The sequence below is a fragment of the Arvicola amphibius genome, chromosome 4 (genome assembly GCF_903992535.2).
Source record: "Arvicola amphibius chromosome 4, mArvAmp1.2, whole genome shotgun sequence".
Classification (NCBI taxonomy): domain Eukaryota; kingdom Metazoa; phylum Chordata; class Mammalia; order Rodentia; family Cricetidae; genus Arvicola; species Arvicola amphibius.
In genome coordinates, this window is record NC_052050.1 from 77,025,191 (window position 1) to 77,169,369 (window position 144,179).

General features: G+C 42.6%; 1 protein-coding gene and 1 long non-coding RNA gene across 2 annotated transcripts; one reads left to right on the forward strand and one right to left on the reverse strand.

The window, feature by feature from the left end:
* Nucleotides 1-12,455: 12,455 nt before the first annotated feature.
* Atp10b (ATPase phospholipid transporting 10B (putative)) lies at nucleotides 12,456-111,432 on the reverse strand. Its single transcript, XM_038329102.1, has 22 exons — nucleotides 111,158-111,432; nucleotides 109,476-109,670; nucleotides 89,005-89,209; nucleotides 72,849-72,934; nucleotides 68,535-68,641; nucleotides 66,597-66,728; nucleotides 61,827-61,954; nucleotides 60,130-60,382; nucleotides 59,054-59,292; nucleotides 49,477-49,665; nucleotides 47,487-48,087; nucleotides 45,210-45,319; nucleotides 43,135-43,261; nucleotides 39,708-39,892; nucleotides 35,430-35,754; nucleotides 31,498-31,574; nucleotides 30,116-30,241; nucleotides 26,281-26,481; nucleotides 24,441-24,521; nucleotides 22,815-22,919; nucleotides 20,109-20,296; nucleotides 12,456-15,352 (listed from the first exon to the last, which is right to left on the reverse strand). Exons 1-22 carry the CDS (start codon nucleotides 111,430-111,432, stop codon nucleotides 14,863-14,865), a joined length of 4,425 nt encoding a protein of 1,474 aa, XP_038185030.1. The 3' UTR covers nucleotides 12,456-14,862.
* LOC119813697 lies at nucleotides 63,688-85,826 on the forward strand. Its single transcript, XR_005285210.1, has 4 exons — nucleotides 63,688-63,835; nucleotides 83,189-83,327; nucleotides 85,013-85,074; nucleotides 85,429-85,826. It is a non-coding gene; the product is annotated as an uncharacterized LOC119813697 (long non-coding RNA).
* Nucleotides 111,433-144,179: the final 32,747 nt, after the last annotated feature.

The following is a 144,179-nucleotide window of genomic DNA, read 5'->3' on the forward strand; positions in this document are numbered from 1 at the left end:
AACCCTCTCTCCAATCTCTATGGCATAGTTAAATTTTGAGAGTTCTTTGTTTTTTGTTTGCATAATCTATCTAGGGATGTGTGGAATATTGAACTCAGCCATTATTATTATATCAGGATCTATCTGGCATTTTATTTCCATTAATCTTTGTTTAATGAAATTGGGAACCTCAGTGTTCAGTGCATAATTTGAAATTGCTTCTAAGAAGTTTTTTCTTAGCCCTCCCTCCCTCTCCCCTTCTCCTCCTTCCTTCCTCCCTTCCTCCTTCTCTCCATCCCTCCCTCCCTCCATCGCCCACTCCCCCTCTCTTCCTTTCATGTATGCATGCATGTGCATGCTGTGGTACACATGTGGAAGCCAGAGGACCACTTTCAGTATTCCCTTCTCCTTCCATTATGTGGGTTCTGGGGATTGAACTCAGGTCATCAGGTTTTGCAGTTAAAGTGTTTTCACCTGAGCCAGCTCACCAGCTCTACGGTTGTTTCCTGATTGTTTTCTTCATTGTTCTATAGTGGTCTTTCGTAGCTATCTTGAGTAATTCTGGTTTTAAGGCTACTTTATCAGGTATCAACACAGCTATGCCAGTCTGCTTTAAGTTTCCACTCACCTGACCGATGGCTTGCCATGCTTTGACTCAGCCTGTGGTGATTTACCCTTAAGGGACATTTCTTGGAGACAAACTCTTAGATCTGATTTTTATTTCTATTAGTCAGTGTGCCTCCCTTTACTGGTAAGTTGAGGCCAATTATACTACTTATTGTTGAAAGCTGTCTATAAATTGCAGGATTTTGGTGGGGTTATTTTTCTGGTTCATTGGTTCATCTGGTTCTTTACTTGCCCTCCTCCAGCATTGGGTGACTGTTGGTTTTCGGTGTGAGACATGGTGGGGTCCACCTGAGCTCTCCTTTGTTCAGTAGTTCTCTCATGAATGTGATTCTCTCCTCTCCTCTTGTGACTGAAGTTGACTCTTTTCTTGTACTTTATTAATAAAGACTGTCTTCCTTCCTTCCCTATGGTTAGTATATTTTTTAAAATGTCTTCTGTAGTGTTAATTTGGTGGCCATGAGCTACCTTGGTTTGCACTGGTCTTCAAGTGTTTGTATCTCTCCGTCAGCTTTCAAAAATAACTTTGCTGGTGTGGCTGTCTGAAGGAGAATGTCTTCAGTGGGCTCATCTATTTGAATGTTTGTTTTCCTAGTTGGGGGTGCTGTTTGGCAAGGTCTACAAAGTGTGGCCTTGCTGGAGGATGCGCATCACTGGGGACAGACTCTGAGGTTTCAAAGCCTTGTAGCCATTCACAGGGCTCTTCCTCTGCCTTTTGCTTATGGTTGACGATGTAAATGCTCAGTATCCTGATGCCTGCTGCTTGCTGCCATGCTTCTCTGCTATGATAGACTCATCTCTCTGGAACCAGAAGGCAAATAACCCGTTCCTTCTGTATGCTGGCTTGGTTGTGGTGGCTTATCACAGCAGAAAAGTAATGAACACAGCTGGATATGACACACTTTGTTGGCAATTATTTACTTCCAGGGCTTGATATATATATGTATATATATATACATATATATATATATATATATATATATATATATATATTTCTAGGCATGTATAAGTAACATTTACCTTTGTGAAATTCATGTCTGTGGTCCTGAGGGTATAGGCAATGGAGAGGTTTCCCTAGGTCCTGAGGGAGTAAGGGGCTCATAGATTTGTCAATGTGGGCCTGGCAATGCTGCATGCGAATGAAGATGCTCCTAGGCTATCTGAGGCAAGATCTGGTGGGAAAGCTTGATATCATAGTTACTAGAGCGGTAGAACGTGGGTGGACCTCTCTGCTCTCTAAGGATAAGCTGGAGTGATGCTCAAGTCTTTCCATCAGCATCTAGTCCTTCCTTTGGCTGAAAGGCCATCTTCCCTAGCTCTTGATACATGGCTCCAGTTTCTGACAGGGTTTTGAACTACAGTATCTACATTCCTGGAGCTTCCAGGAACATTCCTGAGTTCTAGGACCCAGGGGAGGATTTCCCCATCCCCAATTGACATGTGCAGATGGAGGCAGAACTTTGTAACAGTAGCTAAGACTGTGGGCCAGGGAGGAGATTTTCCCTAGTTCTTGCCAGGGTAAGTGAGGTTGGGACACAGTACTGGTCCTCAAGCTGTAGATGCTGGGGGGAATGGCCTCTTCCCTGTGAGTTATCTGTGACTCCAAGGCTTCTGGTTGTTCCAGGGAAGTAATTTGCGAACCCTTAAGCCAAGAAAACAGATAGCACCGACGGTCGTTAGAGCTTGGGTTTAGGGAGAGTGTTATACGCAAAATACATTCTTTCTTTGAAACATGACGGCCACTCTTAGATTTTCCAACTTCCCAAACTGGATTTGAAGGCTGTAAGGACGATGGGATACTCTTACAGTTACAACTGTCAGTCGTTGCTATCCTGTTTGCTGTCACTTTTCACCTGTCCCCCACTCCCCCAATTCCTCACCCCTCACAGGGAGCCAGGGTTGAAATTGCAAGTTGCAGTTTGTCCAGGTGGGCTTTCCTTCTTGCGGTCTGAGGTCCTAATGATTTACTACCTCGGTTTCAGCTCTGTCTCTTCATCACCGTCTTCACAGTCTCCCCTTTGTTGGCTCGGTTCTTCTGTGTGGCAGTGTCACACTCAAGACACTTCTATTCAGTCTTCTTGGTGGTTTTTCTGCAATCATTGGCCTCCTGGGCTTGTCAACCTGGACCAAGGGACCTCGATCTGGCCAAGTAACTGCTGCAGATTACCGCTGACATGTCCTGATTTCTCCATTTCCACACCACCAGCCCCATCTCTAGAGGATCTCTGCAGGGATGCTGTGCTCATCTGGTGCTTCTGGCTGCTCCAGTATCTCTTTGGCCACTCAAGATAAACCCTAAAGCTGTTTCTATGGAAACATGGTGGATTCATTGTTATCTTCCTGGTTCTCAACACTTCACCAGTTCCACAGCTAAAGAAGACTTTAGAGACCTGCGCTCAGTTTCTAATATTTGTGGCCCACAGATTAAGATGAAAAAAAAGTTTACATAATATAGGAGAACTAGAATTGGAACCTGTAGGACAAGAGCCACTTGGGGGTGTGTGTGTGTGTGCAGAAAGGGACCTTATACTCCATTCTGAACACATCTTCTTGCTGGTTTGGGGGAACACAGTTTAAGCATATTGCTGATTTTGCTAACTCTCATTTTGCGATGAGCAGAGTCCTGTAGGAGAGAAAGTCATTTGCTCAAGGTCACCCACTGGATTCGTTCAGGATTTGAATCAAGGCTTCTTCAGCTTTATCACCTTCCGTAGATCCACAAATAAGGAAGAACTACAGGGGACTTTCAAGCGAGTGATCAAAGAGCGCCTGCCTCCTATTAACTGATCGTTACTTCAAAGCCTCGCAACCCTCTTCTCCATCAATAGGTCCCGAAGAAAATCACCAATAACATCTCTCCCAGAAATGCCTCCCTCCTGCCCCAGTACAAATGCCTCGCTGGCTTGTTAATTTTAGTTTGAAAATCGGAGACCTAGTGACAGCCACTCATGTGCGGGGCTTCTCTGCTGTTCAATAAATGCTAATAAACGGCATAATCTGCAGTCCTAACAATTGCCACTGCCTGAACCCAAATGCAAGGGCAAAGATTACTTTGGTCTGGATTGGATTTGAAAAGGCTGAAAGAGCAGGAGTTTGAGTGTGCAGTGGAAATGCCAGTTGAATATTAATTACAGCTGGGCTGCCGGCTTGTGAAAGGTGCAATGGTTCAGCGCAGAGCCGAGAGAGACAAGCAAATGAAGGAGAAATGCTTGTGCACGTGGAATCCAAGAGTATGGCTTCAAACAGTCTTGGGAGCCTGGGGGCGGCTTTCGATAGCTCTCCCGGTGTTCGGAGAGGGCCTTTCTGCTCTTCCAATTCGCTCATTTTATTTACTCTTCAGAATCATCTCGGTGACTCTGCCAGGAGCAGTCTTACAGGCAGGTTTTAATTAGTGGCCTGGGAATTCCGAAAGTAGCAGGGAGGTACATAGGGGTTCCAGATGCTGCTTGCCCCACGAATTATTTCCCACATTCTAGGAATGGAATGCTCCTGCCTCCAGTGATCCCAACACACAGTTACGACCAGGCTGCCTTGCACAGTTGGCCACCCCTCACCCCCAGCATTAGCTGTGGCTGGCAGGGAAGGCTAGAGGCTTGCTTATGAACTTACCGAGATGATTTTCATATATTCCCCACCCCTGGCAATCTTTTAAATTGTGAATACTAAATCATGTCATACAGATCTAACTGCCCAATACATGCATAACTAATTGTTGTTTTTTTTCCATTTGAAATGGGAACCTCCTGGTGGGCTGTATGTTTTTGTGCAATTATGCCAGCCCTAGGCCAGAACTGGACCATTTTAGCCACCTGAAGAGTGTGCTAATTGTCCTGAAGCATACTGCCTGGTGTGTGCCTCATTGCTGTAGTGGTTTTTAATGGGAATTTCTAATTAAAAATAAGAAGAGAGTCAGGGCTGGGTGCCTTCCTCCTGCATTATGGTTCAGGCAGAGCCCCCTTGAGCATGTCCATGTGAGCAAACTCATGAGGGGAGCCAGCTGGGGCAGAGATTAACATGTGTCTGGTTTGTCTAATAGGCCCAGCTTGGGCTGCTGGAGCTCTCCTCAGAGCTGGGCCAATGTCAACCTGTCTTCCGACATGCCTCTTGTCCTCCCAAGCTCCATGTCAGTGTCTGGAGTGGGTGCCAGTGGGGACTCTGGGAAGAGACGAGGCAGGGGTTTTAATCAGCTAGAGGTTCAGATTGACACCTGGAGGGAGTCCAGGAGACAAGCTTGTTCTAGAAAATCAGATGTACATCCCACTGCTTCCAAAAGACTAGCTTGTCTGAACCATAGAGAGCCTTGCTGGGCCAGAATACTGGCTATATTCTTACCAGTACACCCTTGGAGAAGCCACTTCACTCTTCTGAGCCTCGGTGTATGTAATTCCTTGTAAAGTAAGGCTGCATAAGAACAGAAACTCTGATGGCATATTGGTGGACGTCAACCTCAGACATATCTGTATTGTACGTGGTGAGTCACATTTCTTCTCCAGGCCCCACCCCCACACCCCTACTCCCTTGTCCACAGTCTAGCAACACAGAGGACAGGAGGAAAACAAGAACATGTTAGTCATTTATGGCCGAGGCCATTCGTCAAAAGTAGAGCCTAGAAAGAAAAGGCGACAGAAGAGAAGATGACCTGTGGATAAGGCTCAGTCTACTTGTGCCAGCTGACCTAGAGAAGCTTTTGAGAAAAAGAAAAGGGTTTTTAAAAGAAGCATACTGGGGAGAGGAAAGAGAGAAAATGGTAGGAGAAAGAGTCTTAATTTAAGGAAGAGAGAATTTGAGAGAGAGCCTGCTGTTGCTTGAGCCCTTTGAATATATAGGTTACAAGGATCTAATGATTTCCCCAAAATTTTGACCCATGGATCATCATCTGACCTTTGAATATGCGGAGAAAAAGAGGCAGGTCAAGTCATGGGAAATATGTTTTCAACTTCTGTCTTCTGGATTTGCGTTCAGGACTAGGGATGTGAACATTATTATGGGCTGGCCCATTGCCCTTGTTGACCAAAGTCTGGTGTAGGCTCCGTAAGAGCTAAAGTTAGACCTTTGATGACCTACCCCCTCAGGCTTTTGGGAGTGACAAACACACACAGACAAGAGTCACTGGCAGAGGGCTGTGCTGGGTTCCACAGAGCTGTGCAAAAAGCTTTAGGAATGAAGGGACAGGGACAGCTGTACACAGCTCTTCAAGATGGGACTCTGAATAAGTGCATAGAGGTCATGGTGAGGACAGCAGACACACGGGGATTAAAAGGTACATAGTGTCCTCAGAATAGCCAACAGCCATCTATTATGGTTCTTAAAAGCTTAGGCTCCAAGCCTGGCAAGGTCAGGCAAGGTCAGGCGATGAAGCTTAGGAACTGGCCATGTAAATGGAGTCCTAGTGACTCTTTTCTTATTTCCATTGAGAGTTATCTTAATATCCTCCAGGTTTGCTTCCTTCCACCTACTCACTCCTCCCCTCTCCAATCTATATTTGTAGTTTGCGAATGCTTAGCCAGTCAGCAGGTTTTCAGCTGACCTCCTAGTGCCTTCAATTTTCTTTTCAAAGGGTTAGGTCCATCTGGCTTCTAACATCATCATTAAAAAAAATGATTTCTTAGTGAGATCCCTTGAATGAAAGTTTCAAGGGCTTCTAGGAATGACTTCATAACTGTTCTCATGGGTGAGAAGGCCGAGTTCAGGAAAAGCACAGACTCCGAAGTCCTTCAGACCAACCTCCTTATTTTAATTAGATGAGAAAGAAAAGTCTTACAATAGGAAATTTGCAAGAACGAGAAACGGCTTTCTGATTCTGAGATCTAAATGGGGCTTTGTGCACTTTCTTCTGGCAAGAAGGTGCCTTGATGTTTTATATTTTGGGCCCTGAAGTTGAGCAACACAGCGTCGACTCCTGACCCAGCTACGTACTTGTCTGAACAAGAACAGAACATCTACTCCTTGCGTGTCCTGTTGTCCTGTTGCATCAGGGCCAGCTTTGGATGTAGGCAATCCCTTCCCTGGCATCTCCTGGATGAAGGTTTCTATATCCCCATCCTCACTTGCCACCTTGACTTGAGAACTCTTAGGCCTGCTTCTCTGGAATAAAGCAGCTAAGCATTGTTGAAAATCATAGGTTGCCAAGGTGGAAATCTCTCATTATTAGGTCATGACGGTCATGAAGATGGTGGCCCGAGTGACGTCCTCTGACTATTTTGACTCAACTGATAGTGGGCCAAGTGGGTGATATAGAATCTTACTTCGGAATGTTCCACGAATGGGTCACGGCGGAGAGAGTGCATGAAGCAACTCGGGATCAGAGATGGCTCTTCTTCATCCTCTCTTTGGGACTTTATTTCCTGTCCTTTAAAAGGAGGGTGGCTTGACTGGAGTTTGAATGAGTGTTATGTTGCCTAGGATTCTTAATTGTCTTGCTTGAAAGTCTTGCATAAATGGGAGGACAAAGTACAAAGTGCAGTGCATGCTCATTTTCACAGACATGCCTTAAACATCCAGTAAAAGGATAGAAGTGTGTGTGTGTGTGTGTGTGTGTGTGTGTGTGTGAGAGAGAGAGAGAGAGAGAGAGAGAGAGAGAGAGAGAGAGAGAGAGAGAGAGAGAGAGAGAGAGAGAATCTTCTGAGGGCAGAATTGGGGTTCAACAGCAGCACTTGATGGGACTTTAGAATTCATCTCTTCCTCTTCGAGCAGGATGAGAGAACTTGAAGAGTGCCCTTTGCTGGCTTAGTCCATCCTTGCTCCCCAGAATATACACCTGCAAATAGTGTAATATGAGGAGTTCTAGAAAGACCCTGAATTAGTTACCTTTCTGTTGGCTGTGATGAAGCACCATGACCAAGGGAACTTACGGAAGGAAGAGTTGGATTGGATTTATGGTTCCAGAGCGAAGAGTTCATCATGGCGGGCAGGCGTGGCAGCAGGCAAGTAGGGTGGTTGGAGCAAGAAGTTGAGGGGTCACATCCTCAAGTGCAGACACATAGGAGAATGAGCAAACTGGAAGTGGGGACAGGCTATGCACTATGCACTCTCAAATCCACCCCATAGTAAATGCTTTCTCCAGCAAGTCCATACCTCCTCAATCTACGCCACCAAATGGAGACCAATTGTTCAAGTACATGAGACCGTGGGGAAGGTTTTTATTCAAAGCTTTACAGACCCCACAGTCAGATAGCGTTTTCTTCACACATCTACTATGTGGCCTCATATTTTATTATTCTACCCATTTGGTGTAACATTTTTTTTTAATATGCTTTGGTGTTTGCCTGCATTCATGTCTGTGCAAGGATGTCTTTAAAGGCATGCAAAATCTATGGAAAGCATTGGTATTTTCTCTTTGGCTAAGGAACCGGTGGAAAATAAGTGTCAGTAGGGCACAATTCTGATCCTAGCTTTGCTTACACACTGCTGGTTGACCTTGGACATGGCTACTTATCTCTCACTTGGGTTTCACCATTGGCATACAGTGGCAACTTTTCATCACAGGGTAGCTGCAATAGAAGTGGCTGTTGACCCTAAAGAAAAACATTTTCCATTACCTGCCCTGTTCCTGTGCAAGACTGGGCCCCTTACATTATTAGCCAGAGGAGCTCATAAGGCTTGTGTTGTTATTAGGGAATGACACTATTTGAAAAGGATTAGGCGGTGTAGCCTTGTTAGAGGAAGTGTGTCACTGGGGGTGGGGTGGGTTTTGAGGTTTCAAAAGCCCATGCAAGGCCCAGGGTCTCTCCCCTGGACTATAGATCAGGATATGGTTCTTTGCTATTGCTCCAATACAATGTATGCAATCATACTTTTCACTATGATGAAAATGGGCTAACGCTCTGAAACTGTAAGCCAGCCCCAATTAAATGCTTTCTTTCATAAGAGTTGCCTAGGTCCTGATGTCTCTTCACAGCAATAGAACAGTGTCTAAGACCAGGCTCCATTCTTCTCTGAAGATCTGTAAGTTAATCGTGATTGCTGGGTAAGGGAGAGGCATTTTATTCAGCACTGTAGCTACGGGCACGGTGGTTTAAAAAGTACCCCTTCACCTATGCTCCTGTAACTAAGCCTAACTAAAATCACTGGTTCAAAAATGTAGAAAAAAATACTTACTTTCTTCAAACTTTAGTCAAGTGTTTGGTTGGCTAGCCTCTTCACAATTATGTCTGAGGATCCTCCTGTGCCTGAGTTACCTTTCCTCAGGCTTCCCTGTGAGGGGTGAACCTCTCTTACAGACTGCTCTAAGACAGTGTCTGTTTAACTGTCCACAGAGTTAGGACTTTGAAGTAGTGCTGTGTTTGGAGCGGCATGGGGATATTGGCTTTGTGCTTTATTTACATAGTAAGCAACCATGTTTATTAGGGGTGGATGGTAGTGTTGCCTGGTTCTTAGTGTTTCTGAGGGCCTGTATGAAATCCTGTATGTATTTGCTCTGGCTTCCCTCTCGACAGTTAGAAGTGATGACTGCCTTGGCCCTTCATTAAGGATTCCCTTACACAACGGTTTCTTTTTTTTTGTTTTTTTAATTATTAACATGTATTAATTCCAAATTAAATGATGATGGGTTCCAACAAAATATGAGAAACTTTGAAACATGAATAAGCATCAAAAGTTTAACAAGTGATATAATTACAAATTGCTCCTTTATAATAAAGGAATATACATTTAACAAAACATAGTTCCTTGCTTACACAACAGTTTCTTAACACCTATTTACTGATCTAACATTGTCAGCCTAGGCCCTCAAGGGGCTGAGAGGGTTATAACCGTTCCCCAAACAGTGGCTGCCTTCTCAGCTTCACTCAACCTCTGAAAACTGGTCCCATTCATGATATCTCCAATGGCATCATCTCGTTCTGTCATGTGATGCTGTACTCCAAGCACTAGGGGCACAGCAGGAAACTATGTTTTACGGCCTCTCCTTTCTCTGTGTTCATGTGTGTATGCTATACAGACTCATACAGATGCACAGATAGTAAACCACAGTTTTGGGTACCATGAGAGGACATCCCTGTACCATAACCGGCCCCCTCAAACATCTTCTAGAACCAATTGAGGACCCAACTTAAGAGTTTGGGGAGTCTGAGTTGAATCGTTTCAGGGAAAAAAAAACATGAAAGAATTTGTTTAGAGTCACCATGGAAACCATACCATCAAGACTTGAAATGTGGTCTCCAATTCTTTTTTTATTAACTGTTTTGTTTTTTCTTATGTATGTATGTATGTATGTATGTATCTATCATCTACCATCTATCTATCTATCTATCTATCTATCTATCTATCTATCTATCTATCTATCTATCTATCTATCTATCTATCTATCTATTATCTATCTATTATCTATGTATCTATCATCTATCTATCTATCTATCTATCTATCTATCTATCTATCTATCTATCATCTGTCATCTATTCATTATATACCAATTTTGGTTCCCCATCCCTCCACTCCACCCTCCATCCGCTCCTCAGAGGGGTTAAGGTCTCCTCTGGAAAGTTATCTATGTTTGTTCTATCACCTCACTGAGGCAGAACCAAGCCCCCCTTCCTCTGCCTAGGCTGAGCAAGGTATTTCTCCATAGAGAATGGGCTCCACAAAGTCAGTTCATGCATTAGTTAGATCCTGGTCCCACTGACAGTGGCCTCATATACTGCCCATGCCACACTGTTGTCACCTGTATTCAGGGGGCCTTAGTGGCCTCCAATTCTTAACTCCAGCCCAGCCCACTGTTGTCTAAAGGATTCCACTGTCTGAAGCCCTCTCAGGTGTAGTACCCCTTTCTGTCCTGCTAGGTGGCACCAGAAGGCTTCTAGAGGAAAGGGCTCCATAGGGATCCATAGGGATCAGCCTGACTCTAGCTCAGTCTAGAGAGGGGGAGGGGCACCAGGGAGGTATTGTATGGCAGTGTAAGGAGTAGCTCAGGTTCCCCTTAAATACTGGCTTTAGGCTTATCTTTGTTTGGGCTGCAAGCTGGATAGACATGGTGCGGAACAGTCTTTCCTTGGGTCACATTGCAAGGTTGTGCCAGAGTTCAGATGAAATTCAGACACCTTCCCCAGTGTGAAACCCTGACTCTAGAAAGAATGCCTTTGGGTTCTGGTCCCTCCCTGCCCTTTGGTCTTACCTTGAGTTGTGAATCTCTCTGGCTAAGCACACGCACAGCCTCTGCTTTTAGATTCCCAGGCTTAGAATACCACCTGACCACTTGCTAACTGTGGAACTATTGTATTTTTATGAGACATCTCTTTTATTATTATTTTTTATTGTTTTTAATTGAGCTATACATTTCTCCACTGTCTTTCCTTCCTCCCCTCTTCCCTTCTACCCTCTCTTGTGACCCTCCCCAACTCCCAATTTACTCAGAAGATCTTGTCTTTTTCTCCTTCCTATGTAGATCCGTGTATGTCTCTCTTAGGGTTCTCTTTGTTGTCTAGTTTTTCTGGGGTTGTGGCCTATAGGCTGTTTTTTCTTTGCTTTGTGTCTAAAAGTCCAGGTGGCTTCTCTTTACCCCACTCCCTTCCTCTACTAGGTGGGGATGGATGGCTGCAATACATTCAGTCTCTTTACAGTGCTCTCTCATGCAAAGGGAGAGTGCATTTCCCCACATTCTTGAAACAGGGCCAGCTTTGTAACTTGCTTCCATGAAACCAGTGGTCAGTAAGTAAGTCAGCCACGATCAGAGGAGGTCTTCCAGCTTTCCTTTTACAATTCTGCAGCCATGTGACAGGCCTAGCTGGTTTTCTTGAGAATGAGAGATTGTGCAGGGAGTGAGATCCCAATCCTTCAGCTAGGGTCTCAGATGTATGTGAGCTCCCCTGACATCAGACAATGTAAGGGTGTGGTCAATGCATTGAGCTTTGAGGTAGCTGGGGTACAGTTAAAACTACTGGGCCAGGCTAGATAAGCCTTTCTACTGGAGGGTTGCTGTGGGGTTAGGTGGTGATACAGGCGTCAACCAGGATCTAGCACACAGTAAACTAACCCAATAGTCATTAGGACAACATAATCTCAGACCATTCCCTCCTGATGTCTGAAATCTAGTCATACTGATTACTTTATTCTCTCTGTCTCTCTGTCTCTCTCTCTCTGTCTCTGTCTCTCTGTCTCTCTGTCTCTCTCTCTCTCTCTGTGTGTGTGTGTGTGTGTGTGTGTGTGACATCTGTGCACATGGAGGCCGGAGGAGATTGGATATTCATCTTCTACCACTCTTTGCCTAGAAACAGGCTCTCTTACTAAACTTAGAACCTAGGCTGGCAACCGCCAAACCCTAGAGATCTTCTCACTTGTGCCCATCCCACCCCTCTGCCATAATACTGGGGTTACAGGTGCATTTGGCTACACATAGATTTTTTTAAAATGTAGGTACTAGGGATTTGAACTCAGCTCTTCATGTTTGTGCTGGAATCACTCACATTGGCAATGGAATGGCAGAGATGACCAAGTCAGCCTAAATTTTGGGTGTGTGCTAGGCTTTCAGGAGAGAAATAATAGGGCTAGAATTTCTGAATGTAAGTCTTGTGTGTGCTGCTTCCAGGTCTTACAGCCCACAGGCATAGTTTGTGCTTTATCTCACACTGGGTTAAATATTCCTAATGCCTTGAGCTTGGGAACAGTAGTAGGGCATGGAAGGAAGGGGAGGACAGGTATTAACTTCTTCATAGCTCACATTTCACTTCCAATTATTTAGTAAGGACTTACTGAGGTTTATTGACTAAATGAATGAAGGATGAATGAATGAATAAATATTCAGGATTCATACCGACAATGTATAGAAAGAATAATAAGAATTTCAGATTGGTCAAGAATTATGGAAAAACCACGTTTATTTTTTTTTCCTAAAAAAGATGATGACATGTTTCCAGTCAATCAGTAAAAAGATTATACATATAGAACATGTACTACATACAATCCCTACCATTACCTTATAGAGGGAACATTAGAGCTGCCCTCTGAGTGAGGTGGAACATTAGACACTCACACAGCTGGTTTGGTTCGCAACGAGTGGCAAAAGAAAGTGACCACTTGGGACCAGATGGCCCAGGCTCCCCAGCATGTGGGGGCCTATAAAACTGGGATCATTCCAGGAACACTGAGATGGTCGGTCAGGCAAGAAAACGGGCTGCCTTAGAGTGCTGAGCAGAGCGTGGGTCTTGGAAGGGGTGGGGTGTCACATTTTCTCTCTGCTTCCTTATCCTCCTTTCCCTCTGAAGTGAGGCTCCTGTTCTTTAGGACTGCTCTCGCTGTCTGAAAGCATCATCAGTGCACCGCATGCAATTTGGGCTTGATCTTTATGCCAGGAGTTAGAGCTGTTTCCACTTAATTTGCAAGTGTGGTAGCCTGCTCCAAGGTCCTTTAAAGGCTACAGGGAAAAGCAAACACTTAAACTCCAATCTACTGGAGCTAATGCTCTGCTATTTTCTCGAATATACTACTGGAATTTCTGACTATTGGCAGTAGTTAGGAGTCTCAGAAGGAAAGGGGGGGTTAGATCCTAGTTTTGATGAATCTCTTCACTTGGAACAACCCATTCCTGCTTATCCTTCACTCATCCCCCACCTCCTGCATGACCACATCAGTTTTTCGGGAGGACACTCAAGTTCCTACCTTCTGGCTCGTGCTGGCATCATGACATCACAGAGCTTTAGGGTGATGCTCAGAAAGGCTCCTCCAGTCTTTGTTTTTCACAAGGATGAACAGAGTCAGCTCACTCTGCCATTTGCCATCTTGATTGTTGGGTTCTTTCTTAGTATCATTGCTTAGGGATTACTTAAGTCACAAGCCAACTCATGGCTGCTGGTGGTGACTTGGGTACAAAGGTTACAGTTTTCCTATCCTTGGACTTTTTGCCCAATATGTAGGCACTGCCGTAAGAAGACTATGGCAAAGAACACTCCTTGACTTAACTTTGAAGACTTGGAATAGGTCATTGCTGGTCAAAGTGGACCTAGCTTATCTTGACAGCCTCTGAAAACTGTCATCTAGCTTTTTGTAGAAATCTTTAACATTTTATAGTGTTCTTTAACACTTTTGGCATTAACAATTTTTAGGGATAGGAAACATATGTAATTCTTTCCCCACAACTGTTTAACTTAGCTGAATCACGGGTCAATGACAGCCATGACATTCTGGCATCAGCTGATAATGTGGGTTTTAAACTTGAAGATGCCACTTTGAATTCATAGTTACTCTGTCATCTGGGCCTCTTCTTGAGGAACGCTGTGCTAAGATCTTATCCCTGGTTTTTCCCATTGTAAGAGCTGAACAAGGATGGGCAGTTTTATTTCCAAATAAATCAGTAGTTTGATGAGGAGCATGCTGTGTCCTTTTGGAATATTCCCCCAGATGGTGGGGTATGTGGTCCATTAGTGGAAAACCTTTAGTGTGTCTATCCTTCTTGCCTCTTATATGAGTTGTAATCCCACAGCCCTTGGTAGTATCTGTTGCACTGCACGCAACCCCATCTAATCCCATTTTCATTCTGAGATGTCGTTTTCTTTGGCTTAGAGCAGTGGTTCTCAACCTGGGTCACAGCCCCTTTGTGAGTCACATGTCAGATAGCCTGCATATCAGATATTTACACTACAAGTCATAACAGTAGGAAAATCACAGTTATGAAGTGTCAGTGAAATAATTTTATGGTTGTGGAGGTCACCACAACATGAGGAGCTTTGTTATTAAAGGGATGCAGCACCAAGAAGGTTGAGAACCACTGGCTTAAAGGAATGAGTCAGCCTCACCTCTGTTCATGGAAGAGATGTTATCCCTGACTTGGTATAGTAGTCATCTTGAGAAGAAGCTATTGTGTGTGCAGCTCTCTTCTGAAACTTGAACTCTTGGGTGATGCGAGGTGATGGCTTGACAGCCCTAGTAACTTCCTTATTCCGATACATCTCAAAGATTTATAATACTGGTTGGAGTCTTAGATACTCACTGCCTGGTTGCATTGGGGTCATGGGCTTTGCTCACTTAGAAGCACATACGGATGTGCTTAAGTTAAAATGTTGGAACACAATGTAACAAAATCATAACATCTGGATCCAGACTATTGTTTTGAAGATGTGCTGCCTGGCAGAAAGCCAGAGTCAGTGGGCCTGACCGTCAGTGTTGTTCAACCCCTTTGGGGACATCGTTTCTTCAAGGAAGTCAACCCTGGTGAGGAGAATTGATAAAACTAGCAGTCATTCCTCTACAGAGAGGAAGGGAACTGGGCCACTTGTCAGTTATTAAGGTGGCTTCCTTTGAGTTTGCAGCAATCTCCGATTTTTTGTAGCCCCTCATATGAGTGAACTCTGAGACCGGCGATGGCTGCTTTTGCTTGAGTGTCGAGACACATCCTTCTGTCCCCTGATATAGGCTGTCAGAGCCATTGTTCTGTTTGGGCCCAGTAGATATTCCCCAGATGAGAATTTAGCCAAGGTGTCTCCTGAGCATGAGTCATCCCGTGAGAGCTCTCTGCTACATCTTGGACCCTGAAGAACCCAGTCTTCAACATGCTTCTGCCTGGGAGGGCTAAAGTTCTTTGGGGTGCTGGTTCCCAAGCCCTGTTGTCGTGCAGGTGATACTGAATGGCATGGGGGCTGAACATGGGCAGGGTCCGAAGCAGGAACAGAAGCAGAGGCAGAAGCAGGGGCAGGGGCAGGCCTCTGTTTGCTTCTCCAGTTCTGGATTTCGAGGTTTCTTTTGTCTATGGGCAGCTTGTCAATTTTCTGGGCTTTTAAGATGAGAGACTTCCCATATGTGCCTTGTAGAGACAGGAGAAAGTACCTAGTAGGAAATAAAAGAATAAAGGTAGTTTTTGAGTTGTTTATATCTTCAAATTTTAGCATTGAAAGGGCTCTTAGACTAACTTTTCTCCCACGAGATTGTCTTCTTAGCGCTGAGTAACCTCTCTCAAAGCTAAGGATGCCTGCTCCTGCAGATGGAGGAAGGGGGATAACGCCAGCAAAATATAACAGTAATGCCTATTCGGTTCAAAGAGCCTTGCTGATTACTGACTCGTGCTTTCACAAGCTTTGTCAAGGACGAGGAGGCTACCTTTGATCCCCGATAAGGCACACATGCTCTCAATCACTGGGAGACATTGCCAACTTACTTTACATGAGTGCATTTTGTGATGTTTGTACTACGATGAGATTGTGTTTCTCATGTCTTAGTGTGTCCACACAATGCACAATGAATCCAGTGTTTTATCTGCTGTCAAGCTATGGTCATATCCAAGTGCTCTAGACCTGTAAGTTAGTTTCTTATCTACTGTATACATACCAGTAGGGTTTTTTTTTTTTTTTTGGTGGAACTTTATATAATTATTCTTTGCCCAGTGAGGAGACTGACACCCCTAGGTGAGGTCTATTGTGTGGTGTGATTTTCACAGCATTCCTGGGCCCTCTGATTGCCAGGATACCCTTTCCCCTCAAACCTTACCCCAGGTGCTGAGGTGATACTGCCAAAGTCTCCTCAAAAGGTCTGAGATCTCAGCATCTCGCTCTGACTTGCCCTTTTCTTACCAAGCTGCATGTAGCCTGTGGGAGACTTTAGATTCATCTTCTGGATCCAAATTTAGACACGTGGAAGGGTGAGAAGGCTAACTATACATATTATCTTGTATCATAGGCCATGTACATTCCCTTTTCCGAGAGTTATCTAGCCCGAAGGACATGTACAATGTTAATTTTAAAGCCTTGTAACAGAGAGTCTTATTTTATTGTGTTTGAAAGTTGCACGATGAACCCACAGGGGCCAAGAGTTTTCTTAAGACTGTAGTAGATCCCACCAGCGCCGATAAAATTTTCCTTATTTTTACCAGAGAACCTAGACAACAAAGAGGACCCTAAGAGAGACATACATGGATCTAATCTACATGGGAAATAGAAAAAGACAAGATCTCCTGAGTACATTGGGAGTGTGAGGAGCCATGAGAGAGGGTAGAAGGGAGGGAGAAAGAGGAGAGGGGAGTGGAGAAAAATATATAACTCAATAAAAACAATAAAAAAGGAAAAGAAAGTTATTTCAATTCAGAATAGTGATTTCTGGGTCTGTGGAGAAAATATAAAGTTAGGGGATCAGTGAACCCAGGCTGAAGGCTTGGCACTCACTGGATCTGGGGCGTGAGTTGCAAAGGAAAGAAGAAGTGGGAAGAGAGTCCAAGAATGTGCAGGTCACAAAAGTCAAGGAAGAGGGACCAAAAACTGTTACTATTTGCTAATACTAATTAAAAGGATTAAGAAGGGGCACTTGGGGTTAAGCTTGATATGATCATCTGTTTTGAAATCTCTAAAATAGTTTGCATACATCTATGCTTCTAGTTGAAGGGAATTTGTACTGTTCTTTTGTGCTGGGTGAATTAACTGGACTAAGATTAGCCATCTACTTATCACAAGACCAGCGAGTAAGATCACTGCCCATGATGAGAAACAGGACTTTCAACTTTAAGCCAGAAACAGTGTTCTATTCTATCGTGTGGATTTTTATAAACAAACAAGCATTATGCCAAGGTTATAAGTCAAGTGTCCTTAAAATTATTAAAACAATCCCTTCATTATCAGAAGAAATCCCTTTGACCTTAGAAAATAACCACTTTGTGGTAATATTATAGAATAATCAAAGATTTGGCCCATATACCATGGTCACTAGCAAATACATATTTGCTAATGTTTCCTCAACTCATCCCTCATCTGTTCAGCAGGTCATGAAGCTGATGCCCAGCTGTTCATTCCACATGTGTCAACAGTCCTTGCACGTGCTTCAAGGGCTTTTATTAAGCTGCTGCTGCAGCCTTGGAAGACTCTGGCTCCAAGCATTTTCCTAATGAAGAACACTGGGCTTATAAATTTCTCTTTAGTCTCCAAATAACCTGGGGAATAGAGAAGCTCACTCTGGCCATGACGGTCACAATCACTTAAATTCAAAATCAGCGGACAAAACAAACAAAACCCAACCGTGGGACCAGAGAGGCAGCTCTGTAGTCAAAAGTGCTCTATGCTTTTCTAGAGGACCTGAGTTAAGTTCCTAGCACCCACATGGGGTGGCTCACAAATAATCTGTAACTTGAGCTTCAGGCATCTGACATCCTCTTCTGGCTTCCACAGGCATCTACGCACATGTAGTACACACACACACACACACACACACACACACACACACACACCCAAAAAACCAAATAACAAATCCCGGACATTTCTGATGGAATTTTCCAATAAGGGCATGATCCTCCCATCCTTCTCAGGGTTTTTGTCCCCAGAGTTTCATTGACAAAGGAGTGGGTAGAAATTTTATTCTTGAGACTTATACTTTTTCTTAATTTTTTTTGCCTACTCTGTACTCTGAGAATTCTGTATTGGTCGGCTACTTTCACCCGTATGACAGACTTATGTGCAATGCCTCTTCTGGTGATGCCTTGTGTGAAGCTAGGGTCTGTCCTATCCATCTTTCTGATTGTCCAGTATCCATTGCTCATTCATCTCAGAGCACAGTCTGTGCGACAGGAACTGTTAGGTGACGGCTGAATAAAGACAAAGGGTTCTTTCCTCTGGAGTCTACCATCAGAAGACATGAACATAATTTGAATGATGGGAAAACTGGTGGTAACAGCTAAACACACAGGTGGTGGGAATATTGGAGATTTGCTACACTCCAAGGAAGGTAGGAGACGTCATAGAACTTCTGAAAATAGACATGCCGTCATGAGATCAAAGGGTAAAGAGCTCCAGTGGAGGCAAAGGCATTTCCAATAGAAGCCACGGCATAGAAGTGAGTGGGTCTGGGACCATTAATACTGCTAAGCAGTTTGGTGGTGTTTATCTCCAAATCCAAAGCAGTGTGGAGATGAGGCCGGAAGACTGTAGGAGTCAAGCTGGGAGGTCCTGCACACAGCTGGTATTCAGAACTCAATTCTTCGGTGCCATTTGCTGACCTCTGTACTACATGTCAGGGTTGTATTTTCCGTCTCGAACTCTGTATCAGAAGCCAAAGTTCTGAGATGCCTTAGGAAGATGCTACGGGCAGACGAAGTAAGGTTCCTCAAGGCTCTCTGCCTACTGCAGGGCAGAGACAGTTCTGCACAGTGTTGCCATTGGGCACTTATTAGCCTTCAATGACAAGTGGCTCAATTCTGATGTGCAAACTGATGAGATCCTGAGAAAGGAGAAAACCTAAATGGTGCCTACAAAGACATTATTGTCAACTTTACCCATTTTTCTGACTGCAGTGTGGGGTCAGAGAATGCGACACTGGCTCTTCAGTCAGGAGAGCCTTGCTCCCACTGTGATTTGTACTGGTAACATGGACACACCTGGGTACTCAGGCCTTCAGCTGTTTCATGGGCTAGAACCTTAGCTCTGCCTGTTACTTGGCTGAGAGAAATAAAACCTTCGGGACTGTATAATGTGTAGCAATCTCGAGCTCCACAGGGCAGCACTATCGCTGCTGGCATTTTCCTTGAAACTGTGAAAGCAACGGTTTTTGGGTCAGAAGTGTCAGGAAATAGTGTGTGATGGTGAGTGATTTATCTGGGTAACAGAGCTTTTGTGAAATGTCACACATGTTTTTAAACTTTAGCGATATTAAAATGTTGGCTATTTTATGAAAAATTTAAAATTTCAGAGAGAGGTTCTGCTTCACAGTTCTTTCCTGTGCTGATAAGAAGTTCTTTGTCCCCATGTATGCGCTCTATATGGCTTGCTGGGACTTCTCCTGCTCCTACAGGCACTGGGGTGTGAGACTCCCTGGCTGGCAGAAAAGATTACAGAGCTTAAACAAATCTTCCCTTATCAGACAACAAAATTTCTAAACCAGGAAAGTACAATGACTTCTCCCACATTACATGGTCACAGAGGGAGCCATTTTGCTTCTCTGTGGTTGACCTGGGACCAGAGTCCATGTTATTTTTCTCTGTCTTATTGTTCCTTTTTCATTTTTTGTTTGTTTTGTTTTTGTTTTTTGGAGACAGGGTTTCTCTGTGTAAACAGCTTTATCTATCCTGGCACTAGCTCTTGTAGACCAGGCTGGCCTTGAACTCACAGAGATCCTCCTGTCTCTGCCTCTCGAGTGCTGGGATTAAAGTGCTCCACCACTACCCAGATGCTTTTTTTTTCTTTTTCTTATTGTTCTTTTATCCCAATACCTCATGTCTGGACAACAATCTCAAGGCTCCAGTCAACCTGACTGATTTAAAGCCTTTATGAAAATATACCTCGAGGTGTAGCTGTGCGGGTGTGGGTGTTTCAAGGAAGGGTTAGCAGAGGAGGGAAGAGCCACCTTGAATGTGGCCTGGAGTCCTGGGCTATGCAGAGAAAGTGACCTGGGTGCCGTCATTCACATCTCTGCTCTCTGAGCTTCGGTGCACTGTCATTGGCTGTCACGACAGACTTTCCCTCCAAACTGTGAGCCAAGACAAACCCCTCTCTCCTCGAGCTGATTTGGCCAAGCATCTCTTCACAGAAGTGAGGAGTGTGACTATGCCCTTGGGCTGTGGGGATTTAGGGGAGACTGGGAATTTTATAGGGCATTGCCCAAGAGCTCAAACCTGGGTAGAAGAGCCGCAACTGGTGTGAGCAGGCAGATGAGGTAGAATGTGGGGTCTGAGAGCTGCCTTTCCATCACCCCGTAGGGATTGACGGGGCTGTTGCAAGTAACACAAGTGGCGTTGTAGATGAGGGAAACCACGAAGTACATCAAGAAGCTGCCGAGGAGGACAAGGCCATGGAGGACAGTCTGTAAAGGGGACAAAGAAGATGCTGTTGGAAGTTCTCATTAGAATATGAGGCAGCAAAATGAACATAGCTTAATTAGTCTTTGCCTTAAACCTTTTTGAAGAGGCACACACATATCAAACACTCACAAAACAAGCAGCTTAGTGAACCAAGCATCCATATTGCTCTACCTAGGTGGGTTGTGAAAACTGGCTCGGCTTTTAACATTCTATTTTAAAAAAATGTAATAGCTAAGAGCATCCTAGACAGTAGAATTCATTTGAGGGGAATATTTCAAGCATACTAAACACAATTAAAGTAACCATATATCTCTTGTAAATGGCTGGCTATCTATTTTTAGGCAAGTTCTGTACATGTTTATGAATGAATTCTTACTTTATCATATATATGTATTCCTTTTGCTTATGGATTGGATGTTGTTGTCTACTCCCAAATCTACATGTTGAAACTCTCAATTGATAGTATTTGAAAATGGAACTTTGGGGAGGTAATTTTAGGTGTCCCCCGTGAATGGACTTACTGTCGTTATAAGAGACACGAAAGAAAAGATGCCTTTCTCTCTTTTCCTTCCAGGCGTGTGTAATAAAAGCTGTTTACTTGTGTGTCATTCTGGATGTTTCTAATTCTACTTTCCAATTTGGTAGCCTCCCTCCCTCCGTCCCTCTCTCCCTCCTTCTCTCACTTCCTTTGCTGTCTGATCTACAATGAATTACACAGATTGTACTTTTAATTTCAAAGTTAATTTTTCATTTGGGAGAGTTCTAACAGTTTCCAGAGCCGGTCTCGGTTCCTAGTGTCAAAGTCACGTCTTTGCCTCATACATCCCTCACTCACTGTTTCTGATGTAACCACACCCCAGGAGCTTGTCAGTACCATAGTTTTCCATAGCTTGCTTTGTAGGGCAGAGACAATTGGACCAACAATAAATGGCGCTCCAGACTCCCCTACTATACAGGAGCCAGACTCCCCACTGGCATATTTGTGTCCTGCTTCCTAGAAAGCGCACCGTACCTGACCATCTCTCCATTGTGCCATAGTCTCTTCTGGAATTGATGTGCCATAAAGAACATGAACTTAGGACAAAAGAGGCATAGCCAGGCTTACCACTTTGTTCTGTCGCTACTGGCACACATTAGAAAACACGATTTCCGGGATGAGACCTCTCTGATCCAGAGGTTCTCTTGGGGCCTCTTATTGGCCACTTACCAAGCTTGTGACGGTGAAAGGGGGTGAAGGAGAAAGCTTCATTGTAGAATGCAGGCATGTGTTGAGCCTACCTGGAGGTATTTTCATTTTCAGATTTTCAGTCCTTGTGCTTTTAGCAACAGTCATCTTAACATGACTATGGGAAGATCTTTCTTTACTGTCATCTCTATGTACCACTAAACTTTGTCTTTGTATTGCTAGCAAAGTGTTTAAAAGCAAAAGTGTCAGAATGAGAGGGATCAAAACTCACTTCTAGTTTGAGCTGCTTGGGGCAGGTTTCTTAACCTTGCTACATCTATTTCTGAATCTGTAAAATAGGATTATTAAAAGAAATCTAACACCAAGGACATAGTGAAGTTAAATGAGGTAATGTATGTACTTCATGTAGATTAATACTAGGCATAAAATTTTGAACTCTTTAGAGTTACTAGCAAAACTCAGTGAGAGAGCTTGTTCTTTCTCTGTACTTGTATGTGTGGGTGGGTGTGGAGGCTAAAGGTTGATTTTGGGGTCTGTTTTCCTTAAACTCCGTCTTAATTTTTGGGACATGTTTTCTCACTGAACACGAGGCCCACTGATTCAGTGAGATTAGCTAGCCAACCAGTCCCAGGGATCCTCCTCGCTCCACTTTCCTGGCATTGGGATTATAGGTACACACTAACATATCTGGCTTTTTTGTGGGTGTTGGATATTAAACCCAGGTCCTCATCTTAAAGATTAAGCCACTTCCTCAGCCTGCCTTTTGTGGTGTAAGATCCCCAAATACGATATTTGGCAATGCTTGATATGTGGTAACTAACTAAATGAGTAACAGCCATGTATCCACAGCTCCAGCTGGGCTCAGGCTAGCCTTTCCATTCTCTTCAACGCTTCTGAATTTTTCATCACCGTAAATCTAGTTTTGGAACTGTCTCATTGCTTTATGGGCGTTGCTATTGTCATCATGGCTAGATGCTGAGGCCAGCAATGTTAGCATCTTTGCCAATTCCAGTGCTTTCTAGGGGCACAGTAAGAGACTCATGAATTTACTGAGCTAGACCAACTATATAGAGTAGAAGAACTCAGAAATTTGAGTTCATTCAGTGAACAAGAATGTGATTGTTAGCCGGGCGGTGGTGGCGCACGCCTTTAATCCCAGCACTCAGGAGGCAGAGGCAGGCGGATCTCTGTGAGTTTGAGACCAGCCTGGTCTACAAGAGCTAGCTCCAGGACAGGCTCTAAAGCTGCAGAGAAACCCTGTCTCGAAAAACCAAAAAAAAAAAAAAAAAAAGAATGTGATTGTTGTTAAGCTATATGGCCTGTGGGATCCTTACCCATGTCTTCATTTCCATGGCCTGGTGCAAAAGGATGGTAATGAGGGAGATGGTGTTGATTGATGTTCCAAAGGTAAAGACGTCTATATCGGAACCTCTGTAGGTCTAAGGAGGAAGACCAGACAGGCATGGTCAAGTAGGCATATCCGAGCATGTATAGATTTAAGGTTATGTGTTCAACACAATGAAGCCAGGGAGGGGAAGAAATATGACGAAAAGAAAGGAGAAAAGAAGGGGTTGATTCAAGGAATTGACAAGAGGAGAAATGAGTGACGGGATTAAGTTGCTTAGGGACATGTTTGCTCTGGTGAAGGCTGGAAAACCCCTGTGGAATGGGTAAACAGAAGCTTTCTTGAGCATCCCCAGGCACATCACTGGTTGCTGAGGGTATGTGTATCTACTTTTAAGGTTTTGTGGCCTATCAGGCAGGGCAAATGGTGCTATATGGCAGTCCTTATAGCACTCACTCCCTTAGACACCCTGGGAGCACAGAAGAGGCTTTATCAGCTGAGACCAGATTATGATAAAGGAAAATGTAGTCCAGACAGAGGTCAACTTTAAGAGTGGGCGGTGTGATGGTTAAGTTTTGTTAACTTGACATAAATTTAGACATATCTGGGAAGAGGGACTCTTAATTGAGAATATGCCTTCATAAGATTGTCCTGTAGGCAAGTCTATGGGGTATGGTCTTAATTAAAGATTGAGCTGGGAGGGTGCTACTCTTTGGCAGGTGGTCCTAGTTGCCATAAGAAAGCAGTGGTGGCACATGCCTTTAATCCCAGTACTCGGGAGGCAGGTGGATTTCTGAGTTCAAGTTCAAGCCTGGTTGGTTAACAGAGAGAGTTACAAGATATCCAGGGCTACATAGAAAAGCCCTGTGAGAAAGCAAGCCAGCTGATCAAACAATGAGGAGCAAGCAGTTAGCAGAATTCCTCTGTGTCTTCTGTTTCAGTTTCTGCCTTCATGTTTCTGCCTCAAATTCCTAGCTGACTTCCTTCAGTGAAGGACTGTGATATAGAACTGTAAGCTGAAAAAATCCTTCTCTCTACAAGTCAGTTTTGGTCATGGAATTTCATCACAGCAATAGAAACCCTAACTAAAATAAATGCTCTTAGCTCCAGGGCAGGAAGTATAGGGCATAAGAAGTATAAGATGTTATCCTGCCCAATGGTGTCTCCTCCCCATGGGAGGCACCTCAGAAGAATTCTTTGTGGTCACTTCAGAAGAAGGGAGAATTACAGACATGATATAATTTAAGGATGATAGTATACAGCACAGAGAAGGAGCTCCTGCAGTAAGAGGCAAAAGCAGAGGAAGACAGATAACACAATTTCTTTCAATACAATCTGTATCTAAGCAGAGCCATGAATCAGCTCTGTACTGTGTTCCCATGAGGGGAAGTCACCCAGTGTAATGACAGCTTTTGGTTTTTCAAGAGACCCAGAAATGAAGTTTTGCATAAAGTGTTCTGTCTTTTCTAATACCTTGAGTGGGATGTGCCCAGCTACTAACTTGGAGTCTCTGCCATGACGTATGTAAAAAGGTGCTATTGGTCTGTAATTTTGTATAACTAAGCCCCATTACACACCATGACTTCTATGTCTAGGATGGGACTATATGACTTACCAGGTAGGGGATAAAGAAACAGATGAGACTCTGGTAGAATGCATCAGCCATGGAAATCCAGAACCTTGGCAGGTTGTAGCACTGCAGGGAAGAACACACCAATTACTCAGCATCCTGGGGAGCCTCTGGTCTTTGCGAGCATCTTCCTTGTGTGTGGCTGAGCTTAACAGTATGATACTTTGTTGCCCTGTCATCTTAGCTCCAAGAGAATGAAGTCTTAGCCCTGCCACTCAAAGATGTTGTTTTGTAGAAATTATGAACATTCTCTGAGAACTGCTTTCTTTTCCCAGAGAAGTTCAAGGAGACTAAATGCAACTGTGTCTTGGTATCAGGAAGTGCTGTCAATGCCACTCATTAGCTCTGTCACTAGGCCTGCTCTTCTGAATTTGCCACGTCCCCTCTGAGGTGGAAAGCTCACTCATAGACAAGGATCAATGCTCCCAAGAGTCAGAGATCCACTGCTTTAGAGATAAGTATCTCATCTTATGCTTTGTTCTTCTCCCTTTTTGAGAAAAAGGAAACATGATTTGTTATGTTTTTTTTTTTTAATAGTAGCTACTGTGTTGTATAGCCAGCCTGCATGTGGGGAGAGTAGAGTTAGAAGAGCCCGAGATGGGCTGTGCTCCTCCCCCTCCTTTTTAGCTCGCCTTCTTGGGTGGTTGCATTGCTTTCTCCTCTGTTTTTAGTCAGGACTTGGTTTGGTTCTTTGGTTCTTTGGTTATCCACAAAAACAAAATGAAACAAAAACCCCAAACAGTGGCTTTTAAGAACACTATCTATGGATTTGCCTTCCTTTGTTCAAGGTGCCATGGTACTTACTGTACTCTCAGATATTTCAACTCCATTGGATGGAGCCAATGTTGCTCTCATCTCTCTGTCTAGCCTCCTTGTCTGTGCCTTGGCTAGTCCCACCACTTGGATTATTTCTTCAGGCCATTCAGCCATTCAGACCTTCAGTATGGTCTTCATAGAAATTTGCTTAATAACTTCCTACACTTTCTTACGTTTGCTCGAAATAGTGCTAGACTCTATGCAATGTTGATGTCTAGTTCTGCCTTCCTTAGAGTGAAACCGAAGCATTCAAGGGCCTCACCAATGATGAGAAAACTAGTTGTTGGACATAGGGATCCCCCAAACTAGGTGTGATTGTTTGGAGATGATTTGAGTGTGTCCCCAAAGGCTCCTGTGTTGGAAGCTTGGTCCTCAGAGTGGTGATGTTTATGGTGTGGTGCCTAGCGGGAGGTGGTTAGGTCACTAAAGGGAGGTGCTTTTATGAATGGGACTAATGCTGGTTTCCTTAGAAACCATGGGTTGGTTCTCATGAGAATGGGTTGCTAGAGTGATCTTGACCTATGAGTCTTCCTGCCACACCATGTGATGTCTCCTTCTCACATATATTCGCATCATGATGCACTTATACACTGTCATGGAGCTGAGGAAGCCCTCGCCTAGAAGGCTGAGCAGACAGAGCTATGTGATCTCAGACTTGTAGCATCAAAATTATGAGCTAAATAAAATCCTTTGTGGTATTACCCAGCCCTCGGTGTTCTGTTAGATTTTGATTGCTCTATTTCACAGTCTGGAGGAACGGGGTCTTACCAGATGTACTCCCCCTTTCAGCTATGGCAGTTGAATATTAAAATAGACTTACTGGTCTTATCTAACATTCTTAGCAGCAAGTATGAAACAGGCTAGAGTCACCCAAAGTCACACAGGAGGCAAGTGACAGAACTGTGGCTAGTTCCCTACTCCCAGCCCAATACTATCTCTGTCCTTCAGGGGGACTATCAGAACTTAGGGACAATCTAAAGCTACCCCCATGCTTGCCGCAGCTCCTCACCTCGGAGTTTTGGCCACTCTTATATAACTCAGGCAACGCCAGGAGTGTTTCTGCAGAGACATCTTTATCGAGGATTCCGAAGACAATGGGAGGCAAGGAGGTGAAGAAGAGATTGAAGAATATCATCTGCCAATAATCGATCATGGTGGAGCCGGAGAAGCCACAGAAGAACTGGTACCAGAACAGCAGGTTGACATAGCACTGCAGACAGGGAGCAGGCTTCGTGAGTGAGGTCTCTGCATGTAGTATGCTGGACTATGATGGCTAAGAGCACAGGTTTGGGAAGTAGGGAGGCCTGATTTTACATCCCCAGGTGTATCAATTACTAGCTCCATGACCTTGGGCAAACGACATCATCTTTCCGAACATCACTTTGTCATCTATTATGGCACATAATACACAAATAGTATCCCAGCGGTAATGGAGGGTGGGGAATGGGTGATAGTGATAGCTGAGCTGTAGACTCCTAGGTAAGATGGCAGGCTACAGGGTGCTTCTGTGTAAGTCCGTAAAGGAGAGAACAAAAGTAAGAATAAAGACACCTTATCCTAAAGAGAAATAGAGGAAAAGCTTAGGAAAATCATGAAGGAAGTGAAAGGAACCAAGATGTGTCAGAAGCAGGTGACACAGATCCTGGCAGAGGGAGGAAACTCAGAAGACAGACGAAAGCCAGGTGGTACCCAGCTGGGACAAGCCCACAGCATTTATAGGTGTCAAACACAGCAGATTTTGGTGAGACAGCTGCAGATGGGTTAGACATGGAGATGAACCCCATTTTCCCACCCTGTAAGTAGGGGGGCAGCAGCTGAATGTCATGTTGAGAGTGGAAACAATCTATCCCAAGACCCAGCAATACCATTGTTGGGGATATACCCAAAAGATGTTCAATTGTATCACAAGAACATGTGCTCAGCTATGTTCATAGCAGCATTATTTGTAGTAGCCAGAGCCTGGAAACAACCTAGATGCCCCTCAACCAAAGAATGGGTAACAAAAACGTGGCACATTTACACAGTGGAGTACTATAGAGAGGTAAAAAATAATTGACATCTTGAAATTTACAGGCAAATGGATAAATCTAGAAAAAACTATTGAGTGAGGAAAGACAGACCCAAAAAGACAAATATAATATGCATTCACTCATAAGTGGCTTTTAGACATAAAGCAAAAAAAAAAAAAAATCAGCCTACAGGCCACAACCTCAGAAAAACTAGAAAACAAAGAGGACCCTAAGAGAGACATACATGGATTTACATAGGAAGGTGAAAAAGACAAGATATCCTGAGGAAATTGGGAGTTTGTAGGGGGAACAGAATAGGGTAGAAGGGGAGGGGAAGGAAGATAGGGGAGTAGAGAAAAATATATAGCTCAACCAAAAGAAAAGAAAAGAAAGAGTCAGACCTGTAACTGATTTAAATGGATTTCTAGATCCTGTGTGGTGAAATTCTGTTGCTGCTGGCTGAGCAGTGCTCAGAGCTCAGTGCGAAGGTTCTCCAACTTGAGTTCAAAGAGATGTACACAAATTTCTAGACAGAAATTCAACAAACAATACAATTCGACTCTTCATAATAATACAATTCCTCAACCATGGAACTCAAAAATGCTCAAGTCGATAAGACCCTAGAAGAAGGTTTCAAAAACTTTGAAAGAGTATACAAACAGGCAGCTAGATTCAACTGGGGTGCTAGAGAGGAAAGTCACAGCACAGAATGAAACTTTATCAAGGAAATTAAGATTTGGAGGAAAAAAAGAAAATTCTTTTTTATTGAAAGTGAAAATTCAATGAACCTAATAGAAAACCTGGCAGAAAGCTTTAGATGTGTGGTATTCTTTACTATTAGTCATAACCACCTGTGACGGTATCACTAACATCCCTAAATGAAGGTTATTGATAAGTATCAATACCATAGTAATGATTTTCATAGCTCCAAGACACCCAGCGTCACTTTACCCTAATTAAGGGCTAGCAATAAGTACTTGATGTTCCCAGGTTCTTTCTTTTTAGCTGCTCTGGGCCTTTCCTGATATTATCTCTGGTTTCCATAGTAAGATACATCAAGACATCCATGGCCAACAAAAGCAGAAAGTATTTACTGCCTAACCTTTACGGAAAGAAGCTTGTTGTAGCTATGTGGACAAAACATCTCCGGAGAGCAAGGAAATACTCTCCCTGGTTCAGTCCCCATGCTATGTCCAGTGGCTAGCAGACTGGCTAGCACACAGCAGACATTTCCGTAGATAACTGAATAGATGAAGTGAATCTTTGTTTGGTCCCGACAACTCATCTTCAAAATTTAACCTCACAGAGTATATCCTTCCCCTGGCGACCGGTTTCCACTTCCCCTTCCTAGCTACAGGCTTTGTATCTCCCAGGGAGCAAGCACACTGAACCCCATGACAGCGTGGGCTCAGATTGGGTGCCTGCTCTTCTACCCTAGATACTCCAGTACAGTAATTAATTCATTGTTCAAATTTCAGAGCAGGCAGGGTTTTAATCCCTCTGGAATTGGTTTCGGATGTGGAAGTCATAGTTCCCCACCCTCTAATTGCAGCTGGGAGATAATACCGCATCAGTATGGCAGTTCTGAGCTTAGCAACGCGCTAGAAATAAGTATCACTTGAGCTTTGAGAGCGTGGCTGGCTGGAGAGATTGCCTTTCCGCTTCACAAATTTAACGCAGAGAAGAGGCTGTGCTGATTCAAAAGAATGACTCCTTGGATGCAAAAGACAAAAATGAAGCAGGGTATTTTGAATTCTAAGTAAACAGTCTTTCGTGTTCAGAGTGAATCTCAAGTCAAACGAGTGACTTGCTTGCATAGACAGTGCTGAGACAATATCTCCACCCAGTTGGCTGAATTTATACTGTTTTTGTTGCGCTGTTCTTTTACATATGTGTATGCGTTGGACTTCAGACAGAGACAGTCACCTCTGAATAAGGATGACTATGCCAGAGCCTAAAACAATGGGTAAAAGGAAAATGATATAATCTTTGGGCCACTATGTTTGTCTTCCACCATTCCAGTGTTAATTGTCCATTTTTCCTTATGAAAAAAGGAATCAAATTCTATTTGGATCAAAGATCCTCCAAGTAGGCAAGGGAAACTCAGTCCCTTGCTCCATCCCTTAGCTCAGCTATGCTTCGCTATCTCACTGCTATACTGACTGTTAATCTTGGACTTTTCAAACAAGAGCCTTTGATGGCTTCAATAGCTCACCTGGCATGTTCTTGCTTTGGGGTCTTATCAGGAGAGAAATCAACATTTATCTGGGATCCATAGAGCTACTATCACAGGCCACAGACCATAATAAATGAACCAACTAACCACAGACTGACACCTCCAGAAGAATGAGCCCCAACCAACCCTTTCCTCATTGTAAGTTGATTATCCTAGGTATTCTGCCACATTGATGAAGCGCTGACCAGCACACAGCACACGAGAGAAAGGAACTATTATTACTTGCATTTTGTAGATGGAGAAACATATGTTTGGAGACAATTACCAAATATGGGAATCTAGGTTGGCACTTAATCTGACTCTAGGATCCATATTCATAAGCATTCATGCTGTTCCTACGTGCCAGGGGCTTTCCATAGAGCATAGCCAGTTCTTATGACAACATCACAGTAAGCAATACCAGGCTCCTTCCTGTTTTAAAATTATAGAGGAAACTATGGCCTATGGAGAAGTGTAGTGTTGTCCAAAGTTACATAGATAGTGAGATCTCAAATCCAGGTCAGAGGACTAACTCCCTTGTGCTGAAATGCTTGCTCCACTATTCTGAGGAGACAGAGTTCTTGCAAGGACCACAAGGCCTGAGTGGAAGGGACACTTACCACGTTCTTGTAGAAGTAGTATACTACCATCCTGGCCAGGCGCGAGTAACACCAGTGGCCGTGCACAAGAAGCAGCTTCTTGAGGTGGCTGAATCGGGCAATGGCAAAGTCGCTGGACATGACGGCCTAGGAGGGAAGAATGGAGACATCAGTTTTCATGCACAACCATCGCTGGCCCCAAAGATGCTCCCTTGAGGACAATGCTTTCTTCTAGGTCTGCAGGTTTCAGGGCTTGAATGATCCTTCGTCATGTCGTCATGCTTGGAAGGCACTTTGGGTTCGAACATCTCTCCCTCTTTTCTTGGAAGCTGAAATATTACCAGAATCCAAGCAGGGCAAGTGAGAGGGACCAACACTCCACTTGGCCCTGCATTTCTGTCTATTTATCTAACGATTATTCATTAAGGCCCAGTGTCAGTATCTGTTCTAGGGGCGAACCAGAAAACTGATCTTCACCAGGTGATTCTCCAATCCCTGAGCACCCTTGGGTACCCCTCAAGCAGGCGATTAGCATGATTTACAGATGACAGTGTTGGTTGGGAAGCTCATCTACATGGTGCTAGGATGAACATTTTGTCCTTGGGGTTATTTATAATAAGATACAGTCTAGAGGTCTCTTAAAATGAGGTTTAGATGTTTTGGTTAGAAATCTTGGTATGAATACTTTTCAGATTACTTCAACTTCTTGAACCTCAGTTTTACTGTCTGGAAAAATGATTGCCAATCTATAACATATTATTATTATTATTATTAAAATTCCATGTGGTAACACATAAAAGTATGAAGTACCCAACATTGCTGGCATATGGTAACCACCTGAAGGGTAACAAAGAACTATGGCTGCCTTTCTAATTCTCAGCATTGAATTTAAGCAGTGTCTTCCCTGGTGGTCAGAGACTACGATCACTAATGGTTCAAAATCACAAAACGGGGTCTGTTCTATGGGAAAGAACAGTATCTCACTTAAGTATGCTTGTTCCAAATAGAATTTTTAGAGAATTAGGTATGCCATGAAACTGTACAAATTAATTCATGAGTCAAATAAAATATTTCCAAAGGTCCCAATCTCTGTCACTCCGTATGGAGGTCACAGAAGGATATGTGGGGTCAGAGAAAGGCACATACACTGTGCAGCCTTGGACTATAGCTACCATTGCCTTTGGTAAAAAGCCACATGTCCTCAGTGTCCCTCTGTTTTGGGAGGACCCGATGGCAGGATTCTGATGACAGAGGACACAGAGGCATGGAAGACACCCCTGACTGTCAGTTCATAATTTTATGAAGCTCAAAGAAAGATTTATTCCACACTGAGGGATATTCCTCAGATCTCCAGGAAGAGTAAAGGAGATCAGCGAAGAAAAAGGAGTTAAATCTTACATTACCTGCATGCCTTCCTGCCCAGATATTCCAATGCCAATGTCAGCAGCTTGAATCATGCTTACATCATTTGCCCCATCACCTGAAAAGAGAGAGGTCACAGAGTGCCTTCATTCCTTGTCCAATTGCTCAGTGATAAGAAATCTCAGAGCGTCCCCATTTGCACAGCTGAATCCTTTCAAGGTTTTTCTACATATGATAACATTCCTACAATATTTGGACTGAAAGTTGTCTTCTTTAAACTATGCATGAGAAACCCCAATTTATTTAAAAACTTTTAATGAATATTTTTTTTTACTGTCCCCTCCCCAGTGGTGATCAAAAGAGTCCTTTGAAATTTACAGAAAGGCCTTTGCAAATGTCAGAATAGATCTTGCTGAAGAGCAAATCAAGACTCTGACCCGTTTTGAGACTTGGTCAGGATAGTCCATCTAGTGAAGGCACTTATATTGGAACTCGGGTCTTTCTGCTCTGATTCAGAGGCTGTTAAGACTTTGATGTGATGTGTTCCCTAAAACGCGTATATGTTCAAGACTTGGTCTCTGGCTGGTGGATCAACTCACTGAGAATTGATCGGGTCACAAGGCCTCTAACTTTATCAGTGGAACCATCCTTTCATGAATTTATAATTTGATGGCATTCTTGGGAGCTGGCAAGAGGTAGGGTCTGGTTGAAGGAATGGGTGACTTGGGGCATGACTTTGAAGGGTGTCTTCTCTCAGGCCCCTTCTTATCTCTCTTTCAGTTTTTGATTGTCATGAGGTAGTACTTCCATTCCACCACACTACCAATATGTTTTATGTGTGTGTGTGTGCTAGAGCTAGAACAAATGCTACCATGAGTCACATTCCTAGATAATCCACCATGATATTCTGCCTCCCACATCAGGAGAATGCAGAGTAGTCAGAAGCGGACTGAAATGGCCCAAAACCATGAGTCAAATAAAAATTTCCTTGCTTGAAGTTAGTCAGGTTAGTTATTTTATCACAATGACAAGTAGGTAACTACCACAAGGTAGAGCTTTCTCTATCTTAGTTTGACTTGAACCAGCTACCATACCAAGATGACTAGAATGCTGGAGCAGCCAGATCATAAGAGACTGTGTATAATGCCCAAAGTAATGGAGAGCATTCAGTTTTCTGTATGAACAGGGAAAAATGAGATTGACTCACTTTTTTTTGACTGAGATATATTCATCACATTGAATAAATTGAGATTTCATGTAACCAGAGGTAAGGCCGTGAAACACCTCCCCCACCACACGCCACATGCTCTACCTCCGTTATCAGGACTATCAAATATCGTGTTCTCTGATGAAGCAGAACCTCTGAGTCTACAATGACCAGTGCAGAAACTGCTGCTGTCTTCTATCTATTGGAATGTGGCTGGTGAAGTTCTATTTAATTAAGAAGCCACACGCAGCTCTGTACAGAGAGGGCATCTATTAGGGCCCAATACTCCTCAATGCTTTATCTTTTTTTTTTTTTTTTTTTTTAGAAATACAAATTTTATTACATTGTTAAATGAGTTAATTAGGTAAAATGCCTTGAAGAAGAGTAGAAATATATGTACAGTATGTTCTAACAAAATTCATTTCAAATTTGTATAAATATGCAAATTTTTTTTACAGTATACAAAAATATAATCTAATGCTCTTAACCACTGACCCATCTCTCCAGCACCTGATTTGCTATTAATGCTTTATCTTTTAAGCCAGAACTCAGGAAGCTAAACTCTAAGGGATCCAAAAATATTTTAAACTTTGTAAGCCACAGAACAAAGTCAAATAATTGTTGCTGGTGAAAGGTTGGTAGTTATAAATTTTACATTTAAAAATACAGAAGCCATTATTAGGTTCCACACAAAAATATGTTGTAGGCTAGACATAGCCTGTAGGCTACGTCTTTGTAACTCCTATTATGGACTGTGTTGACTGGATTCTCTTCCTGGTCCCACTTTTTGTTTCCTAAAAGCTTCTCATATATAAGCTGTAATTAAATTTACATTGTTTATCACAGAAAATATGGAATTGGAAAGGAGAAAGGATAATTTTCCTTTAATTACTTGGCAACAAGTATATTGAGCTTTAAAATGTTCCCATTAATACTGTACCCCATAAATTTATACAATTATGTGTCAATTAAAAATTTAGTATTTGACTTTCTAGGTAGACTTTGTTGTTATAAAAAGGATTCTTTTCTTAATAGCTCAGCAGTCCATAATTTTAATCCTTTGGAAGGCAGAATAAATCTCAGCTTTAACTTCTGTTGGCACACCAGGAGAAGCAGAGGTGTGGAATCATGCTATTTCTCGCCTGGTTGGGTTTGTTTCTGTTGCTATGGGAGTGACGCCGACCTCTAACCTCAGAGAATATGGGCTGGGCTATTGCCTATGGTATATCTGAATTATGGAAGAGGACAACTCATAACATTAAAGTAGGGATGGAGTTGCTAGGCATCTGTTCTTTTCATTTTCTGAGGTAGGATCTTATATATCTCAGACTGTCCTAGAGTTCTCTGTGTAGGTGAGAATGATTTTGAATTTTGGGTCTTCCTTGCCTCTGTCTCCTAAACACTGGGATTATAGGCATGCACCACAGTGCCTGATTCTTTAGGTTTTATATTTAGTTTTAATATTGCACATGAAGACTGGGGGAAGGACATAATATTTTCCAGATCTCCAGAAGACCGGATAAAGAAGAAAGGCTAGAACTATCTGTAGAAATGACCCTAAGTACAGTAATTTAGTTACCCTTGACTGTGAGGGTTACCTCTCAGGACCGCCAGTGTGTGTATGAAATAATGGAGAGTAGTAAACTCTACAGACTGTCTTTTGTAGACATATGTAATAGTAATAAATTTTAATCCATAAATTATGCCCAATAAAAGGTTAAAATAACTAACATATAATATGATAGTAAATTAAAATAATATACCTTAATAGTTATTTAAACTCAAGAATGTTCATTTCTTTTAGGCCCAAAAGCAACCAAAATTACAGAAAACGAGTCCTGGATGTGTAGGGATTGAGGGATGAAGAGGGAGAGACTCTACTACACGTATGGAATGCGCTGATCATGAGATCAAGTAGGGAAGGAAACAGTAGGGAAGTCCAGGAATTTGTGAGCTATTGCAGAGGCGGTCACAGAAGGGACAAAAGATCTTGGGCCTAAATGAGAAATGAGAATCCCAGAAAAAGGACAAGATAGGTAAGGGGTGAGGAGAATGACAAGAGATTTAATTTGGAGGGAACATGAAGAGCCCATGAGGAGGAATGAAAGGTGACCATGTTAGGAGACACTGTGTGAGAGTTAGTGGAGACCAGATCATGAAGATCCTTGTAAAACAGGCTTGTGCCTGTGAGGTACTCAGTGAAAAGTTTTTATTTCTATGCTCTGACCTTATTAGTTCATGCCCCTCTGGGTAATTTAGCATCAACCAACCAGGATAGATTAAGAATATGCATTGTGCTGGCCTTTGATTTAGAGACTAGCAAAATTAAAAGCTCACCTAAGGTTTTGAAATCTCCCTCCAAGTCCCCTATCTTCAGAAGAATAGCAAATTCTTAGCTACCATAGGTGTTACCATGGGTAAATTCATTCTGGAAGGGTATCGGATAGTATCTCCTAGTAGTGATCTCTTCGTTGTCTATTTCTGATAGAAACATTTAAAAAAAACCTACATTCATGTTTTGAGTTCAAGGCCCTTGTTGGGAGTGACTTCAATGTAAGATCTGATCTTTGTTTAGCTTACTGGGCAGTTCTAAGAGCTTGATCATTGCTTAAATAGTGTGGTCCCTGTTTTATCACCTAACAGCTACATCTCGACTGTGATTTTTATCAAAAACAATGGCTCTCAGCCTAAGCTTGTTGGCTTTCACAGCTCACCTAGGTCATCATCCCTGCCAAGATGCCACCCACATCCCAGCACGCTGGATACCTATGGAAAGAGTCATGACGCTCAACTTGTCTCGCACCAGCTTGACAATCATATTCTTCTGGAGGGGGGTGGAGCGGCAACACAGGACAGAGCGACAGTACCCGGTCAACTCCAAGAACTTATCTTCCAGCTTTCCCTGGAAAATTGCATTCAGTGTCTTCCCATCAATGACCAGTCCAACGTCAGGAGTCATAGCTCTTGAGTTAGCCGATGGCATCATCTTAGATGGTGTGTGGCACCCACAGAGTTTTCGGGCTGACTGTTGTGGTTCACGAAACCTCTTTACATCCTCCAATGCACAGTTGAGGATGGACTCACAGGTTTCCTGCAGAGAGGAATATAATACAGCATAAGCAACCTTGTACATCAAAGCTTGACCTTTTTATCCCCCCAGCAATTATAAAACTCCACCATATAGGTTGCTTAGGAAGTTTTCTCTAAGCTCGCTGTAAATTTCTCTGCAGTATTTGAAGCAGCATTAAACTGTACTAATTTTGAAACAAAATAATGGCTGAAATAGGAGAAGATGATTAGGAATAAAGTAAAAGTTGCACAGCCAGATGGCAACTGAGTTGAAGAAGGTACAAAGTAAAAATCAACACTGATATGTTGGTAGATACTGATAATATTGCCTACTGTTATATAAGCTGGTTTCAGTCTCTTATAGGCCTCCCCTGTTGGCCCTTTTTATTCCTGGTCAGGATTTAGAGGTGAGGAGATTGAAACAGTGGGTGACTTAGTAACTTACTCAATGTCAACTTCACATAGCAGCGAGGCACGATCTTGACTTCTTCAAACGTGGCTTTCTTACTTAAAAAGCAAACCACCACACTGTGTTTATCTCTTGGTCTATTCCACAGGGGTCTCAAGGGCTGTACTTTGAAGTGTTTTTCATGTTGGTCTGAACTGACCATGGATGTGAGTTCTTACTGGTTCAAAGAATGTTCTCTGTGAATTTCATTTCTGTTTTTTTTTTTTTTTTTGAGATGGCCTTTTGATATAGCCCAGGTTGGCCTTGAACTTGCGATCCCTTTTCAAGTACTGTGACTGAAGGTGTACCACTGTCACACTAGTTATATGATTTTTCAAATGATGCTTACTTTGAAATACAGAGAGAAAGTAGTTTTTAATTAGAAGTCCTTCCTACCACTTTGAACTATATCAGTGGTAAAATCATATCTTGGTACTGATTATTCTTCTGCTATCTCTTCAACTCTTATGAACATTGCTTTTTACAAAAGCATGAGAAAACAGAAGATAATAGTATAAATAACTTTAATAACATGTTGTACTCAGATGGACTGTATTTTCCATTTGCAATTGTGGCATGCATGTGTTTGGGTATGGAGGTTTACATATGTGTTGCTGCATGTGTAGGTGTGCGTGTGTGCTTGTGTGTGTAAAGGTGTCTTGTGCATGTGGAAGACAGAGTTGGATATTGGGTGCCTGTCTTGGTCATGCTCCACGTTACCGAGGCAGGGTTTCTTGCTAAATCTAGAACTTGTCAACTTGGCTGGTCTATCTTGTCAGCTTGCCCTGGGTCATACCCTGTCTCAGCCTTCTTAGTGCTGGGATTACAGGCAGGCACCATGACTGCTTGACGTGTGGACGCCAGGGATCTGAACTCAGCCTGTTCTTGTGCCATAGTACTTTACTCTTTGAGCCATCCCCTGAGCTCTATTAGGTTCATTTATCTGTAGTAATGGACAATACTTCTTTATTAATCAAGATGCTAAAAGTCTATTCTAAAAGTGAATTTGAGCTAATTTAAATGAAATCATTAAGAGACATAGTTGAGGTAACAGATGGATTTGGGTAGATTTTGCAAAGGTTCTCCTGAAGTGACAGATTTGGAGAAACTCAGTCTAGTGATTCCTTTCTAGCAATCACTGGAGCGATTCCTGGAGCAAATACAGCTCATTTTCCCCGAGTCCTCCTGTAGGAGATGCTAAATTACTTGTTGCACAAGATCTTGGGCAGGGGCAGTGGGCAAAGGAACTGGTTCTGAGTATAAGGTTTTAGAAGAGCATTTATCTAAGAAAGATAATGGGGTGATTCTTGCTAGACATTGGCCTTGGTTCCAGTTACATAAATTCTTCAGGTACTGGTCCAGACAGGCACCGGGGTTGTAAAGTTCACAGTTTAACCTGAACCCACTTATTTCCAGATTATAATCATAATGGTTCTAGTCACTGAACATTTAATGTTTGGTCAGGAACCTGAAGTAAACAGTGCCTGGAGGGATTCCTTTCCAGGCATGGTGATCTAGACCTAATGACTTCCTTCTGAGGAAGAGAACAAAACACTACCACCACCACCTCCCCCCACCACCCCACCACCACCACCACCACCACCACCACCACCACCACCACCACCACCAAAACAATGGCGTGTAACTTTCCTGAGTAGGCTATACAAGTTGGGTTCTACTATAGAGCTCTTTCTCACTCTCTCCGGTGGCTTGCCTTGGGAGAAACCAGTTGGTATGCTGTGTAACAGCCTGGGAACAAAGCCCAGAGGACCAAGAGCCGAGATCTAGTAACAGCTGTGAGGTTCAGCTTGTAAGCAGCGTCCCTTCCAGTTTGCAGACCCTTCCCAGTGGAATCAGTACCTGGCCTCAGGGCCCTGAAACCTCTAGGTTTCTAACACACAGACCATGGGATCATAGAGGTCTGCTGTGACTGCCAAGCTCTGGGGCTAACTTGTCACACAACAATCGCTAACACATGTAGGGACTAAGTAAGTACTTTCCCTCTGGTCTTATTTAATTCTTCCAGTAATCTTTAAAATAAGTATTTTTTAATCCCTGCTTTACAACTGAGAGGAAGCAAGATAAGAAGTATGCTATTTGGAGTGCGTGAAGCCCTAAAGGGTTGCCAATAATAACAATAAAAATGATTATTATTAGTTTCATTTGAAATGCATTCCTAGTCATGGAATAGTAAGTCCCTTATTATGTATATGAGAACCTAGAGTTCTGGGCAGGCTCCATAAAACTTGTTTATTGCTTTAAGATATATATACAAAAGAGATACTAGTCGCAAATGTGTTTATAGTTAGTTAGGCAAATTAAACACCTTGGAGAAAATACTCACCGAATAGGTAATTATGTTAAACTGGGGTTTAAATAAGTCTGAGATTTAGAGTGTGTATTCCCATGTTCTGGTTGAACATATTTACGTATCTACTACTGACTCCCAGGGAAAAGGCGGGGAAGACGAATCTTATCGGATTAGTGGGATCCTGGGAAGTAGACAAGTATGTATACATATTCAATGCATCTTTCTTCATGGTGTAAAAACCAAATAGAAATCTTTCTAAACTTTTATTCTGAGGTCTAGATGAGCCAGTGAGAGGCCTGAATTCTCTCTCTCCCTCTCTCTGGTGGCTTCTGACTCACCCCTTCTCACAGGCTAGGTCCTAGGTTGCTAGGTCCCTTTCTTCAGCACTCCTTGGGTACAAGTGCTCCTCTTGTCTCCACTGACTCTCGCCCCTGCGTCCTCTGGCAGGCACATCGTAGCACCCACTCCCCAGACCCCTCACTTCACTTTCCACATCTGCAGCAGGAAAAGAGAAGCCGCCTTCCTAACGCAAACGTGTACGATAAGCAGGAAGACGCTTCATTAGAAGTCACACGGCACGCTCCCAGTTCCCTCGCTCTGTGCAAACCACAACCTACTCCAGGTGGAAATGACTGTTTTAGGACTTTGTTCCTCTCTCTCTCTCTCTCTCTCTCTCTCTCTCTCTCTCTCTCTCCTAGCGCATCAAAAGCACCAGCAGCTGAACTCATTATCCCCTTAGAGTTCTGCTCCATGACACACAGATTGGTGCTGAAAATTTAAACTCTGAATATTTTCAGTTGAAGTGGGACTTTTCAATAGGTGGGTGGGTTAATCTTAACTGACAAGACATTGACAAAAAAAACAACAACAACAAAAAAAAAAAACCGAGTCAACGGTGTGGCATATGTGGCTGGCACTAGCCTGGCAAGAGAGCAGAATTCTAGACTCGGGGTTTCCTAGACTAGCAGGGGGAAGCTGTTGGGCAAGAGAATGAGTCTGGTGGCTTTCTGTGTCCTTACCTGTAAAGTAGGGAGACTAGAAGTTTCTGATAAGTAGCAATTTCCAAATAGCCAGTTAACTATGTATGTGGATGGGTTGCTGTGTATGGGGCTGAATGTTTTCCAGATTCTTCCTTGGATCCTCTGAGATCCAGGATCCAGAGAGTTGGCTGAGGGGCTGCTGTGTATTTGAACATTCAGTCCCTGTTTGGCCTCACCTGATTCTCTGTGTTAATGGAGTACACGGTGTCAGTCTGATCCAGCAGTTTGCAGGAATATGCGATATTGACCGCTGTCTCCTGTTTATCTCCTGTCAAAACCCAGAGCTGGATTCCAGCCTCCCGTAGTGCAGCGATGGTGTCTGGAACTCCTTCTTGGAGTCGGTCCTCAATCCCAGTGGCTCCTGGAAAGTCCAAAGACGGTTGGGAGCTCAGTTATGGCAAATGTACGGCTACTTACTTTCTCTAAGCACTACACAGCCAATCAGTTTTTTATCAAATATTTTCTTTGTATTAGTCTGTGTACCCAGGATACATACAGCCACGAGCTGGATAAAGATGATCACTGTGATGACTAATTTTACGTCAACTTGACATAATCTAAAGTCATTTGAGAGAAGGGAACCCCATCTGAGAAAATGCTTCTGTAAGATTGGGTTATAGGTAGGCCTGTATGGCATTTTCTTAATTAGTGATAGATATGGGAGGGCCCACCACTTATGGGTGGTGCCATCTCGGGGCTGCTGTTCCTGGGTCCTATAAGGAGGTGGGCTGAGCAAGCCATGGAAAACAAGTCAGTAAGCAGCTCCCCTCCATGGTCTCTGCATCGGCAGCTGCCTCCAGGGTCCTGTCCTGTTTGAGTTCTTGTCCTGACTTCCTTCGGGGATGAGCAGTTACGTGAAAACATAAGCCAAACAAATCTATTCTTCCCCAACTTGCTTCTGGTCATGGTGCTTCACCACAGCAATAGTGACCCTAAGTAGGACACCTGGTACCTGCCCGGAACTCAAGTCCTTGGATGAAGGTTTGTAATTGAGCTACATGGCCAGGTGCAAGCGCTGTGTGAGTAGACACTGAGCTTCACCTCGAAAGTCAAGGGAGATTTTGCTGCTGAAAGATCACTTTGGTTCAGCCCTGGAAGGTCAGTCACCGAGGTGAAGGCAGAGGAGTCTACACGTGCACCAGCCTGGAGTTTCGAGTAGATGACTAAGGCAGGAGGCAGAGGGAGTGTGAGAGGGAGGGGGCGGGGCTTCTGGGTCATAGCAGGGCCTCCTTGTCTGATTTCTTCTGCAGCAAAGAAAGCTATTCAAAAGTGTAAGTTAGGAAGGGGCAGGATCAGGTTTGTATTTTCAGATCATTCTAGAGACTGGATTGGAGATGGGAGAGGCTGGATGAGAGGTTCTTAGAGGCTGAGAAAGAGTGCCAAGGAGACCTAGTGGTGGCTGATAGGGACACAGGCCAGTGAGTGTGGAAAAGATGGGGCAGGAACCTTTGCTCTGCAGCGGAGCACAGCAGATGCAATGGGGACTCAGTGTTTTTTTTTTTTTTTTTTTTTTTTTTTTTTTTTTTTTTTTTTTTGCTACTATTCTTGGAGAGAATTAGACATGCAGGTGCCATCATTTGTGGATGTTCTCAATCTTCGCCTCAACTCTGATGAATTCATACCCAGATATTAAAGAGTTGCTAACTGCTTAAGCAAAACTTCACCTGCATTTAAAATGAGATTCATTTCAGGCCATAGACTAATGGCTAACCATTTCACTTAGAGTCAAGGCCAAGGCTTTGTTTCGTTGAATAATCAAGAGCAGTTAAAAAGTTGGCAAAGCAGTTACATTGGCTGCCTATTGAGAAATCCAGCTCCTGTTTTGAGACTTCGTGTGAAGGCTGGGGAACATTTTCGATGATCACAGGAAATCTGCCACCAAGTCACATTTCCCAGCCACCTTGAGGTGACAAAAGGGGGCTGTGTCTCGTCAATGGTGCCTGTTTTGTATTTCAGGTACAAATATACAGGCAAACAACTCAATGAACAGGGATGACTTAAGGATCATCTTTGTGATGGTTAGCCTGCTAGGTGAGCTGCTGAAGTGGATTTATAGCGCAGCGAGGCTGTGTGAGGGAGGGATGAGGAAAAACACATTTATTTGTGTGAAAGGGAAAATGAAACGGAAAGACCGCAAATGCCTCTTCCAGGAAGGGGAGCTGACTAACTCCCGCGAGTGACTTCCTTGCCAGATCTAGCTGATGAACGCTTTCTGCTTTCAGCTGAGACTTGTTGCCACCTTGAAGTTAAGACGTGTCCAGGATGTGAAAGAGTGGCGGGAATGCCACATAGGATGGCTGCCTGAAACCTTGCTTGGCAGGTAGAAAATTCTGGACTAGCTACCTTCTGGTTCTTGTAAGAACAATTCCTGCATCCAGCTTTAAAAGTGTGTAGGGCTCACGAGGCAACATGCACAGGCTGCTGCAGCCAGGACAAAGGGCAAGAGGCTGAAGGTGCCAGAGAGTAAGAATCTCTTCTTCTGTTTGAAGGCTCTTCGACTAATCTTGCTGCTACCCTCTAGATGTACAGGCCTCACCATCTTATAGCAATGAAAGATGGTTTTCGGCTCAATGGCCTCTGCGCATCCCTGATTCTTTCTTGCGTGTCTTTCTAGAGGGGGTTGGGAAAGATCCCCTGTACCTAAATCCCTTCCTGCTGCTGCTCTTCCACCCCAGCGACCTCAGAGTGATTAAGACAGGGACATCTTTCCCCAGGCAGGAGATTCATCTTCCTAAGCAAAGCTTTCAAATTTCAGCTTGGGATGCTATTCTTCCTACAGATATCCAGTCCATCTCTGACCCAGCCTTAGCGCTTCTCATCTTCTTCCTTATTTATCCATCTACTCCATATATGGTGGTAGCTCTGGCGATTTACAGCTAAACCCTGTAAAGGTTTAGCATATGATTTACATGGCATATCATAAATTGGCCCCCTGTCAGTTGTCCTCTGTACTCTGTGATCCAGCAAAAACAGATCTCTGTATTTCCACCTCTTCTCAGAGATCTCTTCCTGCCTTTCATTTAGTCCCTTCATTCTTTCATGAACACCCTCCTCCTTTTCCTAAATAGTGTATCCTTTTGTTTCCAATTAGCCGCCTTTCCAGACCCTCTTTGGTCCCAGCGTGAGGTTGAAATCTCCTATTTTGCATTTGTCTCCCATCTCTAAATCTTCTGGGCCAGATCTTACTACTCCCTGGTGATGACATGACTTGCCTGACTGTGCCGGCTAGATTCTGAACTGTGGGAAGGTGGCGGTGTGGTCGGCATTTCTCGCCGGAGCTGTAAAGCCTAGCATGCTACTCGGTGCACATAGTAGTCATACAGCCAACATTTTAAAGGGAAAAGGTGTTTGCTGTTGAGGAAGAAGCCAAACTCATAAGCTTCTTCCAGCAGGAAGTCTGGGAAGGCTCTCAGGACATGCCCAGGAAGCCAGGCTGGTTGCAGGCATATCCCAATTATGCCAAATATCTGGAGACACCCAGGGATGGCTCCTAATTGGGTCCAAATTATAGCAGTATCTGAGTTCCGGCCAAGAGCTCTTTCCCTAATGTTTAGCCTTCCCCTTTCTATCTTTTTAATGTAGTGATGCCTTATGTTCAGCTACCGAGTAGGGTGAGGTGATTCTCCAAGTGCTGGGCTGTCTCCATCAGGAGCTCCTCTCTGTTGTCCAGGGATGCCTCTGCCTCACGCCGGAAACTGGCCCACCTCTGGAAGTCCTCTTCATTTACAACCTATGAAACAGGAAGAGGATTATTAGGAACCTTGAGTGGATACATAAATGGAGCCCCCCCCCCACTTCTTCCTGAGGTGCTGGGACTCCTACATGTCGCCTTGGACTTCACAGAATTGAGGCAGAATTCTCCATCATGATATTTTGAATACATACATTGATGAAAGATTAATCCTGTGTTCCATGACCACCAAACATCCGCTGAGTCCCAATGGGGCTCTGGAGATGAATGACAAAGGCAAGGTCTCAGGATGCCACAGGTTATATGCTGGTGGAGGGTGAGATATTTCAATGAGGAAAGTGATTTAAATGGATAGATCAAGGAGTACCATGCAGGCAACAAAAAGGATGATGCTGTAGAGTCTGTTGGGGTTGTTGGTTCCTGTTGGATAGTAAGGTCTTCTTGACAGGGAGCATGCAAGGTAAGACACAAGCAGTCTATGTAATGGTAGAAAGCCTTATTCCCAGAATATTGGACAGTGTAAATTAGAGCTGATGGGTTATTATATAACAAAAGAGGACGTAGCAGTTTTTTGGGGTAGGGAGATAGGACAGTGCCTGGAGAAGTTAAGGTGATAAACTGGGTGTGTGTGAATATGATCAAAATACACTCTTTGAAATGCTCAAGAAATTAATAAAAAATATTTTAAAAGGAACAAATCCTGGGAGTCACAAGGAGGAACAAGTGCAAAGGCCATGGCCTTGATCCGCATTCCTGATCCGTTAATGTAAAAGCTGATGGAGGAGGCCAGCAAAGTGGAAGGGTCAGACACGAGGCTGGAAAGGTAACCATAGCAATATTTCCCACAGCCCATAGAACACTCCACCAGGCATGCTGTTGAGCATACAGAAATGCCAAGTTTTTCTCCTTTGGAGGGCCACAGCACTTTTATATGTCTGTATTCTCTTTGTAAATGAATAATTCCTTTACATGTAGTACCAAATATTCACTGAGTCCTCTGTATGGCACTATTGGGAAAATCAAGAGACACATGTCTTGTTTGTTTGTTTGTTTTGAGACAGGCTCTCAGGATGTAGCCTCGGCTGGCTTGGAATTCATCGAGATCTATTGGCCTGAGTGCTAGGATTAAAGGCATGAACCACTCAGCATGACCATAGAAAGGTCTTCTACATTTGAGAAATGTACAGTCTATAACAGGAGACAAAATAGACAGAGACTTATGGAAAGCAGACAATGGTAAGGGTATAATGAGAGTACCTAGAGGACGTTATAAGCTCTTGTCCTAAAGACACATGGGAAGGTGGTGAGATGGGCACCAGATGGCTGATTTTAAAGTGAGTATGTTTAATCTCTGTTCTGTACTAAGCAACTTGAACTATATGAGCATCCCTGGGAGTGTGAAGAGGAAAAACTACTTGTAGCCACATTGAAATACATGAGCATCATGGCATTCCTAGTAGACAGTACACACCTCATCAGATGACCTGGCTCTGTAGTTCAAAGGCTCCTGTTTCCTAGGGCCTGCAAAGTCAAGTAACTGAGAGCAAGAGGTGAGTAATCTTTATGGCTACATCTGGGGGCAAGAGTAAAACAATGGCTAGTGATGGGAATCGTAGGCAAGAGCAGAATATAGCTGAATACATCCCTGTGGTTCTCATCACAAAGATAAGCTGCTACATAGTTATACGGATCTGTGTCACTCCTTGAAGACTTAGATTCTCAACAGAAATCAGAAAGCTAGAGTTTTTCATATGAACACACATACACACACTCTACACACACAGAACATCCCCACATACACACACACTATACATACCACTCCCACAACCCTCCCCATACCCCCTACACCCCCCACACCACATACACACATATTCACACACACACACACACACACAACACACACACACACACACACACACACACACAATGGGGTGGTCATTCAGCCATTGCTGACACCTGGAGCATGCTCACAGGGATCTATCCTTACCTTCTTAGCAATGCACAGGGTTCGAAGGCCATCTCTTGCATACAAGTCCAGATGTTTTTGGGTGCGGGCTTGGATTCTTTTCAGCTTCTTCTCCACATCAATGTCACTCACTGTCAAACAGTTATTGTTTCCCATGAAGCCCTGGGCCACTGTTCAGGGAGCTTCACCCTCAACACCCCAGAACCTTCCCAGGTCACCACACCAGCCTTAAAGGAGGAGCTCCCCCTTTCAGCCCTCCCTAAAAGGTTTTGTGAGGACAGGCTGTCCTGAAGAATGATAATTTTAAGAGTCCCCACACTGTCTGCTCCTTATGGTTTTTCTTCAAAAGCCTGGCTGGGAAAAGGGCTACTTAAGGAAGGGAGGTGATCTAAGAAATTGTTCCAATACATCTCCTTACAAGAGAACTGCCTACAGAGTTAAAACAAAGCTATCCTTCAAGGGAGGGCCAGGGGCTGGGAGTTTCAGTCTTCCTTGTTACCCAAGGTGTGATTTTAGTTGCCCATCTTGCCCGCAGAGCCAACCAACTTTGCAAACTGTTCTCTGGCAACTCAGACAATCCATCATCCTTTCTGTCATCTACTTTAATTCTTGTCAAGCTCAGTCTCAAGACAGCTGCAAACCTGGATCTCATTAGCAGGGTGCTTCAGCACATTCGCTTTGCTGACTTAGGCTTTCTCTCAATATGAGGGACGGTGTTAGAAGAAAAAAAAATAGCTTTTGCATTTTCTGTAACTTTAGGGTAAAAAAAAAATATCTCGATGCCTTGTTCAAAGTCCCCGTGTTAAAGTTTCACATAGCGCATTTCTTCCTGAAGTCATTTGTATTTTTTTTCTCTATTAGACAGTAAGAATATTTTCAGGCTGTGCTAGCTCAGGAGGGACAGGACCGATGATAGTGTCACTTCATTTTTCTAAGCTGTCACAGGCCTCACTCATCTACCACAGCTCTGTAAATCTGAGCAGTGCAGCCTCCAGAATCCCTGACTGCTGCTGGACAGAGGTTTTAGAGGGATCCTGGGCAGCAAAAAGAATTTGAACACCTCACTTCTTCCTTTGTACAATGCAAAGGTAAAAACAATTTCTAACAGTGATCTCACTAAGTATAAGGAAGTCCAATCAGTTGATTTCATACAATATGAACATCCTTTCAAATATTATTGCCTCATTGTTCAAAATAAGCATGGTCTTAAAGCATACAGTGCCTGGTTAAACACTATTTACAATATTTTATCTTCAAAAACATCCTCTTTGAAGCTCACCACTTGTGAGTTCCTGGGTTTTTTCACCCTCCTGGTTGCTAGGAACCTCAGAGTCCAACTGAATGCTCAAACATCCCAACTACTCTAAACTTGATGTGGTTTTTGCCTCTTCCTTTCAAAGCTTCTCTTCTTTCTTAATGCAGTAACATTGACTGTGTTTTTTATTGGCAGGATCCCCAACCCATTTTGCAATCAACCGGGGAAGGAATAAACAAACATCTCCAGGGTAGCAAGTCTCTGTTGCCCAGAGACAGAGTACTATGGCTTCCTTGACTCAGAAGCCCTGAATTCACTTGTCTGCCAGAGTCTAGGGATGAAGCGAGCTAATTAGCTCCCTTCTCATTCTAAACACTAATCAGTCCCCATGAACCTCTTGGCCGTGATCCACAGCTGATAATGCAGGAGGCTCTTGGCTGCCTGGGCAATTCTGAAGCTTGGCTGGGATCTGCTATCCTGGGAGAATCATAACCCTATCACTGTCTTCTTCTTGTTAGCAACCAGGATGCCGCTGCACACTAATTCACGCTTCTCTGAAATTGGACGCTGACACGTAGGGACTTTGGAACATTTTCCTGGCTCTGTGCAAGTTTATGAAAATCTATCCCAGTGTGCGGGGGTGGGCACTGGGTAACGCGATAATAAAGAGAGACACTTGAGCGACCGTGGTGTGCTCTACGGTAGGACTCTGGGTGTCTGGGTAGAAAGGCATGGGGTGTGGATATGGATAATGAATAGCATAGTGAGTGTGGAAATCTGAAAACTGGGAGAAGTGAAGGTAAAGTGGTTTCTCATAAGGAAGACTTCATAAAGTCTTGAATGCACTAATGAACGCTCCAATTCTCCAGGTCAAGGTGATGGAAAATTCAGTGTGTTCTAAGGACTTGTTTTGAGAGTCTCATGGGCCCAGGATCCTCCTGGTACATGCTGGACTTGTAACTCTGGTTCTTCCTCACCATTCCACACTGCCTCTGGGACTATAGCACCCGTGTCCCTGGGCCTGACGAGGCGGCCGGACTCACCACAGGATGGATCTTCTAGCAGGTCCATGATAACTGAGTCAGCACCCTTGGTGTAGACGATGATCTCACCCGTCAGTGGGTGCCTCACCACTACTGACATTCTCTTCCGCACAGAGTCAAATCCCAGGGTGAAGAGGAGCTCAAAAGTGAGGGAGATGCCCTGGGGCAGACGCACAGTCACCTGCTCAGGTGTCCTAGACACCAGGGTGAAACTATAGGCACGGGCCGCATGCACCAGAGCTGCCTCGTCAGGGCTCTCGGCCTCATAACAGAGCTCCGGTTCATCTAGGCCGAGAGCTGGGGCCTCCAGCCCCTCCTCCAGAGAAGCCCCTGACCCAGACCCCAGGGTGTCACCCTGCTCCCAAGTGCTGCTCCTGTAGCCACCATCCGTGGAGCAGTCTCCACTACACACAGATACATCATCTTTGTCGTCTGAGTCTGTGGTGGGCATGTTGGTCCCCAGGCTTTCTCCTAGATCTGGGTCAGAGGGGGCGGTGGAGGAGAACGATTGGCTGAGGCTCAAAATCTTCAGCCTCTGGAACAGATGTTGGATCTTTTCCAAGGATGAACCCAGAGCCTTGTTGGAGGGCGGAGTGGTAACCTGTGGTTGAACGAGGAAAGTACAATGTCACTCTGAGCACTCCGGCTGTCTTTCACAGAATATGAAGGCCATTTTGCAATCAGTGGATTACTTGGGCCTTCTGCAGTCAGAGACAAGACCCATGTGTTCTGTGAACCTCAGCCTACCTACTCATAGAAAGAGGGTGATAACTCAGATGGGTCCTTCTAGGCCTGACATTCTAGGTATGGTCAGTACTCACAGTCCCCTAGTTTCTGAGCGTCCCCCTCTGGTCATGGTGGAAAGAATTAAAGGAGATTAAAATAAAACACTCAAGAGTACACACTCTCTCACAGATTGTTGTATGGTGAGCTGCTTTCTGTTCGTGTGAATTGTCACCTTTAATCTTCCCTGAAATTCAAAAGGGCTGCCATCAGTATGGTGTGGGACCCAGGCACCCAGAGGGTGGATAATTTTGTCATGATAGCCCAGTGTCTTGGTAATAGAGCCAAGACTCTGAGTCTGGGTCCAGTCATTTGCTCGGAGCTATGTGCTAGCAGAAGCCTTCTCATTAGTTTGAAAACTGAAGCTGGATGCTAGCTTTTCCAAAATAGTTCTTCTCAAAAATAGATACTTGTTCTGATAATGCTTCCTGTCTCCTATGTGTCACTGAAAATGCTTGATCAGGAGGTGATGTTTCTGAGTGGTTTGAAACCTGGGCATAATGAGAGGAAGGTATAGTATATTGAATTCTGTTTTCTTGGTTTTATAATCATAAGTTGGACCAAATCATTATCCTTATCAGTGACTTGCAGGATGGGTCTGTGGATTACTGAAGACCCAACTACCCTCGGTAGATTTCATTGTTTAACTTCATATAGATGACCACATACCTTTATTATTTCTAAGAAAAGAACATAATGCACAAGGTAATTAATTTTAACCCCCATACAAAAACAAACGCAGGTATGATATGGTATTATTGGGAACCATAGTAGAGCCACACAGATAGTTCTATATTAACCACACCTCCTTAGATAGCAAAACCTCAGACTCTGCTTGTTAAATCCAAAAATATCCCACACCACATTTCAGGGTTGTAAGGATTAGAAGTTATGTAGGTAAAGTGTTTAGCATGGGACCTGGCACACAGCCAACGACTCAATAAACATTTGCTCATTATCTGCCTTACATATGATAGGTTGGAAATCACACAAACAGCGGGTGTGTAACTTTTCCCCTTTAATTGACAAAGAGGGGAACAGACCTAGGAAGATCACATGGCTGATCCGGGTTTTGTAGAGATGGACTGATGACGCATGGTTGGCACCAAAGGGTCACATCTTTTGGATCAGGGGTTTTTCATTTCCTATTTGCCTTTCCACTTTTCTCTCTCCCTTGCCCACAATCCCAACCGTCATTCGTTCTTACCCTTTTCCTGGGCTCAGTGGTTGTGGACACCATGACAGAGTTGCAGATAGTCAGGGCAAGGAAGAAGTCAGCGATGGAGGCCGTGGTGGAATGGGAAGGCTGGGCAAGTCTGCTGTCTGAGGTCTCCAGCCACAGGGCAGCCTCCCTCACCTTGCTCAGGAGGTTTTTATCTGGAGTCACATCTTTTTCCTGGAAGGAAAAAAGGCGAAGTGAGATCTTTTCCTGGAAGGACTGGGAAGGGAGGTCTTTCCCAGCAGGATCTGCATGTCTAGGATAAAGATAACTCCATCTTCCCTGCTGTCCTGCATCCAACACATTCCTCCCTTCCACCGAATGGATCACTGCTCATGTTTTTGTTCTAGTCCTCACTGTTAATCAGCTCCATGGAACCATCAGCTGCCAGGCGCTGGCATTTCTTCCCATCTAGCATCTCCTCCGACTTGTTCTCTACTCCTCTTGCGTCCAGTCTGGCTTGGATCCCCCAACTCCCAATTTTGTATTTTTTTTTGCACTCACTTTATACCAGTATCCCTGCCTTTCTGCTCTTCCTTTCATTCTTCACGTGCACATCTACCTACCGAAGGCACCACTTTCTTCCTGCAACTTTTGACTTGCACAGAGATCTCTGGATCGCCTCTGCTCACATCATCAGCTCCTCCTGCATCTACGTTCTTTCGCATGCGCATCTCCAGGACTTTTTCTCAGCAGACCCTAGGGGTCCCTACAGTTTCTTTCTGTGTCTCTGGTCACACCTGTTAGATTAAGAATCCTCTCCTACCTATCAGAGTCCCTCCTAGCTCTTAATGCCCACAGAAGTGCCACCTGCCCATTGGAGTTTCTTTAACTCACAAAGAACTCTTCCAAACCACAAAAGCAAATTCTACTCCGGGACTGCCCACAGGTACCAAGCATGTAAGAAGAGTCAGGGAAGTAGGCCAAGGCACAGATGAGGTCATTATGGGATGGAAGGTGCTGTTGACCTGGCAAGCCATACTAAATAGTGCTGCCAGCTTTGCTTAGCAAATGTTCCAAGGCTGGTTCCTTTGCCAAGAATTCCAACTCTTCGAGAGAGAGTAGAGATGATCAGTGACCTGTTTTCTTTTTTTCTTTCTTTTTTTTTTTAAATTTCTGAGCTGATGCTGATCCATAACTTCTCAATTTTTCATACTTTTTTTGTCAAACGTTCCATTTGATCTGTCACTCTGAAATATGGGCCATCCATCTTCTCTGCATTTGAATATTGTATTTCTAAAAGTAGCTCACATTTATGAAGTGTCTTCTACCTCCCCAAGTCTAGGATCCCACAGACTGTCCCAGGTCTATGTGGAGATGAATGTAATTCAGTCTTAACAAAAGCCCAGAGATGTGGACTGATTTGATCACTGGTTCTTAGCGAGACAGGGTGAAGCCTAAATCACAGGTGAGATCCCTGTATAAAAGGCACAGCACCTTCTGTCCAGGGCTTGTGGCACAGGGGTTTCATTAGTACTCCTTCCAAAGTTCTGTAGCCAGAGTAGCCAACACCACCCAAACATGGAGCCCATTTCTCATAATAACAAGAGCTCCTATCCATGTAGTGTTCCATATGTTCCCTGTATACCTGCCATCTCAATGTATCCCTCTTATTAGTATTGATATTGTCTGGGTGCTGTTACCTCTGAATTTTTAAAGAGAAAACTCAGGCCTAGCAAAATTTAGTGCCTCACCTATAAGGGAAATATTTAGTATTTCCTTAGTTGATTTTGATAGTTTGACTCTAGATTACCCCCCCCCCCCCGCCGCCCCGAGACAGGGTTTTTCTGTAGCTTTGAAGCCTGTCCTGGAACTAACTCTTGTAAACCAGGCTGGCCTCAAAATCACAGAGATCCGCCTGCCTCTACCCTCTGAGTGCTAGGATTGAAGGCATGCGCCACCACTGCCTGGCTAGAATGTTCCTTTCTTTCACTCCTATACCACATAATACGTCCTCCATGAGAAGGAAGAGGCTTTGGGACTTGGTGAAAGTTGGACGGAGCCTTTAATGTCTGGCATGCCAGACACAATAGACCGGCTTGCCTATCAAACCCGTGTTCTCAGCAGTTTCAGAGACCGTGGAAGTGTTGCTCTTCCTGACAAAAATAGATGCTCCACATCATGGGTTGATCACACATGCTCACACAGCCAGAACCGCTTAGCAGGCTCTTGTTTCTTGATTAGGTACTCTCGAGTCTACAAGCGTCGTGAGGATAGTGGCTTGTCTCTGATGTGCCCCCAGTGCCTGCAGATTATGGACATGCAGAATGTTGAGTGGCTCCTTTCTAGAGCACGTTGTTTTTGTCCACCACTGATGTACTCTTAAAACTCTTTTTTTCCCCATTTTTATTTAGTTTTTGAGTGTGTGTGAATGTGTGTGGGTACTGTGAGCAGAAGTCAGAGGACAACTTCTGAAAGTCATTTCTCCTTCCACCATGTGGTTCCCAAGGATCGAACTTAGGCCGTCAGGGTGGGTGGCAGGCAGCTTTACCTGCTGCACCATCTCATTGGCTCTTAACACTTCTTTGTTAAAACTGTTCTTGACTACATTTCCACTTGATCACATGACAGAGTATCATGAAAGGCTTCTGAAGGTGTTGGGAGAAGATGTCAATCAACTTTTGCCTAATCACTGTATCTGTCTGTCCAGCCAATTTCTTCAGGGTGCTCTGGCTCTAGCCCACTGTTTTTTTGTGTGGTTTGTGAGCATTTGGGAACTTGTCTGTCAAAATACATAGAAAAAGGCAGTTCCTTCCCCAGTGCCTGGCAACTCTGAAAAGAAATAGAATGTATGGAAACCACTTATGGGTGTTTTATGCTAGAGCTCTGTGGTATACAGGCTCTCAGCTGGTTCCTTCTATTGTTAGTCATCTGAAGCAAACAAATCTTGTGTGAGCTCAGGGCCCACAGGAAGGGATGCTGTTATCATTAGATTATCTTTGCTGATAACAGGTACCTTTGCTAAGTACCCTCATTTATATCATCTGCGTCAGCTACTGTCACTTTCCATTTTGATTATGAGGCGAAAACGGCTCATTAAAATGAAATAATTTGTCCGAGGTCTCAAGTCCTGATCTCAAGCCAGGATCCTGAATCTAGTTCTTGCTGATCTATAAGCTTGGACTCTTAAATGTCTTACTGGTGCTTTCCAAACTGGGTTTGAATTCAGGTCACCTGGAATGGGTCCGGGCACCTGCATTTCTAACTAGCTCACAGGAAGGGCTTGTGCTGCTGCCTCAAGAGCAAAGTTTGAACAGCAAAAGTATGTACTATACAGTAGCTTAATGACTGACTGCCTCTCCTTTTTGATTGGGATGTTTTCCCACTCTGAAGTCTGGGTAAAGTAGGCAGCCTCCATTCTGCCATTCTCCTTTCTGGTGTGTGTGTGTGTGTGTGTGTGTGTGTGTGTGTGTGTGTATGCTCACACATGTATATGTGTGGAGGTCAGAGGTCATCCTAGATGCTGAGTGTCTTCCTCAATTGCTTTCTACCTTAATTTTTGAGACAGGGCTTTAACTGAACACAGAGCTCACTGATTGGCTAGGCTGGTTTGAATACATTTTTAAGAAGCCACTCAACTCACACTGTTACTCACTGGGGATGGCAGCTTCTCAATACAAATGTCCATTAAGCCAGTGGTAGACAGACATAGGCGTCTTGGCCCCTAGCCTGCAAGTAACCCCTTTGTGGCATGGCTCCTCTTGTGATTCCATCTCCCTTAGTTCTACAACTTGCACTTCCTTTCCCAGTTGCGGGTAAGCACCTCCAAGTGCTCTGCCTTGCTTCCACAGATCTGCAACAGCCTGCATTCTTTACCTGCTCCTTATTAGATGATGGGCACTGCTTAAATTTCCCTGGTTGTCTTGAGGATCCAGTTCAGGCGCTAGCTTCACCAGGAAGCTCTCCAGAAGCTGGAAAGAAGATGACACTGCCCTCTACTCATCTTTTCTAACACATCTGTACCTACTGTCCCAGAAGTAGTCACTGGTGTCCCACTTGCTCCTTCATTAGGCTGTAAATCCCCGAACCCAGGGACCACTGCCCTATGAGACTTCATATCCCCACTGTCTAGCTATGTATCCATCCTGAATAGATATTAGCTAATGTTGAAAGATCACTTGACCAAATGAATGGAAGGCTATTTTTTTTTAAAATGCTGACAGTTACCACAGATACAATGGACAGAGCAGGGAGGAAGCAGGTTTGCTGCTGAGGGACATGAGAACTGGGAGAACGTCTTAGGAACAGTTAATTGACCAAGGAATGCACCAACACTCCAAATTAGCAATTACGCTCTAAAAATAAATACCTTAAAAAGCACACATAGAAGCTCATGACAGCTCAACTATTCAACAAGTTTCAGTAGCCACTAAAAAAGAATGAAGTTGCTCTCTACTGGATTGATACATGTGTGCCTCCACATAGGAAATATTCTCCAGGATTTGTTATTATTATTTTTTTAACAAGCAAAGTTGGGGCTAGGGAAATGGCTCAGTGGTTAATGTGTTGTCTCTGAAAGTGTGAAGACTGTGGTTCAGATCCCTAACTCTCACGTAAACCCTGGGTGGTCTCAGCAGATAGACAAGGAATCCCCAGAGCAAGCTGCCTATCTAGAGTCGTCCTAATGGTGGGCTCTGTGTTTGATTGACAGATCCTACTGCAATGAGTAAGGTAAAAGAGTGATTGAAGAGGATTTCTGACACTGACCTTGGGTCTCCACATGTACAAACACATAGAGAGGCATATGCATGCAGAGTCATGTGGACACACACATGTACACCTGCATATGAACACAGGCACACACATGAAAATAGAATAAAGGCAAAGTCCAAAAGTTCTCTGGTCAAAGCATGCGTGTGTGTGTTTGTGTGTGTGTGTTTGTGTGTGTGTGTGTTTGCATGTGTGTGTGTGTGTGTGTGTGTGTGTGTGTGTCTGTGTTCCATAGAGGCTTCTGTGTAGGGAGGTTCCCCTGGAAATGTTACATAGGCCTCTGGGCAGGGGGGATGGAGGACAGCACCAGGTGGCCTTTGATCCCCTTTTAATACCTAACCATATGTTACGTTGGAATTAATAGCACGCAAAGAGGCTTTTCTGGTTGCTGGGAACTGAAGGCTGAATTCCTTTTTCAAGGCAGTGATGTATTTGTCCCAGGGTTTCAATATTGATGATATTTAGTTTGGATGAAGAACCAGGAAAGCCTAAACATTCACCCAGATTGTTAAAGCAAGCTACACGGAAGTTGAAGGAAAATTTTCTGTGGCTATCTAAGAAGGAATTTTCTGACAGTTCTCTCCCTTCCATTTGGGTTCCTAGGGGTAAGGACAAAACTGCCCCATGCAGTCACATTACTTGTAGAAAGGGTGTGCATCTGCCTGATGAAATCAGGATGCTATCTAACCTCACAGAGGCAGTAGCCATATGTTGGCTGCTCTGCCAATCTGTAGGAAGAGTCAGAGTGTTTTGTAGAAGAATCATTAAGAAAGAAGCTGCCGTAGGCACCTCCTTCAATTGGTCTACTGCATTCTCTCTGGAGGTGTCAGGGAGGTGTCAGGGAAGGGGACATGCCCACAGAAGTGAGTGTTGGAGGTGCCTAGAGAGGCCCAGGGCAGCTCCTCCCCACAACTGGGAAGATGTTCCTTGGTTTGATGATTTTTGGAAAATGTGCAGGTGGCTCTTGGACTCTGCTTAAATCTTGGCTGCTTTCAGAGCAGGGCAAAAGGCATTTTATTTTCCATCTGTCAGTGCTATTAAATATTGGCTGGGTATGTGCCAATTTCATAAGTATATTACCCACCTTAAAACCACAAGTTTTATAGCAGGCAATTAGGGGATAATCACTGATGCTGCTTTGTGTTTGGTAACTAAAGAAAAAAATAACAAACAAACCCAGGTTGGATTGTTGCTGCTACTATTGATTCTTGCTTTATTTTTGGTTTGCACCCAAGGGCCAGGAAAACCAATAGCTGGCCCCTGAGGGGCTGGTAGACAGCTGCCAAGTCCTGGTATCTCGGGAGTTTCTGAGGCAGCCCTGACTCAGTTTCAAAGGGAAGGTAGGGAAGGGGGGGGGTCCTAGAGGTGCTAATGCCAGGCTAGATGCTGGACGGCAGGTGGAGGAAGGCACCAAGACGGGTGGAAAGGGCTTGCATGCTAAGCAAGCCGCCATCCTCCACAAATGGATGGAGGTAGACGTCTAGAGAACTACCTGGCTTCTAGGGTGATCTTTTAGAACCTGAGGACAGCCAGCGCAGGATCAGAGGCCAGTGAGCATCTTAAAAATATTTATTTAATCTTAAGTGCATAAGTGTTTCACTCACATGTATGTATGCGTACCATGTGTGTTGTGCCTACGGTGGGCAGAGGGCATTAGGCTCCCAGGAGCAGGAGTTACAGGCAGCTGTGAGTCATCATATGGATGCTGGGAACTGAACCTGGGTCCTATACAAGGGCAGTAAGTGTTATTAACCATGGAGCCATCTCTTCAGCTCTAGTAAGCAACTTTTGAATAGCACAAATCTCTCCCTTCAGTCAAGGCTTCAAGTGTGTATCTGAGCCACATGGGCACTATTTTAGTGGGGAAGCAGGGGATGTCAGTGGTCTGTCTAGAGAGATTCTCAGTCTGGTCTGCATCTAGAGTCTCTAGAAATTATTAAGTTCATATCCCTAGACAACATGTAGTAGAGTCTCAGGGGAGAAAATTCAATATTTTATAAAACACATTTTTTATACATGATGTAAAATAAAAAAACAGCTTTTCTTTAGAAAGGCCACTTAAAATATATACTAGTCTGTTGCTTAGAATTTGTAATGAACCAGAATTGTCCTTATTTTGATGAAAGGGATGGCTATGATTCTAGTTCATTCTACTTGTCAAATAAACTCATCTGGAGTGGAGTTGAGATGAGACCTGGGCCTGGGTGTTCTTGGTTTATAGCTGGAAGAAATCTTGAGGTCAGCACAAACATTGTGTTATTTGATTTTGGGAACAGTCTGGTAATAATTTTATGTATTTTCAGGTGATTAAAAAAGGTTAAAAGGATTTACCACACAATGCATATTAGCAAGCCAAACTGCATAGTTGAAAACCCACCTAGCCAGACTTATAGTCCAGCCCCCTCCTAAATAATTACCCAAAGACGGTGTTTTACCAATCCCAGATCCTTGACTGCTCTGTGCCTCTCTTAGCTATTCATAGAGAGAACGTATCACTGCCTGTACTATCCACGCTGTGAACAGTGAGTCTTAATTCCTTAACCACTTTCCCCTGCTCAGGGACGAACTTAGAACTTGGTTTTGGAACTGCCAGCCAGGGCATAGCACTGACCATAGCCTAGGTTTTGGAGACTGGGGTTAGTACGTCCCACCTGCTGCCATCAGCTGAGGGCCCTCCAGCAAATTTATACTTGCTTGAAAGGTTTTTTTGAGACCAGGAATTTGAGACCGTCTAGGGCAAAATAAGTTAAGATGAAAATGTATAAAAAAGGAATCTCTACTGCCTGGTTCTGGGATCCTGTGATTTGTGAGGCTAAGCAAGGGGCAGGGAATCATCATGGTGTCTACCTCAATGCTGCCCAAAAGCTTTCAGTTTCCTTCCTTGTGTCCTTGGCAGTGTGGACACCTATTAGGCACATACAATGCCTGTCATACTAGAACTGTGGAATGCCAAAAGACATATAGAATGGGTTCTGATGAGACTGAAAAATATTCATATAAAATTTTAGGAGAAGAGCATTCCATTCAGTGTGAGAATTAAAGAAGGAGGAAGATATGATCATGTGTGCTTCCTACTGTTCTTTTCTTGCATAAGACGGAAAGGAAATAATAGTCTGCAATTGTCTTACAGAGCATCTGCGGGTCCCTTCTGCATGTCTGTGAGGAGCTCTAGTCCTTAATAAGCTTCCTTGATGTATCCTAGCTCCCATCCCATGCCAGAGATAAGGCCAGAGCAGAAACGCAGCTCTGCACTCACCCCCAAGTTAGAGATGTAGCGACCCAGAACACAGGCTCACAGCATCCCTGCTTTTTCACAGTTTGAGAACACAGCTCTCGTTAGGAGACCCGGATAGCAGCACAGAGAACGGTCTCAATAATTTGGTAGGTTAAAGGAAAAACCCAGCTTTGTGCAATTGATATATACCACGACTGAAAAGTGTTTTACACACACACACACACACACACACACACACACACACACACATACACACACACACACACCACAATGTGTGTGTTGCCAGAAATTAAAATTTTAATGAAAACTGACTTGAAATCTTCCTTTTCTAATAGCGTAATAACACTTTTATTGCCTCTGCTTTGAGATGGCTGTGGTTCCCTATGGCATTTTATTTTTAAAATTTGATCAAATATTTATTTTATTTTTATTTTTGTGTGCATGTGGGTGCAGGTGCCCACAGAGGTTAGAGGAGATGTCAGATCCCCTGCATCTGGAGGCACAGGTGGCTCGTTGTGTGCCGGGGACAGAGCTCTGGTCCTTTATGAGCAGCAAGCGCTCTTAACTGCTTGGCCATCTCTGCAGCCCCACCCTGTGGCATTTTCTACAATTTGGGATGATGTGTTTCTGAGTATGTGTAGAGGAAGGAATAGAGCAGGAGTCAGAAGGCTCTGGCTTTGGCCTTGACCTCAAGGAACTGCTGTGTAATTTGGAGGGATAAATTCAGAATCTTCATTTGCTAATTGGATATTTAGTAATGGCTTTGAAGGAATCAAATGTGGAAAGACAAAAGACCGACCAAAGACGAACTCTCACATTGGAACCATGGGACTAACCTAAGGGGAGGAAGCAGCCTGGCAATTTGGATAGTTATTCACTTCCCAGCTCTTTCAAATTTCTTTTTAATTACTACTCAAATATTTCCTTTCACCTTTCTTCAAATGCACTGAGCCTTAAAGGTGTATCTTTTGTCTTTTTAGCTTATGGAAGTACAGACATAACAAATATTTCTTGTTCCTTTTAGCTGTGTAATTGGAAAAGTACACAGAAGGAGGAGGCTGCTGGCCCTCAGCTGTGATAGTGACCAATGAGGAAGGGAGGGGCTCCGGGGAGCCTGAGGACTGACCCAGCCTATGCGGTAAGGATTCCTTAACTCAAGCCACTTATTGCTATGAGGAAACCCTGGATTAGAACAGGGAATATTGCTAATTCCATTTTCAGAAGAGGAAACGCAGCACATTTAGAACTAACAAGAATTGTGTACGCTGACAAAACAGTTGCGGGTTCCACGTGGGACTGAAAGGGGCCACCTTGAGAGCTCTCCAGGCTTTAAATGTCTTTAAAAATATGATTGCTGGGTCTCAAGTAGCCCAAGGTGACCTTAGACTCACTATGTCGAAAGTGCTGGGATTATAGGTGTGCAGTATCCTACTTGGTTTGTGAGGTGCTGGGATGGAACACAGGTCTCATACATGCAAGGAAAGCACTCTTTCAATCGAGCTACACCCCAAATCTCCAGCTAATAAGGGCTTATAGAGGCTCTGATATATTCTGGAACCTTCTCTGGTATCTTCTTTGTATAATTTGGTTATGATTTCATGAATAAAGGTAGGGACTTACTATTGAGCTGCTGAAGGCCACGGGTGGCTGTGAGGGCTCCCAGCGTCCCACAGACCTTTGCCGAGAGTGGCTCTGGATGGGGACTCGGGCACTCTGGGACCTCCTCAGAGGCTGGGTACCTCCTTGGCTTCTCATTGTTGCTGGGTCCTGAGCCCATCTAGGTGGGAAGGACAGACATTGGTATTGGGTCCACTCCTCACCATCTGAGTCCAGCTCCTTTGGCATCTCCAGTCGCTTGGCTGCAAGAAAGGAATCTTGTCACATCTCTGCTGAGCTGTAGTTAGGGGTGGTGCTGGACTTCAGGGGTTGGAGTGGAACACAGGAAAGGTTTATGGAAGGCTGTAACTGGGCTACTAAGCCTGGAGAAAGTTGTATGGGCTTGTGTTTTGATTTACAACCTGTACCTCCAGTTCCTTAATTAGAAGTTATAAGGAAGTAACCATCTCAGGATCATTTTGAAGGTTTTAGTTACATAATGCATAAGAGTGACAAGACAAGCTAGGTGCTTGTAGTAATAGCTATTAATAGTATTGATAATAGTATATTATTGAAAAGAAATACAAAGCTCCCATGTAAATGGTGAGTGATTGCCATAGCAAAGGGGATAGGGCTATCTATAATATCTCTTCTTCCTCTCTATCTTGTGTGTGTGTGTATGTGTGTGTGTGTGTGTGTGCGTGTGTGTGTGTGTACTAACTCAGTTCTACAGGCTACCTTTAGACCACGAAAAGTAACAGTGCAGCCATCGTATACCTTCACATTCTAAACCTAAACACTGATTTGGTGAAACCTAAGACATTGGTTCACATGGAAAGCATTTTCTAAATGTGTCAAATTTAGCCCTGGGCCTAGATCTATACCTGTCCTGACCCAGGACAAGGGTTGCAGGTCAAATCCTAAGCCTTGGCTTCCTGACTGATATACAATTGGGATAATCTCCCTCTTAGCCTATCCTTGATGTGAACATACTGTGCTGTATGGAGGAGTGACACAACCTGCCAATGTGCTACAGAAAAGCTGTAGGGAGTCAGGAGAGTGTCCTCCTGAGAGGGCAGGGTGCTTGTGGGCTCTCATACCATTTTCTTGGTGACAGTATTCACGGCCCACAATGGTACAACGCCGGAACACCATCTTGTTTTCTGTCAGGGTCCCTGTTTTGTCAGAGAAGATGTACTGGATCTGGCCCAGGTCCTCGGTAATGTTGAGGGCTCGACACTGAATGGACAAATCGGTTTCTTCATCGTATAGGTCAAGGTCGTTATGAAGGAGGTACACTTGCCCAAGCTTCACCAGCTCAATGGACACGTACAAGGAGATGGGGATCAACACCTGAGGGGAGATGGATTCACACTGCGTCAGAACCCAGCTTGAGCCCTATGCCCAGACCCTCATGAGCAGACAGCAGAGGCATTTGATAGAAAGCTGAGGAGAGCACACAGCATGACTTTTCCTGAGAAATGAAAAGTTAGTGATGTCAGGCCTCCCTTGGAATTCTTGGGGGAATATGAAGTGTCTTTTCGTCCTGCACTGTCTGGGGTGGGAGGCAGGAAGGCATCACTCGCTGTTTACCGGCAGAATGGTGGAGCACACTCTTGAGAGACCCCCGAGCCCTCTGATCTCTGTGACATGGAGGGTCACAGGCACCTTTGCAGGCGCTCGGGCCTTTTGCTGATTGTGTTCCCTAGTTCAGTAACAGACATTCTTCCAGCTCTTGCTTTTTGTGGGACAGTGTTTCAAGTCTTGGAAATGGGTGCTATTAGAACAAAATTGGCCTTAAAGAACTCATATTCTAGTGACAATATATAGACAAGTCAATATATATGATGTGGCTGTCTCATGAAACGAGTAAAGGACATCAGAGAGGACAGCAAGTCATAGACTGGTGGATTTTCATATCCATGACCTTTGGGCAGAGATTGAAGAGATGAGGGTGTTAGGATTACATTGGGAGGGAATTCTGGGAAGTGGGAGGGGTTTGGGTGTTCAGGAGATGACAGCAGGCATGGCACAGGAAGCATGGAGGAGGAGAGCTCTAGGAGGTGAGGCGGGGTCAAGGTCCAGATCATTTAAAGCCTCTCTGGCTTCCATAAGGACTTTGGATTTTATTTGAGCAGACACGAGTTACCAGCAGGGTTCATGCAGAGAAGAGGTGTGTTCTGATTTCTCCTTAGGTAGGATCAAACTGCGACAATGAATGGGAAGTTGAAAACAGTTCACCAGTTAGGAACAGAGGTCTAAAAGACAGTGGCTGTAGGCGGGCCTTCAGCAAACAAAATGTCAGCCTCTCACTTTTCATCAGCTGTGTTTCTTTATAGAGCCCAACTATTTAAAGAAAAGCACCCCTTCCTCTCTTACTACATAGTTTATAGGTCTTGACGATGTTTTTCTCGTCTACTTTGTTCTTCTCCAGCTCTATCTATCGAATTCTGTCAAATGCTAGAACACTAACTTGTGAATTTACTCTGTCTCCAGCGCTTAGGGCTGGAGAGTCCTTGGCAACTCTCTGTGCTATTTACTCTCCCTTTAGTCTTGAATTTTAGGGTGTTTACTATCCTGTGTCTGGCAACGGGACACACATGGGTGACTTGCAATCTCACTCTTAACCTTCTCCTACTGCTATCTAAGGGGCTGTCCTGACATTACCAATGAGAATACTTGGTAAGCATACCAGAAAGCAATGATTATCTTTCTATCTTGACCTTATTACTTCTTTCTGGGGATAACACTTAGTTTTCTTTATTTTCCAAAGCTTTAGAGGTCAGAGAGCGCTTACCTGGAGCAGGATGATCATTGTGAGAAACATATAGAAGCCTCCAAGGGCAAGGGAGAGGAAGTTCCCATCAGCATCTGGCACATCAAAGGGAGGATGCTCTTCAAAGGTCCTATTCCAGAGACCATGTCCTGAGAAGAAACAAAACTAGGCATGAGACTAAGTCTTTACTTAGTCTTAAGTTGTCTAGGTACCCATGACCTGTTCCTGGACATGGGTGGGTTTTAGAAAATCTCATTTTTATTCCCCATGACACTGCTCTCTCCTGCTCCATGTCTTTTCCTTTAGTGTGACAGTGATTCTTAATGTACTCAGCTCTTCACGGTTCAATCCCTTGAATCCCTTGACAGAATGATGGACACTAAGCCTGTTTTTACTGGGAGTGATTAATATGAAGATTACCTATATTTTGGTGGAGTCTTATCACATAGGGGTTGGAAAGATAATAGAATGTATACTTTTCAGTTTTATTGTAAGAAGTATGTGGCTGAGCAGTCTTGACACACCTGTCTTCCCGCTTTCCTACTTTCTACTCATCCCTCCATCTATTCAGCTACCTAATTACCTATCTTTCCCCATTCTTCCCTTCTATGTCCAATAATCATTAATCGGATCAGTGCTGGTTTTCATTCTTGAGTAATCCCCACTAAGCAAAGGACTCTGATTAAAGGACCCTGAGCGGGTTGTGTGATAGAGCATGGAAGAGCATGGAATGCTGGGAGAGGCCACAGAACTCTCTGCACATGCACACTGAACTCTGTGTTTCCTTATTTGCTAAAGGGGTGACAACACCCATTATCACAGGATAATGCTAGATGAGCTACATCCAGCACCTGCTACAGATTTGTCTGAATGTGGACATCCTTGTCTGTTAATTAGTTATAACTGACCTATAGGGTTATTGTGAAACTAGAATAATCCATTGTCTTTATTACTGTGCTGACCAGTTTTGTGTCATCTTTAATCAAGGAAGAGGGAACCTCAACTGATAAGATTCCCCTACCAGATTGGCCTGTGGACAAATCTGTGGTACATTTTCTTCATTGATGTGGGAGGGACTAGCTTACGGAGGTGATGCCACCCTGAGCAGGTAGTCCTGGATGGTATAACAGAACAGGTGAGTGGGCCATGAGGAAGGTGCCAGTGAGTAACATTCTTCCCATGTAAATGGTGAGTGATTGCTTCTTTTTCAGTTACTGTCTAGATTTCTGCCCTGATTTCCCTCAGTGATGGACTGTGATGTAGAGTAAATCTTTACTAAAAAATTCTCTCAGCTTCAAGGCAGGAACTTAAGAGAATAAGAGCCATAAGATGTCATCTTGCCCAAAGACCCCTCCTCCCAGGCTGGATCAAGTCCTTCACAGTCACTTCAGAAGAAACGGGCATTACAGACATGCTATAATTTAACGGTGATAGTATAGAGCAGAAGACATGCACAGAGAAGGGGACCCTGAAGAAAGATGAGAAAGCAGAGAAGCTGCAAGGTAAACCAGAGGTCTCAGGGGTCCTGGAGCCTTGGCAAGTGTGTCTGTTTGAAGGAGGGCCTAGTGGGCAAAGCAAGAAGACACACATTGATATAAAACCAAAGGGGACATTTGGTAAGGAACCCTGGCATCATACTTGTCATGGGAGGACTATCTCCTCTTCAAAGTCTATGCTTTAATGAGGGGGCCAAAAAGTTGTTATTTGCAATAGAGAATTTGCCTTCATTCTCCATTAATGTTCTCCCTTCATCATTTTCGAGAACTTGTAAAGCCAATTCTGTGCACCTTATCTATGTGTGGCTGTGTAATCATTAACTTCTTTTTTTGGTCTGGAGACAAAGTGATCTTAAATAAACTTTCAGTTCTGGCATGCCTGAAAACTCTACTCAACATGGAGGCATATTTCCTGCAGCCACGTGGGCAGGGTTGGAGTGTCTGTGTCCTTCCTGTGATCTCCTTGATCTTCCTGGACTGCCCTTCCAGCTGTGACTCACCCATTTACGCAAAGCTGCTAGACTCACCTGCGAGGTACATTAAGTACAAACTCCTGGCCACCTTGAGACAAGTCCCAGGGTCCTCACTACATGGACAGACTAGATCTCTCCCTTTGCCTTTCAGGTATCATCTTTTCAAATATAGAGATGGTGATACTTTCAGAATAAGACTGAAAGCAAACATCATTGCTGCTCTTTGGATTGGGGTCATCAGGGTGTCTGGGCTTATGGGTTTTTCCTTTTGATCATTCCTGATTTTTTATGGGGTGCCAGAGGCCATACAACAGATGACAACTTGTGTTCAAAAGGTCAACCTACAAGATGAGTGATTCTCTAACAGAGAGCCCCACTTGGTAAGGCCATGGGGTCACTAGCTATAGACAACTGTTTCTCTCTGTCTGTAATTTTTCTCATGTGCCACTAAAAACAGCTATGGGTATTATTCCTACTGCTCATGTGTTTATTTTGTGAAAATATTCTATCTGCTGGGCACACATAGAGCTGTGGATGGTCAGGAAGATGATTTCTGCTCCAACTGTATAATTTTGATGAATAGAGTTAATACTGGGATATTTTTCATTATTCAGACTGACATAAGAAAGTAATAGTATTCTCAGTCACAAAGACAGCTAATTTTAGACTTCAGAACAAATACAAAGCCAACTGGTTGCTCCTGGAGATGAATATCTGGTTGCCTCTAGAGACAAATAAATGAGGCCAATTTCCCAGGTGTTTATTGCTGATTCAAGGTCAGAGCGTGAAGCAACTTTAGTAGACCCAACTTTATCAGCTATGGACTTTCTGCATGTTCTTCCAAACCTCAAGGTCCAGCCAACTAACTGTTTATTGTTTAAGTCCTGAATGTCAATGTCACTTTCTGACCTCTCAGAGCTACGTGTGTACTTAACTCACTGACTGGTCAGCGTGACCTCCCTAGCTGGAGAGAAACTGTGTGCTCAATTTGGCTTTGTTTCTCATTGTTTACTCAAGTAGTGCTGTGACCATGAAGACGTGATTCACAGTTGCCCAGAGGTTTTGTCTGTGAGAAGAAGCAGGAGAGATGAAGGGGGAATTAGGAGAGAAATTAGGGGGAAGTAGGAGAAGAGAGAGAGAGAGAGAGAGAGAGAGAGAGAGAGAGAGAGAGAGAGAGAGAGAGCGCACGCACGCATGTGTGTTGGCAGGAAGATGTAGCTGAATGTGCAGAGAGAGAAGTGTGAGGGAGGGGGTAGGAGAGATGAGGTTGTGTAAAGAAGTGTGAAGGTGTGTAGCTATGTGAGGAACGTGTGGAGATTGTAACTGTGCACAAAGAGGTGTAACTGTGTAGCGAGATTGTCAAGAAAAAGATTATACAAGATAAAGTAAAAGAGGTTACCATCAGGAAAGCGTGTAATTGTTCTTTTTTTTCTTATTACCATCAGAAAAAATGTGTTTCCTTATTACCCTCAGATAGAAAAAGTCTGGTCTTCAGAGAGAGAAATTTTCGAGATGCATTAATAAAGTTAACCTTCAGTATGTGTGACCCTTTTCATAAAGATCCTTAGACAGATAACCTTTGCTACTTTGAAGGTCTCCTTAAGGCAGCCCTGGGTGCAGTGAGGTCTCCTTAAGCATTCTGTGAGACATCCATAGGTTAAAGATGATGGGGAGAATGGGTAAGAGCTTTATGGAGAACCCTTTCTTGTCTCCACTCTGAAGAAGACTAACTTCTAGCTCACTCCTTTCTGTGCTGTCTGAGCTTGGTCTTACTCTTATACACTAGACAGCTAACTGCTTCTTTGTCTATAGTCATTCTCCTTCCCACCTATGCACCCTCCTTGTCCTGTCCATTTGGCTAAGTACATTCTTTCTCTCCTCAGATTTCCCTGCCTCACTGTACTCCTGAACTTTTGTCTGTCACCTATCACCTGTAGCAAATGTCCACCTCATTTAGCAATCAGCTAAATCAGGTACCATTCCAGGAAAGACTACCATTCCTGGTATTTCCACAGTGCCCACAGGAAGCAAACTAACACATCGCCCCTAGCAAGATACATCCTAATCAGTGGGTCCTGGGAAGAGGCTGTCTTATAAGGAGAAGAAGAATTTGCAGATGGGATTAACTCATGAAATTCAAAATGGGGAGTATCCTGGATTCTCCTGGTGGGTTCAAGGATGTAATTACAAATTTGTTTATAAAAGGAGGCACCACAGACAAGGCTGGGGAGATGTGAGCAGAGAATGGAAGATGCCTGTAGTGAAATGAACAGAGGAAACTTCTAGAAACTAAAAAAGAGAGGACCGATTCCTCCCTCGGTCTCATCAGAAGGAAGCAGAGCTCCTGAACTGGTGGCCTTAACCCATTCAAATTGGACTTCTGATGTTTAGAAGAAGATGCAGAAGCAGAATGAATTTGTGCTTATTTTTGAATACCCTAGTATTACTTAGTCTCATTGGCCATGGCAGGCAAATAATGCAGTACCCACAGGCAGTCCCCCTTTGAGTAGGGAAGGGTGAGCGCTTGATTCTGTTGTTTGACTCCTCCTGTGGGCTCTTCAAGGACTGGTCCTGCGGCTCACTCATCCTGCTCTCCTTCCATGCTCAGAGAACACCTGTGTTCCATGGGATTTTTTCAACCCACCAATGATAGACAATATTTCTAATATTTAAGAACACATACACTCAGGAGACATTCATCAGTATCCCACTAAAGCAGGTAGTGCAGACTTCATTCTTCTTTAAGGAAATTAAAGCTCAGAATTATAGTGACTTGCCATAGGAATGGGTGTCCGTGTTGCTTTTTGAAGAACATCCCTTACCTACAGCCCCAATGAGGCACATGAGGAAGAGGAGGCCGATGCAGAAGAAGATGTCCATGTTGATGCGTCGCTCGATCTTGCTGCGTTTGTAGCGGGGCCCACTGTTGTTCAACATGGCTTTTGTCTCATGACCTTTGAGGGAAAATTGGGACTTTAGATGGAAGGAAAAGCATATGCAAAGGTCCCACAGAAGGCTTGAGCTCGGTGCCTACAGCTCCCGTGGTTGTTTCTTTGTGTCTAAGGTGCTGACATCTCACGAGGAAGAGCAGTAGAGCTAAAATCTGTCACCCCTGTATCACTCAGCTACACATCCACATGAAATCTTGTTAAAAAAAAAAAAGCCTAAATTGGAAGGTTATCAGTTTTCCTAGTTATTTCTTTTCTCCCTGGGGAAACTGAGGAGCAGGGTAGAAGGAACTTGTCCGACGTGAAAGAATAAGTTAATATTGGAATCATAGTGGGAGTCAGGAGTCTTCCTTCCACTAACCCATGATGCCCAGGGAACTTCAAGGGAGGTGCTGAGACTCACATGGCCCTCAGACTGTCTCTTCTTAGGAGTTGCTGGATTTCAATTACTGTGTGTACTCCTCAGCATTCCAAGTGAAAAATGTCACTCACGGTTTTATTCTGTGCAAACTTATTGGAGCACACCAGCTCCGGAAGCCAAAGGCTTCAATGCTACTGAGTTAGCCTCCTTGAGGATCTCAAACAGCAACAGCGGTGGAAGCAAATGAGCTCGTTATTAATTAAGCTCGCGCTGCTGCAGTTGTGGGGGGGCTCTGACAGTGTGCCTGGTACAGGTGGCTGCATTCATGGCCCACTGCCGGCCTCCGGCTCGCCTCATGGGGGTGCTCGCCTTCTGAGACTCTTCCATTCTTTAGGCAGGAAGTGGGGTCAGAGGCAAAGCAGTGAGGACAGGGGTGCTAGAGTTGGGACTCAGCTCTGCCCACATTTGGCCTCGGCTTGCAGGGAGTTCATCTCAGCGGATGTGGGACCCTAGGCAGACGTATTCCTTTGCATTTGAACTTCTCATCTGCAAAATGGGATAAGGGTAGTGTGTGTGTGGGGGGGGAGGGGCTAGAGGAGGGAATTAACCTACAGTAAGAGTCTAATGCGCTCTAGGTAGGTAGAAGGGGCTCAATAAATGTTTGCCAGGAGAAGCACCTACCTCCACACTGGCTCATTCTTCTGGAAGGCTTTAGTATCTCTGTGTGACGAGGGGATGGCCCGTAATGATATGACATAGCCAAGATGGACCTAAGCAGAGCTGAGCCGATACCCGTGCCAGCTCCTTACAACTCACTACACTGGGTGCTAAATTAAACCTCTTTTCTTGAAAGTTATCCTGCCTCAGTATTGTAGTATAGTTATAAAACATCTCCCTATCTAGAGCCGTATAGTGGATAAAGGAAACATAACTGAAAAAAAAAAGCCAGTAATAAGTTTATTCAGCCATTCCTTCAGTAGTGCTAGGTGGCTTGTCTGGGATAGGCCATTTGATTCTCAGGCGTCTCCCTCACAGTAGACACATATTCTTTCCGTGGTAAAGTAGGAAAACTGAGATGGGAGAGAAGTGATTCCTCGGTGGGGTTGTTCTGACAACCTGCTCATACTTCTTTCTGTCCCCAAGCCACCATTGATGTGATGAACTGAGCCCCTCTCCCTATATGGTCAGATGTATGGTAATGACTCAGCATCTCATTATGTCCCCTGTGGACAGAGTGAGCGCCTGTGGACCCAGTGAGCACCTGTGGACCCAGTGAGCGCCTGTGGCTCCCAGCCTCTGTGTGCTTGAGCTGAGAAATGGGGAGTTGCGTGGCTCTGCCGCTGGGAGCCCCTGTGAGTTTCCACTATCTGAAGATGAATTTAGTGGACAGATCGGAGAGGGAAGTACTGAGGCAGGCTGAAAGAAAAAAGAAACTGCACAGAGACAATGACCTGCATAGATGACAATGCCAGCGGCCACCTCGGTGTTTCGGATGGTGCAGCCTCGGAGCAGAAGACTCTCGCTGCCGAAGCCAGTCCTGGTCTGGTCAGGATGCTCCCTGGGAAAAAGGAGTGAAGGTCAGGCAGTATTCTGCTGCTCTCTGTGTGGTTTCTGGTTAGTATAGCAGAACCTGAGTAAAAGCAATCCATTTTCTCCTTTCCCCCATTTCGAGGGTTAGTACTACTTTTGGGAATCCTATCTCTATGTCCAGGTGAATCTCATCATTGCTTCTGGGAAGCACACTAAAGGCAGAACTGTGCTGAAAAAAATCCTAGATTTCAAGTCTCACTCTCAAATCGGTTGCAGGATAAAGTTTGGTGGAATGGGCTTTTGGACCTTCAAGGTCTGGTGTTGTGTTTCCTCTGGACGGGGTTCACATCCCTTCCTCCCTCACATAGCTGTTGGGGACCAGAGCCACAGCAGTTGAGCATCCTGGCCCATAGAAGACGGCAGATCTTCCTGCTTTTTACATCACGAGGCAGATGTAGGAAGTAAAATAAGGTAAGCAGGGGTGGGCTACAGCCTTCTTGCATCTGAGCTATCTCACTCTTGATTCTCTCTCCGCATACTTTCCCTCCCTTGCATGGTGGCCCTTTGTCTAACTGCAGACATGTCTTTGTTCCTCGAACCTCAGGAGGTATGTCAGCTTTCCATTTCATGCTAGAAACATCTGAGCCAGAATAACTCCATCCATGCATTACCTTCAGCGTGACATTCTTAGTTGGTTCTTCTGCCTGGGATTGCGAGCAGTTTTAACTCTAATATTCTAAAGCCATTGTGAGAACAGAAAAGTAACAATCTTAACACTGAATTTTCTTTTCCCTGTGTTTCATCAATACTTCATTTTCCTATTTAGAGCTGTGACTTTTTCTATGTGTTAATTAAGTTGAAGGCAATGCTATCATCCATTTTATAGGAGGGACAGTGGTGACAAATTCAAAGATCTAGTAAGTGGAGAATATGTCTTTGATGAAATAACTTGCCCTTTCACGCTATGCTTGTACTCAACATGCCTATTGATTTACCAAATGATTCTCTCTTTTTATTTATTAGTATAAATTTTTATACAATACACTAAGTTCTTTCCCCTTCCCAAACTGCTTCCCAAACCTCTCTCTTCCCCCTCAACCCAACTTCATGTTTTTCTCTCTTTTCCAAAGGAAAAAAAAGGCCCCCAAATCAAAACAAACAAATCCCAAAGACAAAAGTAAAACAAGTCCAAAACCAAAACCAAAATTAACCCCCAAACAACAACAACAACTTCAAACCAAATCAAAACAAAACAAAACAAAACAAGATGAATGGAATTCATTTTGTCTTGGCCAGCTACTCTTGAGCATGGGGCCTGCCCTGAAGTTTAGTTGATACACTCAGTGCCATACTACTGAAGAAAACTCATTTTAACCTCTCCCAGTGGGTATCAATTACAAACAGCTTCCTGTTTATGGGTGGGACTTGGTGTCTACTTCTTCTCCATTCTGCGTCTTTTGTCTGGTTTAAACTTCATTGTAGGTCTTGTGCCTGCTGGCATCCTTTTCTGTGAATCTATGTGTGTATCTACAGTCTCACTGTATCTGGAAGATGATTTTCTCACGGATTTGTCCCTACCCCTCAGATAAAAGTCTTAAAATCTTTCTGACTTTTCTTCCACATAGATCCCTGAGCCTTGAGGGTAAAGTTTGATAAAGCCATCTCATTCAAGGCTGAGTACTCTGAAGTCTGTCTCTGCACATTGTCTAGTTGTGGGTATCTGTGTTAATTACCATGTACTGCAAGAAGAAACTTCTAGAATCAGCAATGCCCTAATCCTCTGTAGGATGTACAATTGATAAAGATTTTTTTATACAGAGACTTATTATGTAGTTCAAACTATCCTTGAACCGATCATCCTTCCTTAAACTCACAAGTACTAAAACGATAGGCATGGGCCACTGTGCTAACCTCAGTATCCATTTAAATGCTAACATTTCCTTATTCTGCCTATAAACCATGCTCACTTACGTTGAGTATATTTGATTCTGCATAGCTCTGGAAGGTTAGCAGGGTCATTGAGTAAAAGTTAAAGCTTAGAGAGGCTGATATTTTTTTTCCAAGGCCACAAAGCTAGTATACAAGACATTTTAGGATTCTGGATCACAGGTGACAGACTGCTGGCGGCTTGTAGTTTATGACAGTCTGAAGTAATAGCAAAGAGAGAGCCAACTTCTCTTACAGTACCTATTTCTGGATAGGTGGGAAAAAGGCTTCGCTGTCTCATGGCGGCTGTTCCATTGAGCACTCTTTGTGAAAAGAGATGTTTATGGTCAACATGAAGCATTTATGTCTTGGCATTAACATTTGGGCAGGACAGTTCTTTGTTGTGGGGTTTTCTAGTACATTGTAGGATGTTGAGTGGCACCCTGGACTCTGTCTACAAAAGGTCAGTGGCACAGCTTCCCAGCTGTTTCAACCACCACTGCCTCCAGGCATTGCCAAAAGACTCCTGATTAAGGAGAGGGATATTGCCTATAGAGATTCATTTGTTTAATTAATCAATTCTTCATTGAGACAAAGTCTTATGTAGCCAAGGCTGGCCTCAAACTTGTTATGTAGCTATGTATGACCTTGTGCTTCTGATCTTTCTGCCTCCACATTCTAAGTGCTAGAGTTGCTACTTTCCCCAGTTTATATGGTTATGGGGTTTGAACTCAGGACCATGTACATGCTAGGCAATGAATCTACTTAAACTACTCCACCAGCCCAAATGGTTGCATATTAAAATCTCAAGTCTGTTATCTTCAAGTTGAACATAGAAAGCAGTTTGCCTTGTCAAACCTGTGTAGTCATAGAGAATTCCTCAGTTAAGGAGACACATAGAGGCTTCAGGAAAACAAAGAATTATTAGATAATGGTTTGTGGATGCTGTGCCTAAAAGTCTTCTCTTTGTCTGACACAGGCCCAGATGGTAAAATCATCTATCATCTTTGGGTTGACCATGGGCTGGCCAGTTGGACTTCTAAGGCTTATCCTTGAGGCCAGGAAGTGGGGGAAGACAAGTCTCTAGGAGCAGTGGCCAGAAAGAGGGTGTATTAAGATAAATAGAGATGGGGTCAGGGCTGTCTGAAGTCTGTGTGAGGTAGGCAGGCCTGAGACAGTTTAGCAGTAAGACAGACTAACTTGTAGCAAGCATGAATTTGATGGAGCAAAGCTTTGGGGGAAAACCAGGCCATGAAGCTGACTGTTCGAAGATTATGGAGAATGATGCAAGATACAGCTGACCTGCAGGAACCAAATCCACCAACTCAAGTATGAGGAAAACTATGTGTGCCGGAGACAATGAACAGCTTCTTCTTTGACAGAGGCATGCAAAGAACTCTTCCCCAGATCACATCCTTCTCCATCTACCCCCCCATCTGCCCTTACTGTGTATTTGAGAAGTAAATAGTTTCAAGGCTGTTGTATGCATCTTCTGTATTCTTCTGTTTCCCCGCTTTGATTCTTGTATTCTTCCTCATACAATCACACACAGCCTGAGAATTTGTCTGAGGAAGAAGCATCCCCATAGCCTGGAACCCTGTTGGTAAGGACTGGGCCCAATACAGCTGAACTCTGTGAAGCAGGGCAATGGAAACCACATCAAGTTTGGGGTATTTGGTACCTGCTGTGAAACTTTGGGTGAATTTAGAAGTCTAGAACATAAGATTCCACATCCGAAACATGGAGAGCATGATCCCCACTTCTCTGGGTGGCAGTGAAGACCACATAAGATGGTCTTCTGCAAAAGTGCTCTGAGAACGGCTGTAGCAATGGACGAGGCTAGACATTTACTTACATCCATATTCGTGACTCTTACTTTGCAAATGGATCGGCTGTCTGATGTGGGGCAGAATTATAGTAAAATTCTGAGGCTGAACCAAAGTTGAAGAATAACACTAATTCTAACAGAAGCATCTGTGATTAACTGGGAATTTATTTTTGCCCAGTTTTGCTAATCTGAGCTCTGCATATGATAGAGAAGTTGGTCCTTAGGGAAGAAAAGTTCTGTGGCATAGGTGTCACAAGTTTTACTCTGCAAAGATGGCACCCAAGAAAATGACAGGTAAGCAAACCAATCCAGCTCACACAGCTTATTGTTGGGCGACCTACACCTTAAGTCCAGGTCTTTAAAACACCACGGTCTTTAGCCTCAGTGTCTGGAGTATCTTAACTGTCTGGTCATTTCAAGGAAATATTTTCCAGCAACAGAGGAGGTGTTTACCAGTAGTCCAGGGGCCTTAGGTACTTACATATAACCCTTAAACTTGCTGAGGTGGTTGTTGGGTCTCTCACATATGATGGTACTGTGGAAGTACTCCGGTTGGAACTGCACATCCTGCAAAAAAGAGGACCCTGTGAAGCAGTTGCGTCAAAGGGATCTGGTCTTCATAGAGTCATAATCGCTGCGATGGGCATTACAGATGAGGTCGCTGTGCTTTGCTACACCATGATGCTGGCTGCGTATTAGATTAAAGTTAAGTCTTCATTAAGGAGATGAAAGTCAATGGGAACAGAGTTGGGTGTAGACTGAGGGAAGGTGGACGCAGCAGAAGTCACCATTTCGCAGCTCTCCCCCCACCCACAGGCTCACACATTCTAGCTGCCTCCCTCTTTCATGAAGTTCCTAGAGCCTTGGATGCTGGGAAGCTGGTATAGATGACCCACCCACAGCTAAATAGTCAGTTGCTATATTTGCTATTTTGACCAGTTATGAGTTTCCTCGTTAACCATTACCCACCGCAAAAAGAATAGTGTATAGTGGCCATTATACTGGGAGGCACAGAAATATGAGAAGGGTTTTCATGCTGAAGATGGTAACTTCGGCATTCAGAACACCAAGACAGGAAAGTCACAAGTTCAGTGCCAGATTGGCTACATAACACACCATATTTATACAACACTAACAACAGCAATAAAAAAGGCAATACATACACTAAGTAGACAGCACAGCCAACATGCCTGTGGGTATATTTCCAAAGTTTAAAAACAGTCACAAACATATTCATGTATGCATATTCATATACATTTTTGCATTTCAAAAATGAGTTAGAGGTCATGTATCTGGAATATTTTTTCAAACAGTGTGCATACATGTATGCGTGTGTGTGTATATCAGAGGTCAATATTTTATGCCTTCCTCAATGTTCTATGGTTTATTGACTGTCTTTTGAGGCAGTGTTTCTTACTGAATCACTGATTAAACTAGATTACCTGGCTGGCAGGTACTGTATCTCTTCCTAACTCACTGTCCCCGACATCGAGATTACAGGTAGACACTGCTATGCCCAACTTTTCACACAGGTGCTGGGAGCCAGAGCCAAATCCTCACGCCCCTGCAGTAAGCATGTTACTTATTCCACTCTCATTCCCAGCCTGCCTTGAACATTTGTGAATGTCAATTTAAATATCTTTAGGCACACCTGAAAAGGTCAGTTGCAAAGATATACCCTGTTTCCTTTCATTCAATATTTATATCATTTCCATTTGTTTTGCTTTTATAAAAACTTTCCTATTTAAAACTTGCTTCAGCTGCAATAGCTATAATATAGCAGTGGTAAGGTGTAATTGGAGAGGAGGAGGAGATGACATTGCTTTCCAACAATAGTCACCACTGAATAATCCTGTGCTTAATTCCCGAGCCTCCGTTTCTTAATCTGTCAAATGGAGCTCATATCACCCATCCTACCTATCTCATTGGTGCCATAGAAGACAGAATCTATACGGGAGAATTCTGTAATATGCATCACTCTATGCAAACGGAAGGACAGTGGCAGGGCTGAAGGCAGTGGTTCCTGGGTAGACTTCTGAGCATGCGAGCAAGTAAGTTCATCACCCAGAGTTGCAAACTACAGCTATTCAAAGGGGTGATTTGATTCAAAGAAATGATAGCATTTTCTATCTTTGTGTAAATATACTGTCCATTGCACCAACAGGGGTGCCAACATAAATAAACCGTCTTCTCACTTGAAATAAATTACTCATATAGGAGTGTCTAAAAATATGGCTCTTGTCTCTCCAGGTATTGATTCTTCCAGGGACAAATGTTGAGTCCTGGGATGACAAGCCATGCTGTAATATGTCAGCTGCTTTTGTGCTCCTGATTAAGCCGTGCGCTTTGGTGCCAATCCAGACCACTGGGCTTGTTGCTGGGTTTCCCAGAGGAGTCCTTGTTGCCTACTGAACCATATGCTTTGGAGCTCCAATCATGGCCATGGTGAAGTTTGAGTCTCTTGCCCCTGTATTTGCTCATGGTGAACCTTCTGCTGCATCCTCTGGTTCCTCATTCTTCTTTCTTTCCAGGTACTGTCCATGGCTCCTGTATCTTAATCTCCTTTAGTACATCTGACCTCGCTCTTTCTAGCTACCTGTTTCCTTGGTTCTTTCCTGTATTCTCCAAGATGGACTGCAGGGGACACAAGAATACTGCCCTTTCAATTATTTAGTATTATTTTAAAAGTATGTGTCTGTGGTATGTACATGTGAGTGCAGGCATCCTTACAGACCACAAAGAGTGTTGTTCCTCTTTGGGCAGTCAGTTGTGAGCCTTCTGCTGTGGCTATGGGAACAAAACTTGGGTCCTTTGCAAGAGCACAGTATACTCTTTTAATCACTGAGCTAGATCTCAAATTACCTAGTGCCATTTCCTCTAAACATGGCCATGTGTTCCTTTTTGCCTGTAAGGACAAGCTGTGGTTTCTCCAGGGACGCATCTGTGACTGTGGGTGGATGGATATGTGATGGAGGACTCTCATTGGTTAATAAAGAAACTGCCTTGGCCCATTTGATAGGCCAGCCCTTAGGTGGGTGGAGTAGACAGAACAGAATGCTGGGAAGAAGGGAAGTGAGGCAATCACCATGCCTCTCCTCAGTGAGACAGATGCCATAGAGCCAGCCACCATGTCAGACATGCTGAATCTTTCCTGGTAAGACACATGATCACTAGGTTATTCAATATCAACCAAGCTCAGCAACTTTGATTCTCTTCCCAGATGGGGTAGGGCTCACCTCCCCAGCCCCTAGATTATCCTAGTTTATGGGTAAAGCTCATCTAATCAACTTGTTAATTTTGAATTGGTCTTTTCCCTAAGCTGCTATTCTTTGCTAAGAGTTCAGCTGGCCACAGCCAAAGCACAGGGAGAGATAAGAGATAAGACAGAGAAATGTCTCTGCAGGGCTTTTGAGCAGATCAGCCTCTCTTGCATACTTTCTCTGTGTCTGGAACAGGCTCCTAAGTTCCCACAGTAACTTTAACAGGCTTGGTTAAGTGTCCAGATGAGAATAAACTGAGCATCATTTCGTGGTTGGTAGGGAACAGTGGAGATAACAGGTCATATCATTGGAATCCAAAACCAACTGATGTCATCGCCGGTGTCATGACCATCAATACTCATTCCTCCCATTCTCTTATTGTGATGATTTCTGCTGTATATTTATTCAATACTTACTGTATGCCAACAATCAAGTATTTAATAATGCTGCTTCTTTAGTGATTAGTCCTGTCAGGCAGGTTTCATTTGCTACCCTCATTTTACAGGCAAAGGAACTGAGACTCAAGTAGAAGCCATGCCTTCCTTGGGCCACCAGCAAGCAGGGAAGCAAGATGCCTTTGTCCTTAGAACCACTGATTCCAGAAATGTCACTCTTCAAATGGCAGTCTTAAGTGGATACATGGAGGAAAGATTACTGTCTGAGTTCTTAGCCTTATTCCTTTTTCTGTTTTTCCCTATGTAATAGATATAATGGAATGATCCATTCTTCAATATATTGTGGAGAACCTGGAAATCACTTCAAGTAACATGCACTACAATGCTGCTTTTGCTAAGCACATTTGCACTTGAAAATAGAGCACCCACAAAGGGTAAGGGTAGAAGTTTTGGCATTAAAAATGGCCCAGAAAATAGTTTTTGACAGATTTTAATTTATCATTGTTTTTTATTTTTGCTTTTTAACTATCTCTTCTGTGAAACCCACCAAATCCTGGTTAAAAAAAAAAAAGCAAAGTTAGCAAGCCAGGAGGAGTAAGCCAGTAAGCAGCATTCTTCCACGGTCTCTGCTTCAGTACCTGTCTTTCCTTGCCCTGACTTGCCTTTATGATGGATAAGCTATATGATGAAACAAACTCTTTCCTACCCAAGCTGCTTTTGGTTGTGTTTTCACTACAACAACAGAAAGCAAATTAGGACAGCTCACTCATAAAACTATCTTCAAAAGTCAAGGTCTCATGCATTCATTCTTCATTCATTCATTCATGAATTTGAGTAGTTTTTAGATATCAGGACATGAGTCTCGGGGAAAGGGAAAGAGACTCAGAGAGGAGGAAGTGGCTATTGACATAAAACATTACTACAGCCATAAAACGACACACAGGTCCCTATCTTGTTCAGGTGTGCCCATGATCTGTACCTTTGAAAGCCAAATGAGTTGGGTCAAGTGTCAGGGTGTAATAACTTCTTAGGCTGCGTTACTCTTGGCTGACCTGTGTCCCAGATATAGCAAGCTGGCCACTGTCAAGGCCACTGAGGCAATTCAAGCTGAAGCAATCTGGCTGGAGTCTATTCCAACAGCTAGAAGAGGATAGAATGGGAAAGCCCTTGCATCTTCCTCCAGGCTGACTTTTCTAGGTTTACCCACCACTTATTTTCACAACGGATTATCAAGTTGTTCAATAAAACTGGTTAAGCAAGTCCACACCTATCTTTGAGATTGCAGTGGGCCACTGCCCCATTTATTCATCTCCCCTTTTGCATTCTTTGCAAAACAAGCCCCCAAAGTCCCTCATCTCCCCACTCATATCCTGATGTAAGTCAAGATGTCCTGCCTTTTAGACTCCCCCACTGAGGGATTGCGAGGTGAGTGCAATGACTCACTCAAGGAAATCAAACAGAATGGAAAACCAAACAAGACTGTCAAGTGATCACTGCTTCCAGTTCTTCATAATCATCTTGCTTTTCTCCTTGTGGTTTCTAAGCCCAAATGGTCAAGCTTTCTTTTCATCCCCTGAGCCTTATTTTTTATTTTATTTATAATGATCTCTTTATATTTTACATAAAAATCCCAGTTCCCTTTCCCTTCCCTCCCCCTGCTCCCCCACTCTATTCCCCATGCATCCCTCGGAGAGGATGAGGTTTTTATGCATCTTCCTTCCCTTCCTTCCCCTCCCATATTTTTACAACACTTCTTGTTTGTCTCAGTTACTTAGAACCAGACACCGAGAATTCTGTTACTTGTGAAGAAAAGAACCCTCATCACTACAGCGTCCTAGTCAACTCCATGGGATGGGCACATGACACATTTTCTTGGAGACTTTTGAGATAAAAAAAAGAATGCAATTTAGTAAAATTCTGATTTTCAGAATGACACCCATAATTTGCTTTATCATATTTGGTCTTATTAACTTTACCAAGTGTTCAGGACAATTTAGCCCCATTTCATTGGGAAGAACTGAGTGGTGATGATACTCACAGACTTGTCCAAGATCACATCTTGATTGAGCTCCTGTTTCTTCATTTCCAGAGCTTTTTTTTCTTCTTAATCTATTACTGGATGTATTTAGTGTTCTTTGTCCGTGGAACAGAGATTCCAGGTCTTTTTAATGATTTGTCCCCAATTTCCTGTGTTGGCCATTCCTAAAACTTTCATTTTCAGATATAAGCCCATCTCTTCACCACATGTTGTAGAGAGTCTCTCCTTTAAACTTGGACAGTCCTTAATATCAAACCACTTGTGTGTAATCAGAACGTCTTAAATTGCCTAATCCCCAGCTGTTTCTCTATTTGTTAGTTGGTAGATTGTAGCATCTGTAAGCCCCTCCTTAATGAACCACAATGCTGTCTATAGAGCAAAAGCAAATCTCATACATAGATGTAACATTACTTTTTAAATTTTTTAAGAGTTCTATTCAATTATTACTTTAATAATAATTATTAAATTATTATTTTCCAAATCATTTATATTTTAAGTGGTTTCATTTATCCCAAGACAGTTTCATACATGTCTTTAACAGTCTGTTTCTCTTCTTCCCACCTGTGCTGTCCTCCCATCCTCCCCATATGTCTTTTGTTTTGAGACCCCTGCTTTTAACCAAGATTACTAAATGATTAATTCCCACAAAAGGTCACCAATTCCACAGTAGCTTTGTTAAAACTGTGTTTCCTTTGCTAGTGAACTCTGAAAGAATTACTACATTTTTTTTTTTGTAGTCACACAGGATCTTGATGTTGTAAAGCGATGGTTCTCAACCTGTGGATGATGACCCACATCCAATGACTTGCTCACAGGGGTTCATCTAAGACCATCAGAAATATCAGATTTTTGTATTAGCGATTCATAACAGTAGCAGAATGACAGTTATGAAGTAGCAATGAAAGTAATTTTATGGTTGGGGGATCACCACAACACGGAGAACTGTATTAAAGTTACAGCATTAGGAAGGTTGAGAACCATTGGCATAAAGTAACAGTGACCCACAGTTATAAGTTCCAAGAGTACAGGAAGCATGCTTTAGATTGTTTTGAAACCTCTCTGTCATTTAAGAAATACTTTCCTCACTGATGAAAACAGCCAGGCTTTCCTGTAACCCAGAACATACGTATTCATCCAGTTTTTACTATGAGCCAAAGATGTTTGTTGAAAAGAAGGGTTGGACCAGTCATCACTATGCTTGCTTACTGCTGATGCTCAGGCGTGGGGCCACCATGAAGACTGCTAGCTAGGGTTAGCAGAGCAAAGCAGGAGCAGGGATGCCTCTCTACAGATTGATCAATGGACCACATTAAGGAGGGGTTAAAAGACGGACAGACTCTGGGAACGGTGGGTAGGGAGTTGGCAGAAAAATGACAAGAGGGAAGTTTTAGGGTATTGAAGCATTCTATATCCTGTTTTTATAATGGTTTTTCAAAATTCATTATACTGAATGCTTTTTTTGTTGAATGTTACTATAAAAGAATGTTTCTCAAGAAGGAAATAAAACCTACAGTGAAGAAATGAGAATAAATAAAAAATAGTACAAAACACCCTTAAATTAACTCCTATAATAATAATAATCATACTGAATGAAGAATAAACATATATTTTTGAAACTTTTTTTTTGTTACAGTAGGCAGGACAGTTTGAATAAGAATGCCCCAATAGGCTCATTTATTTTAATGTTTGGTCCCCAGTGGGTGGGACTATTTGGAAGAATTAGGAGGTATGGCCTTGTTGGAGGAGGTTTCAAAAGTCCGTATTATTCCTAGAAAGTTCTCTCTCTTCTTCCCCCACACAGACGAGAATATAAGACTTTAGTGGCCACTCTAGCATCATGTTGTACCTGCCTGCCGCCATATTGGTCATGGACTGCCCTTTGAAACTGTGAATTCCCAATAAACTCTTTTTCCTATTTAAAAGAAAAGAAAAGAGGGGCAGAACACTATGCCAACTAAGGAAGCAGTGTAGAGGAATGCTTTAGACTTGGTAAAGGTCTTTTTCTTCCCCTTTACTTATTGTTTTGAGAAAAAAAACATGCTTTACTTGATATCTAAAGTGTGATAAGAAATGTTTGCTATGCCTTAGCTGCTGAGCTAAATGGCTGAGGTCTCTTCCTGGAATGCAAAGAAAGAACCCTCAATTTCTGAGAATCCTATCCTAAGTGATTGAAAGTTACTGGCCCTTGACAGCCTTTCTAGTTCCTGGTTGGTGAGAGTCCTTTTCAAGGTAACCACAAGAGCGGGAGCAGTCAGTTTCCTCTGTCTCTGGAGGAGGAGCTAGTCCACAGCCCCAGTCACCCCAGACAGCCTTCCTGCCAGACACTGTCAAACACAAGAATGTGGCTTGGCCTGGAAGCCCGTGTAAATGGGATGCTGACCCTCGCAGACTGAGTTTCTCCTTTTCAAGGGATGAATATTCTGTTCTTTTACTTGAGACTGATAAAGCTTGAGGTTTTACTGTGACATTTTCCTAATAAAGTATTGGTTTGACATTCTAAAAGAAATACTGAAAACAGAAGGATTTTGTCCCCTGATCATTTCCAAAAGGAGTTATTAGCAGAGTTGCTTATCAAGGGCTGTGTCATTCATTCGTCAATTCTCAATTAGAGCACACAAGCAGAACCCATCAACTGCTTCATGCTTATTTTCTCCTCTACCGCCAGGAATATGTTATCTCATACCCACAGAGAAGATCTTCCATCTACATTTAGTGACCAAACAAATGAGCGAGTAGCATAAGGCATAAACTACGGACAGCTGCTGTCAGATGGGCAGAGATGTCTCACGGGAGGATTCACTGCAAAGACAAACCCTTTCCATTCAAAACTGTCTTGCTATGGATAACAAAAGCACAAGACAACAACACAAAACCCCAGTGCTTTTGGCAAAGGAGGTCATAAAGAACAGGGCATAAATTCCAATTTGAGAAGCTGCCTTGAGCTGTTCACAGAAGGTACAACTGTGATGTGTCACCGCTGCTGATAAACAGTGGCAATGAAATTCCAAGCCTGGCACCCGGCAGTGGTTAGACACCCAACAATATCGGATTAGAAAGTGACTTCATTAACTGGGAGACAATGGCGAAGACGAATAACAGCCTTCTACTCAGTGCTAGGAAGGAAGAGGAGCTAAGACAGTAGGCTATGGGAAAGAGGGACGAGCATGGGGTGGGGCGCTACAGGAGAAAGGCAGAGGGCATCCAGACCCTCCCCAATATGGTGGGTGGTCTCGGTTGTGTGTAATCTAGCATTTTATGGTCAGGGTCTGTAATGGGTGTGACTGATATTTACTACTTTGTTGCTCAGAAACCTCTCTCCGTAGATCAGTTCTGCGCATGACTTTCAGGTAGAGGATGCCACTCAGAGGACCCTACCTCTCTGGCCATAGTTGACTGGTCTAGGAATAAGTGATCAGTCTATTTCCCTGGGATGCTTTCTTGATATAGAGACTAATTACTTCTCTCTGGGAATCAAATGGCAGGTGGGATCCAAGATGGAAACACAAGAGGTGGGGCTTATTCTGATGGATTCTGACTTCCTGGGTACCACAAGGCCTAAGGCCCACTCACCACTCACCTCATATTTTTCAAATAATTTTCATTTTCAGCAAGGTATTTTTATTCAGTATTTTGTAATATACAACCAAGTGTGTGTGTGTGTGTGTGTGTGTGTGTGTGTGTGCATGTGTAGGCCAGGTTGACATGGCCATCTTCCTCCATTTCTCTCCACAAACATCTTAAGACAGAGTCTTTAACTGAACCTAGAACTTGACCGAGTAGTCAAACACGCTCTGGGAATATTCCTGCCTCCGCCTGACCAGTGCTGGGACTACAGGCTCATACCACCTTTCATGTGTAAACATGGGTGCTGGAGATTGAACTTATAGCATCAAGGATGTTTGCAGAGCATTTTCTTGCCTGACACATCCTGCAACTAAGATTTGTGATGAATCCACATGATAGATAGGTATGGTTATCATGAGAGACAAGAAATATTCTCCATATTGACTTTAAATACACACATTTTTTCTTACTGGTTAAGGTGGTGTAGGCCAATATTTAAATGTAAATATATTATCCTGAGATATGGAGATAGTGGAATGGAGAAAATCTTTATGTTATCATCCATTATACCTTAGTGTGATTACATCTTTCACATAACCGGGCAGAGCAGGTCCTGAGGAGGTTTAGATGAAAAAGATCTTTTAAGTAGTTGTATGTAAATAATGCTGACACTGGGAAGATGGAATCCAATGTCCAAGTTGTGTTTATATAGACATAAGCATGTGTGTTTGTGCATAGATTTGTGTGTCTATAGAGATCCATGCATATTTATCTGTATAAAGGTATCCATGTGTGTTGTTATGCATTTATATTTGTTTTGTCTCTGTGTCTGACTGTCTCTCTTTCTGTGTATATTTGTACACATGTAGCATTGTGGGAAGCAGCCAGGTACACAAGAGTTGAGTTTTAATTCGGAGTGAAGACTATATTAAGTAGTTAAGCTTTACTAAAATTCAGTCTCCGCCATTGCTTCCTCATCTCTAAAATATTTCCAGTGCCTTGTTTTTCTGGAAGAGAAGGTTTCTGTGACCACTCATGAAGGAGACTGGTCAGCACAGTGGGTAAGGACTTCATCTGAAGTGGCAGGGAGATCTATATATTTTGTGGAGATGAGGTCCAATTAAAATTTTGAGTCCTGAATTTAATAGCATTATCAGAACAAAGGCCGATTTTAGTGTTTTTAAAAGTCTCAGTTCTATCTATGTAACTGCACAGAAGTAATGACCCCAGAATGCATAAGCACCTCCAGCAAGTACTTATTGTACTTTCTAAATCCAAGTTAGTATGGAGAAGAACCAGATCTACCAGAGACTATTGAGGCCATGTCAGGGAACTCAGGAGACACTTCTGCAGAACTTTTCACTGGCTAAAGATGAACCGTCAATAAAGACAAAATTGCATAGATTTAACACGTGACAGTCCTGTTTAAATTTTTAGTTCCCATTGACACTAAAGCAGAAAACCTTAAACTCACTAGACATATTTGAAAGATGCTGAAGAAAAAATTATTTTGAAAACTGGTAAATGAATGAGAATAATAACTTCTTCTGTATTTCCTGGACAGAAGACATCTCAGAGAAAATCAAATGCTCCATGAAAGAAATTAAATCAGAAAATCAGCACTTTAAAAATTCCATTGGATTTATGGATCTAACCAATCATCACTAGTGACTACCAACAAAGCAGAAAAGACACCATCTTATGTGAGTTCGTATACTATGTGTGGTGGATGAATAAGAAATATTGTACCTGGCTGGAGAATTTGAACACTTGGTACACAGTTGGTTGTTTGGAGGAGGTTCTGGAGCCTTTAGGAGTGCAGCATTGCTCGATAAAGGATATCACTGGGGCGGGCTTGGAGGGTTTAAAGACCTGTACAGCGTCTTTAGGAGTGCAGCATTGCTCGATAGAGGATGTCACTGGGGTGGGCTTGGAGGGTTTAAAGACCTGCACAGCATCTTGGTTTACTTTTCCGCTTCCTGTGTGGGGATGAAAAGTGATAATCTAGTTTCTCACTCTTTCCCTATGCCATGCCTTCTTGTCATAATGGACTCTATCCCTCTGTAACTGTGAGTCAAAATGAAATTCTTCCTTATGTTGCTTTTGCTCACTATTTTAACATTGCAATAGAAAAACAACCGCTACATTATGTTTCCTATGAATCCCATTCCCAAATACACAGTCCATTCTAATCTGATTTTTAGATGATGAAACTTTTGCCCTTACTGGACCACACCTCATTTGTAGGAGAGTGCTCTTGTTTCTAAATATGCTAAAATCAGTACTTCCACTGCAAAGAAACAATGAATGTTTCTACCTTAGCAGAGGTTTGGAAGCAATAACTGTTGGTGAGGGTGGAGCCCATAGTAGTTAAAAGGGAGGCTCAGCAAAGAGTTCAAAATGCAATTATTAATCAGTGTTGTCGTAGGACACCACTTTCCAAAGTTCAATATGAACGCGAATTGTCAGGGACTCTTGTTAAAATCACTTTAGTTCCCTATTGCTGAGTAGCTCTTAGAAGAAGCTGAAATGGCCAGTCCACATTTGGGCTTAGCTTAGCATATGCCTGACACAGGAAAATGATTGGATATATGCTTTGGTAGCACTTAGGTTTCAATCATTCAGATAACAGACAGCCAAGAACATATTTGATCTCGAGTATTGATTAGGAGAATTCTTTTCTGCTCCTTCCGCTTTAGTAACTTTTATATTTATCAAAATAAGAGGCACAGATAGTCATTTTTAGAGGCTTTACAATTTAGAATGTCAGAAGTAAGTGAGCAAGTTTACTCCCTAGTCAAGTCCTTTTGGCTTCTGGGCATAGAATTAAACATAATAATAATGTTGGACTGTTTGTTTCCAACTCTTCCTTGGCAATGTGTTATGGGACTTATTATTTCAAAAATAGGTCAATGATTTTGTGAATTCAAAAATGGCTCCCTAGGAAGATTCCAGTTAAAAATGTAATGGCTTTGGCCTAATTTTAGTTCTGAGAGAAAGGATTTGGACACCAACTCCAGGCCCCACAGTGTCCTGAAAAGCAGACACTTATTAGAGGCTCCTGATGTTTATAATTCCACTTGTGGAAAGAGAAGGAGAAACTACTTGTGTCAGGTGAATGATCGCCTTGCCCTGTCAGGATCATGTCTGTACAAATCTAGATTAATGTACCCTTCCACAAAGTTCCATAGAAACACAAATATGTATTTATTCTGAAAAATGCTCTTAGGGTCTTAACATTGGACCCTCCATGAAGATGGTGTCTATGGGGGTACTAGCTTATTAGTTCAACTTGACCATGAGCCAAGATCTTGAGACAATATTGGGCATAGTTTGTCTTGGGAAATCCTTACCTAAAGAAGTTACCTTCAGTCTCTCACCATTTCAGGGCAATGAAAATATTATGTGAAGTGAATACTTATAAAAATTTCAAAATTGAAATTACCTGAGGTAAGTAAAAGTCCTTTGGGGAGACTAAGGTTCTCATGAACTATAGAAATTTAAAAAGAAAACTAACAAAAGCCACCAAGACTCATTATTCAAAACACCAAATTCCTACACAAATCATATTCGGAGGCATTCAAAATCTTCTGAGATGATAGTGAGATCTGCCTTTCCTGAGCTCTCTGATGAGGATAGTGAAGCCCTCCTCACAGAGAGGATATATGAGCTTAAAGGTTAATGTATTCAGAAGTGTGGTCACGCAGGAAGAAGCACACAGATTCATGGCAATTGGCAGGTCTCTCTCCCCCCAACCCCCAAATGCCAGACTGGAATGGTGCCTTTTCTTTGTTCCATTTTTAGGAAGGTGTCAGTGAGTTCATATCAAGACATCTTGGGGGGCTGTTTTCAAGTTATGCATGTGCAGATCCTGTAAGTCATTGTTCCATTGTGGCAATGGGAGAGGGACAGCGATGTTGCATTCTGAGTACCCACTATGTATCTGCAGCAAATTTCTAAGAGTGAGATCACCCTTCTAATGGCAGTTCTGGGCTCTGTTTCTTGGAATAAAAGATTCTGTGCTTAAATAAATAAAAATGACTTGCTCCTTCTCCTCCTTGTGGCTTATTAAAGGATCAGAGAAATCTGACAGGGAAGTATTTAAAACGCATAACCTGTTATCTTCTGATCGTATTTATCTTTGCAGTGTTCTCCTTTCTTGCAACTCTCATCCATATCTTTGATCAGTACATTGGGGGAAACTCTGTGGGATGGCATTAGCTAATAGTAAATTCTGTGCATATCCAAGAAAATTTATGCATTAAAGATAGGGAGAAATGGAGCAGAGAGCAGCCAAGGCTCCCCCTGTCCAGAGAGTGGGCTGGGATTTAATCCTTTAATCCCACTGCTTTATTCTTCTAGCAACCTGCTACTTATGTCTGGAAAGAATCTGTAAATGATAAATAAGTGCTTTCCTGTCTGCAGCCCAGCGTAAATGCAAGGTAACAGCCAAGGGCCAGGAAGGTGAGCTACCATGGACTTTAAGGACAAATGAAAGCTTGAATTCTCGTTCCAACTCTACCGCTATGGGTGAAAGATGTGACTTATCTATGCCCTAGTTTCCTTATTGGTAAAATGAGGATGATGATGGTGTCCATCCATTGGGCTGTTGTGAGGATGAGTTAATCATGCAAAGTTCTCACTGTGGACTCAAGCTTTTTATTGCTGTTTGTGAATCCCAAATGCTCTTGAGCAAAGGGAAATCAGGACAAGGACAAAGGGCTCCAGCAGCCAAGTCAATAACTCGCCTTCCTTTCACGTATGAATTTACCTTTTTAAGAAATGCCAAGTACCTGATGAGAATTCAGGATGGGAATTAGAAATGTTTATTGAATGAAATGGTTGAGGTGCTGGAGTATGAAGGACTCTTTCACCCAGCTACACTTTAGTGAAATCCCAAAGTATCTGCTTGATATCTGAGAAACAGTCAGGAGCTGAGGCCAAAGGAAGAAGAGATGTCAATGGCTGAAGTTCAACAGCTTTGAAATAAGAGAGGAAGAAATAAGATTTCAAACTGGAAGAAGATGCTAAAGTCAGAAAGGTTAAAGCAGAGATGTTTACTCAAACAGAAGTTTATTATTTCCAGATATAACTTAAGAGGATAGAATCAAAGATTGAGTCTAAGACACCCTTGCCTGTATCCAGACTAAGGCATCAGACTCACCTGTGCACACGGCGTGAGTGTGTGTAATGTGTAATTTTTACCATAAGCTCTGGCTAGAGAGGTTTCTGATCAAGGAGGTAGGTCACAGGGCCCCATGTCCATATCTAGATTGTTCCTGCCTGTCCTAAAGGACTTTGTGACTGTACACAAAACTGCTGTCTTCCTTTTCGTAAACCCTAAAGTGATTCAGTGAGTGGGGGAGGGATAAACCAAGGAAAGTGAAACTTAAGAGGCCAAGCCAGACCAATGGGGTTCAGAGACCAAGAGGGAAAGAGCTGTGGTCCCTGTCAATCATAGGAAGCATTTCTGAGAGCTGCTCATCAGGTCCTGTGGAGGCAGCAAGCTGAGGCAGAACACTCTGGTTCATCTTGAGAAATGGTGTGTATCATAGAACTGCAGCTTGTGAGACTCTTGGAGGAATGGGACATTTGCTTTCTTCCTGCCAAATCCCCTGACTTATTTAATTTCTTCTTAGCCAAAAGCTGGCAGAATAAAAAGTGACATAATTCTCTTTTTCCACCAATAGTGAAAGGTGCCAGTTTAGAGATCAAATTCCATAAGGAGAATTTTAACAGAAAACCAGAATATTATACCCAATTAGCCAACAAATTGTTTATGAAAATCATTGATAGTAACTATTTACCAGTCTCTTTCAGTGTAATGTTCATGCCAAGTAATCCAGTTCTATACCATTTAGTATATAGAGCTACTCTATAGAAAAGGTATTATTTTTGCCTAGTTTTTCCTTATAAAGGAACTAATATGTGAGAAGGTGATAACTGGTATAAGACAGCTTATGTACAACGGAACTTAGTAGCTAGGTCCAGTTCTATCAAAACCTAGAGTCGGATTTGGTCACCCCCAAACTCTCTGCCTTTCTTCTACCCTCCAGCACCGCTGATGTTAAGTGCAAAGAAATAACAAAAGTGTCAGCGAGGGCTCTTTGACTTAGGAGATTAGCAGTGTCAATAAGGTGGGTACACAAAAGGGAAAATGGGGACTGGGAGATAGCTCAGTTGGTTAAGCACTAGCTGTGTAGGCATGAGACTTGAGTTTGAGCCTCAGAGCTCACTTAAAAAAAAAAGAAGCTGAGCATGATATGTGCTTGCAATCCCAGCAGTGGAGAGGTAGAGTCACGTGGTTCCCTGGAGCTTGCTGGCCAGCTTGCATAGCCTGCTCAGCTCTAGACCCATGAGAGACCCTGTTTCAATAAACAGGTGGATGGCTACTGAGGACAGACCCGATGTTGTACACACACACACACACACACACACACACACACACACACACACACTAGCACATGAAGAAAATAACTACTATTATCTTGCTGTGGTTGAAAAGGAGCCAAAGGAATATTGAGGATTCATGCTCAAATCTGAACGGGGCAGAATGAGCAGGGTTGGCTGAGCACAGAGGAGAGGGTTGGCTGCATTCGTAGCTGAGCAGCTGTAGAACCTAGTTTTGAATACAAGGCCAGTTGTCCAAGTGGATGAACTTAGTCCAAGTGGATGAACTTAGTCATCACTTATGAACTCAGGCCTTCATCAAGTTACAGACTTTTTTGGCCTCAGTGTCCTCATCTGTGATATGAGCATGATAGCTACCTAGAGGGCTGCTGGGAGAAATGAGCTTCTAAAGAGGCACCTGCTATGGTGTGGGATTGTTTTGTGACTTATGCCTTCATCTGCTGCCCATGTGGGACAAATGGTGTGGGACAATTGTATTCTGTCAATTATGTTTTAAATAAACGCTGATTGGCCAGTATTCAGGCAGGAAGTATAGGCGGGACAATGTGAGAGAAAATAGAGGCAGGACAATGAGAACAGGAGTATTCTGGAAAGAAGGAAGCTTCCTCCGCAGTCCTGTCCAGACAACAAAGAAGCAGGGTGTGACCTGCCCCGCTGAAAAAGATACTGAGCCATGTGGCTAACATAGATAAGAATAATGGGTTAATATAAGTTATAAGAGCTAATAAGAAGCCTGAGGTAATGGGCCAATCAGTTTATAACTAATGTAGACCTCTGTGTGATTTTTTGGGGGGAACTAACTGGCTGTAAAAACTAAACAAAACAAAAACCCCAACAAGTAGCTGGCTCCTCCTGTTATGCTGCAACCTTCATCGCTCTTCCTTGTAGTGTTAAGTTCAGCTTTCTAGGAGATGAGCTGGCTTCTTGCCTCTGACCTGCCTAGGTAAGATCATGTAGAAAGCACTTTACCTGCTGTGAGAAGCCCTTCACAACACGCCTCTGTTTAAGGTTGGTCTCTCCATCCAAGTTGGCAGTTTCCAGGTGACAGACGCCACTGGGGTCCGAGGAGAAGAGGAGAAGGATGTCTGCTGGGACGATCTCATTGCACCGCATCTGAACAAAGTCTCCTACACGCACATCCTGCCAGCGCTTTGGCATGTAGCTCTGCTCTTTTCTAAGGTGGGTGCAAAGAATACAGGGGTCTCAGTGAGCTTTAAGATTCCTCCGAGTGTTGGTTTATTTAGATGTCAACTTGCCACAATCTAAAATCACCAGGGGAGAGTCTCCACTGAGGAAATAGATTAGGTTGGCCTGTGGGCATGTCTATAGGAGATTGTTTTGATTATTGGTCAAGCCAATCCACTGTGGGTGACATCCTTCATTGGATAGGGGTCTTGAGCAGTATATGAGTAGAATAGAGGGGGTGTATTGAGTACTGACTAAAGAGTGAGTAAGCCAGGATCTACCCATTTATTTTCTCTCTGATTTTGATTGTGGATATGATACTTTAAGTTCTTGCCTTGACGTCCTCTGCAATAATGCCTGTATCCTGGAATTTTAAGTCAAATAAATTTCTCCCTCCCCCAAGTTACTTTGGTCATGGTTTATAAAATCCCATTAGTAAAAGGTCTGTCTTTGCAACTGCTTAGGATTTTGAGCATTTACCAACTGTTGACCAGGTGTTGTGCTGATCCCTTCCTTCCTGGCCGGAAGAATGCCTTAAGGGGAAGTTAACTGTGTCATTATATTACATGGCTAGTTATCACAGAAGAAAGCAAAGGTACAAAGACCAGAGATAGAGAGAAAGCTGTTCTCGATTATGGGGAGCAGAGAGGCAGTAAAACTGAGGATATTGGTCATTAAGAATACATAGGGCAACATTGATAAAATGGAAAAAAACCCTAGAAACATTGAGAACATTACTAAGATGAGACCAGGGACTTTGATGGCATGGAACCCATAATAACTGGGAAAGCCGAGGACTGAGGAACTTGGAGGAAATGATAAACTTTCCCCCTTATAATTATCAAACTTAGATAACAGCAGTAGCAACAAAACTTGCCAATTTCATGTTTACATTGCACTGAGTACTAATGTCAATATTTTATTCACTTACATGACAATTCATTGGTGTAGACATTATATAAATTTCACAAATAAATTATAGATTAGAATTTTTTCAAGTCTTATAAACCCCAAGCTGAAACCCAAGCTTGTACACAGATTGATGTCAAAGCTTACAGCTTTCATAGCTAGTTTCTCCCAGCTGTTATTTGAGCCTCAACTTTCCCATTCCCTCCTTCCCAATAGGACATCCCATTTACACAGAGCTCTGATACCAGAAAGTCTTCATTCCACCCAGTCAAGTATTTAACAAATTTTTCTCTTCTAAGTAATCCAGATGCTCATGTTTTCTACATTTAAAAACTCTGTGAAAGTATCCCCAGGGTCCTATAAAGTCTTTGGACCATGCCAAGTCACATCTAATGCTTCAGATGACCTCAGTTATTCCTTGGATCATACAGTCTCAAGACCTATCCTAAAGGCATGGGCTCTTCTATAACTGCATTTCTAATGGTCTTCTTTCAACATGGGATTTGAAACATGTGGTCTTTTTATCAGAGACCTGCTGGTTTGAAGCTGGTTTCTTTAAGTGTACCTAGACCTGGGGAGACAGCTTACATCTGTGCTGAGCCCTTCTGGGCATGTTGCTGTTTCTCCTGGAATCTGGAGCTACATGAGCATGGTAAGACCACATTTAAGAGATGTGAATGAAAGTACTTGAAGAGGATGAAGGGAGATGCCTGCTCTTCTTGGGGTTTCTGGAGAATGTCAGCAAAGCCCTCTGAAAAGTCTATCATCTTTGTCATATATGATCCCTACAGAAGACTCTCCCAGCTTGAAATGAAGATCCTTTTGTCTGGGAGGCTAGAAGATGATCTCATCAGTAAATAAGATAATCAGGGACATCAGGATTGGTGAGTGGCCTTGCATCTCGAAGCTTCCACAGGATCTGTGGAAATGTTCCATGACCCTATGAACCTGGTACAGTGACCCTTATCTATGCCATGGCAAGAATGTCCACATGGCTACTGAATGTGGGAAGTCTCTCTGTAGCGGGTTATTAATATCTCCTTCTTCTGTTATAAAGTGGGTATCAGATTTCCAAAAAACTTTTGATTATCAACATCTAAGTACCCACTGTACCCCATATCTCTTCTTAGAAATGAAGACTAGGGACAATCCTACCTTCTTTAGTTTATTGTACTATTTTACAGATGTATTTTAAAATATGTTCATTTGTCTATTTAGGGTAGATAGTCATCTACCAAGATAGCTAGGGCAACTCAGCCCTGGAATCGCCTATCAAGTGCTCAGGTACAAGGCTCTTTAAAGAGTAAAGGATGCATTAAACAGACTTTCACAGAATGAAGGAGAGGTTCATTTTATACTTCTGTTTTTCTTTTCATTTTTAGAGAAATCAAACAAATGATTCTTAAATATTATAACAAACTTGCCTGAAGGAACCAAGGGTTATCCCCCTGTTTGTTTGCATCTCCCGTTCCTTCCTCCTGGTCTTTGGGACTGTAGGGTATCAGCTGATTGCCAGGTCCTCAACATTTATTCCACCTGGTGTGTGAGATCAGGTTTTGGGATAACACCTTTGAATCTGAGAATCACTTGGATTGTCATCATTTTCAGAGCTCCTTTGTCCTGAAGGTTGTGACAAATAGGCCAGTTGGGGTTGCTGCATTCAGAGCAAAGCCACGTCAAGGCAGTAGAAATAAATCTGCTCTTTCCAATAAAGGTCTCCACTGCTAAGTATAGGATATAGGGAGGGATGAGGAAAGATGGAAGGTCTGGGAGGTTAATTTGGGGTGTAAATTTAGGAATATATGTGTGGACTGGAATGGTACTTTGTCAGTCTTCATCATGACACAGGTACCATCAAACTTGTGTTCTGCCTCTTTATGGTACTCCTTGGATCTCAATGAAGCCAGATAGGAAAGGGACATTCATGCTTCTTTCTGGGGGTTTGCCTCTTTACCTCCATAAAGCAGTCTTGCCACTACTCTGCCAACCCCATCTTTCTCCTTCATGCTGTTTATGTGGCTTGGGGTCAGGCAACAATGACCTGTACACAAAGCCCCCAACCCCCCTCAACCTTTCCTCAAGTCTCGAAAAGAGGAATCTCAGCAAATTGATGCTCAGGCTTTGGAGTGAGGTTTCTGGATCAAGTTCCCAGAAACATTGTACTTCTTCAACAGGCTCATGCTACCTCCAGGAGCCCCTGGGGGTGACTGGAGTACTGGAGCTATTAGTGTTCATTAAAAAAGTACTTTGGGGAATGTAGTTTAGCATGGGTACATGGGACGTTCCTTACCGGGTACATCAGTTGAGAAATTTTATTTGTAGCAGTATTTTATTTTATAATGCTATGTTAAAGTAACCTAACCCAGCTATATTATAGCATGACAGGCATATTTTACTGAACCTTTAGGGACACTTCCATTTCACACTTGGCTACTTTGCTCGGGCTGTTCCGTGCTCTGGGGTACACTTCGTCACTTCATCTGTCAACAGCATGTCTGAGGAGCAGCCAACGATGCCTAGCCCAAGGGTGTTCAGTCAAGGGAGGTGAGAAGTAGGAGAATTTAGCTGAAGCATAAAAGTGGCATGCTTCTACATTGAGTGACACTCAGGTGTGACCAGCTGCTGGCCAGGAGCCACCAGTTAGAGTCATTCCCTCACTGATATGGCCGCCTTGGAACAGCTGCCCCAGGGGGATGTGTGCATAGACTCTTGCCTGTCCCTCTGCTCCGAGAGTTGGCACCTGGGAGCCCACTGCTATTTTAGTTTCCTGCAATGTTCACTGCTGCTTAAAAATAAGATTCATGGCTTAGGACAAAGACTACATCTGGCACATTCTACCTTGAGGAGAAATTAAGTGGTGTGGTGCTAAACAGCTTTCTGGGAGAGGATGGCCTTTTTTTTTTAATAGGTAAATAAATAGTAAGGGAGGTTTTTAACCAAGTGTATGGTATGTGGAAATGGGAGAGGAGGAGAGATGGAGAGGAAAATGTTTAAGACTCCATTTCTCCTGTAACTAGGTTCTACATAAAGAACTGTGGGGGCTGGAGAAGACGAGACCTGTCAGGAGGATAAGCTATCTTATGGGACTTAGTGTTAACAGATGACAAATTGACCTGTGATGTCCTTCAGCAAGCTTAAATACTAAGTTCAGAATGCCCCAGGTGCATAGGGACCACTGAGAATAATGAGGAGAGTTTATGAATTAAAAATGTGTTTGGGACAGTTTGGTAGTTACACAAAAACAGACACAAGGGCAATGGAACCAAATTGAAGACACTGACATCATCCACACACTTATGAACACCTGATTTTTGACAAAGAAGCCAAAATGGTATAGTGCATAAAAAGAAAACATCTTCCACAAATGGTGGTCGCATAACTGGATGTCAACATGTGAAAGATTGTAAATAGGTCCATATCTATCACCATGCACAAAACTCAAGTCCAAGTGGATCAAAGACCTCACCTCAGCATAAATTTATTTACACTGAACCTGATAGAAGAGAAAATGGGAAGTAGCCTTGAATGCATTGGCACTGGAGGCCACTTCCTAAATATAACACCAGTAGCACAGACACTGATAGCAACAATCAATAAATGGGACCTCCTGAAACAACAAATCTTCTGTAAGACAAAGGACACATAAGACAAAACAACAGCCTACAGAATGGGAAAAGATCTTAACAAACCCCTCATCTGACAAAGATAATCTCCAAAATATATAAAGAACTCAAGAAACTAGATATCAAAATATCAAATAATCCAATTAAAAATGGGGTATAGACCATTTTTTCAACAGAATTTTCAACAGAAGAATCTCAAACAGCCAAAAGGCATTTAAGGAATTGCTTAACATCCTTAGTTATCAGGGAAATGCAAATCAAAGAGACTCTGAGATACCATCTTACATAGGTCAGAATAGCTAAGTTCAAAAACACTGAGTACAGTCTATGTTGGAGAGGATATGGAGTAAGGGAACATACATCTACTGCTGGTGGGAGTGCAAACTTGTACAGCCACTTTGGAAATCAGTATGGCAATTTCTCAGAAAATTAGGAATCAATCTACCTCAAGACCCAGCATTACCATTCTTGGGCATATACTCTAAGGATGCGCAATCATACCACAAGGACACTTGCTCAACAATATTCATAGCAGCATTATTTGTAACAGCCAGAACCTGGAAACAATCTAGATGCCCCTCACCTAAAGAATGAATAAATAAAATGTGGTACATTTACACAATGGAGTATTGCTCAGCTATTAAAAAAAAAATGACATCTTGAAATTTGCAGGTAAATGGATGGAAATAGAAAAAAATCATCCTGAGTGAGGTAACCCAGACCCAGAATGGCAAGCACTGTATATATTCACTCATCACTGGATACTAGATGTAAAGCAAGGGGTAACTAAACTACAGTCCACAGCTCCAGAGGAGCTAGGTAACCAGGAGGACCCTAAGAGGGATGCAAGGGTCACCCTGGGAAAGGGAAATAGATGAGATCTCCTGGGTAAACTGAGGGTTGAGGGAGGATTGGGGGCTGAGAACATGAGGGAATGGCATGGTCGAGATGGAAGAGGGATAGAGTGGGAAAGCAAGGAGAGGTATCTTGATAGAAGGGCCATTATGGGTTTAGGAAGAAATCTGGTGCTAGGGAAATTCTCAGGAATCCACAAGGATGATTCAAGCTAAGACTCCTAACAATAATAGAGAAGGTTTCTGAACTGGCCTTCCCCTGTAATCAGATAGGTGACTACCTTGATTACATTGTCATCATAGAGTCTTCATCTAGTAACTGTTGGAAGCAGATGCAGAGATCCACAGCCAAGCACCAGGCAGAGCTCTGGGAGTCCAGCCGAAGAGAGGGAGGAAGAATTATATGAGTGTGTGTGTGAGGGGGGGGGGCGTCAAGATCATGACAGAGAGACAGCTGACGTGAACTCTTGAGAACCCATGAACTCCAGACTGACACCTGGGGTGCCTACAAGAGACCGAACAAGGCCCTCTGCCTATGAGCAGCAGTTGTGAAGCTTGTCTGTTTGAGGTGGCCCTGGCAGTAGGACCAGAAACTATCCCTAGTGCATAAGCTGGCTTTTTGGAGCCCATTCACTATGGTGGGATACCTTGCTCAGCCTTGATGCAGGCGGGAAGGGCTTGGTCCTTCCTCAACTTAAAGTGCCAGGCTTTGTTGACTCCCCATGGAAGGCCTTACCCTTTCTGAGGAGTGGATAGGAGACTGGGGGCAGGTGGGGGGGAGGGCAGCGGGAAAGGAGGGGGAATGGTGATTGGGTGTGTAAAATGAATACAAAATTTAAAATAAAAAAGAATGTGTTTGGGGTTTGGAGACATGGCTCAATGATTGACTTCATACTGTTCTCATAGAGAACCCAGGTTTGGTTCCTAATATCCATGGCTGACAATTCCAGGTCCAGGGACAGTGTGGGACATAAGTGACATTCACCACACTAGAGATACCTAGATCCAACCAGGGCCACTGGGGATTGGCATAAAAGGACCCAAATTCTAAATTAACAGGTGGGGGCCGAGAATCACTAACAGTGGAACATTTGTGTTAGCACCACCCTGTTCTCACCCACAGGCTCTGGAAGCCTGGTCATCCCAGGGTCCCATGTGTACACTAGGTGTTAAAACTCCAGGCTTGGTGATGGTACCCATCTCTGACCTCACTGACTATGTAGCTGCCACATTCAGAAAGAATAACTTAGACTATCATTAAGAGGTGATGGCCACAGGCACACCACGCCTCACAGGACAGGGAGTCACAGGAGCCATGACTTCCTGCAAGGCCATGGTTACTGGGTTATGAATAACCAGCCTGGGGGTATCTGAGAGCACACAGCTCACTGTGGATGAACTTTATCTATCCTCAGCAGGTCCAAATCCTACCTCTCTCTTTTCACCCCCAGGCTGTGAACATCAATGCTGCGTGGCTTGTTGGCATGCCTGCTTGCACACCAAGCTCCTGTTGCCTTATTGCTTCATGCCCCTTTTTATTTTCACTATGTGATGACCTTGCTGAGTGATGGGAAAGTCTACATTTATGTGCCTAGAATTGGGTGAGTTAAGTGTTTATTAAATACGATGTTCTATAGATTCATCTTGAATAGTTCATAAAGGAGAAGCTTTTTGAAGTCATTTTTTACAATTAGTCATGACAGACTCCTCACTTCTAATGAGACTTCTAATGAAAATATGGTCTCAAAATCCCAGCAAAATTCTTCACAGTCCTTGAAAGAACAATACTCAACTTCATATGGGAAGGCAAAAAGCCTAGGTTAGCCAAAACAATCCTGCACAATAAAGGAACTTCTGGAGGCATCACAATCCCAAACTTCAAACTCTACTACAGAGCTACAGTACAGAATACAGCCTGGTATTGGCATAAAAACAGACAGGAGGACCAATGAAACTGAATCAAAGACCCAAATACCAATCCACATACCTACAAACACCTGATTTTTGACAAAGAAGTAAACAAATATAAAATGGAAAAAGAAAGCATATTCAACAAATGAGGCTGGCATTACTGGATATCAACATGTAGAAGAATGAAAATAGATATGGATATACTAGATGTTAAAACTCCAGGCTTGGTGATGGTACCCATCTCTGACCTCACTGACTATGTAGCTGCCACATTCAGAAAGAATAACTTAGACTATCATTAAGAGGTGATGGTCACAGGCACACCACGCCTCACAGGACAGGGAGTCACAGGAGCCATGACTTCCTGCAAGGCCATGGTCACTGGGTTATGAATAGCCAGCCTGGGGGTGTCAGAGAGCACACAGTATGTCCATATCTATTGCGATGCACAAAACTCATGCCCAAATAGATAAAAGACCTCAACATAAAACCAACCACACTGAACCTCATAGAAGGGAAAGTGGGAAATAGCCTTGAATGCTTTGGCACATGAGACCATTGCCCAGTAGCACAGACACTGAGAGAAACAATTAGTAAATGGGACCTTCTGAAACTGAGAAGCTTCTGTAAAGCAAAATACATGGTCAACAAGACAAAACAGTAGCCTATAGAACAGGAAAAAAATCTTCACCAACCCCACATAAGACAGAGGGTTGACCTCCAAGATGTACAAAGAACTCGAGAAATTGGTCTCCAAAAGAACAAATAGTCCAATAAAAAATGGGGTATGGACCTAAACAGAGAACTCTCAACAGATGAATCAAAAAATGGCTGAAAGACACTTAAGGAAATACTCAACATCCTTAGCCATCAGATAAATGCAATCAAAACAACTCTGAGATTCCATCTTACACCTATAAGAATGGCCAAGATCAAAAACACTGATGACAGCTTATGCTGGAGAGGATATGGGGTAAAGGGAACACTCCTATATTGCTCGTGGGAGTGCAAACTGGTACAGCCACTTTGAAAATCAGTATGGCAATTTCTCAGAAAATTAGGAAACAACCTAACTCAAGACCCAGCAACTCCACTTTTGGGTATATACCCAAAGGACGTTCAATCATACCACAAGGACATGTGCTCAACTATGTTCATAGCAGCATTATTTGTCACAGCCAGAACCTGGAAACAACCTAAATGTCCCTTGACTGAAGAATGGATAAAGAAGATGTGGTGCATTTGCACAATGGAGTACTACACAGAGGAAAAAATTATGACATCTTGAAATTTGCATGCAAATGGATAGATCTAGAAAACATCATATTGAGTGCGGTAACCCAGACCCAGAAAGACAAATATCATATGTACTCACTCATAAGTGGCTGTCAGACATAAAGCAAAGAAAAACTAGCCTACAATTCACAGTCCCAGAGAAACTAGACAACAATGAGGATTCTAAGAGAGACATACATGGATCTTACCTACATAGTAAGTAGAAAAAAATGAGATCTCCTGAGTAAATTGGGAGCGTGGGGATTGTGGGAGGATAGAAAGGGAGGGGAGAGGAAGGGAGGGAAGTGGAAAATATATATAGCTTAATAAAAGCAATAAAAAAAGTGTTTAGCTATATGTGGGTTTGTAGGAATAATTTGTTTTTCCACTGTAATCTGTACAGTGTTTAATCATGTAAGGAAATGGGAAGCATTTTTACTTGTATTTATTGTAATCATTCTCTTAAAAAATAGAATTCAACCATATTGTGATTTTTATATTGCTTGAAAGATTTTGCAGGGATATATACACTGTCATAAAAAAAAATAATGACACAGAAGAAGGGAAACATCAAGGAAGAAGAACAAAACTGCAAAAGAATAGAGTATAACAAGCCACAGAAAGAATAATAAAATGAACTATGCTTTGACCCTTGAGGAAAAAAAATCTGATCTCATAGTATTAGCTGCCATGTATGGAGTGCCCATAAAGATCATAGCACCAGACATATGTGACCATTTATCTGCCTAATTAGGAGAAAACTTTTATTATTACCATTTTCCTTCTCTTTTCAGATGAGAAAAACAGGGCCTCAGAGGGGCTACCCAATTCAGGTAAAATCACATAGCCATGTCTAACAGGACCTGCGAGTTTCAGTGAGGGGCACCATAGCTTAACAGGGAATGGATGCTTTGTTTGGGAATGAGGTACATGGTAGCTGAAGCTGAAAGGGACAGAAGCCTAGCTAAGGCTAAATGAGAACACGAGTGTCACCTTCTAGAGTCCTGAGTTCAGTAACGACAAGGCAGAGGCTATGTATCCTCCCTTGCTGATACACAAATCATCTCTGATGAGAAGAGTGCAGAGCTTCAGGGACCCCTGAACTCCTGTTTTATGACTCCCCTGTCCGTTGGGACCTAGCGTGGTCTCTTCTGAAAAGACAAGCTGAATTGGCCCAAGTGGTGTTTATGTTTATAGTCTTCTGTGAACACATGGCAGGGCAGAAGGACGAGCATGCAGATGGGAGATGCTTGCAAGATGGGCACTGGCTTTGCCAGACGCAAAATAAATACCTGGCCATGAACACCATGTTCTGTTGGTCTGTGACCTCCAGGCTGTGGGAATTTTCATAGTTACACTTCAGATGACCCTGAACGCCTCTCCACTGTCTGCATTGTTCAGATTCTCTCCTGACACGTTTTTTTCTGTAGGTCGGAGCTTGAAGCAAGTTCCACAGATAGTTTTTCCCCCTTTTCTCTCATGTGTTTTCCATCTCCAGTCATTTGCCTTTCTTTTGTACTTTTCTTAGGTCAAGTTCATGTGTGATTCCTGGCTGTCAAGGATCTAGAGGTCTCCTCAGCAGTATTTTAGCTAATATTATGGAAGTACTGCTGAGTGCCAGACACAATACCAAGCATTTAGTACATGCTAATGTTCTAGCTTACTTAGTACCAGAAGTAACCCCAGGAAGTTGTTTATGGGTGAAGGGAGGTTTATGATGATATTTTGATGTTAGGATAGCTCTGAAAAAAAGCCTGAATTCTGTTCTGTTAACCCAAGTCCCCCCTTTTAGTTTTTCTAGCGAGTCACTTCTCAGGAGAATAATGGCAAAATGTGGATCACAGCACTGCCTTCGAGGAGTTCACACACCTGATGTTCTCATGCTCAGGCCATTTTACAACTCATGCTAGACCAAGTGTCTTAGGGCCTGGGCTAGGTGAGGACATGTGTGGTCTTCCCCAAACCTGATACTCAGTGTGGAGATGTTCAGACATTGAAACAAGCGCTCATGTGATACAGTAACTACACAGAGCCAGGGTGGGCGGTTCCGACCAAGTGCAGATTTGATGTGGAGAATTTGATTGATGCATCAGTCAGGTCTTTGTAAGACTGTTTTTCTTCTTCTCCTATCCATCCTGCGGCCATGTGTTCTACAGTTTGTCTCCATAGCAATGCTATTTCCAAACCCTCTTGCATGTCATCTGCCCATTTCCTCATGGAATAGACTTTAGGCAGAATTATGGGCATCATTTAAAGGGGAGACCAGTTGGGCATGATTACTGAAATGGCTCTATTTACGTCATTAGATAATTAGCAAAACAAACAGTGTCAACTTAGTACTATCCCTTGTAGTGTGGAGCTGTGGACTGTGTCCCGCCACCCGGCTCTGGGCCACCTGGCTCCTGCACGGCTAGCTTTATACCCGAAATAACAACACACAAACTGTTTTCTTTTAAACACTGCCTGACCCATTAGTTTCAGCCTCTTACTCACATCTTGACTAACCCATATCTAATAATCCATTTAGCACCACGAGTGGTGTCTTACCAGGAAAGATTCAACATGTCTGACCTGGCGGCTGGCTTCATCGCATCTGGCATCTCTCTGAGGAGAGGCATGGAGGTCTGGCTAACTTAGGAGAGGCGTGGCATCTGACTGAGCCATCTACCTCACTTCCTTCTTCCTGTTCTGTCTACTCCACCCACCTAAGGGCTGGCCAAGGCAGTTTCTTTATTAATGAATGAAATCAACATAAACAGAAGACTCTCCCACATCAATCCCTAGGCTGTCCACTGTGGATGCAGGCAGGACAGACAGCCATTAAAGCCAGGCTGGAAACCTAACCAGACTGCCAGCTCCAGTGGCTGGCCTCTCTCTTCTACACACAGAATTATCTTGTCATCGAAACAGCCACCTGATTCCCAGAAGGAAGATTCTTCATGTCCCACTAAAAAGTCAAACTGAGGGGATAGTCCATTTATAAAATGAAAGCTCAGCCTGTAAAATACTTCCTATGCAAGCCTGAGGCCCTCAGTTCAAGTCATCTGTCATCAGCAGAGCCAATCATGGGAGCTCATTGCTCAGCTAGCCTAACCGATTGGTGAGTTCCAGATTGAGCAAGAGACACTGGCTTAAAAAATAAGGGGGTGGGGACAATCAAGAAATACATCCAACCTTGACCGGTGAAAAGAGTGTACTCATATAAACCTGCATGAGCATGTGTTCTTACTAACGTGCTCATGTATTGCACACATACACACACAAAGAGTAAAGAAAACCAGTTCAGCGTTCTCTCATTTCTTCTCAATTTTCAGGCATTTCTTGGTACTTCCTGATCTTTTGAAAACTAAAACATGTAACCTTCAGTTGACATATGACCAGCCTCCGAAATGAATGGCGCTCTCTTGGCCTGACCGAGCATTTCTCAGCATGCCCCCTGAAGGGTGGCCTCTTTGAGGAAGGCCTCCATCGGTCGTGACACTTCATGCAGGTAGATGAATCCCTACATTCTCTATAGTACCATGTCTCTGCCCCCTTGTATACAGAGCACCAAAGTACATGGAGAGTTCTAACTGTTTGTAATCATCTCATGTATCCTGGACGGAGAGCCCCTGGAGGACACAAGCTGCCATGATGGTATCCATGCATCAATTAATATATGCTGAACAGGAGCTGGAGAAGTGGCTTAGTTTGGAAATGTCTGCCACACAAGCACTAGCACCCAGGTTTAGATTCTCAATACCAATGTAAAAAGCCAAGTGTGGCTGTACATGCCCGAAACTCTTGCAAGGGGTGGGCAACTACAAGCATATTCCCAGAGATTGATTGAGAGCCTGTCAAGCCAGTAAGTGCTGAGTTCCAGTGAGAGTCCCTGTCTCAAAAAAAATTTGAAGAGCAGTAGAGGAAGACACCTGCTGTCAACCTCTGGTCTCCATACACATATGCATGCAGGTACAAACTCAGACATATGCTACACACATGCACACACACACTCATGCATGCATGCGCACGCACGCATGCATGCACTTGGCTGGACAGGTGAATAACCCGGTGACTGACTGCTGTAACTCAGAGTGGACTTTGTTTTATTTCAATCTGGGGACGAATCCCAATCCAATTCCCTTGGTTCACATTCCTTTTTCTGTGCCGTGTGTTTTCTGAATACCAATACAATTTCCCTAAGCTAGCTGGAAAAAATACAAGCCTCTTGCTGGGTATGGTTTCTGGATTCATTAAACAGAGCCCTGGGAGAAGCTAAGCTAATACAATTCTGAAGCTAATCTCCCCTCCAAGTCATTCCATAAATCTGATTAATGGGTCACCTCTCGACCATAAGCACCCTTGCTATATTAAAAGAAAATGCTCTAACAGGATTGTAATTCTGTTAACAAGGCTTCTGCTGTTCGCCAAAGCCATTTCCTCACAGTAGAAATGAGTCTAGACTGGATGATGCATGGGATTAGATAGTGAGCAGAATTCTACGGGCCTTTGTGCTTAATTGCAAGAAAGAGAAAGGAATAGAAAAGGTGCCAGTTTCTCAGATGAGAGAAATCGGAGGGAAGAGTCAGACACATACTTCTGGGTGTCCCTCAGAAAACACTGTCACTTTCTCAACTCTTGAGTTCTTTGTCTGCTATCTTATCCTGTGTCATTGATCTCTGGCAACAGGACAGGCCCCTTAGTATCCATGTGCTCAGATAATCATTAACATACAGGCAGCATTTCTGGCTTCTCCTGCCATGGTTTTTCACAGAACCTGTATACTTCCGAGTAAGACAAACTTCAGGGACCATCTAAGGCAGGGTGTCCCAAGTTTGGCAAGTTCCCACTAACAGGTGGAAAGCAACGGACCAAGAAATGGAGTTTTAAGTGACAGAGATGAGAGCAGGGAGGTGGCCTCTGCAATGTCCGTTTCTCTTTCTTTGAAGTTATTTTATTTGGGTTTAATTTCTTCTTAGAAAATATGGCTGGGTTCTGTGGATAAGGACCTTACCTCAGGCATTGTTTGGTTTCATCATCCTAATTTCTGCTCCCAGGGATTGGGTCAGGGTGGGTATGTGATCCAATAGGGGTCCACCGAGATGTGAGGTGGTTAGGAGTAAGTTACTTCTCTCGACCATCTATGAAGGCCACCAGAAATACCTTTCTTTGTCCCTATGTGGGATATTAGATGTAGTTCTGAGTACAGGCCCTGCTGCAGCTCTCTCCTTATCATGGGGACACAACTGTCTGGGGGTTCAGATGACAAAAACAGGAAGGAATCTAGAAGCTGACTGAGTACTAGGTACTTGCTCACCGCAAGTCACCTGTGGCTGTTTAAACCATCATAATTCCTTATTGTGTAAATCTCTGTGATTGAGGTTTCTGCCTCTGGCAGGAGAAAACAACTGAGCCAACACAGTACTAGACATGATGCTTACTGGGGGTTGTACCTGACTCATTAATAACGTTACCATGTGTTATTAGACCCAAGAGCAACAGTATGTAGGCACTATATCCTGAATTACTTGGCTATAGGCTCTGTTTGTTTGTTTGTTTGTTTTCCCCAATGGTATACCTCACAGGGCCTACTAGCCTTATGAATGCAGAAACAGGAATGGAGAAATGTAAGTGGCTTTCCCAGTCTACTCCTAGCTGGCTGAAGACCTGAGCCTAGAGAGCAAGCAGTGGATTCCCCAAGCCTGCTGTCTTCTCAAGGTCATAGCCCCTTCTGTCCAAAGACAACCCTTCATGGAGGGGTGACCTTGGGACAACACAATTATTCTTTTGCAAAGACTTCTGATGTCTTAGACACTATAAAGCAAAGTATGAAAATTAGACGTTCCCAGGCAGAGTGGAACCTTAGGTCAGACAAACGAAATCTGCAGAATTTGCATCGATTGTGTCCTTAGCAGCCCCTGCGAAGGTGCAGTGGGTAGTAAAGATTGTTGGAGAAATGGGGATTTGATAGCCAAGACTGTAGCCCCCAGTACGTTACCCTTTCTCAAATAAATAAGCTCCACCCGTGTTTGCATATGCAATTCTAATTAAACGCAGCGGGATGTCCCCCCTCCCAAAACAGAAAAAAAGGCATAAAACTAGAAGTGGGGGTGGTTGGGAAGAAGGCAGTCAACAGGAGGAGGAAGGGAATAAGATAGGATGATGGGGGGAGTATAATTAAAGTAATATATATATATATATATAATGTATATAATTATATGTAGTCAAAGTAACATAATATATATTATATATATATATACACACATGAAATTGTAAAAGGATAACTGAATTTGAAATAGTAAAGATGTAATAACTGTAGTTTCCCTAAAGAACTCAGGTAATTTGGTCCACCCAGCACTGGGCTGTATTTCTACTTGGAACAAAGCATGTTGTTAGCTGCACAGTCAGCTCTGCGGTGAGGTGAACCCTTTTGGGTTTGACCCTTGGAGGGCCCGTGATCCCTGTTACATCCCAACACAGATTGCCTGTCTGGCTCCCATAGTCAGTTATCTTGCTGTCATTGAGCAACGTGAAGTTTAATTAATTAATTCAAAGTGTACAGGTTCTTTACTGTGTGCCTTTGCTTTGTCAACCACGAGCCATGGAATGTGAGGAGCAGCAGCTATTTGGAGGCAGGATATTTTAGGAATACCCCTTCAGAAACACTGAATCCTCCTTTTGTTCTGCCTGCCAGTGAATGGTCAGCTAACACCTTTTCTGAATTCTTTTTTTTTTTAACTTTGAAACGCATTCTCATATAGCTCAGGTTAGCCTTGAACTATATAGGCAAGGTAGCCTTGAACTCCTGACTCTCCTGCCTTAGCCTCCCCAGGGCTGAGATTACAGGCAACTTTGAAACACATTCTCATATAGCTCAGGTTAGCTTTGAACTATATAGGCAAGGTAGCCTTGAACTCCTGACTCTCCTGCCTTAGCCTCCCCAGGGCTGAGATTACAGGCATGTGCAATCATACCTTAGCCATTAGATATATTTAATAGATAACCATTCTCTTACCTATTCTGTTTGGCTATTACCTTGTTTTCCCCAGGTTATTTTGAAAGCAGAACAATAGGTCATTCTGGCTCTCAGCACAGGTGAGTATGCCCTCTGATTAACGTTGGGATTAGTGCCAAGAAGAGGCTCATTACTCTGGGATATTCTGGCAGAGCAGGAAGAACAGGACTCCCATTCCTCTGTAGGGGACCACTTCCTGCTTTCCTTTGTGCCACCGTGCTTGAACAACAAAGGAGAAAGGTGGTGACAAAATGCTAGATGGGTGGGTTGAAGTCATTGAAAATGGATGCTTTCCCTGTAAGGAAAGGCTTTCCACCCAAGTAGCTATTCCTTCCTTTCATTTGACAGCCTGTCTACATCTCAGCTATAGCTGACCACTGTGCTCACAACAGTCGTGGCAATTAGATCTAGCGGGGAAAGGAAAAAAAAAATCCCTCAGATCACTTTTTCTAGACATATAACTGTGACCCTGCCAGCAAAGATGGGCAAAAACTCAGTGTTCCTGAGTGGGGAGCGTGGGGTTCCATTTAGGGGTTCTTTGTATGTCACAGTTTCCCTGTAGGCTTCCCCTGGTGGAGAACTTCGCTCCTCAGCCCTCCCATAACCCAGTTCCAGTAGCTTCAAAGTAATTTCCTTTCACTTCTGCTGGTGACCAGGGCAACAGAAAAACCTCTGCAGATGCTATTAAAAAGCATGGAGTAAGACAGCCCCAGAGTGATCTGAGGAAATAGAGGGGAATGAGGAGGAGAAAGGAAGGGAGAGAGGGAGAGATGGGGGAGAGATGGAGAAAGAGGAGCGAGAGGAAGAGGGAGAGAGAGAGAAAGGGAGGAAAGAGGGAGAGGGGAAAAGGGAGGGAGGAAGGAAGAGGAAGAGAGTGAGAGAAGGAAAGAGGGAGAAAGGGAGAAAGAGAGAGATAGATAGATAGAGAGAGAGAGAGAGAGAGAGAGAGAGAGAGAGAGAGAGAGAGAGACTGATAGAATGACTTGCCCTTTTAAGAAGAAACTAAGCCTTACATATCTAAGCATAGCAGGCATCCATGGCTCACTGCTAGCTCATTCAACAAGTGTCCTGTTATTTTCTTTCCTGAAACCAGAGCTCAACTCCACTAGGTCTTTTGTAGACAGTCGCACAGGTACATAGAGACCTGCTTTTAATTCTGTCCTTTTGCCCTTACCAAAAAAAGCAGGTCCCTAAAAGCCCAGTTTGGCCATCTGGCCAACGAAACTTTGCAATGTATCTGTATAGGCAAAGCAACAATAAACAGTGTGGTCAGATCAGACCAAGGGAGGCAGGTTAAGTTTTATGGGACTATCAGAAACGAGCCTGGGACAGTCAATAGCTCAGCAGATGGGAACTTTGCTTTCTAAAAGTGATTGTAGCTCCTATGTACTTGTTTGATATTAACACTAATCACTCCCTAGGGTCATTTTGTATCAGTCTCATGAACACAGCAAGAATTGCTCTTGTTTTAGGAATTACAACATGTCACTGCGAGCATTTGCATTACTTGCCTAAGGCCACCACCTGGTTAGGACTGGAGACAGTGCTTCAGCCTGGCTATGTCCTCAGGGTCCCTTCTAAGACAAAGCGCCATCACTCCCTGAAACACTGACACATTTCTTCTCCTCCAAGTCAAACCTGCTCACAGCAACACCCAACTAATTAGGGAAGAGAATTTATAGAAACACCTTCAAAGAAAATACCATTAAATGAAGACTTCCTAACTCGAAAAGCCTTCCTTAGCCCCTTTTGCTTGTGGTTCATATTATTCCTCACTCTGGGCACTAAACATTTCACTGAGGTAAGTCATGAAAACCCCTGCCACCATCCCTTGTGCTAGCAGGGGGTGCAGCCAGGGGAAGTTAGGCTGCACCAGCAAGACGTCCCCAGAGCTCTTAGTTTTACCTGCTGTAGATCAGGGACTCTCGGTTATTGATGACTTTATCAGATTGGTATCTCCGGAAGTCTTCCCAGGCATCCTTGATGGCAGTAACAGCGAGGATGACACAGATTGGAATCATGCTCACTGCTGGCTGGAACGCATTGACCACAGGGATAAAATTCAGAATGACAATGCCCACAAAATAGAGATTGGCAAAGCGGTGCAGTTGCTCGAAAAGGTTCTTGGGTATGAAGGACAGCACTGTGTACTTGCTGGTCTTGACTTGGTTCCCACGATAGTGGCGGTTGGGGTTTTCTTTGTAGGGCCATCCTTCGAAAGGCAGGTTGGAGACCACGACCCTCTTCTTATCTTCTTTCTTTTTCCGCCGTTTCCTCCCTTCCTTCCTCATCTCTGCTCAAGCCTACCTCTTCTTCTCTCATAATTTAATGAGCATCTTTTACTCCTTGCCTAATGCGCTGAAAATAAAATGTCTCTTGTTTCAAACCTACCAGTAAAAAACAGTTTAAAAAACTGAAAGAAAGGAAGACAGCAAGCCGGTCTGAAATGAGTGTGGGAGAACTCTGATCAGGAAGGAGTTTGTAGGGAATGGGTGTGTGTCCAGAAGGTACTTCCTTCTGCCAGGCTGAGACTCCACCTGTTGGAATGTAGGAGTCATCCACAGGTGGCTTCCTTTTCTACACAGGTGCACTGATTCTGGGTCCTAAAACCTACCAGTTTAAATAACAAAATGGATTTTTAGCCATGGCATTCTGCAGCTTTAAAAATGGCTTAGTTGGATTTTTTTTTTTTTTAAATTTGTGTAAGATCACCTGACACCGTCAAAAGAGCCTCTTAGGAAATTAGTCTCTTGTGATGATCTAATCATCTTGGAGTCTAATGCTTGGGCTTCTAGCCAATCTTAACAATACAATGTCTGTGAGGGTTTTCATGAGCTATATCAAGGTTTTTCAACTTCAACCTTGCTATTTTTGATTAGTTAATGTGTGTGTGTGTGTGTGTGTGTGTGTGTGTGTGCGTGTGTGTATCCTGTCCTGTGTATTTAAGACATATCCGGATACCCCCAGCCTCCATCTGCTAGATGCTGGTAGTATCCTGCCTACCAACTATCCCAACCTTTCACCATGTACTCATGAGGAGGTGTGCGTCAAAATCACATCCAGCTGAGAATGACTGAGTTAAGAAAACTCAATGTCTGAAAAAGTCCTAAGGAACTTTTCGCTATCTACATAAGAAAACCCCCACCACACACATAAGTCTCTGTATAAATATACATATGTAGTTCAAATAAAATTTTCTTATCTGGCCTGACAATTGCAAGAGTCAAAGAAGATGCATCTAACAAAACCCCCAGCATGAGGCATTGGAAGTCCTTCTTCGAGTTGTTGGTCAGAGATTCTGAAAACATAACAGGTTACTTCCAAAGGTGGAAGATAAATCCCTATTGATGAATACATCATGCACTTTAGACAAAGGGCCCAAGATCCGTGAGCTGGAGTTGACCTGCAAGGCCTTCCCTGGGGACTAGATTTCTTGATACCAGAAGGTGCCATTCAAGATCCTAAATAGCAAGCAACCAACAGGCCTACCTAACTGTAATACCTATGAACCACAACAATGACCAGTATGGCACAAATAACCCTTACCATGTAATAGTGCCATGCATATCTTGCTAATAACAAATAGCTCTCTCATTGGACTAAGTCCCATCAAGAACGTGAAAATCATGCCCATCACTGGAAACATAGCCAACTACCCAGGGCTAGCGAAGTCATGGATCTTGGAAGAGGTCCTACAGCTGCCACGTTATTAAAGCAGCATAATCTGTACCCATACTCTAAATATTTGTCTTTTTTTATCCACATCTAAGTGTAGTCCTTATCCCTCACCAAGGAATCTTCTCTTTTTAAAGATGGAGAGCATTACACAAAACCAGAACCAATCAGAATACCCAGTCCCGAGTGATACCTCCACAAAACATTCCTTCACCTAAGGCTCAGGGAACCTGGGAGAAAGGGGGTGAAAAGATTGTGAGAGCCACAGGATCAGGGAGTTTTCAAGGGAAGCTGTGTCTCCTAGTGTGTCAGAAGCTACACCCATGAAGTTTCACCAACATGATTGTCCAAAGTTGAGCTGAACAAGAACAACAACAGACAAGGCTAACATGCCCTGGAGAAAGTCTGCAAGGTCCCAGTACTGTACAAAGAACTACAGGCAAGTAAGGAATGCTGAGAGTGGGAACAAGGGTCTTCCCAGGGAAGAGCACTCCAATTGACTCTCTAATACCAAATGGTGAGATCTGAAAACATACATAAAGTAACACTAGACAGACTGAGCAGATTACGTTTAGAAATATGTACATGCACACACCTATACACACATAACAATAATTAATGAGAAAAAGCAATGAATTTTAAAAAGAGCAAGGGGGTATATAAAGAGGTTTGGAGGGAAATAAAGAGGGAAATGATGAAATTATAATAGCAAAAATAAAAATATTACTTTAAAATATTATTTTTTAAAAAAGAATATATGAGGTTAGTTTAGTAGACAAAGGTGCTTGCCATCAAGTCCGATAACTTAAGTTCAACACCCAGACCCCATATACTAGAAGGGAGAACCAACTCATACAAGTTGGCCTTTGGACTTTATTTGTGTGTTGTGGCAAACTCACACACATACAAACTAAAGTTAAAAGCCATATTCAAGTAAAGATTAGTCCCTTAAATATGCTAATGAGTTTATTTAGCCTGTTTGCAAGAGCGAGAACAGTGGTAAAGCCCCCTTACCTTTCGTATATCTGAATGCTGGTGCTGTTCATCTCTCTATCAAAGCAGTATCTCTTGAAGTCCTCTATGCCATCTTTGACCATAATGATGAACAGGACAATGGCCAATGGTAACATGGTGATTTCCCGGTGGAAGACTTCCATGGAAGGCATCCAGTTCAGAATCACCAGAAACAGAAAGTAGAGGTTGGCCCACCTGGAGGGACAAGCAAGCTGTGAGTGGAGACCCAGGAGGTGAAAAACATACTCTTCCAATCTCTTCCTAGTTAGTGGCTTTAACCCAAACAAATACGTCTTTCAGTGTCAAGTCAAACAATGTAGTAAAGGCTTTGAAGGCAAATTCTATAGATTTCTAAAAATTACACTCATTTATTCTCTCTCTCTCTCTCTCTGTGCATGTGTGTGTGTACATATGTGCACAAGCATGCATGTGCCATTTGCCATAGTGTACATATGGAGCTCAGAGGACAACTTGCAGGAGTGGATTCTCTTCTTCCATGTCATAGAGATTGAACTCAGGCCATCAATCTTGGCTGGCATCACCTTTACCGTGTCTCTCTGATATACTAATTCATGGACATGTTTGTTCTCTCTTGTGCAAAGATAACATAATATCACACTGTCTGCTTTAAAGGACTCTTTTAAATGTTATGCGGCATAAAATTGGTTTTGTGTACACTAAAGTGTTCTGAAACATAACAGCCAATGAACGTCATAAACTTCAATAGATTTTGTGATTTTTAAGTATATATTTGATTTATAATTAATGCTTTTGTACATTGTTTGAAACAAAAGGATTATACATTTAAAATTTGTAAGTGACTCATTTCCTCTGCCACAGTGCTTTTGCCCGTGTGACTATGTCAGTAGAAACATTCTGCTGGTTCCTTTCACCCATTTCTTTATTTTTATTCCTTTAAAAAATGTGTGTGTGTGTGTGTTTATGTAATGTGTTCACATATGTATGGGAGCACATGTTTGTGAGAGAGCATATACATGTGTGCACTAGATGTTGACATTTGAAGTCTTCCCCACTCACTCTGTACTTTACATAATGAGGTAGGGTCTCTTACTTGAAACAAGAGCTTACTGATTTCACTAATCTAAGCTAGTCAGCTTTGCTCTGGGGCTCCCCATGCTCCCTCTCCCAGGAACTAGGACTATAGGTAAGCAGTCTCATACTTGGCTCACACTTTGAGGGGTGCTGGGGATCTGAACTCTGGTCCTCAAACTTGGCTCAGTGAACACTTTAGCTCCCAATGCCCCTGTGAGTTATCTATCCAGGGACCTATCTTTTCATCCAGTCATATCTGAATTGCTACTTCCTCAAGGAAATCTTTGCTGACATTTTAAGTAGGTCAAATTCTCACTGTAAAACAGTACCATATCCCCCTTGCAAGTATCCCTTATGGCTACAGTTTGTAATCAATTTAATAATTTAAAAATTAACATGTGTCTCATTCACTAGATGGTACAATGAGTCCAGTATTTCCTTTTGTCCCACATGTATGCTTACCACCCAAAACATGGTGAGATAAGTCATTACGTGATCAGTGAAAGAAGCTTGTTTCATATATGCATGTGGATATTAAAGGACGCTGCTTAGAGAGCAGCTTCCCTGAGTTTGTCTCAGTGGCAAATAGTAGGCTAAGGTGTATATAGTTGGGGGACCTTGTTGCATACCTATGAAACTGCTCAAAGAGATTCTGCGGCAGGAAGGTGAGTAGGGTGTACTTGGTTGTACAGATGCTGTTGCCTGGGTACCTCCTGGAGACCTTCTTCCAGTCCTGGTGACACATGCCATTGTTGGGGTATACCACCCGCTGCTCTGTTGGGTTGTAGCTCTGCCGGTTCGTCTCCGGAGAAAGCAGAGGCGTGCTTTCTGAAGGGGATTCGGGGAAGCCATTTTGGGTTCGCCATTTCCACCGTAGCCAAGAAAAGTCCAAGGGAAGAGTCATTTCCAGGAACAGGTACAATGGTCTAAAAACACAGGAAGAGGTGTGGTCAGGAGAGGTGAGTGACACATGAAGTCACTATGGTAAGGAGGAAAACATAACATGGCATCTTTTCATTTGTCTATGCAAGGTCCAATCTTAGGAAACTGGGAACAGTCCTTACAATGCATCTATTTTGGGGTCAGATGTATTAAACAATGAGAAAACAATCTACAACTAGACAAGCATTAGGGTTGTGAAAGCAGGTAATCGTGGTGGTGTGGCCAGGGTGGACCACCTGGTTGGTGCAGTCGTAGAAAAGCCAAAGCTTGGTCTGCAAGGATAGGATGTTGAAGGGCTACATGTGAGCTCTCGCTCATTCTCAATGGTAAAATTTCACCATTCACCTTGTTCATCTTTGACTTTCCCACATAAAAAGAAGGAAGATGGGCTAGAGTGGTGGCCTGTGGTTAAGAGCACTTGCTTCTCTTGCAGAGAACCTGGGTTCAGTTCCCAACACTCATATCAGGTGACTCATAATTGCATGCAAATTCAGTTCCAGGGGATCTGATACCCTCCTTTGGGCTCTGTAGGCACTAGGTATGCTTGCAAGCATACACACACACACACACACACACACACACACACACACACACACACACATACATACATACAGGCATGTGCACATACACATAAAATAAAAATAAACTAAAGAAAGATATTCCTACTACCATTTGCTCATGTCATTAAGTTTTTAAAAAATTATTTACGTGTATGAGTGTTTTGCCTGCATGTCTGTCTGTGTTCCACTTACATGTCCAGTGCCCGTAGAGGCCAGAATAAAGCATTGGATTTCCTGGAACTGGATTTACAGACAGTTGTTAGTCATTACAGAGGTGCTAGGAGTTGAACATGGGTCCTCTGGAAGAATAGTCAATATTATGAACCCTGCCCAATATAGGAAGAAATCTGAGAAGAAAAAAAATGGGCAGCGCATAAAACTATGTTGACATATTTTAGGACAAATTGAGAGATGTTTACATAATTGAGTTTTTAAGAAAAGTAGCATACTGTGTAATAGGTTTTATGATAATATTCTTTCATCCACACATCACCTTGCTTTGTTGCAACTGGGTCCCCTCCTGCATGCTCTTTGTACCCATGCTCTTCTTATCCACTCCTCCCTTCAGAGCTCCCTCCTCCAGTTCTCATGTCACATGCATTCCATTCCCAAGAGCTCTTTAGTCTTTTGGATTTCTTTGGATATAAAATTTTTAACCTTGTAACACTTCAGCGCAAAGCATCAGACGAATGGATAGGACCGGAGGTGTGGCTCAATTGGCAGAGTGCCTGCCTAGCAAGCGTGAGCCACTGGGTTCTATCACACATAAGCCAGGTGTAGAGGCGCACATCTATAATCTCAGCACTCAGGAGATGGAGGCAGGAGGGTCAGCATCTCAGTCTCATTCTCAACTATACAGCAACTCCAATGGAAGCCTAGTAGGTTACATAACATATCTCCCCCCCTTCCTGTTTGTGGAGAGGGGTGTAAGCTCTCGGGCACAGCTTCAGCATCTGTTATGCCTGCTTGCTTACCATCATGCTCCCTGCCGTGATGAACACAGACTCTACTGCTCTGGAACTGGAGCCCCAAATTAAATGATTCTTTCAAACTGCTTTGGTCATGACAATAAGTCATGGAGCAAAGGAACTATGGACTGGTTTTCCCAAAACCATGAGCAAAGAGGAGGCTTCATTGCTGAGGTTGTTTCTGTTGGGTAATTTTGGTCACAGTGATGGAAAGGTAACCAGCAATTGTGGAGGATGGTGCTGTACTCTGAATCTTCTAGCTGCCTGGCTCTTTAAAGGAATGCACAACTAAACTCTCAAGGTTCTTCTTGACAATTTTGTTTGAAGTCCTAGAAGTAAATCTCTCAAAGACATACTTTGTGAAGTTAGAATCTGTATATAATAGTCCTTTTCACTTACTAGGCTCATAAGATTATTTTCTTTTGATTAAATACATGAGTTAATGTCAGTTGTTATTAATCTTACAATGAACAACCCAGGCTTCCATTGTAAATCTGATCATTTATGGAAAAAAAGTTCCATTTGTAGTTTAAATGGTAATATTTTACTTTCCTGATGCTCACATAACCTGACCCTCATCATCATTCTCTTCATGCTTTAATCAATCTGAACGATTTTTCAATTCACAGACCCCAGGGCTGCAGAGAGCTCTTCAGAGACTACATAAACCATTGAAGCAAGTGCAAAAAAGTAAATGCAATTACAGATGCCCATCATAATGGGACCAAAAGCAATATTATGACATTTTGTAAGTCGGAAAGAATAGTGTGTCTTTTTTCTCATTATGTGAAGATATACTCGTTTCACGGGAAACTTTTTATTCCGAAGGCAAAGGAAATGAAAAGATCATTCATGAGCAGAGTTGAAAATGCAAATGAGAAATTTTGCCTTGGCTAACGCTGTACACACCAGAGACCTCTCTCTTTTGGGTGGTAAGATCTTTTTAAATGAAGAGATTGGACTGATGTAAATGATGCCGGTATTTTCTGGTGGAGTAATTTTAAACATCTCTTTGCCATAATTTTACTCTCATTTTCTTTCTAACAACAGGCTGGGCCTGGTGGTACAGGGCCATAATCCTGGCTACTCGAGAGAATGAAGGCGGAGGACCACAATGTCAAGGCCTACCTGGGCTAGAAAGTAGGTTCGAGGCCAGCCTGGGCGACTTAATAAGGGTCAACTATAGAACAGAAGTTGAAAGCAGGGATTCAATTCAATGAAGAGTGCAGCTCAGTGGTAGAGGCTTGCTTAGCACCTGTAAGGTCCTAGACTCAAATTCCTAAAACAATGTAAAGAAAGAAGTACAGTAATCTTCCTTAAAAGTAAAAGGATGAGGGCTGGGAATGTTATTCATTTGGAGGTTATTTGCCTTGTATACATGAAGGTCTTGGATTTAAACCTCAGCATTGTGGGGTTTGGCAGTGGTAGTGGCAGGGAGCAGATATGAAAGGGATGGCAAATTAACGAAGGAAAGTTTGATAAGGAATTGGATATCTTCTTAATTTTAAAGAATAATAACATTGGGAAATCTTGACATCTTGTGCCTTTCTGATATGATATAAAGAGAACATGACATCACTTATGAGTGAGAAACATTATTTTAAAAAAAACTCTCAAATTAGAGGTTAGTTCATAAAGTCACCAACCTATATTTTTCAAGTGTCACAGATCAAAGAAAGGCTTAGAATTGCATGAGAGAAAAGGAAGTTAAGTAGAATATGATTCTGGATGGTATTTCTAGACTGAGGGTGGGAGTCATAAGGAGCAGGGCATGGTGGCTAACATTGTAGCACCGAGGAGACGGAGACATAAGGAGAATTTAGAGTTCTAAGCCAGCTGGGGATACATGGCAAGCCCCTGTCTCAACAACAAAAAACAAAAGTAAAATGAATCCAAAAGAAATAAAGAATTGCTCCCATGCATTAAGAAAATATAACTATTATTATAAAGTATATAAAATTTGAGAACAAAATGCAGGTTAAGCAGTGTAGTGACTTAATAATGTTTATTATCTTCAGTTATTTTCAGTAATTGTACCAGTTACATAACAATATTTTTGTTATTAGGAAGTTCATTCTAAACTCTTCAAGGATGGGGCAACATATCTCAGTGGTTCATAAAAGGGTGTTTCTTATGAACACAGACACACATGGGCACACACAGATTTACAGAACCAGAGGAGGTCCCTGGAAAGCAACATTATTTAAAGCATTGTCTAGCGAGCATGTAAAGAGAAACACTAGGCAGGTTAGGGAGAATGGTGCTGCAGGTAGATGGCTGGATCAAGAAGCAGAAATCTATCAGCCTTTTCTTCAGAGATTACGAAGCTTGGCTACCAACAATGGCAGAGGATGGGACTGGAAAGACCAGACTGGGTCAGAAGGGTGGTTAAGTTTTTACGTTGTGAGGAAGAGGACAGGGGAGTCCTGAAGAGTTTTAGGGGGAAGAATGATGAGGTGGAGGAGGCAGACTGCAAGCGTGAGGGTGAGCTGAGGACTGAGGCTGAGGGCTGGTGGACAGCTCTGTCACCTCCCACCTTGTGGTTCCTCTCAATAATGCTCTTCTTCCCGACAATGGAACAGGAAGCAAGGACCGTGTCACATTTTATCTGAGGTGTGGTTTATGACTGCTCAGAATGGCAGGGAAGGGCACTCCTGACTGCCCAAGGTCCTCCTTGCTGTAAAGTCATCATCTCCACCTCTGGAAATGGTGCCTCCCATTACCAGTAAACTCGAGGATCAAGTTTATTAGAGTTATCAGTTTGCACACAAAGTCACCCTGCCTTGAAGTACCAGAGTTATTTTGATCTGTGCAAAATGTCTTCTAGATGATGGGGGGGGGCATTCTGATGAGGTGGGCTATTATATTAGGTAGGAATCCTATTTCTCAGATCTTAACTCCCTCATTTTGTCCGACTCACATTTCTTATTGGGTTCAATTCCTTTTCGTTTTCGTTTCCTTTTGTTTCAGCTTTGGCAAATTCCATTCTCTCAATTAGGGAGTCGACTAGTTATTCATGGGATCAACAGGTGCCTATTGGATTTTTGCTCTAAGAGGGTGATTAAGTCTACATATACAAACTTCTCCTGAAGTTACCTTAGTGTGGTGGAGACATTTTAGGCACATATTTATAAGAGCAAGCGCCAGGGTAAAAGAGCTCGCAAAGGAAAGCTGAGCAAGTGAGTGACATCACACTGAGCAAGGGAGTGACATTATTTCTTAGGAGATGGGGCTTATGTGAGGTCAGGGAATCAACGAAAGGCAGCTAGGGAGGGATGTGAGAGAGAAGGGTGGGGGTCGGGAAAGGATTCAGAGAAACAGCAGTCATACTGGAAAGAATGGGAAGTAACCCAAGAAAAAGTGGAATAAGAAAGGCCAGGGATTGACATTCTTTTTCGTATTTCAACTTTCTAAAGCTTGTACTAAAAAGTAGAAGCTGTCCAGGATCATGAGGAGGAGGGAAGAAGTGTAAAATTAAATTTAAACTCAATTTCTTGGGCCAGAGAGATAGCTCAGACTATGAAGGGTTTGTGTGATCCTAAGAACTTCGGTTCGACTTTCAGGACCCACATAAAAAGCCATGGGGTAGAAGGCTGTGAGGCACACTTGTAATCAGTCTCAGCAGCGAGGAGACAGACAATAGGGTCCTTGGGGTTTGCTGATCACCCAGCCTTAACCTAATCAGCAAGTCCCAGGTTCCAGTGAGAAACTCTGTCTCAAAAATAAAATACAACAAAGTTGTAAAAGGATGGATGGCTATCTTGAGGAACAACACTGTAGGCTGACCACTGGCCTCCATATATATGTACGCCCATGTACACACTCCCAACCTCTTCACACACACACACTCCCAACCTCTTCACACACACACACACACACACACACACACACACACACACACACCCCTTATGTTTCTTAATAGATTGTATACTACCTTGCTATTTGAATTAGAATACAAGAAAGTTGAAACATGTATTTTCACAACACTCTGCCCTGATTGCTAAATGTGTAAATCTCAGAAGAAAATAAAACAAATTTTTCTATTCACCACCTATTTAGCAAACAGTATCCACCTTAGATGAGAGAATCTGAAGTGAACGTGCAGGTATAGCTTCAAATCAACCATCTTATCAGTTACTCCAAACTATAATTGTTCTAGAATAATTTTTCCATTTCCCAGCTTGCCCAAATACCATTTGTTTAATTAAATGTGATAGAATCTAACTCAACTGATTTTGAGGCTTCAATGTTGATGCTGACTATATATAAACACAGTGATAACAGAAATTAAGTCGTTTGATGTATTTATTATGTTTTAAATAGGCAAGAACAGGAGCAGAATCCATTAAAATAAAAATTTAAAAACTATCGGTCTATGACAGGACCAGCTAGCTACATTCTGAGTCTCTGATGTCCTCCTGAACCAGGTTCAGAAGCTTCATGATGTCTGGTGAAGCCTTGGCTCTTCTCACAGGGAAGCTTGCCTCCCAAGAGAGAGAAAGCACCTATCACCTTCTAGGGCTTTCTACTCCCACAGAAAGGTCAAAGCAACTGCAACAGCAGGTTTTCATTAGCCTTAAAATTAAAATTCAGCCAGCCTGGGTTCTTTTCATTATGTAAACATTCAAGTAGGTCAGAGGACTGGCAAGAAAGCAATCTTATTCATTTTGCTTTTTTTCCCACTTATTTTGATTGACATTATATTCTTCCTATGTAGCCTTTGTTTATTTTACAGGTGAACAGACAGAAGTCAGCAGGGGAAGGCAAAATGATTGTTCTCTGGAACCTTTTATTTTTTTCTAGTCTCTTTTAGGAAAAGCTATGTTTATTGGAAACCAAAATGTTCCCCTTCACACACTTATATTCAAGTATTTTAAACCTAGACTATATCACATCATTAATTTATTATTTGTTATTTACTTTATACTCAGAAATTATGGTTGAATTTTAAGAAGTGTATGCTAGAAGACAGAAATCAGCATTAAAGAGACACCCTAGTTAGTTTAATGCTTCTGAGACCCACCTGGTCAATAATGATTTCTTGGGAATGTAATAGTCAAAGACCCAATAATCTCTAATAATGACTGGGTAAGTAGAAACCTTAGGTGGAGTCCAGGGATCCTGCTGTCTCTGCCACTCAACTCTGGAATTACAGTTTGTATTAAAAATGTCTGTCTACTTTTTAATGGGGGTTCCAGGAACTGAACTTGGGTCCTTATGCTTGCAAGGCAAGCACTTCAGCTACAGAGCCATCTCCCCAGCATTAGAAATCTTCCCATGGAGAAGAGCATGAGCTTCAAGTGTGCCTTAACCACAGACTAGAAAGCATGTCAGATAATTAGGATGCCATATGCTGAGTCTGTCTAACAGAGGAGGGAATAGCACATTAGAATGAATGCAGAGTGAAGAAGGCAGAGCTGTCTTTGGTTGGAGAGAAGAGGGCATTTGCAGTAAGATGAAGGGACAGTGAAAAAGAAAGAGTAGAGTCCTTAGATGAAATTAACCAAAAGATACAAGCCTAGAGAAGATAAAGGGGGACCTCCAAAACTCCAAACATCACCAGCAGGCTGTGCTTAGTCATCACTAGTTTTTGAGTTAATAATTTTTATTTTTGATAAAAATTTACTCCAATAGCTTTTCAAGAGAAAATCATTTTTAAACAGACAAGAAGTCCAGTCCATTGTGGTATACCCCACCTCTGAAGTTCATTAGAACTCATGATGTCCCTGCTACCCGGCAAGTTGGCCTCCCACCTGGGATTATCAACACGCTCATCAGTTGGACCAAAGTATGCCACTGCCTTCTGTCTTGCATTCTGGGAACATCATGAATGTTCCCAAAATTCAGATTGTCTCTGAATTTCACTTGGACCTAGTAACCCCCATCTCTATTATAGGGTCTATATTTAATGATGTAGCAGCCATAAAATCAGTCTGTTTTTAAGTTCTATACATATTTGCCTCTTAAATATTTTACATACCCATTGGCTTCAAACTATCCCCTGCATCCTTTCTCACTCCATTTGTAACCAGCTTTTATATAGTTCCAGAATTACTGTTTTAGTGTGAAAGTCAGCCCATGGTCATTTTCTTCTTATAGCTTGGTAATTATGATAGCTTAAAATCTAGCTTTTTGATTCCACTGTCATCTATGCTGCTACTTGCTGCCTTTGCCTACCTCTTTCTTTCTGGCTCTTTGCCTCCAGATGCTACTGTGTGTGAGCGCCTAGACTTCCGGTTGTTTCTCTTTCTTGAACATTCTTTGCTCATGCTGCTTGTCATATGAGTCAAGGTAGGAGAAGTGAATTTTATTGGCTTAGAACAACCTGCAAAGACTTTTCAAGTAGAGGTGCTTATTCTCCATCCAGTGACTCAGGGATCCAAGTTCCCGCTACCTTATCATTTCAATATGTGGCTTTAAATATAGCCAGGTCAGGGACCCAGCAGTTAAGTACAGCACCTTGCTCATAGTCTAATTTCCACAGCCAGACCCAGCCTTGTGGACTTATCCCGACTGCATTGGAAGAAGATGGGATTTTAGAAACTGATTTCAGTGAGATCCACTGGAGCAGTGTGGAACATGACATCAGGACATGAACACAACTATCTCTAGTGACTCCGTCAATGGGTATTCTGCAATTTCTGTTTTTACTCTGCCACCATGATATCTGAGTGCTGTCCTCCAAATCTAAAGTCAAGAGATTAGCCCTTAAAGACACTGACCTGTAGTAGTCTACTAGTAACCAGACGACAGAAAATTCGTATATACTCCAAATATTAGACATTTCTTCAAGGCCATTATGGATTTCCTGAAAGAATTGTCTATTACATGGGAGGATGCTGCAGAAGGCAGGACTCTTTAGCCAATGAAATAGTTGGAGGAGAGATAGGCTGTATTCACATGCAAAGTAACTTGTTGGAAAATCAGCAGGGGAATTGAACAAATGGCTAATATTGAGCACCAGAAACTGTTAAAAGATGGAAGACATGGGCTGGAGAGATGGCTCAGTGGTTAAGAGCATTGCCTGCTCTTCCAAAGGTCCTGAGTTCAATTCCCGGTAACCACATGGTGGCTCACAACCATTTGTAATGAGGTCTGGTGCCCTCTTCTGGTCTGCAGACATATACACAGACAGAATATTGTATACATAATAAATAAGTAGATAGATAGATAGATAGATATCTAGATAGATAGATAGATATTTTTTAAAAAGATGAAAGACATGCATGATTCCTGAACAGGTAGAACTGGTAATTCACTGAATCAGAATTGAGTGTCTGGAGGCAAACATGAATCCAGAAAGTGTCAGAATAGGCAACTGGAAAGCTCTACGTTCCATCTTACCTAAGAGTTTTCTGAGTAAGGAGATCTGGGGACAGAGATGAGACACCCAGTTAGGCACTGCACAGATGTTGCCACACAGCAAACCTGAAGGAACGCTGTATCCTACATTCATGTGTCTGCTGTCTGTTGAGAACTGTGGCTGTCTGCTTCCAATTTCCCTCCCTAGTCTAATTTTGATTTCCTAGCTATCTTTCTGATGAAAGATAAAAGATCAGGGGAAATTTAAAGACAATGTAGTCAATCTTTCCTTTGTATAAAACAGGTAAAATGAGCTGCACAATTTCATTTTTAATATTCCTGCAGGCAGAAATGGAGTTTCACTTAAAAGTTGCTTTATAGATCCTTTTGGTTTGTTTTAAAGGCAAAATAACTAAGTTGTGTCTAATTAAAGGGGAATAAATTGCTCACAGAAGTGGAACGAATCAGTGCTTAGCTGAAGGGTGGAAAAAGGTGTTCAAAGTTCATAGGGCTATAAACAATTAAAAGACAGGAGGCCAGAGTTACTGGCTCAATGTACCATGCTCAGACAAACACGTGAAACAAGGTACACATTGATAAATATACCCAGGAAAGTCTGAGGTGGGGGCAGCTCGGGACAGGAAATCTGGGAAGAGCCTTACTAAGGACAAACATACTAGATGCCTGTTTCAGTACAAAGAACACAGGACTGGACCTGTAAAACGAAGTGAGAAATACTGATTTTGAATTGCTGCGTCCAGAGTGAAGAAATGCACTGTGACCATACACTGGGGAGGAAGTTAAAGGGAGAATTAAAGAGAGGGACAGGGCAAGAAATGGATAAAGGGAAAGAGAATTCTTTAGTAAAGGCATCTGGAATCATAATTAACATGATAGCTATTGGTGACTATTGCCAGAAAAGTGAAATGCCCCCTTAAAATGTATGATAATAAGATATAATGTCCTTCCATGGGACTTTATAATTGTTTATGAAACCTTACAGCATAGGGTTGTTGACCTCAAACAATATCATTTGATTGGGAAGAGAAGTCCCCAGGTGTGGGACCATGCAAGGGAAAATATACAAGGAGGACCATGTAGAAAGTCAGGTGAGAGAAAGAAACACAGCAAATGCTGGCTAGGACAGCCACAGACTGACAAGGAAACTCGATCTCTTAGAAATTCCAGAAGCCATAGGAGAAGTGAAATATTTCATCTTTATTAGGACATGGGATTAAGGCTCTTCCTGGTCCTCATGGAGATTCTCAGTGCCAAGGTAAGCCAAATCAAGCTGTCTGGTTTATTCATTGAACTCATCAGCTGTGATACCCTGGGAGGTCCTCCCATATTCTTTCTGGTACCTTCTTCCTTCTTCTACCCTCAGACAGGGTAGTACTTAGTACTCTACTCTTCTTTTGTGTACATCTTTTCCTCAGCATCAACACAAGCACTCTGTTCCTCAAATCCACTGCCAATGCTCATTCATGTTTATTCTCCTGGAAAGCATTGATCCTTCATACGACTTATAGTACTCTATCCTTATCCTAACTTAGCTCTTAGTCTTGTTTGCTCAACTATGTGCTCTTCTGAACCGAGAGCATCTACATGTCAGTCACACTCAGCTACCTCAGTGCCCCCTGGGAACAGTCACGCTCTACCCCAGAGCCCCCTGGGATCAATTCTTTTACATCTTTCTAGGCATGGTTTTCAGTGCTCAGCAGCACACTGGGTTTGTGTGATGACTTTGAAACTCTCCAAAAAGGATCCTTACTTTTCACCTCTCTTCCCCAAGTAGTCCTTTGAGGTCAGTTATGTCTGTGTGATACTGATTCTCCCTAAGAGGGGAATGCAACTCTCCAGTATTCCTGTTTAGAATTACCTGAGATTAAGGACCTCGAGACTTCGACTTTCCTTGGGACCACATTTTGGGAGGTTAGTGAGAGACATTTGGAATGAAACAATTCAGAGATTATAGTAACTGGCATCAATAAACCACATGAAATCCATTTCAACACTAATACATGGTACAATTTCACCAAGGACCTGCTCCCTAGAAGTTTTTAATATTGACTCCCTTTACACAACAAACTTAAAACTAGTTTTCTCCATCGCTGACACCTGTTAGAAAGCTTTTACCAAAGTTACTCTGATCTTATTACTTCTGACCCCCGGGATCACAGCAACTAAGAGTGATTGGAGTTTTGAGATAGAGCAATTATTGGGGAAGTGTTTGTGACCTGTCCCCATTGCTCAGGATTACAAACCCTTGACTCTTGTACAGGACTCCAGCTAAAGTACTAGCGATAGAATGGCCCCCTGCGTCTCAGCCAGCTCTTCCCCAGTAGACCCGGAGTACGCCTCACTGTTCACAGTTCACGAGCTTTCACTGTTCCTTAGCTTTCCTTTCTCGTATACCTTCTCTATTTATTTGTAAGCCTTTAGTTTCTCTTTTCATAGAAATGGCTTAATATTTGAATGTACTGGAACTTAAATAGACTAGGTCAGTTAAAAGAGCTTTAGAAATGAGTTCGCCCTTGTATTGAATTATCATATACGATGAGATTGTGGCTTAGAAAGTATGAATATGGGTCTGTCTGAAATTGTCCATATTGTGCAGATGACTAATTTCTTTTTCTTATAGAATAAGATTAATGATAACACACATAGATAATATTATGTACATATAGGTGCATATAATCTTGCAATAATAATAAAAATGAAGAAAGTTTAGATGGTTTGTTACACAACACAAAGACAATGAACAGTAGAAGCAAATCAGTTCCCCTACTCAGCCTATACACTGGGGCCCTTGCTTCTCCCACTTATTTTGAACCAGAATTACATGTATGTTTACCTCACAGTCTGTGATCACCCCAAGAGAATTTTTTACAAGTAATCTTTTACACTACAAAGGTACATCAGAGTTCTTTCACATGAGGTTCTCCTTTAAACCTATAAAACCTGTAAGGCCCTAGAAGAGAGTCTATACAATTGTAGAAGAGAACATGAGTAAGAATCTCCTATGATGAGATCATAAACCTAGCAACAAGAGAAGACAACAGATAATAAAATGTCAGGGAAGTAGAGAAGACTTTATCACCTAACTAGTCTTCTGACCTGCATGGCAAGACTCTAGGAGACAAAGAATGTAAATAGCCATGAGTCTATCCATGACCAGCAGCCTGTGGAAGAGAGAGGATGTGCCCAGGCTAGACTGTGTAATGGAGGCTTAGGTATGATGCCTAGACCTCCAGGAACTATGTCCTCTCGAAGACTTAGTCTCTGGTGCTTTAATATTCCAATTTCATTACAGTTCCAACTATTGGCCAGAGATCCTAGGTATCAGAAATCCACTCTTATTACATTCTGGCTAAGGAAGGGGACACTGACCCAATGACATTTCCTGATGCCCAGGGGACTTGGTATCCAGTTAACCAGTTTTGGTGTGTTATGAAGGCATCACTGATCCATGGCACAAAATCATCAATCTCTCAGCTTATTTTTCAGATATAGGAAATTGAAGTAAAAGTAAATAAATCTGTATATTCAACCGCTTCTCTCTCACCTCCAGTAATTTCACTTTGTCCTTTTATGAAAGGTTGAACTGTTGAGTAGAAATGTATTTCCATGTTTGTAATTCCTCTTAGAGTTGGTGGGGATTTCCTGGCATCTCACATCTCATATAGAATGGTTTCTCTAACAGGTCCTTTCCAGTTGCTGAGGCTGTAAATATTGTATCTAGGCAACGCTTCCATCTGTAGACCATCAGTAAGGGGAATGGCTTTGCTGCTCACCAGTGCGAGGTGGATTACTACTGCTAAGCACAGAATCATGTGCGGCAGTTTCTGAAGGCAGCAGGAGGTATGGAGTGTGAGACCTCCTGATGGTAGCAGAAGGTATGATGGGTTTGGAGGACGAGACATCAAAGCATGTGTTAATAAGAGTGGTAAAATGCTATTTTGAGTCAAATCTATTCTTATCTTCTGTGCAGCAGTGGGTCTCAGACATGTCCTCCATAGAGCTACAAGACCTGTCCAACTAGGTGTGGATGTCCTAACTATGATTTATAATGCACAGTACCAATCAATCAAAGTTGTAAATTATCTTTTAAAGACCTTCAAGGGACTGAGACTTTGACAGTGAGTACCAGCATCAGGATGGCAAATAGACAAATGATACATGCCATGGATAGGATAATAATTTAATGTATGCATGGTACTAGAAGCTTGACAAATACGGCTTTTTAAGTCAGTACAGAGGTATGGACTAACAAATGTTGGGCCCTTTGATAACCAATGTAACAACAGTAATAACAGTAATAATAAGTAACAACAAGTGAACACTTTTCACCTCTTATCAAACATAGAAAGTAAAATCAAGGTATATTAAAGATCTTCCTGAAGGTAAAAGGGTGGGTTTAAAACACAGGAGAGTGACTTTGTAATTCTGAGGCATGGAAGGAACTCCAAAAACAAAGACATCAATAATTTGACAGAAGAGTGATGAACCTGAAGAATATTAAAATGTGTGTCTCCTGAAGAAGATGGAAAGATGAGTGAGGGTCTGGGAGAGGATGCTGGCCACATCCGTATGTAACCAAGTTCAGTAAAGGAAACGACCAACACCCCAGGAGGAAAATGAATGACAGAAGCAGAAGGGGAAACCCATGCGGCTTCATACGAAGTTACTCCTAGCTTCATTAGTAATCATCAAATCAAAACAATGAAGTAGCAACTGTCACACTACCAGACTGGCAAACAAATTAAAGCCTAGTGAATTTCAGATATGGCAAAGATGAGGTACAACAGGCACTTTTCATTTGCAAATTGCTATTATACATTTGAAAGCAATTTAACTTTATGAGGGGAGGTTGAAAGTACATTTGTCCGTGGATCCAGCGTTTTTACTTCTAGATGGTTGCCCTGGAGAAAACTGTACAAATGCATACAAAGAAACATATCTGGAGATACTAACTTCACCACCATGTAGGAAAATTAAAAATGGAAGTGGATTAAGTATTCAACTAGCAATGTGACGTTTAAAGTATGATCCTATTTCATTTAGCATTAGGTTTAGCTTGATAACTGCTGGAAACCAGGTATTGACTTATGGCATACAACACATGGAAAGGTCGATAATCTAAGGCACATGTGGAGGTCCTAAGTCATGATGGATTTCTCTGTCCCATTTTCCTTGGCATTGCTATTTGATGTTAAGAATCAAAGGGATCTGGGAGCATCAGTCATGTTTCTTCCAAGCAGGGAAAAGAAAGAAAGGAGGACAGGTAAATGTATACCTGGCAGCATGGTCCCTCTGAAGATTTAAGGAGAGGTCTTGTGACCTACAATCTTTAATCTTATTGGCTACCCCTCTTTTCAAGAGAAGTTGGGGCCTATACTCCTTGAGTTAGATACATCGTTACCTTGAATAAACTCTATGTTCAATGTAGAAGAAAAGTAAATATTTATCAGGTTATTAAGTTTTTGTTATAAGTACTATATATATATATATATATATGTAAATATATAATGCATGTTTCAAGCAAAACTATTTTTCATGTAAAATGTTCTTTTAGAGTTTATACTTAAATATATGTGAATAAAAATTAATAGTAAATTTAGGACAATACTTATGGTTTAGAGAAGGAAGGAGTGACATGTGATAAACCAATTTTTAGAAATCAAATGTAAGAATGCATGTTAAAATCTGACTGGTTGGATGGAGGCTAAGGCCTGAGTGTCTCCAGTGAACAAATGAGTACCCAAGTTTCTCCATCTTTTGTATAGTGTAATCACTCCTTTCCCTCTGGAGGAAAGAGTCTTGATCCCAAACAACTGATTTCTCCTTTTGGAAGTTCAAGTCCTCATTGGGTATGAGGTTGTCCCAAGAGTAATTTTTTCAGAACACCTGCTTTACAGCAATAAATGCAATGAGATGTTACCAAACATCATAAACAAAGATAAGGCATTTGTAAGTATTAGCTTATTTCATCCTCAGAAGAATCCTTGGTGCTAAAAACAATCTTTTCTCCCTGTACAGATGAAGAAAACAGGGCTTGGAGAAGTCAAGCATCTCCCCTCAGACTCCTCACTTTAAAGGGCAGAACTGGGCTGGAATCCACACCCATGAGGCTTGAGAACCTGACCTTGAAAACAGCACCCTGTGCTGTGGCACTGCAGGAGTCGCCTTTGATGTTAGGACACAATGGGAAAGGTGGGCTGCTGGGTATAGAATGGAGGAACAGGCTGGCTTTGCCCTGTGTTTGGTGGAATATTACTTTGGGAGGGCCTTATAAAGCTTGGCTGAGGTAAAGGAGAAAGCAAGCAAGGGGATGATTGCTCAGAGAAATACTGGTCCAGAAATTACGTGGAACGTTCCCCTACTATCTTTTACTAGTCATAGTCTTGCATTTGCAGGATATAATCCAGGGAGCCAATCAAGATGAAATCATCGGCCAAGAAGGATATAAGCTGGGCACCACAGTTCTGAAGTTGAAAATAGGGCGAAGACCAAGGCATTATTCTTACTTATGTGCTTCTCCTTGGCTCTGAGGCTGAGTGGGACATGCAGAATAGCAGACTAGCTGCCCAGTTAACCATATTTAAATTTGGAAATACTGTCCCTAAGCTGAGCTGAGACTTACTCTTGATATAGCTTGGCTTGGCTTTAAACTTATGATCTTTCTGTTTCAACTTCCCAAAGTGCTAGCCTAGAATTATAACTTTACCTTGATCTAGCACCTTCTTGGAATATAGCCTAGGTCATATGGTATAAAACTCCTTTCCCCTCCTCCCAAACCTATTAGATCCAGGGATTTCCTTTTTTTCTTGGGAACAGAAGGGCGTCTCTATTCAGGACCTGTGATGCTCTTCATGGTGACAATAACTGTCCCACTATTCTGAGAAGTGGAGAAAACTAAAGGTTCTTTCCCTTTGGGACTCCTATTATGCTATATGCAGTAACCATCTCTCCAAAGAGACCTCTTCTTTGGGCCCAAAGGCTTGCTCTCTCCCCTTTAGGAACTCACTGTGGCTACCTTTGCCTAACTCTCCTTAAAAAGCCAGTCTGAGGCCCATTCATGTCAACTTCCTTTCTAACAATCTTCCTTCCTTTATTTATAACAGGTATATAAATAAAGAGCCACCATTTAGAAAAATGTCCTCACATTTGTAACAAGATAAATAAACCACAAACCTATGACTAGCATTTATTTTATTCATCCTGTGTGCCAGGCTCTATTAAGAAGATAAATTTTAAGACGCAGTGCTGCTGAGCATAGTGTAATCATCATCATCATCATCATCATCATCATCATCATCATCATCACCATCAAAACTTTACAATGAGGAGACCCAGTCTTAGAAAGGTCAAGTGATTTCTCAAAGATCAAATCACAAAAGGTCATTTAGGATTGAAATACATGTTTCCTAAACTCCAAAGTCTACAATTCTGCTGTCCTTAGAAAAGGCGAGAGAGCTACTGTGACGGCTGACTCCTTTCCTTTTAAACGCTAGGTTGCAGCATCAACAAAAGGCAGTCAAGGAACAGCTTTTCTCCTTGAGAAAAGACTCTTCAACACAACTCTTCCCGAAGTGCTGAGGATCCCATGGCTACTCTTGAAAAACTCCAGCTGCAATTCCTAACCCATTCATTTTCTGCTGGCAAATCTATTCTCGTAATGTAAGCATTTGTTTCCCATTAGTATGAGGCTGCAAATTGCTATTAAGCATATCAAAACTCTTTGCGTGCCACAAAATACCAACATTAATCATGAACATGAGTGAAGGGAAAAATAAGCCTCTGAAATATCTGCCTTTCCAGATACATATTAAGGATAAAAAAATCAAATATTGAATGGTAAGGATGTATCATAATTTTAAATGTCTTTTTAAAAAGACTTCAAAAAATCCTTCTGAATGCAATGAAGTTTAAAATGAAAACACTGGCTATCTTTCCTAGAAAAGATCTAACAAGCTTCTTAAGCATTCTTCTTCACTCCAGGGTCTACTGTACTGAACTCAAATTAAAGTTAGCTCCCTTAAAAACTTCTCTTATGAGCCAATATATGTGAAAGCCTCAGCTTTCACATATATTCACATATATTGCTTTCGGCCAAAGCAATCTTGAAACTTGTTTGTGAAATAAAATGCTTTGTACAATTCCTAGCCTCAGAGATGCTTTGCTGGCTTCTTCCCTGTTTGCGGCTTTGTCCTGAGTGTGTGGTCCTCTCTTCCTTAAGCACGCTCTGCTCCTGCAGAGAAGTCCTTCCTGGATGCTATACCACATCTCGTCTTCATTTTTTTCGGAGGTATTGGTTTTCCTTTTCTGGTCAACTATGTAACTTTGGCAGAGAAGCATAGGAAATGCACACCCCACTCCCAAAGCCATGTAATGAAAACTAATTCTATCTCATGACTCAGCCCATTGCCCTTTCTTAGATTGTCAATTATGCTGGTTTGACGCCAGTTCATTCAGCTGAGAACTGGCATCAGAGCTGGTTACAGCAAGTCGGTTGCAGTTGTACACAGGGTTGCTCGGAAGTGTGCGTGCACAGACAGTATTTGCAAACAACACAAAGCGAAATCCCCCAGGCAAACTAGGGCGAGGTGTGGCGGTGCACATCTTTAATCTTAGTACCTGGGAGGCAAATACAAGCTGATCTTTGCAGGTTCCAGGTTAACTCGGGCTACCTAGTAAGATCCTGTCTCAAAAGAGAGACAAAGTGGCTGGGCTGCTCAACAGTTGAAAAGCTCCTCTTGCTACTTTTACAGAGGACACGGGCTTGCATTTCTAGCACCCACCTGGTAGCTCATGATAGGCTATAACTCTGGTTCCAAGCTATCCTGAACTCTTTTCTGGCTTCCATAGGCACATGGTACACAAACCTACATGTAGGCCAAACACTCATTCATATAAAATTAAACACTTCAAATGTGAAAAGTTGGCAACAGAGGTTTTGTGAGCTGAGCCTATAAATATAGGTTGCTCTATTTAAAGCACGGAATTGACTACTGTAGAATGTTGACCGGAAATTTCTGTCCTGCCCAGTTCCCACAGTCATTAAGTTCCAAAGAAACCACACAGAGGTCTACATTAATCATGAACTACTTTAGAATACTCAGAGAATCATGAGTAGGGATGTTCTTCTCCATTTAGAAAATTTTTGGAATAATCCTAATAATGATTTTTATTACAAGACATCCTTTATTTTTATTTTTATGAATAAATGTGTATCTTTGTATTTGCCATATGTGTGTAGCTGTCCTCAGATGTCAGAAGAGAGTGTTGAAGTCCCTAGACCTGGAGTTACACAGACTTGTGAGCTGCCTGCCTTGGGTGCTGGGAACCAAACCTGGGTGCCCTGGAAGAGGACTTTCCAGCTCTCTAGTCTCCATGATGTTGGTTCTTATAAAATGGTGAAATAAATTTTGGGCTATAAAATGGGCTCTGTTAGGTCTCTAATGTGGTCATGCTTAGGATAAAGCATACACATGTGCCTTCTGTATGCCCAGGTTCATTGCCTTAAGTGTTAGAGCATAAGCAAAGAGGCATAGTTCAGGAGATTGTTCAGAAATGATGAAATATGACCAAGTATTCCTACTGGAACTTATACAGTCAAACTTTCAGATCCCTGTTGGTTTGGGTTAGCATTTGTTATCTTTAAAGTCCCCTCTGACCGAGCAAATGAGGAGAAGTAAATATGAGGACCAGATGGAAGAAGTGAAGAACCGGCGCCACTGTGCTTGTACTCATTAAGGCCACCTTCTAACCATGAGGGAGTTCATAGGTCAGCCTTGCCGAGAAAACCCAAGGAGCCTAGAAACCAGCTACATGCTTGCAAAGACTTTTGATGACTGTGCATTTTCTGACCCCAGCTCCTTACATAGACAATTGATAACTTTGCTCTTGAGTTGTCTGAGATGCTCCCCTTAACTTTCATTATGCCATCTTGATAAAACATCATCTTCAGAACCTTATTTTCATCTGTTTTCTTACAATTTGATATATCTTACCTCACTGCGAATCCCAGCACTCCCACACATTGGCAGAGTCCTTATTAACCACTCAAGACCTCAGGCAAGATCTTTACGTGGGAGTAGGGCTAACACTGACTCTTCGTCAAGGGGATGCTGTGGAATAACATCCTAAAGCACTGGAGCAATTGCTGCCCCACGCATTCAGTGAGGGACCTCCTCCAAGTGGTGATTAACTAAACGTCTTAGAACACACACATGTTGAACAGTCCACGAATTCGAAGTGTCCATGAATCTGCACTAAAATGAAATAGTGCTGTTGTTCATACACAGAATGGGGTCTTATTTCCTTTGAAGATTGTATCCCATGGACTATCAGCCATACAAAAGCTTTGATCAACAACCTAAAGGCTTGAAGTGAAGTTGACTCCATTTTTACCTTTTCTCAGTTAACCCAAGAGAAATAACTGCTAGGGTTTCACCCATCCATCCACCCACCACAGCTTGTTCTTCTTTGTCCTTGCTAGTGTGATGTCCCAGCACAGTGTAACTTGGCCATCAGTACCCTTTCAAAGCCATCTAACTGTTGGTTACTACCTCAGAAAGCTCAAAGGAAGTGAAAGGTTCATTCTAGAGCAAGTCACCTTTCTGTTAGCAAGTAGGCATGCCAAGGCACAGGGAAAGACTTGGGGATTAAAAAAAAAGGAAGAAAGACATAGGGAACAGGGCTTGGCTTACCAAATGGAGCAAATCTTATTTACAAATGACCTTTAACCCTTGAGAGCAGCCCAAATAAAGAAGCATCTGTCATCTTTGGGAACATCCAATATTCTTTACTCCGACAAGGGCCTCTGAAGACTACATTCCATTTCAATCTAATTGGCTCCATGCCCTTTCCGTGCCTTTTCTAGCTATGCATGGCAAGCTAAGTCATCTAGGGATGGAAGCAAGCTTGGAAATGTGCGACACCTTGACAGCAGAATCAGCCGATGGAGGCAGAGAAGGAGCACTGCTAATTAAAGTACAACTGGGTGCATTGATTTCAGCTTCAGAAGCAGCAGGCTCCGCTGCTGTGCCTGAAAGCTTGGCATTCCTGCTATCACCTGTGAGTAGCTGAACTTGAGACATGGCAAAAAGAAAGATTGTTTTTTTCCGAGTTAGAATAGTGGCCACTATCAATGTTTCCAAGCCACAAATGAAAAAGAGCAAATGTGTGAAACTATCCATGTGTTCGTTTTCAAGAGAGAAATAGCAGGGAAATCCTGGCTGCCTGTGTGTAGGCACTGTTCATGCCTCTCATAAGTACTCGTCAAGTGTATACTGAGGCGAAAGCCCTGGTATGGAAACTAAGGACGTAGTATGCGACATGTGGATGAAGCCCTTGTCCTCATGAAGCCTGTGTGTTTTGACGGGAAGACAAAAGAACATACGTGTCATCAGACTAGTTCCAGTTCTGCAAAGGAAGTCAGCACGGCAGAGCGACGTGAAGACAAGGTGGCTGCCTAAACAGGTGCTGCACAAGGACAACGATAGACACATCAACGTGGACAGGGGTGGGGGAGAGCTCCTGAGGTGTCAACCCTACACAAAGAGCTACAGGCAACTAAGAAATGTTGACAGCAGGCAAAATAGTCTTCCCCAGGGAAGGGCACACCAACTGGTTATCCAGTACCAAATGGTCCGTCTTAAAGCATACAAGTAACCTTATGCAGACTGAGCAGGTTATGTTTGGAACATACATGTGTATATGTATGTTTATATGTGTATGTATATGTGTGCAACAGCAGTTAGTGAGTAAGGAAGCCAGGCATTTAAAATCAAACCCGGAGAGATATTTTGGAAGGTTTGGAGGGAGGAAAGTGAAGTGATGTAATTATATTATAATCCAGAGAAGTAAAATAATTAAAAATAAAAAGCATAAAGATTAGAAAGAAAGTAACGATATTGCAGTTGCTGGCAATAAGAATTTATGCAAATTAAATAGAAAAGAATAAAAACATTTATCATTGTCCAATAGACCATTTTACTATTTTCTTGTTTGCTTATAGCTTAGTTTCCACAACTAAAACACAAATTAAACAAAGGCAAGGATTTTGGTCATTAATCTTTTGGGTTTTTAGAATATTTAGGCAAATCCCTTACATGTAGGTGGAAATAAGTACCCATTAAAGTAATGAGTTAAGTGAGAACACCTATTCACCTGACTCGATGATTAGAGAGTTTCACAATTGAAAAAGATGATGTCTGAACTAGAAGAGAAGGAAAATGAATGACCATGAGACCCATAAAGGATTATTTACAGAAGTATAATTTGAAGCTAAACAGGAGAAAGAAGGTATAAAAATGGCTTGAATATATAGAAAACAAATGTTTGCCTTAGTGTACTGAAGTTACTCTTCAGAGGTCACTGTGCTGTGAATGCCTATGACCTTGAAGAAGCGCACTCTCCATCTAGCCCCTGCAGCGGGAGTAAGAGCAGTGCATGGATGTCCAGTCCTCCTACTCAGCTGCAGTTGCCTGTTCTGCATTACAGACCCATTGTAGGAATCCCGGGTGGAGAGGGTACAGGTCCCATAGTAACTGGTCACTCTGAACGTCACATTTCTGTGAAGGGAAGAAGGGAAGCAAATGGTAAAACCTGTGATGCAGAATTTTAACCGCCTGGAAATTGAGGCTTCGAACCACAAACTTTACTTTTTTTTTTTTTTTTAAAAAAAAGTGACTATAGTTTTAGAAAACTATAATGTGTATCCAGGGAAGGAGAATGGAAGTGCGAGGTATTTTGGAGAGAGAGTGCATGGAAGACTTGTGTCCATCACAGGGTATGATTCTAGGTAACGGATTTTAGTCCTTCAAACCCCTGGACCATTCCAGGGAACATCAGAAGGGTCACACTGAGACAGGGAAGCCCAGATTGGTGTGATGTCAGTTCTGTGGTCTTACTAAGACCTTATGCTTCATGTGGGCAGCAATATTCTAGTCTGCTTCAGATGATCCCTGTGTAGTAAGCCTACTGCTTACTCAAACCAGGGAGACACTTGTGCCCTTTCTTTAAAAAAGATTTCTGGCATCTGACCCTGGTTATGTGGACCCAGAAGAGAAGTCCAGACAAGGCCATTGTATAACCGAAGGTGAGAGAAGTGCAGATACCAGCAGATGCCTGAGTATTTTTAGAAAACATATTTTTGTCTTCAATTTACACCAGTCCTGGAGCAGAGCTAAGTCATTACAAAGTGTGAGTCGTGTTCCTTTCAGGCTTGGATGGACAGCTTGCTGTGTTAAGCAGACACTGTCAGATGCCATCCCTTGGGTGGGCTATCCTAAGAGCACTGTGTGAATTTGGTTCCTTTGAATTCCAAATTTCCTTCTTCGCAACAAGTCAAGTGGCTTCCTCCTATTTCAAGGGAAGACAGAACATTGGAAAAGAGAAAAGAAGAGTGGGAAAGAACAGAACTAGAAAGAGCCATTAAAATGAGTTGCCATTCCTAGGATTCCTGCTGTACATTAGCATAGGGCATTTAAGGCACAAACTCTGTACTTTAAAAATATTGCTGGGCTAGGCATTTCTAGCTCCATTTTTTTTTAAAGAAGAAAACTGAGACCCACCCCTCATGGAATGAGGTCTCACAGGTATAAGTGGTAGAGTTTACACAGGTCTGTCTAACTGCTAAGTGCAGGCATTCTGCAAATGCTTTGCTGAAGTCAGGGTCTTCCAGGGAAAGTATCTGTACTGGGCTTTACACAGCAAAGAATTTACCCTTGTCCCAAGAAGTCTAGCCTTTGTTCATACTTCTGGGAAGGAATCTCTTAGCCTTGAGAATTTCATGCTTGAGAGTGTTTTGTGTGCCTGGAGGTGTGGCTCATTCCAGAGAGTCTAACAAAGTGATTTAGGGTTGGAACTTTCGGTGCTGGGTCAGGAGGTATCAGCTCATCCTCCAAGAAGAGTTGGATTCTGAGAACAGGTGGGTGGGAATTCACCTATATTTTATTTATGTGATAGAGCCCCAGTAGAATCTTAGGATAAAGCCTTAAGTGAACATCTCTGGTTGACAATGTTCTAATATATGTTGTTATATTTAGGTGCTGTGAAAGAAATTCTGTGACTCCATAGTAGAAGCATTGGGAACTGAGCTGTAGAGCGTTTGTAGACTCTTTTCTTTTGGCTTGTCTCCAGGCTGGTTTTAACGAGTACCCTGTCCATGGAATAAAGCCTACTGTCAGAGTATCACAGCTTCCTGTGAGTTTTGAGACTCCCAATAAACTGTAAAAACTGAGAGGGCAGTTTTGGGAAACCCACTAACTTGTAATTGGTTTCACAAGTGAAAGTTGGGTGTGGGATCTGTTCCTCCAACTTCATCAACTCAGCCCTAATGCTGGCAGCGTCAGCCTCTTGGAATGAGCCAGTCTTATGTCTCCTTAAGTAACAAATTCTTGGAATGAACTACCACTACCTCTCAGGTCTGACGAAATGGTGGGGGTGGAAGGCCACGGTCCCAGCCCAGGACAATAAAAATAGACAGAGTCTTGGATTGGGAGTAGAACCAACGACGTGGGCTGTAGACGTGGCAGGCACAAGCCTCCAATCCTGGTCATATCTCTGCTGCTTATTTGTCAAATGCTTCTCTGGGGTGCAGGGGCAGAGTTAAATTGATCCTGACCTTACTTTGTATATCTATAAACATGTAGATCCTGAATTAAGTTCTCGTCAGGTTTCTGAAGGCTCTAGATTTGATGTGGGATTCCCCTCTGTATGCTTTGAATATATTTTATTGCCATTCATTAATAAAAAGCTGCTTTGGGCCTACAGCAGAACAGGATAGAGCAAGGCAGGAATTCTAAGCTGAGATAGAGGAGTCCGTGAGATGCCATGTAGCCACCAAAGGAGACAGATGCCCTGGAACCTTACTAGTAAACCACAAGCCTCCTGGTAAAATATAAAATAATAGAAATGGGTTAATTTAAGATGTAAGCAGTAGTTAATAAGAAGCCTAAGCGAATAGGCCAAGTGGCTTTTTAATTAATACAGTTTTGAACATAATTTGAAAGCCCAACCCTAGCACTGTGCCTGGTGATTTGTGTAAGCCATGCATTCAGTGCTGACAGAGTCCATCGTGGATTCCCTTGTCCTTATTTTGTAGATGTGGAGAACACAGCTAAGAGAAGGCAGGGTGTGTGCAGAGCCTAAGCACCACAGACGGAAGGACCAGGCCTGTGTCCCCACGTCTCAAGTATGTGCTCTAAATGTCAACATTCCCTGACCGGCTAGCTCACTTTCTTGTGAAACTGAATGAGGAAACCTCTCTCCTCTCATTCTATAGATGAGGAATATGAAACAGATAAAGATGAAGTAATTAGTCCAAGGCTACTCAGCTGGATGGAAATTAGTTCTTTGGCATCTGGATGTTCTTTCTTCCGTCAGATGGAGCCTTTAGCGATGCGTACTAGGCACAGAGAATAGAGCTGTTGTATATGCTTAAGCTTGAAGTAGGCAAATAATCTGAATGATCTCCCCCCCCCCAATTAAACCCAAATGGCAAATAAGTCTATAAAATGTTCAACACTCATCCATCAGGGAAATGTAAATCAAATTTATGCTAAGATCTACCTCATCCCAATTAGAAGGCTATCATCAAGAAATCAAGCAAGAAACTCCAGTGGGGAAGCAGGAAAATAGGGACGCTTAGACATTTTTGGTGGAATGTAGCTTAGTGAAGATATTATAAAAATTGGTGTGGATGTTCACGAAAAATCTGTAACCAGAACTGAATTATTAAAATCACTATTAGGTGAACACCTGAGAAAATCTAAACAAGTATACACAGAGATACCTGCATATTCTCATTTATAAAACATGTTTCTAAATTGACAGAATATGAAATCTAAGGGCTTATCAACACACGGGTGGCAAAGAAAAATGTGATAAATATAATAGAATACAGTTTAGTCATTAAGAAGGAAGAAATGATGCCATTTGGAAAATGGGTAGAACATTATATGATCACAAGAGATAGAAGTTAGGTCAGGATAAACAAAAGATGGTATTGTCTTTAATATGTGGAAACCAGGCTTAACAACAACAAAAATAACACTTGAAAGCAGATATGGGACTCTCTGGGAAGAGAAAGAGGATAATCAAAGGAGAGAGGGAGACATAAACAGGTAAAGGGGGTGAATAGGACCAAAGCAGATGATACACATATACAAGAAAATATGATGATGAAACCTCACTATTTTGTATATTGAATACATGCTAATAAAAAGTCAAGGATTTAAGTTTCTAATATAAGAACTAGAAAATACCAAAGTAAACTTGTTTTAATAAAAGGAAGAAAATAAAGACAAATGTAGAAATATTGATAGTTAATTATAAATATGAAATTGCTCAACACCAAAATTGTTTATTTGAAAAGATTAATGTGCTTTGTAAAATATGAGACAATATAGGAAATGAAATACTGTTATTACCAAGCATTCTGTAATGAAAGGCGATAAAAGGATGTTTTGAGCCGGGTGGTGGCGGCGCACGCCTTTAATCCCAGCACTCGGGAGGCAGAGGTAGAAGGATCTCTGTGAGTTCGAGGCCAGCCTGGTCTGCAGAGTGAGTTCTAGGAAAGTCAGGACCACAGAGAGAAACTCTGTCTCAGAAAACCAAGAGAAAAGAATGGCATGAACTTCACAGCAATAAATTTGGCAACTAACAATGGGCATAATTCTTTGAAAAATATTAAATGGTAAAATTTGACCCTGAAAGAAACAGGAAAAAATATAAGTAATCTTATTCCAGGAACAGAATTTAATTTAAAAAAAATCTTGGGCTAGAGAGATGGCTGAGTGGTTAGGATCATTTGTTGTTTTTCTAGAGAACCCAAGTTTGGTTCCCCCCCCCCCCCAGTACTCATAGTGGGTGGCTCACAATCACGTGCAACTCAGCTTCCGCAGATTCCTCACCCTCTTCTGGTCTCTGTGGGCATGCAAATCATGTATATATCTACCCCTACACAAACACAAATGTATATATAAGTAAAAATACAATATTCTTAAGAAGAATAGGCACAGATAGCCTTACTGTGGTTACTATGTAACATTTAAGGTGACATGAGATGAGTCATATACATATTTATTTAGGAAATATTAGAGATGAGAACCTTCCTCAAATTGTTTGTTAAACCCATTATTACAAATACATCAAAAGGAAACTGTGTACCAATATCCCTCATGAACACAGGTCAAGAATCCCTAACAAAATACTATCAAATCAAAGCTAGCAAAATACAGAAAAGGTAATAGATTGTGGCCACTAGGAGCTATTCCAGAAAATCAAAATAGGATTTAACATACAAAACTCAATTTAGCTTTCCATATTAATAAAAATCCAGTAACATTTTAACAGATGAAAAAAGCTTTTGACAAAACTCAACTTTCATTTACGAAGAAAAACCTATAAACTGGTGATGGATGGGATCTTGAAAAAATTATTAGTTTGTGTGTGTGTGCGTGTGTGCGTGCGTGTGTGTGTGTGTGTGTGTGTGTGTGTAAATTACATAGCGGGGCATGTGTGTGAAGGTTAGTGGATAGGTTTGTGGAGTTGGTTCTCTCCTGTGCGTTCTATGGATTGAACTCTGGTTGTCAAGATTACGTGACAGTCATTTTACTTTTTGAGCCATCTAGTCAGCCCTAGATGAAATCTTTCTCACATCATAAGGCTGTCTTAGGACACTGGATTTCAGCCAATAGCATACTTGGTTATGAAAGGCTGAATGTTCCCCAAGGTCGTGATTAAGACAAAGATATCTTCCCCCAGAACTTTTGTTGAACCCTGCATTAGAGGAATTAGGCGGTTCCAGAAAGGAAGACACATTATTAAAGGTAATACATATTTTAAAAGGAAAATGTAAATTGTCTTGATTTGCACATACTAAGAAAATATATATTGAAAATCCTAAATGTAGCCAAACTAATAAGAGATACAATTGGAGAATATAAGGTCAATCTACAAATATCAATGTTTCTGTATTAGTAATAACTCAATGAAAATTAACATTGAATTTACATATCCAGGAGCAATATAATAAAAATACCAGAAGACAAATGTAATTTTAAAAAAAATAAAGTTCTCTCACTCATCATAAAATGTTGATTAAAGAACTGAAAAACACTTAAATTATTATAGATTAAATTAGCTTCATTAATGGATTAAATTAATACCTAAACTATCTTGATGATTGTACTAGAGATTCAGTGGTATCCAGTGAAAGCTTTAGCTAAACTTTTTGTAATTTGCTGTCAAATTACAGTTAAAAAGTATGTGATCTTCAAAGAATATGATCCAGTCGATACCATTTTGAAAAGGAAGATGCTTGACAAGTTACAGACTCTGATTACAATAGTTAACTAGAAGTATAAAGCAAGACAGAAGTTATTGCATTAAGCACAGATAGCTCAATGGGATACATTAAGTAACACAAAAGTGGGTCCTCATTGGTTAGTTACCTTTTCTATCAAAGGTGCCATGATATTAGGGGGGTACGGTGGTTTAAATGAGACACATCCTCTATAGGCTCTTGATTGCTCTGCTTGGGCATATCATGAAACTTCAGATCCTTGAGTCCCACTGGAAAAAAAGTATGGGACTGGGGGATGGGCTCCTCACTTCACTTGGAGTTCATTCTCTCTGCTTCATATTTGTGTCCCCATCTGCCATTGACTCTACCTCTGAAACTGCTAGCCAAAATCAACCCTTCCCAAGCCCCTTTTGTTCATGGTGTTTTATGAAAGCAAGGAAAAGTAATTAATAGAGAGGTTGGTACTGAGAAGCGTGGAACTGTTGCTGGGAAGCAATCGTCTGTGATGGTTTTTGAGGGCAATGTAGACGATTTGGGAACATTGGACCACTACTCCAAGCAGAGCTTTATCACTGCTTCTCACAGCTTCCTGGATGAGGGTAGTGTGGAGAATAACAGAAACAGTGGAGGTGTAGCTCCTGAGGTTACACAGGGTAATGAAGTCTCTATTAGCCACCAGTCTAGAGGCCATTCATGTCATATTTTGGCAGTCTGAGTGTCCTAAGAATTTTCTTGAGACTAAATTAAAAGGCAGTAGACTAATTTCTTTGGTTGCATGTTTTTTTTCCTGATAATTCTTAGGCATACCCACAGTGAAAAAGAGCAAGTGAGGCAGAAAGAAACACAAATGGTACAGCTTAAGAAAAAGAGAAGCAGAATGTTTAATACTACAGCCAAGGCATGGGTTGAAAGGCTGTAATTTTTAAGAGGGGTTAGTTCTATTAAGTAGAGACTTCTTTCTCTATACCAGAACAATGGGAAGAGAGCCTTTACAGCAAGGCCCCATCCAAGTTAAGCTAAGTTTCCAGCTTGAGAAAAGCAGAAAAACAGCTCAAGAAGATTTTTGCTTCTAAAAGGCAACTGCATACAAAAGCCATTGTCAATATGATTTAAGGGGACAAAGGTTTTTCCTGAATTGGTAGTGGAATTTGGTGTATCATGCACCTGGTATTGGCTTGGTGGCCTCTCTTCAACTAAGTTCTAAGAGCTTAGCCCAGTACTTGGCTGTGGCTTACTCTATCTGCTTCCATTAGTTACTGGATGTGAGTTCTATGATGACAATTAGGATAGTAACTAATTTGATTATAGGCAAGGCCTGTTCAGGCACTCTCTTCATTATTGCTAGGAGTCTTAGCTAGGGTCATCCGTATGGATTCCCTAGCACCTGGTTTCTCCCTAACCCCATAATGGATCCCTAAGATAAAAAACATTGATGACAGCTTATACTGGAGAGGATGTGAAGTAAGGGAACATCCCTCCACTGCTGGTGGGAGTGTAATCATGTATGGCATGTTTCTCAGAAAACTGGGAATTAATCTACCTCAAGACCCAGGATTACCACTCCTTGAAATATACCCAAAGGATGCACAATCATACCACAAGAACATTTGCTCAACTATGCTCATGGCAGCATTATTTGTAATAGCCAGATTCTTAAAACAACCTAGATGTCCCTTAACTAAAGAATGGATAAAGAAAAATGTGGTACATTTACACAATGGAGTATTACTCGATGATTAAATACAAAGAAATCTTGAAATTTGTGGACAAATGGATGGAACTAAAAAAAATCATGAAAGAGGTAACCCAGACCCAGAAAGACAAACATGGTATTTACTCACTCATAAGTAGACATTAGACATGAAATAAAGGTAGCCAGGCTACAATCCACAACCCTAGAGAAGTTAGATAAAAATGAGGACCCTAAGGGGCACATACACGGAGGGTCCCAGGAAAGGGAAATAGTTAAGATCTTCTGGATAAATTGGGAAGAGGAATAGAAGGGAAGGGTGGATCATGGGAACATGAGGGCTGGATATAGCCGAGTTGGGGGAGAGGTTAGAGAGGGTAAGCAATGAAAGTTATAAACTGTTTTCTATAGACCATTATTATCATCATCTAAATAACTGTTATTTTCAAACTATTTATTAAGCATTCGCTAAGCTTTGGGCTAAGCACTTAGCAAACATATTTTTTCTCATTTCATTTTTTATTGTTGTTATTGAACTATACATTTTTCTCCACTCCCCTCTGGCTCAGCCATTAAAAGCTAGGCTCACAACCATTATTTTTATACTGAACCATCATAATAAGCATATGCAGAATAAATACAACTATGGACATGGAGTTTTCAACAACTAGATACTTGCTTGAGTTGTCATTTTCTTTGTACGATGGACTGATATATAATCCCAAGGAGCTGATGTGTTCTCTGACTCTGAGTTTATTAGGGCTAATGGTATCTAATGAAATCTACTTTTGGTACCAAGAGGCCTAGCTAGTCTGGGGACCATTTGTACCAGTGGGAAGGGAAATCTCTTGAGGTGTGCGCCACAGCAATCCTTCTCTCATGCTAGTAATTTGCAGAGCTGGGATTTATTATCTAAGCCTGTGCACTTTTAGACTGAAGATGTCGGCACAATGTTACACTGTACACTCAGGATGCTCGCCCCATTACCCAGACCTCTCATAACTGGTCACTTGAACAAAAGAAACAGGACTTGGGAGACACTTAAGTTGTGCTCCTTGTAAGTCTCACACTGCTGTATTCTTCATCCTGGAAATATGAGCAGGAAGGAGCTTTTTGGTGATAAAATGGGAATAGCTACCTCATGTGTTAACGGTCAGTCATTCCATGGTAGGACTTTACATTTCACTTGTTGAGAAGTAAATATTAGCAAGAAAATTAGTAATAATAATAATAAACAATAGTGACACTACTTTTCAGCCCCTTGTCATCCTGAATTCAAGCATCATCACAGTAAAGGACAGTGGCAATGACTTTCTGGACGTAGAATTGGGATAGAGTGGCCCAGGCCCTGGCTTGGGGAAAGAAAAGAGTGAAGGCTGGTTTGGGGTGTCAGTGAGGGTCTCCTTGGACTTGATAGTTTTTATTTCTAGCTGGGTTCATTGCAGACATTCTGGACACCCTCTAGATACCTTGACTAGTGTCCTAGGAGTGACCAGTTATGAGAGGTCTGGGTAACGGGGTGAGCATCCTGAGTGTACAGTGTAACATTGTGCCGACATCTTCAGTCTAAAAGTGCACAGGCTTAGATAATAAATCCCAGCTCTGCAAATTACTAGCATGAGAGAAGGATTGCCATGCCGCACATCTCAAGAGATTTCCCTTCCCACTGGTACAAATGGTCCCCAGACTAGCTAGCCCTCTTGGTACCAAAAGTAGATTTATGTGTTGACAGATTTCTCAAAGCAGACCCTGGGAGGCCTGAAGTTATTACTGGCAGATACATCTCACTGAAACAGGAAGGAATGGAATGATGTGATGATCAGCAGTGATAACGGTGGTGATGAGAGGCATGGTATGTGCTGAGTTCTCTCTCTCTCTCTGTGTTGGGCTTTGCTGAATGCTTAATGCAAAGTGTTTAAGTAAATCATAGCCACAGCTCTATAAGGCTGGCCCCAGTTTTATTTTCCCCAATTTCTAAACAATAGAACTAAAGCAGATACTCCAAGTGTTAGGCAGAAAAGTCCCTCTCTGCAATGAATGGAATGAATGTAGAGACTCTTAGATGTTCAAGGTGCTGAAAAAAGGACCGTGACTGCTTAGCCCTACCTAAGACATTTATATGTGACTCTCTCAGAGAGAAGGAGGCAGAAAGAATGGAAAAGCCGAAAGATAGGAAGAAGTTCTGCACAATGCCATCTTCTGGGCATGGCAGTCATTTCATGCATGATCTCACAGCAGCTGTGGTTGTCTGCATGGGACCTGCACAAAGCTGGGTTTGTCATCAGCCAGCAATGGCCCAGGGAGAAGTTCACTGAGGACGGGGGAACAGAGAAGGTCCTGGGTGTGTGGATTGTTTGCCATGAACATGGCCATGCCAATGTTCAGACCCATGGGAATTGGTGAAGTCTTCCCTGGGTATGTCTCAGGGAAATGGCAAGCTGTCCTCTGCTCTGTGTGTGGGATGTTGACCGTTTGTGTGTGCATTAAGTGCTGTCCACAAATTCTTTCTCCCAGATGTTTACAGCCTAAGACTGGTCTTCTACAAAGACTGCCTACAGGGATAAGTTTAACTTACTTTCTCCCTTTATCTACAGACAATGAACCTGCCTCCTTCATCTAGCTGTAGAAAATAAATGTGCTGAATTTCCAGGCTGTTGATGGTATATCCATCAGAATGCAGGGTCTACCCAATCCCAGCTTTTCTGTGTGTCTGTGTATCTGTCCTTTCTTCATTCTTTCCTTGTCTCAGGCAGGTAGAGTCCAAAGCAGCGAAGGTCAGGTCAATGGGGCCTTATATTTTCATGCTGAACTTCTGGCTAATGATAGTTTCCTGGAGAGGGTGGCATCACTGTCTTCAACTGAGCACCCACTGGTGCGCATATTTCTCTCTATGGAATAGTTCCCACCTCTAGGTCATATAGATGGCTCTAGTTCACAGAACACCACCACCACCAACAACAACAACAAAGAAAAAACAGGACAGGAACCTTAGAAAGGAAACTATAGGGAGGACCTGGAATTAATCGGGGTGGGAGAGAGAGTAATTAAAACCTATTATGTATGTCTATAAAATTGTCAAAGAAAAAGTTAAATTAATAAAAACCCAAACAACCAACCAAACAGAAAAATAATCTGAGAGCATCAGAGACATACCTACAATCATGAAAACAGTAAACAGACAGGCGAGCCAGGACATAGACAGCCTGTGCTGTGATTATGGACTTTTGGCCAGGCACAGAACCTGTGTCTTAAGCAGTTAAATAGTTATTACTGGAGAGAGTTGATGGGAGAAAGACAATCTTGATGTTTAAAGAAAAATAATGATGGCCTAGTAAGAGAAAGGCTGTCTGGGCGAGTTAAGCTTCTTACCTAAGACATTTGACATTTTATTTTCATTTTTCTCCAGCTTCACAGCTGTGGGAAGAGAGAAGGAGCTGGGTACAACAGCAGGTGGAAAGAAGTCAGTCCGCAGGATGATTAAGCTAAACATTGCAGCAACTAACTTGAGGGCAGGGAGCCAGGGCAGAGTAGGAGGAGAGCAAAGGACTGTGACCTGCGCCTTCACCTATGCATCAGGCGGCCCACCAAGGGATAATAACTTCAGCAGCGCCAAAACAAAACTGAGTTAAACTTCTGTTTAAATCATATGAAGTATCTCAGCGAATTAGAGAACTGAATAATACCTCGGATATAATTATGTTCTGTGGCCTCAGCTGGGGTTTATTTGAATGTCTTTTTGAGTGTCACTAATGGTGTGCATGTGTGTTGTGTGTGTGTGTGTTAGTGACATGTGAGCAAAAGCTGCGAATATTCTTGCCCACTCCAAGATGCATAGGACAGCCCCAGAGCAGAGTTACCCAGTCCAAACTGTAC

What these genes read in the sequence shown, in the direction of transcription:
- Atp10b (XM_038329102.1), bottom strand. Translation starts at nt 111,432, where the DNA reads ATGACTCTTCCCTTGGACTTTTCTTGGCTACGGTGGAAATGGCGAACC. An exon ending in CGTCATGACTCTTTCCATAG is followed by an intron (nt 31,575 to 35,429) that starts GTATCCAGCGTG and finishes CTCTCTTTTCAG; the next exon opens with GTGATGGGGCAAATGATGTA. An exon ending in AGAGTGGCCAAAACTCCGAG is followed by an intron (nt 24,522 to 26,280) that starts GTGAGGAGCTGC and finishes TCTTCCCTGCAG; the next exon opens with TGCTACAACCTGCCAAGGTT.